Here is a 143,678-nt window from a genome sequence, read left to right on the forward strand (position 1 = left end):
AAAAGACTATCAAAGCATCTGTCCTTTTCCATTATTAGGTTCTTATGGTCGTTTTACTGTGGGGTATTTATGGGATTGAGTTCTTTTCTCTATAGAGCCTCAGAGAATAAATCTAATTCCTATTTCACTCATTTCCCTAAATTTGAAGTTACTAGCTACTATGTCAACTTAATACCTTTTCTCGTTTCTTCTGACTTCATATATAACAGCTGTCAAAAATTCATTTTTCACCATGTATTTCATCCAACTCCCCAGTGTAACATTACCAACATTAACATTACTGCTGCCCCTTTTCCAATCTTAAGATGCAGGTATTTCTTCAAGTATCACTCTGTTGTCATCAGATTTTTTTTTTTTTGGTACCGGGGATTGAACTCAGGTCCTTGTGCTTGCGAGGCAGGCAGCGGAACCACTGAGCTACATCCCCAGCCCTGTCATCAGAATTTTAACCAGGTATTTCCTCCTACATCCCATCAAATCAACTATAAAACCAGGTTCCCATTTTGGATTCACATAAGACTATTTTCAAACTAAAGGGCAGGACTTCATATTTATGAGAAGCCAGAGCCTGCTGAGGAGGTTTCTGAATTACTATTGACTGCGGTACCATCTTCTCCAGATTCACATTGTGTATTTTACTGTCTTGGGTTCAGGGATGACAATGATGTGCACCAAGGACATGGGACTGACGTAAGCCATGGGAAGTCTCTTCAAGTTGATCAGTGATTGAAAACCAATTGTTAGGCCTTACCAATTTCTGTGAATTTTCATTTCTAACCAGTGCCCTAAGATGATGACCCACTTTGAGAAGTACCGTTTTATGAGCATAGTTAACTGTTCAAGCTACTATCCACAGCGGAGACCATTACAACCTTAAGAAAATTAAAAAAAAATTTTTTTTTTCAGTGCCGGGGATCGAACTCAGGACTTGGTGCCTGCCTGGCAGGTGCAGCGCCACTGAGCTACATCCCCAGCCATTATCCCTTTTAAAATATGAGGCTTGGCTCGTGTGGGATTCATGCTGACCCCGAGACGTATTTTGCCCTGGTATGTATACTGATTGCATTATTATGGCTCCACTCCCTTACTTTTAAAACTTTCAATGAGAAAAAAGGGTAACGAGATCAATTAGTCTAAACCAGTAGTGCGAACCTATGGCACAGGCATTAAAAGATATTAATGTAGTTTTTCTAAACTAAAACCTCAGTATGCAGGCTTAACTGCAGTGTCGGCACTGTGATACATAAATGGGTTTGGGTTGCAGTTTGGCACTCGGTCTCTTAAGAGGTTCACTGTCCCCGGCCTGAACTGTGACCAATTCAGTGCTGTTCCAGTAAGTGTTCAAACGCTGACAGTCAAAGATGAAAGAAATTCTTCCACAAAGATGTCAGTGTTTTCAGATACAGGTTCACAGATCTGTGTACTAAACATGAAGAGGCACATTCATCCTTCCCCTTTGACAGTTTATCAGCAAAGGATACTGAATTAACTTCCAGGAGCTAGAAGAAAATCTAGCAAAGGGAAATTTCAAATGCCCTCTAGTGTTAAAAAGGAGAAATACCTTTTCTGGTTTAACTCATGAGGCCTCCTACCTGGTGAGATTTGGCAGAACTTGGTACCCAAGTCGAAGCCGTGGTCTGATTCCACTTACATGAGTTAGTAGCTATTCACTGGCCCTCTGCCATGATCCCAAAAGATGTCCAAACACCAATGTTTTCACTTCATTTATTCTTTTAAAACAAGTCACTCCATACAGCATTTAGTTATTTAAAATCATACACCTCATAAATAAAATCAATGCAGCTTAATGACAATGGCAAAATCAGGAATTACACAAAATGAAATCAGACCTCTTCCAGGTAGCAGCAGTGCATTAGCTTTGAAAAAAATGCTGGTAAACAAAGGAACATTTTCAAAACCCTGTCCATCATTACTAAGAATTTTTTTGTGCCAAGAAAAACAACTTTGTTCTGTTTTGCTCTTCCATACTGCTTTTTCAAGTTATGTTTGAAAGCCCTAAATTTGAGTTTTTGCTTGTGGTTTTCTTTGTTCAGGAGCCTCAGCTTCTGTTGCACTACTGCAGGTACAAAAGACTATCATTATTCTCCTTTGTGACAGGCATTTTAAGCTGAGTTTGGATTTCTTAAAGGAAAAAAATTTCTTTGCTAAGTATGTATTTCCTGTAAACAACTCAAGGACTGAATGGCAATAATGTGAACTGGACAACTGAGAATTGGGTTCTGTGGTCCTTTTGGTCAGTGGTCTCCAACCCTGTTGGCACCAGTGCCGTTTCACGGAAGGCAATTTTTCTGTGGACTGGGGGAATGGAGATGGTGTTGGGGTTGATTCAAAGGAGCGCACAACCCAGACCCCTCACATGCACCGTTCACAGAATAGGGCTCATGCTCCTAAGAGATTCTAATCTTCGGCTGACCTGGCAGGAAGCGGAGCTCAGGGCAACACCCAGGAGTGGGTATAACTACAGACAGCGCTTTGCTCGCATCCTCTGCTGTGAGACCCAGTTCCTAACAGGTCATGGGCTGGTACCAGTCCGTGGCCTGGGGGGCTGGGGACCCCTGCTTTAAGTTACTTAAGGGTTATAATTAACTATAAACTTAGAAAGTCAGACTCAAGCAATCTAGTAGAAATTCTAAACCTTTCTGAGGTTAAGCTGCTTACTTTATAATATAAGTAAATCCCACTTCCACCATTCCTAAACTCCTACACATAGGTTAGCTGCTCTGAAAACAGATATATTAAAGGGCATCACAGCAAAATGCTTATACTCATGGTCTTTAACAAGCTTTCTCACCTAAGGGTCTGTTATATTCTGTGTCAAGAAACAAAGGAAAAGGGTTAGGGTGACTAAAAAGGCATTGGTTGAAAATTGTTGAGAAAAGCAGTTTATGAGTAGGAATGTATCCATTCGACAATCTCTTCCTTTTTAGTGCTACTTAATCTTCCTACTCCTCCTTTCTTCTACTCTAAAATACCTCGGGAGGTTATCAACCTCCTTTAAATGCATGGAAATCAAGACACAATTCAGATCAAGGTAATGGTTTCATCCAAGTCAAATACTGAAAGCAGTGTAAACAAAACGCTAGCTCATTTTTGGGGAAGAAAAACAGAACACTCCCCACGACCAGAAAGTTCTATATTCTTTTTGTGTTGGATAAACCATGCTGAAATAGTATAATGCTTAATAAGAAAACATACTTAGTTAATAAACTAGGTTATTCAAATGAAATGTTTCACTTTAGACTTATGTTGCTTATACAGGATACACTGAAGGCCTCTGACTCAAAAATCAGCTTCCTCAAAATAAGTTCATTTAGAAACAAATGAAAAAACTTTTAAGAATCTAATCTTTCAGCGATTATTACTCATCTTTGTGCTACAAGGACAAATTTGAATACTGCAATGTACAGCAAATGATAAAAGACAATCACATTATAGGACTAAGTGACACTTTTGACCCTGGGGTCAGATTATGCTTTCAGTTGCTGAAACTGAATTCTACGGTTATCAAAACATCAAAATATTGTACCACTAAACACTGATGGCGAAAGCTGATTAAGAGCTGATGGTTAGCAGCTCAAGAATTGTGTTTTAACATCCTTAACAAGATTCCTAAAGGCCAAATCATGAAAGCTATTTCATACTTTTTAAAGTGCTGCAAATAAATGTCTCATCACATGAAGAACATTTAACATATGTAAGTTTAAGAAGGCCACCTGATTTATCACAACTAAAAAAAAGTCACTCTGTTGCTTAATCTTACATACTCTCCATTGTGATTTTTTTCAAAAAGACATACAGAACTATTTTTAGCTGGGGCAACACCCAAGTTTTAATTCCTACATGAGACAGAAGGAATAAGCTAGATGAGCAAGTTAGGAATGGGCACTTAGAGGCATAGATAGATACTGTTCATTCATTCCTGATCATGATTTTGCTGGGACTTGAACTTCACAGAACACTCAAATAGCATGACAACATTGGTTCTTAACAGTCAAGCTGACCAGCAGCCAAGCTTCAAAAGCTAAGACACCAACGACGGACCACGAGCAGAATGTGTAACACCCTGATGTCTTCACAAGGCTGGCACATCACTCCTGAGGAAGGACATTAGTCACCCCACCCAGGTGTGCGTATTCATAGCATTACAGCTCATCTTTAATCTGTAGATAGGAGGAGGGCTGGGATGGGAAAGCACGATTTTCCGTGCTTTTTTGTTTAAGCAGTACTGGTAGTTGAACCCTGGGCCTTCACTGTGAGCTACATCCCCAGCCTGGGTTTTATTTTTTGAGACAGTCTTGCTAAGTAGCCCAGGGCAGCTGAAACTTGACATCTTCCAGCTTCATCCTCCCAGAGTGGGGAGCCAGCTAGAATAAAGCACAACCTTTATTCATTCTGCTACTAATGTGAACTGTCCTCACTTTAATTAAAGAATAAGTCTCGAATGAAAGGACAAAACTGCACGACCAGGAAGAAGTTTCATTCTACTCCAGGGTAAACTTAGGACAGTTTTCTTTAGTCCTGCTGCAAGCACCAAACCCACACTTTTCAAACTTCCCACGATGAGAATTTACTCACATTAATAATTAATTTCAAGAGTTTAATAAGGTCATAAAAATAACACCTTTAAATCTGTGAGACTTACAAGCTTTAGTCTACAATGAACATAAGATGAGTTTATTAGTCTTTAATAATTCAGTGATCTGCAACTGATGCTTCATCTTGAATTTTCCATCAGTGCTGAATTTCAGCAAATGATTAATTTAAAAAGTCATTTTTGAAAGTAATATGACTATCACTGTCCACCTGAATGCCTAGGAACGATACAGTAAGATCCCCTGAATATTTAACAATATGTAAGCAAAACATTTAATACGAAGGGGGTCAATTTTGAAAAGTATCAGTGTTCTACTTCTTTCCATTTGTTAAATTAATCCATTGTAGATACTATATACTCAATTTTAAAGTGACAGGAATTTACATTGTGGAAACAACAAAAAAATGCCTGGCACATTACAAGTTACTCAATAAATACTTGCTGTGTGAATAAACTTCTAGATATAAAGATCAAGTAAATGTCAAATTTGGCTCCTGACGTGACAAAGAAAGGAAGACAAGCTTTAGGAACCATGATGCATAAAGCTCAATTTGATGTCACCCAGTGGCACTCTTTTTTTTGAGTCAGGGTCTCACTAGGTAGCTCAGGCCACCCTCAACCTCACGGCAATTCTCCTGTCTCAGCCTGCTGAGTGCTGGGACCCAGTAGTACTTTTCTTAATTTATAGTTTTAAATTTTCTATTTTCTGGGGAAATAAGATACAAAAACTATCTAGAATCAGATGACAGACAGTACAAAGAGATTTTCCTATCATACTCACTAGTACCTATCATGATTGCCAAACATTAAGTATTGTAAGCTTACAAGTGCTATTTTTAAGGCTCAGTAAAAAAGAAAAATACTTTCAACTTATACTGACCATAACTTATAATGCCTAAAACAGGTAGGTACATAAAAGGTACTTAAAAAATGTCACTCGATGATTTGAAGCATACTTTGTAAGTTTTTCCTGAAAGGAACTTTTCTCCTACATTGTTCACTTTAAAACTCCTTAGTTTTACAGCCTTCAACAAGAGAACAATCTCAATTTTAAAACATGTGCCAAGAAGATACATAGAGCTATAAGTGCTTTAAAGTATACCATTGGTTTTCTAAGTGAGATACTTAATCAGAAATGAGACCAAGATAACAAAACTTCACAAAATTAAGCTTCTTCACATTGTGAGATAATACATAACAAATTATAATTTAGCATCCCTGATCTTCAGAAGAAGTAAGAGGTAGAAAACTTTATCTGGAAGATCTTGTAGTGAAGCTAAGTTTTAGAGGGTATCTTGAGGATCAGTACACTAAGCAGATGGCTACACTCTGACATTAGGAAGAAGCGGAATTCTGGGAAAGCTGAATAAGGCAAGGATTTAAAAACTTTCATATTTTGGAAGTGAAATAAATGACATCAGTTACTTTAATACTGTTGAAAAGTCAAAGATCGAAGGTAAGCAAAGTGCTAACTTGCAGAAATGTGGAATGTTGAAAAGAGCATTAGTAGCAGGATGCAGCCAGCAGAAAGACAAATACCATTTAGATATGCAACAGTGCTTACAAAAACCAAAGCATAGCTTTATCACTTTACACGAAGACGGTTTTTGAAGGGAGTACTCTTAACAAAAAGCTGGGGACATTAAATCCCTCCAGAAAAACCTGTATGTAAAAAAGCAAAAACTGAGTGCTCAAATGTCAAGGAACGTCAATTAAAAAAAGCATACCCTGCTTAATTTAAAAATTGTATCCAAATGTGACAAAGACCAATACATGAACAGCATTAAAACATGAGGCCAGGGGTCTTTTAAAGCTGCAGTGAGCTGCTTCAGGCACCTTTTCCTTGTACATTCTACTTGTGTACACTCGTCTTAAACAGCACCTATCGGGCCGTTTTAGGTAACATGCTCAGGAATAAACACATCCCTGTAAAAACTGCTGGCTGTGCACTTAGAAGTGGTTAAGTACACACTTATAAGGTCTACCAAATTACAATAGAAAATCAGTGTCGACAATTCTGGTATCTTCTTTTAATGAACTGATCTATTTAGATGTTACTGACTCACTCAAGAGTTATTAAAAGGAATCATCACTGGAGACACCGTGGTACATGTCCAGTGGCTTCACATGCAGCCTTCCACATTACCCAAAATGTTTTCTTCTACAGGTTAAAGCTGCTAGGTGCTAGTTTATAATACTAAAATCCAATCTTCATGTTAGTGTCAGTAGGTGGCAAGGACCAGGTATTCTGTCACCCCAGCAGAAAGATGGCACGCATTGCCACTGCAGACACATCTGTAAACTTGCACACTAATGTTAATCTTAACAAGGAATTTCAGTGTCTTAGTGGTTTAAGTCAAAAGAATGGTTCAAGCATTGTGTCCTCTTGTATTTTAGGGTTACGAATAGCTTATTGGGAAACCCAGAGCCTTCTGGATCTGTGAGGTAGTAGGCTTCAACCCTCATCGTGCATAGATCACACTTCTCCGAAGTTGGTGTGGCCTGTCTCCTTGGCATGCTCCCTTGCTTCTGCTTGTCCAGTTAATCCCTTCTGACACACCATGCATCTCAGGGTGAAGCGGTTTACATCAGTAAACTGTCTCTTTCTTCTAGCTTCATCTGCTAATTCCAGTGCTTGTACAAGAACAATATCATCATTAGAGGAGAAAATGGTCAGTGGAGGGGTATCGGGATCAGGAAAGTTCCGCTGAAGTGGATCATAGTGGATGCCATCATAGATAAGCAGAACCCTTTTGGAATATCCTGCATCTTCCCCAAAACGATCAATTCTCACTGTCTGCGTATCTACCACACAAATTTCACACTGATAAAACTTAGACAAAATCGATATCTCAATTGCTCCCCCCCAAGTATCATCCCTTTTGATCCAGTCACAGTACTCTTGATTCGTTTTCCCCAGTATTGCCTCACTATAGAAGTCTGGATCACTTGCTACAATCTGTGCTATGAGGCGTCTCATCTCTGGGGCACAAGCTGGATTCAAGACTCCGCCTTCAACGACATAGTACACACTGGTAAAGAGACAAGAGTTGTCTGCTGGGACCACGGTTCTGGCAAGCACAGGCAAAGGTTCCCTGACGGAACTAGGAGCACCACGATTTGTAAATGCAGATGAAGTCTGGGGTCTGGTTTGGTCTTCTTCAACGATTAGCATGTCACCTGTTAAAAATAAAACAAATCCAGAACTGCAAAGAAATGATAGATGAAATTAGGAGTTCACTAGCCAAGTTCATCAACTACAATGGGAAGGAGTTAGCACCTAAAGTAGGGTTACCAAGGAGAATACAACTTTGTAAGCAAGTGACTAATGACTTTTTTTTGTTCCCTGAATCTCCCTAAAGATGAAAACAGTACAAAGAACAGAACACTTCAGGTTGCTTCCCAATTTAGTGAGAGGCCTCGGGCACACAGCTTTATTCTTACTGAACATGATACATTTCAAAAGCCAAATTTCCTTATACGTTCTCTGCATTTAAAAGCACAAATCTTCCAGAAGGTGTTCACCATGGAGTAGGCCACTAGGGGGTTCTCCTCCTCCTGAAACTTAACAAGTCTAACCAATGTAGTGTTTACAGGGTCCTTGCCCCAACAACAAAAAGCTTTTAATTATTAACTTTGATGTTCAAGTTCTAGTACTGGGCAGAAATAACTGCTGTTGACTACAACTTGAAAGAACTTCTAGTGAACGTTTAAAAACTAACTCGAAAATGAATATATCTGTCAAACTGAGTATATAAGAAGGATCCTACAAAGTCGAAATCAAGAAAGGAAACAAAAAATGTTCTGCACCCGTCAGATCTGCTGTTTAATGATAAAGACCACCGGAGCAGAAAAAAATAGGTTCTACATTCGTGTACTTTTGGGTATGTAGTGAAAACAAAATGAACGCGATAGTTTTAAGGTTGGTCTGAAAGCAAGTTGGGGAGAGGAGTCTCCCAGGCCTTGGGCTTTTCTTTCTGTCCACCTTGGGTAGGACAAGGAGTCGGTAGACACTGGCTTGGCCTCTGTCGGTGCTCGGTCCGCCTCAACCCGGTCCCCAGAGCACCCCCCTTGCCCACAGCCAACTTGCCCGGACCGGGTCTCTGTTCGCCCCTCCACGGCCTCGCCTCCCAGGCTCCGGCCCCGGCCCCGCTTCCCGTACCTGACTGGATGGGCAGGTCCCCCAGGACGGTCTCCCCGCTGCTGAGATCCAGGCACTCAGGCGGGAATCCGACGAGGATTCGCTGGCCGCGGGGAGCGATCCCGGTGATGGCTGCAATTTGGCCCTGCAGTTCCCGCAGCCGGGTCCGGCTGGACAGCCCCTGCAAAACATGGGTGCCATCCTTGGCCTTGCAGCGGAGCCGCCACATCGTGTCGGCCCGGCTGCCCGCAGCCCAGACGCCGGTGGGGCCAGCTTTGGTGCCCACAACAGGTTGGGAGACGCGGCCGGGGCAGCCCGCCGGGGGCCGGACTCCAAAATGGCCACCCTTGGAGGGGCCAAACATCGCGAGAGGCTGCCGGAGGGGCTACAACTCTCGCGATACTTTTGTCTGGCGTCTTCCTACGGTGCTTTGAAAGCGCCAACTGTCTTAAAGAGACAGCTGCTATTTCCTCCCGCTCTCAGGAGCCCGAGGTTAAAGGTTGTTGGGCATTCCTCCAGAGCAGCTGCTCTCGCCACCTGTAGAGGTACAGCGAGTGCGGGGCCTCAGCGTCGGCAGCATATATGCTCGGGGGAAGGGGTGGGGAAGTGAGCCAGGCAGCCTGGAATGCAACCTGGGACTCGGGTCGGAGTCCTCCGGCAGGGCGTCCCGACCACGCCGCGGGCATCGTCAGAGGTCACCGCGCGAGCGATGCCAAGGTGGCCAGTGAGTCAAGGGCTGTGGGGCGACCGGGGCCTGCAGCCTGACGCCGGATCATCAACCCCTGACTCATGGGGCGCAGGGGCCGGGCGACGCCCCGGCCACGCCGAAAGCGCACGGTGAGGTCACGGCGGGCCGGACCCTCTACTCTTCCATTCCAGGCAAGCGACTCGGCCAGGGAGGGGACCCTGTGACCCTAGACACAAGACCCTGCCTGGCAACTGAAGCGTTCCATCAGTGCTTACAAGTGGATAGAGACATTGTAGGCACCGGGCAGCTGTCCACTCGGGGAGCTGGGGAGAGCTCCGAGTCTGCACTGTGCTGAAGGGCGACGGAGGAACACAAACATCCCGAGGCTCTCAGTAGAACCAATCATCAAGCCGTCCTGCTGGGCACCTGGGAAGAGTGTTGTCCGTCTGGAATGCGCAAAAGCCTCCACCCGCGGAAAATCACAGGAAATCGTTGCATCTTTTCCTACCTTCACGACTCACTGTCTGCTGGTGCGGTTTTGCCCGCCTGTTCTCCGAGATAACCGTAACAGATGACACTGCCTGGGCAGGACGGGAAGACAATGCCCAGAAGCCTGCGGGCCGAAGGGGCCGAGTCGGGACAGCTCGCAGTTCCAGCTGGACAGCCGCCTGCGGGACAGCTCTGACCCAGGGAAGGGAAGGCGACACCCACGGGTCGCCAGCCCCAGTCGCGTGGAGGGGTCACACCCACCTTCCAAAGCTGACGTTTCCGTTTATGGATCTAATGAGGTCCAGCTGGGATCCCGGAATGCAACCGTTAATCTCGCAACCTTTTCGCCCCCAAGTCACGCTCCACCAGACGGCTACTCAACAGTGTGCTCTCGCGAGAACACGAAAGGAAAGCAAGGCTTTTATTAGCCCCGCCCCCAGCCCCATCAGTTACCAGGCAACGGGGCCGCCGACCCAGCCCAGCGCGGAGACGGCCCCGGCGGTCGGCCTCCTTCCTGGCTCGCTCCTTCGGCCTCCGGTCGGCGAGGTGCCCGGAGCCCCGCCCCCTGGGCCCTGCAGGTGCGCGATTGGCCGATGGCCGATTCTCCCCAGGTGAGAGCGCCGCGCGGTGGGCAGGGCCGGGGACCACGTGACGAGCAACTGGCTGGCAAGGCCGGCCGTAGGCTGTCAGCTCGGGCTGCCGCGTTCCTGGGGCAGCGCCGGGCCGCAGCCCGGAGGCTCTCGGGCGAGATCCCAGGGTAAGCGACGGCTGCGCAGCGCCGGCCGGGCGGTCTGGGTCGGCGGGGTGAGCGCTGCTACCTCGCCCTGTAGGGCGGCCCGGGCGTGAGACCTTCAGGGAGCGGAGGACAGCTGGTGCGGGTGGAGAATCCATCGGTGTGGTCCCTGGAGGGACGGAGCGAGCTCTGAGGCAGTGGGACCCGCGTCCGCACCAGCGCCTTGGTCAATGGGTGTGGCGTGAGCTCGGGTTCCTATCAGGACGTACGCCCGGTGTGCGGATAACCTTGGGGAAGTCATTTACCTCCTCTGCGCCCTGCTCCTTCTTTAGACTGATTCCCAGGGGACGAGTAGGGAGAATGAGCACACCAGAGCAGAAATAGTGACGTGCTAGGGTTGTCTCGGGTTCGGTTACAGTTTTTCCTTTGAGGAAAATGAGACACCCCCTCCCGTTCTCATTTTTCCTTCAGGGCTGAGCCTTACCTTTGGATGGGACTTACTTTCTTGGACTTGATCTATTTCTACCCCCATTGCACCCCTAATTGCCAACACTATTCTCCCCAGATTCTTAAAACTAGAATGGGAGATTAGGAAGCAAGGTGGACAAACACTCAACGTGTTTTCAATCTGTAAAATGGGGAGAAATAATGATGGTAGCGAAACCTGCCTTATTCAAGGGTTATTGGAGGGACTGGGGAGCTAGGGTCTCTGAATGTGAACTCGGGTCAGCGAATGAACGCAAGGTCTAGGGCAGCTCTTAGTAGGGAGGAGACAGAGGGCGAGGGGGTTCCCAACGGCCTTAGATTAGGTGGCAGTAAGCGGCCTTGACTCTTGGCTGGGGCTCTTTTCACTTACCCCACACTGGTCCTTGCACGTAGTGTTTTGAGGAAGTCCTCCTCCCTGCATTCTCTTCTTTCTCTCTCTCTCTCTCTCTCCCAGGTACCTCCTGAAGAGCTGCCATGTCCGGGAGTGTCTCATCTTCCACAGAACCCAGCAGCAACAGCTATGAAACCAAACCCACAAACCTCCGAATGTCAGAGAAGAAATGTTGTGAGTTCTGGGAAAGAGGAAGGGGCTGCTGTCTTTCAGGTTTGATCCTGAGACTCTAGTTGTAGTTCTAGGCTCTGCTGCTTGGTGGGAGCAAGCAATACCCTGATAGGGGAGCACGGTTTCCAGGCGCAGTTTCCTGTCTAAACAAGTGGACTTCGCGACCTGTCTGTCCGTGGGTTTAGTCTCTTGGCTTGGCCCAGCATTTCCTTTCTGCCTGTTTGGGATATCTGCAGACTTGATTGATGTTGGAAGTTCAGTGTTAGGGGTAAGGCAGAGTGGCAGAGCACAAGAACTGCTTGGGGCTGCTCCTCTGTTTTCCTTTATCTGCTGGGCAAAGTACTGGGAGGGTGCTGCTCACTGCAGAGATTGCAGGTAGGAGGAAGCAGTGCCTTCCTATTCCTACAGGCCTCAAGGGAATGAGTCCTGGCTTCTCCTGGTTTCTTTGGCATCTTTGTTTCTTACAAGTTTTGCCTTTGCACTTCGTACACTGTTTCACGGGAGCAGTTCCATGCTGGTCTTGCAGATAGAGACGGCAGGAGGGTCTGCAGGGAATGAAGCCTCACTTCCTGTCTCCTTGCATCTATATTCCTAGCGCTGTAGGCTGCAGAGCTTCCCGAGAGTCTGGAATATCCTCAAGGAGTGCTAATTTTTGCCCTTCCTTGCTTTTAGATTGCACCTTTCCTTTGGAACCGTATCAGTCCGTTTTTCTCATTCCAGTGGAGATCTATGTATCATCCATCTCTCCCTCCTCTCTTCCTTCCTAACACTTTTTAATTTTTCTGCGTTGAGGGCTTTTCATTAAGGAAGCAGTAGTCAGCGTCTTCCGTGTTTTCTGAACTCTCATTTGCGCTCTGGGCTCTACTCTCTTCCTTCGGAGCTCCATCCTCTTCTCCAGGCTGCTTTCTCTCCCCAGCTGAGGATGCTGGGTTGTCCGAAACCCAGTGTCATTCACGCACCCTGCTTCCCTTGTGAAACTGTGACACTGTGGCAGCCATAGCCAAGAGAATGCGCGGTTAGGAAAACATGTTTCCTTTTCCCTGCTATGTTGGGAGATGTGTAACTTGGATTGCTTTAGACATCTTATTTGGGTATATTGTATCAATGGAAGTAGGTTCATTACTGTACTCACTTCTGCTGCCATGTCCTTTAAACATTCTTAATATGTTGTGGACAGCTCTTCCATGTTGGTGAATCCAGATGCCCCGCATTCTGAATATTGTGGAAAATGTACCTTGTTTCAGGCTCCTTGGCCGCTTAGTGTTCACACCAGTGCTTGCTTTATTAATAGCCCAGCTGTTATCCCTTGCTGCTAATTACATCTGTGTTGGCTAATATACAGCCTAGGGAGTGATCAGGACTTAGGGGGTGACAGTGACTTTAGGGAACCCTAACCTCCCAAGGAGCACTGTTGGGACTGGAGCTCTCTGGGGCTGGCCTGGGGCCGGAGGGAGTGCTGGCTGAGTGACATTACGGTGTCCAGATGAGGATGAAGGCAGGAAGTGAGGAGGGTACGGGCTTTTTGGTTTCTTTTAATTGTTTGAGTGTTTGGAATAAGTCTGTAGCGGACCAGTCCCTGTGTGTGCCTTTTCCTAAATACAGAAACAGAGCATGTTCATGAAAAAGTCAAATAATATAGAAAATGAAAAGTAAAAATCTCTTATAATCTTTCCCATCTTTGCCGAGTGTTTGATCAATTCTTTTAAACAATCTTATTGTGGTATGAACTTACGTTCATACTATACATACTCTGTTCTGCTATTTCCTTTAAAAACTTCTTTTATTATAGACGGCTTTTCATGTTGGTGCGTCCAGATTTACCACATTTAAATTATTTCCTGTTTTTCACTGTCAGAGATTGCTGAAGTGAGCATCCTTACAGCTTAGTGTGTTTGTATCGGCTGCATTCTTTACAAAAATGAGGATGACAGGCACGCCGGAAGTGTCCATCAGCGTTACTAATTTGCACTTCCAGGAAGTTCTGTGTTACCTGCTGTCTGTGGGGTTTCAAGGTGTTGGATGGCAGGGGCATCATCAGTCACACCTGTGCACTCTTTGACTAAGTCAGCAGCTTTCCTAGTGTCCCCCTGCAATGACAGCAACCTGGTGTTTCATGCCTACCAGTAAATCACAGGAGTTACCAGTTTTTATGGCTTCTGATGGATAAAAACATTACTAAAGAAACCTACTCTATGGGTGCATATTTCAAAGTATTGGGACTATCTGGAGTGAATACTGGAAGAAGACTTAGACCGTGGAAAGACGAGGACCCTGGCTTTCTTAGACCATCCTTCCAGACTTGGGTGGAGAATGTGGTTCGGATTACCATGGGGTCTTTCTGTCAAGGGCTGACCTGCAGCCAGGAGCTGGCAGCAGCAGCTGAATGGGCAGTCATGAGACCAGGAGTCTTGTCAAGATCCCTGACCTTGACCTTCTATTGCAGGACTGTGGCCAAAGCTCTGAATGGCTGCAGGCTTGTGTTTTTCCCCTTACGTGAGGGGATTTGTCAAGCCCCTTCCCATCTAAGCATGCTTATGAAGACAAAATTAGTTTACTATTGAGAAAACAAGTCAAACTTTGTGTAAAGAAAATAGAATTTCAAGATTGAAACTGGCCTGCAGTGGAGTCAAGCGATGGCCTTATATAGTATCTGAAATCAGTCAACCTGAAGTATCTCCTGTCCAGGTTAAGGTGGTGGTTGGGTGACGTTGGCTTTTAACAGAGAGGACAAAATGCTCCAGGTGTTGCCAGTGTAGCGGTTTGAGATAGGAAACGTGGTTTGGTTTTGCTCCGGAGAATGAGAAGCCTGGCAGTAGCAGGTGTGTGTGGGTGCATTCTCGGCCGAGACAGGAGGTGTGTAGGAGGGCAGGGTGTGGCCCCCGTCACGGTGCTAGCCTTTGTTCCAGCAGTCTCTGTCCAGCATGGTCCACACCAGCAGCTGGCTCCCTGTTGCCTTCGGAGCAACTCCCAAGTATCAGTTCATTTTAGGCTTCAGGGAGGGCAGCAGGAGATGGGGGGAAAGTGCCCAATGGACGGGAAGGTGAGGAGTTAGCAGGTGTAGGAGGCAATTAGCCACATCCTGGGGGACTGAGAAGGATGTGCACTCGGCTGGAGAAACTGAAGACTCAGGATTTACTGCTGATTCCAGGCGGAGCGTGGGTGCTCGATTGAGGTCAGTGGTCAGGGTTAATACCCTGGAGACCGTCGGCTGGCCTTTGCGGTCCCTGTTTGGATGGAGATGAGAATCACTTATGTTGCTTCATTACCTGCCTTGGAGGGGCTTCTGCTTGCAGTCAGGAATTGCCCACGTGCCGAGGGGCTAAAGGACTCAAAGTCCTGCTCTTTGACTCCCCTCTCCCAACAGAGGCCACCCTGGCTTCCAAGCTCTTGCCTAACACCCATACAAAACTCTTCCCTTGGGGCCAGGTCCCTCCTGAGGCCCTTCTGCCTCCTTCCCTATTGAGATCTCTTTACATTTCCTTAAAAGATAAAAGGTGAATTCCCTGGCAGGCGCTTCCATTTTACTGGATGGTTTCCTGGGCTTATGGGGTCACCTCGAGCTTACAGAGAAGCATCCCCAGCCTGTGGGGCCCCTTCTGAAAGGAAAGCAGTGCTGGGGTAGAAGGTCAAGGTGTTTCTTCCCCTTTCCTGCACTGTGCTGGGTCTTCCAGGCAGAGCCGGCAGGGCTGAGCCCTTCCCGGTGACCTCCCTGTGGGTCTCGGCCCCAGGAAGGGTGGGCAGCAGTGTATCCTGGGTGTCAGGGTGGGCAGGAGGAGGCACCTGGAGAGGGGTGCTTTTCTCATGGAGGAGAGCTGCTAAGGACGCACAAAGTCTGCCTTCCAAACCCAGCCCTACCCCGTCTCATGATGTTGCCTGACCTTGGAGCATGGGCGTGCCCTCTGCACGATGAGACTGAGTGTTCTGAGTGAGCACTTTCTGAGTGAAGTAAGTTAGTTTACTACAGAGGGCAGGCCAGTGATGCTTCCTGCTTTTCACTTAACTTGCTCCTCTAGGGCCCACTGAGGCAGGCTGGTGCTGGTACCCTTGTGAGTTAGCTCCACCAGGAGGATTCCTGGGCTCTCCAAGCCTGTGCCAAGTAGGATTTGGCTGCTAAATCTCACTGTGCTTTAGAAATTCCAGCTCAAGAAGGAGTTCCTGGCCTGAGTGCAGAGGTCACAATGGCTTGAGGCTTTGCACTAGTGAGCTAATTCTTTCATAGCTCTGAAGGAACAGATGGGATCCTCAGGGGAGGAACTCTGTTGGACCTATTTCACAAGCCAGCTCAGTTTGCATGGGTAGAATAATACTTGTGTTACTGGGTATTCTCCTGTCAAGGAGGGGGCCATGGTTACTTTCTTCCTAATCCTTACCCCTTTACGCTTCTGTCCATCTTGGGTACCTCCGTGAAGACCTTGAGCAATGGAAAGGACCTGTCTTAGTCTGGATACTTCCTAGAAATCTGCACGGCCTGTTAGCTCTGTTTCAGGAGGATCTGCCCTGTATAGCCTCACTTCGCCTTCCCACTCTTCCTTTGCCCCACTAATTTATGAGGATTTAATGAGATCGTGAAGTTCCTAGAACAGAGCATAAGCCTTACCAGTCTGTAGTCATTTAGTTTTGTTTTGTTTCACTTGCTTCTAGCATGGGCCTCCTACATGACCAACTCTCCAACTCTCATTGTTATGATTGGCTTGCCAGCCCGGGGCAAAACCTACGTGTCCAAGAAATTAACCCGCTACCTCAACTGGATCGGGGTGCCCACTAAAGGTAGGTGTAGGTCATTCCTAGTGAAGGGAATGGTTAGTCCCTAGGTCCCACATGTCTTTGGGAGACTAATCCTCCCAGACATCAAGGTTAGTAGGGTGCTGTGGCAGAAATAGTGGTTGCTTCCTTATTTATTGGATGTCCCCAGAGTTGTCTTTTGCTGGCCTGGGCAGACTGGTCCAGTTTTGAGGGAATGCCTTTGATAGGTGTATTAATGAATGAATGAGAACAGGGCTTTGCATATTCGAAATGCTTGCACATGCATCCTGTTTATCTAAACCTAGGAGAACCCTGATAAAATTGAAACTCAGGCTGCCTAAGACTTGTCTAAGGTCTTGGGAGTCAGGACTGGACTCCAACTCTTACTCTGGGATTGTTCCCAGCACCCTGTGGTGCTTTTGCATCCCCTTGCTGCTCTGACATTACATCAAGAGGTCCCCTTTGGTGGGGCCATTTTATTGTGTTCTGTTGGATTTGGGTATCTTCTGCAGTGTTCAATCTCGGGGTATATCGACGAGAAGCTGTGAAGTCCTACAAGTCCTATGACTTCTTTCGGCACGACAATGAGGAGGCCATGAAGATTCGAAGGTGAGTCCTTTTTAAGGCCGGATTCCAGGTCAGCTCTTTCTGGATCATCATGAGACTGGATGGGATAGGGTTTTGTTTTTCCTCAGTGAACGTCTCATGGGATGTTACGTAGGAGCTGTCTGATGAGCAGACTACCTTGAGCCTGGATGGGTAGAATGGGGCTGAGAGAGTTCTTGTGTGATTACAGGGTGAGCCTAAAGAGGGAAAGATGGGTGCATTGCGGTGGGGAAGGGGTAGGGAATGGTGTAAAAACCTAGAAAAACCTAGTTAGCGAGACTAAGTCGGAGGAAGCGGCCCAGCTGTGTGTCTGGCTGCGTTTGAGCTGAGCTCTGATTGCTGCCATCCTTTGCTGTCATGGCAGACAGTGTGCACTGGTGGCGCTGGAAGATGTTAAGGCGTATCTCACCGAGGAGAGTGGGCAGATCGCGGTGAGCCTTGCCTGCTTCCTCCCCTCCCAGGCCTGCCTTGGTGGGGCACCATCTCTCTGTGGCATTCATTTACCCTGTGTGCTCTCTGCCCAGGTGTTTGATGCCACCAATACCACCCGGGAGAGAAGGGACATGATTTTGGACTTTGCCACGCAGAATTCCTTTAAGGTAGGCTCCAACTCCATGTTAGAGGGAAAAGAGTGAGTGGAGCCAGGGAGTTAGGGTAGGCTTTGAATGTGTTTGCCTTGGGCGAGGATGGGGTTGGGTACCTGACTCTCTTCTCTTGGGGCATACCCCCAGGCCTTGAGTGTTTTCTTTCAGATCCTTTCTCAGACCTTTGGCCTGTGTGTTTGAGGCCCAGGGGATGTGGTAAGAGCTATTTTTTAAATGAGGAGGACTTTCAGGCCACTTTCATGACAAAAGTCCTGGGAGATGTGGTGGCTGGGTGGGGTAGGTGAGCGTGTGCTCGTAATTAGCTACCTGACATTTCCGACTTATTTATCACTGCCTTCTTCCCTGGCCAGGTATTCTTTGTGGAATCTGTCTGTGATGATCCTGATGTCATTGCTGCCAATATCCTGGTGAGTGAGTGCCACCCTGACTTATCACCTCCATTCTTATCTTTTGTGCTGTGTGTTCTGGATAATGCTCTGATCTGTTTGCTGTCACAGAGAGATCTTTTCTATCTGCCAGAGAGCCATTTTGTACTTCCAAACTCTTCTCTTGGAACAAGAAACCAAGGCTTTGAGGAGTAGAATAAGAATTAGCTGCTGATTCAAGACTGAGGCAGTCTGTGAGATCCTGGCCTTGCCTAGATGCTGAGACCGTATATTACCCTAGATCAGGTTCTTTGTCTGCCACCTTGTAGAAAGGCCATCTGCTGGCCACTGTCCAGTGTCCTGTGCTCCTCATACCCTGTGGGCTCACAGCGTCACAGCACCCCCATCTGATGGCTTGTGCTGTGCCAGCTGGAACCCTGGAGGTGCTCCGGGCTGTGGAGAACCGGGGTCATCTAAGGAAGAGGCCCAGTCCCAAGCCAGGCCTGAGCTGCAGTCCCTATTCCGAGTGGTGGGGGAAATTTGGCCCTTTCTTTATTCCCAGCAAGGTCCAGGAAGGGATTTGGGCCCAGGAGCAGTGCCAGCTGGATGACTACCTCTGTCCGCCAGCCAGGGCCAGGCACATGACTCCCCAGTTGTCTCCCTTCTTGGTTGCCAAGGTCACAGGACAGGGCAGGGGTGCTCACTGCATGGGCAGTGCCAGTGCTCCGTCGAAAAGCTACTTTTACGGACCTCTTTTTCGGCCTTAGGAGTGGCCATCTGTGTGAGGCTGTTACAGGAGGACCTCTGACCTCTTCCTGTGCCTGTGGTTTCAGGAGGTAAAGGTGTCGAGCCCTGACTACCCCGAAAGGGACAGGGAGAATGTGATGGAGGACTTCCTGAAAAGAATCGAGTGCTACAAAGTTACCTACCGACCCCTCGACCCCGACAACTATGACAAGTAAGGTTTAGGGCCAAGGCTGGAAGGGGCTTGTCTCATCGGGGACGAGAGCCTTTCTTCTGTGTCCCTAATGTCCTCTAGTATCCCAGACAGGGTAGGGGTCTGTGGCTTTTATGCACACTGTGTCTTACACTTAAGCACCGAAATGTTTTTATCATCAGTCTTCCTCTCTATTCTCTAGAACAAGATTTTCGATCTCAGCATTATTGACCTTTTGAACTGGGCAATTCTGAATTGTAGGGCTGTCCTGTGCTCATTATCCCACGATGAGCAGCATCTCTAGTGTCTGCCTTCTAGATGCCAGTAATACCTCCAAGCTGTGACAACCAAAAATGTTTTCAGGCAATTACCAAATAACCCTCTGCGGGGGCAGAATCAACCCCAGACAGATCCATTGCTCCAGATCAGTAGTTCTGAACTGGGTGTTGTCAGATGCCCTTAGAGATGTCATCAGTTTTGGGTCAATTTTTAAAGTTTTATATGTACAGGTATTATTAGGTATATAGACAGTTAGGTAGATAGAAATATATATGGATGTGTGTATAAATATTAATATGTATTTGATATACATGGCTACGTATGACTATATTTATGCTGTATCAATGGCTATATATATAGCATACGTACATGCTATATCACATGTAGTACATTATATATAAAGTATTGCATTTCATATATTGCACACAAAGCCCTCGGGAACCTGCCTAACTCAAACAGAAATGTCTGAGTGTTGTCGTCACTAAGACTATGACGGTGTCAGTTGGTGGTGTATAGGGTGCAGTGTGCCATGTGCTGTACCATACAGATTCACTTGCCGTGTGTGATGTGGAAGAGCTATAGCAAAATGTCAGGTCCACGTTTGTGAAAGAGGTGGACACATGGAGGCCTGTGGGACCTGGTCTCGTGAGAGAGCAGGCCTTCAAATACGAATACAGACCAGCAGCAGTGCAAATGGGGAGACCAGTGTACGTGACAAACTTAGATCCCGGCAGTGGGCTGCTGTCATCCTGAACCACACTTCCTGCAATGGGTTGTCCAGAGTTGCAGTATTTGGAGGTGTTCGCTTACGACAGGGCTGCAAAGCACTACCCAGGGTGTGGTGTAACGGGGCCCTCTTCAGGGCCTCCGTCCTACATGAAAAGGTTCCAGAGAAGGATATCTGTGTATATGAGTGCAGTGTGTGTGTTTACAGAGTTTTACTGCTGGTAGTAGGGTGATGTGTGATTTGTACCGTTCCGCCTTTTTTTCTGAAGTTTTTTGGGGAATAAGGTGTTACCTGAATATTGAGAAAAGTCCTACAGTGGCGACAAAGCAGATGGTTTTCTTTGAGAGGCCTGGTTAGGTGAATGCAGGCCATGGGTTGCATTTTCCTCGGGTTCTGCCACCTCCTCCTCCCTTCTCATTGCTGGTGATGCCGCATTCTGCCCAGGTCTTGACCCCTCGGAGGGGACCTGTGCTGCTCACCAGATTTGGGGCTCAGGAAGAACTTGGTGTCATCTGATCTAGACGGACGGTGGGAAGCATGCTTAGCATCTTTATCTACACTGCATGGTACTCTGCGGGCTCTGAGGAAAATGGTTGGACACTAGAAGTTCAGGAAGTTGTACTTCATGCTGGTGTTGAGGAATCGGGGGTGACAGGGTAGAGGCAGGGAGCTGCCGTGGGCCTGAAGTCACTATGGAAATCCTTTTCCCCTTACTCTTAGGCTCAGATTTCCTTACCCTGGAATGTTTTTCTACCCCGTCCTAGGGATCTTTCTTTCATCAAAGTAATAAATGTGGGTCAGCGATTTTTAGTTAACCGAGTCCAGGACTACATCCAGAGCAAGATAGTCTACTACCTCATGAATATCCACGTCCATCCTCGCACCATTTACCTTTGCCGGCACGGAGAGAGCGAGTTCAATCTCCTGGGGAAGATAGGTGGCGACTCTGGGCTCTCCTTGCACGGAAAGCAGGTGAGTAGTGAGCCAGCAGGCAGGATTCCCTGGGCTTAGAGGCAGAAGGGCATGGTGGAGGTCACCTGTTTTATCCTCTTCCTTCTGAAGCCCACCCACTGCAGCTTAGGCTGTGGTCTCAGATAGGCAAGTGCTGCCGATGTTCCCTTGCTCACTGCTTCTCGCTCTGTTTTAAAATGTGGACAATGTGGATATGTTTTTGCTGTGATCATCCAGGCGTCAGAGATTTATTGGACATGACTTGCGTTTCTGGCACCACACACGGTGCTGCAGATCCTATTCCCCTCCTCACTTCCTCCTGGGTTTATCTCCTCATCATGGCTAAGCAGACTGCCCATTACAGGCTGAGTTGGCTGAGTGTGTGTGTGTGTATTCTTTTAATTTTTATTTTGAAACCCCAGTTTTCTCAGGCTCTAAGGAAGTTTCTGGAAGCACAGGAGATAGCAGACCTCAAAGTGTGGACAAGCCAGTTGAAGAGGACAATCCAGACTGCCGAGTCTCTTGGAGTGACCTACGAGCAGTGGAAGATTCTGAATGAGATCGATGCTGTGAGTAGGAGTCTCAGATTCAGGGAGAAACTCTCAGAAACCACAAGGTGGACAGTTTTATCTAGAAAACGCCAGAAACACCGGGGGGAAGCCAGACCTGTGGTCATCCTGAGAGTCAAGGGAAGAAGTAGAGACAGCTGTACCCACAGCCAGGACTTCCTGCCTGCTTTGAACACCTGTGCCAGTGGGGGACCCAGAGCCGTGTCTGGCCCAGCCACTCCGGCACCTGCAGAGAATGGTGCTAACGAGGGCTTATTTTGTTCTTTTGTGTGTTTCCCTTATGCGAAAATTAAACAACTAACTACTCAGTTCTTTCATTGCTGCTTAGATCATTTGGCCAGCTACTCTGGAAAAGTCCTTCCCCACATTTTCCTCTCTCTCCCTGAGCACAAAGTAGACATCTCCTTTCCCTCCTTGTTCTCTCCCCTTTCCTGCTCCTGTAAGTTCTCCACTTCCTTCAGTTTCCCTTCATCACTGATTCCTGGTTCTTTTATCCTGTCGATTCTTCTTGACCTTTAAGTTCTCCACAGTGGTAGAAGAAAGTGGCAGCCTCAGCTGGAAAAGCTGCCTCCTCTCTGCAGGGGCTGTCACCCTGCGACCCCCGTGGCACCTTAGTCACGGTCATTCACAGTGCATGGAGGGACCTGGTGTAGGGCCTGGCGTGTAGTAAGACATTCGTGCTCTTGTTTTCCTTTGGGGTGGGTCACGGGGGGCCAGTCTACCTCCTGACACAAGTGCGGCTTCTTACAGGGCGTGTGTGAGGAGATGACGTATGCTGAGATCGAGAAGCAGTACCCAGAGGAGTTTGCACTCCGAGATCAAGACAAGTATCTGTATCGCTACCCTGGTGGGGAGGTGAGTCTCCCTTCCCGTTGCCGGGTGGGGCTTGCTTTAGTTGGATGGAGTGATAGGATTCTGAGGGTGGGTGTAGGGAACGGTGGTCTGACAGCACATCATTTATCTTCGTAGCGTGTTTACTCCAGTTTAGGTGGTCAGATTAGGCCTTATGTATTTGTTAAGCTCTCTCAGGAAAAAGGAAACAAGATACCGCATGTGTTGAGAATGTCGTAGGGCCAACGTGATCTTTTGGGACTTCTTTTTTCCGTTCTACTTCCTCCATCCGTCCCCATCCAGGCAGGTATTGCAGGTTTGCTGCTCCTGCTCTAGGATGTTCCAGCAAAAGTAAATAAAACAGAATGGTAGAGGTCCAGGAAGCTTTTAGATGCCTATTGTCACCTTATACTCTATCTGTTCATCTGTCAGAAAAAGTGCCCCCCAACATGAATAGTATAAGTTGAATTCAAGCCTCTTTTCTTGATCTATGGTTTTCTTTGTCTCAAAATCTGAGTATTCTGAGGATACTGTGGCTAGGGCCGTTGGTAGGCAACACGTAGTCGCTGAGCCTCCAGGAGGAAAGCCAGCAGGGGAAGCGGCGTCTTGACTCTGGGCCTCAGCTACCACTGGCTGCCAGTTTGTGCCTGCCCTTTTCCCCACAGTCATACCAGGACCTGGTGCAGCGCCTGGAGCCCGTCATCATGGAGCTGGAGCGGCAGGGCAATGTCCTAGTCATCTCCCACCAAGCTGTCATGCGCTGCCTCCTGGCCTACTTCCTGGATAAGGGTGCAGGTGCTGCTTGAGGGGAGGGCTGACTCGCTGCGGCTCCATGCATCCCAGCCGCTGGACCCTCGTTCTCTCCAGTTAGAGTGAATCCCTCAGCAGCAGCCACTGGGGCAACTGCTGCTGCATTCACCGTGCGGCTGCGGAAGCCCCAGTGGAGGAGCTGCTTGGCCTGCTGACTAAAGGGCCACGCCGAGCTGAGGCTCCGAGAGCATCAGTAGAGTGGCTGGCTAGGCCTAGCTCGTCATGCTGGCTACTGGGAGGGTGGCTTCTGGGAGCCATCTTCCTCCTTTGGATGGGAGGTGGGCCAGCTGTTTCCTAGTAAGAGCAGTAAGGACGTGTACTGCTGCCTTCTCCTTTCCTTCCCTTTCCGTCTCCCTGAGCTGCCGGAAGCCTGCAGAATGAATGACTTGGGTCACTCAGGTGGGCACCCACGGGGCCTTGGCTTTCGCACTTGTTCCTGTGTTGCCTTGAGGAAGGATCTAGAATGGCTGTTTCCTTCCTTCCCACTCAGTGGCTGGGTAATGGCCTTAATGGCTGTCAGGGCGCGGGGAGAGCAGCTTAAGCAGGTGGAGCCAGGGTAGAGAAGCCCTGGTAAGAACCTTAGACTCTCTCCTGCCGTACTGACCGCGCTCCAGTCTGAGGACACTTCCCTCACCCGACCCTTCTCTTGCAGATGAGCTTCCATACCTGAGGTGCCCTCTGCACACCATCTTCAAACTCACTCCCGTGGCCTATGGTAACTATGCGCTCGGGGCTGCCAGGAGGTAGGGACAGAGGCAGGTCAGAGTATGTGAGTCTTGAAGAGGTTTGACTTTGTGACCCCTGGAAACAAGGGATTTGCCATTAGTGTCTTGCACTTTTAAATGCGTGTGTGCATCTGGGATGGCAGGCTTTCCCATAGTGCAACCGAGGAATTCTTTTCTGCAAGCTTTTCCCTGATGGCATCTCTTTCTTCTGCTTTCTCAGGGTGCAAAGTGGAAACAGTTAACCTCAACGTGGAAGCTGTGAACACGCACCGCGACAAGCCCGCCGTAAGTGTGTGCCCACAGACCAAAGTGCCTGCTCCCTGCCACCTTGAGTCTGTGAACCTCCGGCAGCAGGAGACTGGGGTTTCTTTTATGTACAAAAGGAAAATATCCAGAATTCATGGCCTTGGTAGTCTGCTTCTGAGAAGAGAACATGGGAGAATTATTAAGTTTTTAAGTTAGTGCCTTTTCTATGGACCTTGAAAGTTGGCTCCTGGAAATTGAGTTAAATATGGCCAGAGTTAGGCAGAAGTGCCCTGCAGGTCCCCACCCACCCCCACAATCCAGAGGAGCCTGCGGGTGGGCGGGGGTTCCCTGGCCTGTCCTGGCGTCGTGTGGTTCTCCTAGGTGAAGGCCTTCCTGGTTGGGTCCCATTCCTGCTCCGGAATGTGACGCTCCCTGAGAGTCACAAGCTGCTTAGCCTCTTCAGCCCCCCGGGGTGAGGAGATCAGGCCAGTCCTGTGCGAAGCCCTGTGCACAGAGAGCAAGAGGAAGGAAGCTGCTGTGGTTATAAGCGTGACTTAACCTTTGCGAGTGAGCTTTTGGCATGGCTTTCATGTGTGTGGTGTCCCTCCATTTCTAATCAGAGCAACTTCCCCAAGAGCCAAACCCCTGTAAGGATGAGAAGGAACAGCTTTACGCCTCTGTCCAGTTCGAATACAGTAAGGCGTCCGAGAAATTACAGTGTTGGGAGCCATCCCCTCAAGCCTCTCAGCCCTCTCCATGCCCTGGACATGCAAGATGGGGCCGACCAGCCGAAGACCCAAGTCAGCATCCCGGTGGTGTAACTGTGTGTGTCCCTCCAGCCCTGGCCTCCTGTCCTTGCTACTAATCGCCAAGGAGTCGTTTAACTTCAGCACACGCCCACCTCCACTCTCACAACTTCGCGTTAACCTTAGCACAGAGTGTGAGATGCTGTGTGATCAGACCGCTAGGTATTCTCCAGTTTGAAACATTTCACCCAGAAGCAAGAGGGCCAGTTGGGCCTTGTAGGGCAGGCGGGCTGGAGGTGGAGGGAAAGGGTACGCACTCCCTTGCACCTTTGTTCTTCTCTCTGTTCCTTGTGTCTAAACTCACTCATACCTGGTTTTTTTTTTTCCTTTTTTTTTTGTACCCGGGATTGAACTCGGGACCTTGCACTTTCGAGGTAGGCGGCAGAACCACTGAGCTAAATCCCCGGCCATACCTGGTTTTTGGTAAAGTAGGGAGCAGTAATGAGTGGAGGGAGACACAAATGCCCACATGCCCTTCACCTTTATCTCTTCGATGTGCTTTACTCCCTTGACTTTCTCCCCCTTCCACCTGGCCTTGGCCTCGTGCTGTGTAACACTTGGCACGGTGGTATCTGCGAGGAAAGCAGGGCTGGTGGGGAGAAGCCCAGGCCCCGTGGACACCCTCTGCAGTGGACGCATGTGGATCTGGACTGGGAGCTCTTTCCTTTCCCTTCTCCCTTCCTCTCCCGCCAGGTCCTGCCAGGCTCAGCCCAGGCTGCAGAACATCCAGAGTTGACCGAGGGTGAGCGTTCTTGCCTCTTTTCAAGAGACACAATCACAAGTTTTTGACACCGTGGGTGCAGCTGGCTCTGAGGATGTGGGAAGTGTCTTGGTTTCTGTCCACGTGCGGAGGGCTCTTTGGCAGGCAGTGAAGCGGCAGGGGCCTCCATTCAGTCAGATATTTTACCCACAGTTTGGTCCTTTGCCAATTGCTGCAAGTCTCCTGCCAGAGCCTGTGACCATGGACTGTTTAGAGGATGGAACTAGATTTAGGAGTCACAGCTGATACTTGAAGACCTCAAGGCAAAGGGTAGAGCAAAGTTCACTAACTCTGCTCATTATTTTCCAGTGCTTTTCCACACACTCTCCTGAAGTTAGTTTTTTTGACATGAGCAAGTGTTTTTTTCTCCATACATGGCCAACTTTTGGTGAATTTAGTCTCTCTTGTTGGGCTACTCTTAGTGGATAAAGAGAAACAATCCCATCATCCTGTCCTCATAGTGATCTATTCATTTGTCATCTCATCTTCTTTATAGGGTTATATGGGTCCTGCGTAAAGGACTTTTTAGCCCCTTGGGTTCCCCTTTTCTCAATTTTGGATACAAAATTTATGAATGAACACACAGAGTTCTCATGAGATTTTTAGGTGAGGTCTGTGAGTCCCTACCTGTCCACTAGGTAAGTCTTTTAGAGGCAACTAATGAGAGCAGTTAGCTATTTTCCAAGGATCTTTTGTTTTGCAACAGGAAACCTTTCATCGTGGTTCTCAGGAGCATCCCTTAAATCTCCTGTGGATCTGAAACACACATGTACTGTGCCCAGCTCCATCTGAGTTGGGCTGAATCCTGACTGCGCATCTCTGGGCTCCTGTCTGGACATGTGTGTGCTTAAAGAGCTTCCCTCGTGATTCTGATCCATGTTGCAGGTTAACTCCACCTTAGGCAGTGCGGCAGCAAAATGCCAGGGTAGGAGTTTCTTGCGCAAAGCATGGACCTTGGAGTTCTGCATTCTTGGTTTTGAAAAGAGTTCTCAAGTTAGGTGTTGAAGCACATCCCAGCATCAAAGCAGGTACATCCCTCGAGGGCAGGCTGCTGCGTTTGAAAGGCTCATTCTCAGCTCTCCTCCCATCATTTCCCCTTCCCATTGTGGGTGATGTGGAACAAATTGCTAAATTCAACAGATGTCACTGGATAGAGGCTAGTTACTCTAAGGACCCTGCCGAGAGGCACCGAGGTAGAAGCTGTAGGATGATGAAGCTGTCATCACAGACAGCTCATCTTGCCCTTATGTTTGCTGAGACTCTTCGAAATTGTGTTCAAGACATATAGTAACCTGCTGTTCCTGTTAAGCCGCTGCACAGTGTCTTGAGTAGTGTCTTTGTGCAGCTTTGGGCTGGATACAGGGAGGACACACAGAAGTAGAAGAAAAGGTCCTGGCCCCAGAGAAGGTTATTGTAAGAGACAGCATGCAGTTTACTTGTACATGTACCTAAGAGCAATGCTGCAAGTCTGGAAGTACGGACCCTGCTGTGGAGTACAGACTCCATCCCCAGAGTGTTGTCTTGTCCTATGGCTATGAGACCAACAGGGTTGGGGAGTGTGTCCCTCCCCATGTGGCCTGGGAGGTACACGTAGCACTTGTGTGGCTGCACTTGGGTGTTGGCAGCTCTGGCCCAAACGAATGTTCAGTCTTTTTCCGGAGTGAGGTGAGAGCATTCAGAGCTAATGGGCGAGAAAGAGAACTTTGATCCAGAGATATGGGATTTAGGCTGCAGCTTCTCTTAGCAAGAGAGGCCCTCTCTGACCAAGCAGCATTGTTAGCCTGTCTCAAACGCCACCGTCAGAGACAGGCCTCCGCATGTTCATTCTGGCTCTGCTGCCTTTATTCTCTATTTTCCCTGTGCTCATTTGCTTCCTTCAGAAGAGGAGCTGGGTGATCATCTTATCCTCTGGACCGGAGAAACTGGAATTTGAGCACACCAAAAGCTTCTGCTTCCTTCAGTTTTTAGAGCAAGATCCCTTTAGAGAAGCTTAGTGGGAAGAAGCCCGGAGAACAGAGTCGAATAGAGCTCTAAGTCTAGATTTCAGAGAAGTTCTGTTTCCCGTCTTTTATGCTCTGTCCTTCTGTCCCCTTGTTACTTGAAGGTATTTTGGTAGTAGACGCATTACTTGGCTTGTGTCTGTGTCACAAACCCTGAAAGAAGGGGTGTCCACCTGAGCACCCTTCGCAGAAGCTGTAAGTTTTGTCATGGGGGAAATGGGTGAGGGCTACTGGTATAAAATGGAGAAAAGAAAATCACAATATATTCTCTTTTCTTTTCCTTGCCTCAAAAGTGAATGAGGAAGCCTGAGACAGATCTGAAAGAGGACTCTCAAACAAATGTATTAGAGAATCCCTGTCTGTTTTTATCTCCAATTTTTAAATTGGGATTTAGCTCTTATTGGTATTGTCTTTTGTTTTATTTTGGTAAAGGGATATCTTTACATTGAGTTGGAAAGTAGAATAAGAAGATCCTGTAGAAACATGCTTTGTGCTGTGGATCCACCCTGAATCTTTGCCTCTGGTTTCCATTGTTTCCTCAGATGTTAGAGTTGGGATGCAGTTTATTTGTACTCTTGGACTGAATGGTTGAATATTTTGGCAGGGATCTGGGTAATCCCCTTTGCAATCCACTTTTGATCTTCAAACTTGGGCATTTGAAGAAACGCAAGCAATTACTTTTAGAAATAAGTCCACCCGGAGGGCCAAGATCTGGGTTCAGAGAAACTCAGTGGTGCGTGTGGTGGCCGATAAACACAGGAAGTACGCCCAAGTTGGGGCAGCGTGAACCTGGGTGAAGGAATCTCATGCACATTCCATTGTCCTGGCCGAGCCCGGAAGCCAGGCTGGATTTGTTGTTAAGAAGTTTGTTAGATTCACTCAGCTTTTCTTGTATGCCTTTTGAGACTTGTCTGTGTTTTAAAATATTTGTATTTTTAAAATTTATGATTGAGTCAGGTTGCAACATCAACTAGATTCTTTGACTTTCCCTAGAGGTGACAGACGTTGGAAGTGTGTCCAGGAATTGCATTTAAACTCATAGTGTCCCGAGAACTGCCTCTGGAGGGTCTGCACACTGACAGTCTCCTGCTTTCTCGTTGTACTGAGTGATGGTCTATGTACATTACTGTAATTCTCTGTCTGTCTGAACACTCCACCCTTTTTCTTTATGGAGAAGCTCTGTGCACTACGATCTTTCTTGTATAGCAGGAGCCCAATTCTCTTGGCTCTATAAAAGATGTCAGTTGCGCATCACGTGTGTGGTATTTTGTGAGCTCAGCTAAGGGAATGCCTGTTCAGAGCCTGAAGGTGCGACCTCTGACCTCTACTTGAAGTCACCTTATCCCATCCCCTGCTTCCGGGCAGGGCTTCACTTTCACCACCCGTTTCTGAACCTTGTGTCCCGCCCTTACCCTCTGAGGCAGTGTACTGTGCTATTGGAGAGTGCTGCTGTTTTTAGCCTGCCATGTATTTGGCTTTTATTCCTCATCTAAGAAGTAAAAATGCAAAGGAAATGTTATTTTCAAAGACTGATTTTAAAAGCGGGCACAAGTATCCTTTCCGCTGACCTCCACTGGACATCCCCGGCCAGCATTTACCTCCTTAGGGTTTTGTGTCTGAATTGCTTGTATACATTTTTTGAAACATTGAAGTAACATGATCAACTTGTTGTGACATGGTGAAGGTTTTCTATACCAGAAGCACAGGGCTGATTGTGAATAGTGCCTTTGGAGGGGACTGGAGTGGTTTGGATAGAAATGGCTGGGTTGGGAAGCTTGGGAACAGAGCTCGACTACAGATTTTCTGGACATGGTTCTGTTGAAAGTAGGAGGATAAGTCTTCAACAGAATTCATATTTTATCAGTCTATGACACAGACAACAAAATATTTCACTCAGATCTACCTGTGGTGTGTATAACTGTATTTGAAATGTGTTTGGGTGTGTGTATGTGTAGAATGGGCAAATAAAATTGTTGAGCAACTTGAACCTACCAGAAGGCTTCTGGGTTTTTTGTTTTGTATTTTGGGTTGTGTTTCCACCCGCTCCCTACCTCTAAACTTTCCCCTCGTGCTTGTAGTGGTTGAGGCTTGGGCAGGCCAATACACATTCTCAGTGTGACTGGAGTTGGTGGTGTAGGCGTGGCTCTCTTCCACCACCTTCTGGGCAAGATTGGAAGGACACTGGGAATTGGGAATTGCATTAGTTACTATACTGTTGGGGCCCACACAACAAGTTACGCTTGACTATATGGTGCCATGATTCCATTAGCTATGTATAACTCATTATCAAGAAAAGCTGGGGAGCTCTTTTAGGATTTAGTGGGCTGTCGCTTCTAAAATATGCCCTGCCTGTTTCTAAAGAGATCATAACCAATGGCACAAAGTGGTGCTTAACTTCTAGAGCAGGAAATACAGGTGGAATTGTTTCACCTTTCTCCCATCTTATTCCTTGTTACCCTAATGAGGACCAGGAGCTCATGAGGAATGCGGAAGCTCAGCCTTATCCCAGAACAATTGGATCAGAGCCTTTGTTCTAACAGGGATTACCTGCCATGTAATCCACAGGCAGATGTAACATTTTAACAGTGTTCTGGGGGGCAGAATTTCTCAGAAGGTAAAACATTAAACGCCAGCATATGAGGAGAAGCTGACCTCTCACGACTGACTTCAGCATGGATGGGGGTAGCTACGTCATCATTGGGAAGCCTCCTCAGGACCCAGGCGACCCCTGACTGCAGTGTCACTTTCTCGGCGTGGTCTCTGGCTGATGTCGCCTGCATACTCTTTTTACCTCAAGGATCTTGAACACCTATGCTGCATGTCTTGAGTTTGTAGCTTATGGGTCAGGACTGAAAGAAATGCCTGGCCCAGTGGTCACAAGTTCGGCTTCTCAGGGAAAGAAGCCTGTGGCTGGGCCGTTAGCATTGCCTGGCTTCCCAGAGTTGAGGCGTGTGTGCAGCCGTGTTATTCAGGCCTCGACTGAATGTGTGTGGCCATGGGGCAAGAGGACGGCAGAGTAGTGGGAGTGCTGGGGAGGAGTCTGCTCTGCTCTCCTTTTGCATCTTTTGGCTATGGTATAATAGCTTTGCCTCTCTCCCTCTTTGACTTCTAGGCAGTGGATAATGTGCTGCCTGGGCATAGACGCCCTTCCATGGCATCCCTCATCGTGTACTCCTGATGATGTGGAGGCCGAACCAGACCTCTCCGAGGGACAGGACCTGCTGCAGAGCCTGGGGTGCCAGCTTCACCAAGGCTAGATCAGGAAGTCGAGCAGGGACTGTGTGTTTGGGGCCTGGAAAAAAATTGCTGCCTCGCTGCCCCTCGTGTTAATGGGAACATCAGTTACACTGCGCTCCAAGCATTTAGCAGCCTGAGTCAATTAGTTTTTGTCATATCTTTGCTGGGCTTGGCCTAGGTTTGCAAATACCATTCTGTGTAGGCACTTAACACCCTACATGGAGTGCAACCCTCTCTGGCTATTCTTTGCCTAAAGTATACACACCTCTTTTTTTTTTTTTGGTACCGGGGATCGAACTCGTGTCCTTGCGCTTGCGCAGCAGGCAGCAAAACCACTGAGCTAAATCCCCAGTCCTACACACACACCTCTTCAAATTTGGTTTCCAAATGAGAAAGATGAACTCCAGGAAACTTTTTCCATGCAATAAGAGCTGATCTTTGCATCCACTGCAGGCTAGCAGGCTGGAGTCTAAGACATGTGCCGGCCATCACCTCTTGCTATGTTGGGAACAAGAGAAAAATCGCCAGGTGCATGAAGGGAATCTGAGAAATTCAGTCCCTGAAATGCTTTTTCTGTGGTGATGGATTAGCAGCATCAGCAGTACCTTTTGCATTTGGGGAAGTTTTTCTCAGTCCAGGCTCTGCAGGGCAGGATCTGACTGCAGCTCCCCGAAAGGACACCCAACTTTAAGCTACTTTTCAAGCTACTGTATTTTCTGCCTCCCATAGCTAAAGAAGACTGCTGCACTTGTCCCAGATGTTGGGAATCAGGGCTGGTTAGAAAAGTAGACTGCCATTTGCATTCCGTGAGGAAGTAGGACAGCTCCTTAGGAATCAATTTTAGGGAGTCTTCTTGGTTTCAAAACAGAAGCAACCATGTCCTTCAGTGGAGTCTATCATGGAGATGTGGTCTTGAAGCAGTCTGTGGCCGCTGTTGAAAGCAGCGGTTTCATGGTGCCCACCCCTGAGCTCTTGTCACGGTCATGATGAGATGGTCTCCCATGCACACTTTGCAGGAGCAGGGGGAAGCAGGGCCTCAGGGCAGTCGCCGGCTTCCCTGCAGATAAGCCAGATTGCAGTTCCCCGCCCCAGTGATTGTCAAATAGACAATGGACAAACCTTTCTTCGCAAATGTGATTTTAGTGTTGCTCCTCCTGAGGAAGAATGTGGAGCCCCTGAAGGATATCATATCTTAGAAACAAAATCTATTTTTTAAAGATCGTACATTTTTAGCTTTAAATTTTTTCCTTTTAACTCTGCCACTTGCTGGGAAAAAGTCTGAGTAGCAAGAAAACAGTGAAATGTAGCTTTTCATAAATGGTTCTCTGGGCTGTGGCTGGTACAGGAGACTGGCCCGAGAGGTGGTGAGCCAAGCTGCAGGCAGCTGGGTGTTGGCAACTCCGGGCAGCTCTTGTACATACGGAGCTCCTCAGGAAGGCTCCTCCACTGCTCTGTAGCCGGTGATTTCGGTCTGGCTGCTTGGAGCAGGCTTACTGTAATGATTTTGTTCTCATGGTGCAGATATCCTTCTGCGTCTAAATACACTGTCTTCTGATGCGCAATGTGTTTGTTTATTCTGTCCATGTAAGGCCTTGTAAAGTCCTCACATCAGCATTTGCACGTATTCAATCAGAATGGAATGTAATTTTTGTCATCAGTTTTTTTGGTAGAAATGTAGGTGGCTTGAATATTTCAGTCTGATATCCATACTCTTACCTTAAGTTTCTAGGATATGGATATATTTTCTGTAAAAAGATAATAGTTATGTTAAGGCAGTGTGGGCTTTTTGGAATACTTTATTTCTCATTGATTTTTATTATAAACCAAGGAATGTATTTCGCTGGACAAATAAAATCATGCTAAAATATATGAGTCACATGTATTGCTTTTATAATAAGAAAATGCAATAAAAGTTATTTTCGATTAAAAATGCAATATCACACACCAAAGGTAAAAAGCTGGTACATTGTACATAGGCAAAATCTTAATGTTGCCCCAAATATTTCTGAAACTAGCTTTAAAAATTATTCTCACCAGGTGTGGTGGTGCACACCCGTAATCCCCGCCGAGGCAGGAGGCTCACAGTGACTTCGAGGCCAGCCTGGATTACATGGGAAGACCCTGTCCTCCCTCCCCCACAAAAAGACATATTATTAAGTTATATATGTAATTTAAACTGCAGTATTTTATTTGATGACTGCCATCTCAAATTCTAGTGTTTTAGAGCGATATCCATGGCAATGTTACAGTCCTGCATTATTGCTATTCTAAATTTTCATTCTATTATTTAACAGATATTTTATGACTGATTGTTGATTGCAATAGCTGAAACAATGTCCCTGTCCCTTTTTTAAAGTTTATTATTGGAAAAGAAATGGTTAACAGCAGGTGTATATCCCACCAATGACCTTGACAACAACCATTATTAGATAAAAGTTACATAAATGTATATGATAAAGGAACTTGGAACTTTCTTCTTGGAGTCAGTAACAACAGAGATAACATATCCATAATAACAGCAGAACATTTCCAGTTGCTTTTATATTCAAGGGTTGTTTTTTTTTTGCAAAATTTGGAAGTGGGAGGTGGTGGTAATAAGTACTGATGAATGCATTATCCTTCAATAGTATAGCCGGAAGAACGCAGTGAGGGAGAATTGTCAAGGGTGTGATTTCTAGTCACTGTTGCAAGCTTTACCTAATTCAGCCATGGAACCACGGTTTATAAAAGGCTGAGAGTCTGGGATCATTCTTGTTTTACAGTAGGTAACAAGCACCCTTATTGAAGGACCCCCCCCTCAGCACTCTTAGAATTATTGCCAAAGCCAATGCCTCAGAACAAGGCAAACGGTAAGATTCCTAACCATGAGGATGCAAGAAATGCATATCATACTATTTTGAAATGTAGCCAGTAACATAACAAAGACATCAGGATTAGAAAACAACTATTCAGAGAATACACTGGCATTATGTGCTGGTTATTATTTGCCTTTGACTTGTACTTTAATTGTTACACCATTTCTTAATCCTCTCCAGGGTTTTCATTTGGGAGTCACTGTGAGGAAGGTGAACCTTTAGACTTCACTGGCTTGATGCTGTGGGTGACGAGCGTCCCCCATCCCCTCATTCTCCTGTAATGGTCTGGCAATAGCCCGTCACCCAGCTGTGTGGTTTTTAGTCACACTCTGCACCATCCAGCATGCACTCATTGTCTTCAACTCATTTAAGAGTTCAACATGCTACCAACTCTTCCAGGAAAAAGGCGCACACCAGTTTTGCAGATAGTTTAGGAGGGTCACAACCTGAAATCCATCTCTGGACCTCAGGGTAGGAAACCAAGGGCTAGGTAAAATCCTCATAGGCCTTCCTCCATTTGACATGCTTTCCTTTAACATGTTAAAATGTACATAATGAAGTGATATCTGTTTGTAGCTGAGCCCCCTGCCCAGTTGACTGGCAGGGTATAAATGGCACAGGCTTCTTGCTTCCCCATAATTTGGCTGTATTAAGAGTCTGACCAAAGCCTACTTACTCATGTGGGCATGTCGGATGGCAAGCAGGCGAGCATAGCCCCCTCCCAAAGGCTGTGGCAGAGACCTGAGTCTTGGTCTGTGAAGCTGCAGGGGCCTGAGATAACATCATGGCCAAGGACAGCGTGGCTCCAACTAAATTCCTTTTCCTGAATTACAGCCTCCCCCATGTACCTGATGGGTTATTGGTTAATTACAACCCAGTCTTGGTCTCCTTTTGTTCCTTCTGCAGGAATGCCTTGCCCCCTCTTTTATGAGCCTTGCCTGTGTTAACTGCTATCAGCAGATGCCTTACACACTATCGCTAGATGTTTCACGTATACCTTGCCCTATTTCTTCCCATACTTGTGTAATCAATAAATACTGCAGGTCTTGGGTGCCTGGTGTTTTTGTTGCCTGCTCAGCATGGACCATCCTAGATCCCCATGTTCTGTTTAAGTCTTGTTTCCCCATCTTTCTTTCTCCTTGCATTGTATCACCTAAGCAGGAGATCGAGGCTAGAGGCCAGGGAGCCCAATATCTGTTTATCTGTAATTCTACAATCCAAAAAACTCTGAAAATGAAGTTTTCTGTTAACTCATTTGACAATGAAACCTGTCTTGAACTATGTGAAGATATTTATAGTCTATATATTTCAATTAGTGTGAATATTTTTATATTTCATGGAGAAATACTAGGAAGACAATAGCATATGCAGTGTTGAACCTCTAAAGTCCTGGTATCTGAAGTTAGCCATTGAGATGAATGCCTTGCAGTCATTCGCTATAATACATGCTAGATTTTATGTCCATATTTATCTAGGGCTAAATTAGATTTTCTTTCCCCTTTTAATCCTTAATTGTATAAACATGGATATATTTCTATCTATATAAGACACTGAAGAACAGGTATTCTTCAAGAGGTAGAACATGTTAAGAAAAACTATTCAAAATTTGGAACTAGACAAAAAGAGATCACTGGAATAAATTTTTAGTGAATAACTGGGCATTTATTAGCAGACTAAGGTGATTATTAATTTCATAGGGTATGCAACTTTGATTAACTTTCTATTCACTCAGTTCTTTCATAACTCTCCAAAAATAGAGTTTAATTTGTAACAAATGGGGGAAAGTGCAAGTTATTTTTACCTGAGAATAATGCCAATGATTCCTGATCACAGCAAAGCAAGTGAATTCTGTCCATTTTGTTTCAATTAATTTTTCTCATAGAGAAAAGCCAATTCCAAATATTGGCATTCTGTGGGATATTAACTAATTTTGCATTTTAAAAAAGTCATTTCAGAAGGCTTTTGATTGACAATATACATCTCCATTTTTCAAACTCTCTAGCATCTTAATGGTTCCTCATTAATTAATGAATTGAATAAAATCTTTGACATTCATTTTATATTTGCATAAATCATGTTTTTAACTTTGAAAACTATATGAGGTGCTTACATTTCAGTAGTTCACATATTAGTTGAAAAATAAGACAATAAACAATCAGCATGGACTTTGGGGCTTAGGTAGAACTCCTGGGTGCATTCATTTATTCTTGCACTGCTTTGATTCATTTGGCAGACAACTCTACAGTATGAGGCCCATGGAGAGGAATAATTTTAAAAATCAAAGGAGATGCAAACCTTATTCCAAAGTTCTTAACAGTTTAGTTTTAGAGTAAAAAGAAGGGAAAAAAACCCCTTTCCTGTACCTTCTGTGACCTGTGAATTTTAAATTATTTTATTTTTGTGTAAGCTAAAAGGAAATTTACACACTGAAATCTCAAAAGACCTTGGGCATGCACATTAACCTTGTTAGAGGTTCTTCTACATGTCTCTCTTTTTTCCATAGGAATTTCCCCAAACATTTAAAACCCATAGTTTTTACTATATCTACAGCCTAAACCATAGCAATCTATGATTATGTCATTTTACACTGTGCAAAATCCTCAGAAACTAGTGGTATGACAGAACAACAACAACAACAAATCAGTAACAATTTCATTGTAAGACATTCATTCATATAATTTGGTCCTTCTCTAAATCAAATTTATGTAAAAACAGACACAATCTCTTTAAACCCCTCCAATCAAGTTCCAACAATGATCTATACCCTATAACAAAAGAGTAATTGATGAGATACCTTGCAAAAGGTCAAATAGCTATATGCCACATTGAAAAGAATAAAAAAGAGCCCCAAAATATTAACAAATGCCAGATCTTGTGACCTGTGAATTAAACTAAAAAAGATTAACAGAAAAAAATCAGTTTATTTACACATGCAACTCAAATATGTGTGAGTAGAGAGTAACTCAAAGAGTAGTTAGATCTGAGGTTTGTTCACCGTCTTAATAGGTGAAGGGCAAAAGAGAAAAGTACTGACCGGAAAGCAGATGATTTTTTTCAAAGATAAACAGGTTTTCAGGAGAACAAACAGGAGATAAGAAATTTTGTAATATTTGTTCTTGTGGGTATGAGTGGTTTCTCTTTCTCCTTCAAGGCCATAAAAATCCCCTGAAAAAGAACCTTGGGATGGATTTTATTTGCATTCTCTCTTCTGGGAGTAGATCTGCACCAAAGCAGAATTCATGTCTGCCTTATTTCCCAGAAGTTCCTGCTTTTAGTCAAATAAGGGAACCTCAAGAGAGTTTCTCCTCATACATTTGTTGAATCATAGATATCTTCAACTTAAAATAATCTTTATACCCAGTGGCATATTTGGGAGTAGCATAGTCTGCTCTTTGTCTGAAGAAAGACATAAAGAGTTCATTGCAAAGTAATGATAATGGGTGAGGAAGATAAGAATATCTGAGAACTTACAGTGTCCTTAGATGCTTTATATTTACAAAACCTAATATTTTGTAGTTTTATCCCAGTTTTATAATTGGAGCACAGAGAATGAACTGTGCTACAAGTCATGAGCAAGATGCTACGAGAGCCCCCAAAGCAATTCCATATGCTGATTCCTGAGACCGAAGCATGCCCTTCACCGCTTTCTCCATTTACCTGACTAACTGTGGGCTCAGCTCAAACCTGCCCAGGAAGAGCCGCAAGGGGACGCCCTGCACAGCCTTGCGTGGTATCTGCAAGGAGAGACCCGTAAGGCGAGTTTACTTCCCCGGGGCATTCGGTCTCAGCACCGCTGATAGCCTTGGGTATCTGGCATTTGGGGCAGGAAGAGAAGTGGCACCTGGGGTTAGCTCGGAGCTGGGGCTTAGCTGGGAAAGCACCACTGATTGGCGCCCTGTCCTCTACCCCCAGTGCTGGGTCGAGTTGCAAAAGGTGGATATAGACACAAGCAAATATTGACAGAAGCCAGGTCAGGGAGAGACCGTGGCATCACATCTACTGGGGAAGGATAAACCTGCAGTTAGGAAAAGAGACTGGGGCACTGGATTTGCCAGAAGCTGGGGAATTTCTGAAACTGAGTTTTAAAACTATCAGCTCTTTTACACAGTCCCTACCACACGAACTTCCTTACTGCTCTCCTTATCCCCTGTTGCAAGATTTGGAGGTGTTTTTACTTTGTATTTTTTTCCAGTTTTCCAGGGAGAGAAAATCAACATAACCTCCTCTCTAGGAAGGATGCAGATGTCGTTGGTCTGATCGTAAGCTGTGTCAGAAGATCTCTTTGGACCCAAACTAGGTGGTTGGGCTGGGTTAATTCCAGCGTGGTCGAGTCTTTGACTGGAGATGTTCTGCGGGATTTTGTGCTGTCTTGTGTTTGGGGGGCTGCTTTCGGCCTCAGCCGGTATGTATGCTTTCCTTAAACTTGGCGTACAGGACACTTGATGTCAGTCTGTGGGTTATGAGGCATTCTGTCCAGAATTTTAATGAAATTTACAGTTCTTTGTTTTTTTATTGAAAATTTTCAAATTACATCGTCTAATGCTCCATACTCACGAGGGGCTTAGAATAGCTTTCTTGATGATCCTGCTCTCTGAGAAGAGTGGTTACCGTTGACTCACCCTTCCTCTTCTGGGTACAAAACAAGCACCTGCTTCAAAATCCTAGAGGTGGTGCCTACCCGAACTCCAGGATGGTTGAGGAAGGGATGCTTTGTGAACGGGTACCTTGCGGCTGAATTTGAGCGAAATGCTGACTGTCCTTCTGGAAGTACAGGATAACTTTGAAAATCTTTGGCAAAGGAGGAACAAACATGTGTATGCACCTGGAGAGAACAAGAATCAGAATCAGTGATCCAGCAGACAGACAGGCGGATGCGGGCCTCTAACAGGGGCCCCGTGCAGCACGCAGGAAGCCGAGTGAGTCTGGCTTCTTTTTCCTTCCAGCACAGAGCTGTCCAGAAACGCCCTCAGTGAAGAACAGCATGTCTGTCACAGAGGAGGTGGAAGGACAGGTTCTGGGGACTTACTTTTGTATCAAGGGCTACCACCTGCAAGGAAAGAAGAGTTTTGTTTGCAATGCCTCTGAGGAGTGGGTGGCTTCCGCCACTCAGTGCCGCTGTAAGTTGGATCTTTCTACCTCTTTGCCCATTTTGTCATCTCACTATATTCTTTTGTAGCCTCCTTCCTATAGGCCATGTTAAAACTGTATTTAAAAAATTCTCAATCTAGGAATGCATTTTTAAAGCCCTGTAGAAGTGGATCTTCTCTGGGAAAGGTATAAGATTGGCTCTTGATCAGTATGAGTTTGGTTGAGTTAATAGAATCAATTCTTTTTATAAGAAGGAATTTTTTAGTAGCAGTACTATCAACCCAAGGGCCTCACTCATGCTAAGAACCTGTTTTACCACTAAGCTACACTCCTAGGCCTGTGAAGAATTTTTCCCATATATTAAGCCTGCCTTTTTTGCGATAATTTATTCAATCTCTTACTGCTTTAAAAATTCTTGTGTTCAAGCCTGTACTCCCAGCACTTTGGGAGGCTGAGGTAGTAGGGTCACAAGTTCGAGCCCAGCTTTAGCCACTTAGCAGCTTCATGAGACCCTCCATCTTCACAATCTAAGCAGAAAGGGAGGGAGACCTGGGGGTGTAGCTTGATGCAAAGGCCCTGGGTTCAATCCCCATATAGCAAAAAAAAAAAATTATATTATTGAAAAAAAAGTCGGAAAAATCAAATTAACATATATACTCATCTCATAGCTTCATCAGTTGTCAGTGCCTGATTAATCCTGTTCCATTTATATCTTTGCTTTAGTATTCTGAAATAAGAACATCAAATCATTTTATTTCACCCATCATATAGCTTTTGAACTGGGAAAAACAGATGTTTTTAATTTACAAGTGTGGTATGTGAGATCAGAGTGACTTGCTCAGTGTCACAAAATGGGGTCCCCTTCAGAGATGGAGAATAGTCCACATTCTCTTTGTTATTAATATTGAAAAATAGCTGTACTATTTCTCTGTGGACCCACACCAATGTTTTCATCATTCATTAATATGAAGAAATTCACATCTTTCTGCATTTCCCCTGTCTTTCTGTGTCATGAAAATAAAAATAAAACCAAAAAATGAAGAATAACTGTATATATGGCTGGATAAACGGAAAGACTTGCCTTAACACAGATTCAAGAATTCTGGGCAATGCATAACATGACAGGGTCATGAATATACAGTTGGCAATGTGTAGTTACATGCTTACTTACATCTAGTAAACTTAACTTTCAATTCATGTCCTTCTTGTGCATGACCAGGCCATTTCTGCCAGACGTATAGCAACCTGGCTTTTTCTCATCTTGCATTGACATACTGCACTTTGCAGCTTGAAGCTCTCTTGCTATTTTCTCCCTGAAGCCCAAGAGGTCTGGCTTGTGCTGTGTCAGGCATCCACCCGGCCCTTTCAGGTCACCGTCTGTTTTCTTCTGCAGTGGGCCACTGTCCTGACCCAGTGTTGGAGAATGGAGAGTTCAATTCTTCAGGTCCTGTGAATGTAAGCGACATAATCACGTTTAAGTGCAATGACCACTACATCCTCAAAGGCAGCACCTGGAGCCAGTGCCTAGAGGACCACAGCTGGGCACCTCCCTTTCCTGCCTGCAAAAGTAGTAAGTATCAAAACCAGCGAGGAGTCCCAGAGATGCTGATTAGCAGCGTTACCCTGGACCCCCACACCCCGCAGCACCCGCTCCTCTGTGTGTGGGTGAAGTGGAGGACCTCACAGGCGGCCAAGAAACAAGTGCAGCTCACAGGAGCAAACCTCCACTCAGGATGAGTCTGGTGAGACGGACCAGAAGGATCCAGGAACACTTCGTCCTGTGTTCATGCAGGATTCCTGCCTGCTATGACAGGGTAGTTTGGGACACTGAGTATTGCACTTTATGTTTTTATTTCAAGGTGGGTTTTATTCAAAAAATACACAACAACGAAAACACCCTAACTCATCCATTCTAAGATTGAATATAACAAGTGGTAAAAGTTCCTCTTTTATCACTACAGTTCATTCCTCTCAGAGGAAATCAGTTGGGTGTGTTTGTCTATTGATTTTTTCTTGTTTATGCACATTTAAAACAAACACCCTAATAAAATGTTTTAAATTAAACATTTCATAAGTATTTGCGAATGTATGTACTTATAAGATGGGATCTTGCCATACATAGTTTTAAACTTCTTTTCTTCTTATAACATATACATAGCCATTTTCCCCATCCTAGTAATATAGCTTTATCTCCTACTTTTTAATAACTGCACATAGCTATACCAGAATTTATTGTGCTTCTCTCATATCAATGGACATGGATTTGCATATTTTCGCTGTTAGGAACAGTGCTGAAATGAATGCTTTCTATACCCCACATCCTTATGTCTATGCTATTTCTTTAGGATATTATTATCCTAGTAGTTGAATATGGAAATGTGAAAATAATTCCATTCACAAGATCTATATGAAAATTTACCAAAGGGCAAAAATGAAAAGAAGCCACACGCCATGCCTGTGGCAGGCAGACTGAGTGCTACCGTGCATCCTGCAGCCTGTAAATTTAAAAACTGTGAAATAAAGAGTAAAACAGAAGATGGAGGAATAGGAGGAGGGAGATCTTGTTCAAGTGGACAGGGGGACAAGAGACAGACAGAGGTGGGGAAACGGGATGGGGAAAAAAGAATTGAAGGAAAGACAATAAAAACAGAACTTTTGCAAATTGGAAGGGGGCCAAGATTTGGAAGGAAGCAGAGGAAGGGGAGAGGCAGGAGCAAAAAGAAAACAAAAAAGAATTACGATGCATTCTGTATGTGTACCAACTCCCTACAATCAACAAAATCATTATGTATGGCAAACATGCAATAATTAAAAAGTGTGAAATAAAAAATCAGTTAAAAAATCTCATTTGGGAGGGTATGTAGCTCATGTTGCAAGTCTATGTTTTTAGAAAATTATAACTAGTGTTCCCATTTGGCTGGATCAAATGGGAGGAAACACTTGTCTTATCAGGTAGCAAAATGTACAACAATATTATAGGCAAAAGGCAAATTAGAGCTGTTATAATTAACTTGCTATCAAAATAGCACTGTATAGGGACAAAAAATTAGGACCGTTTATTTTAAATCCATGGAAAACATTTGTATCCAATGGTAATGAGATAGTGGTCTATTTGGAAGAAGACGAAGTTGGGGCTGTAGCTTATGGTACATGAGAAATATATTCCAAATAGATTGAAATATATTAATATAAAAACAAAATGATTACATTATTAGAAGAAAACGTGAAAGAATATATGATGAGGAAAACCTTTTTCAGCAGTAACATTGTTGCAGAAATCTCAGAAAGAAATACACAGAGACACAGAATTTGGATAAAATAATAAAATTTCTTCCCGTGAGCGGGTGGGAACGCCAGAAACCAGTCTGGTCAGTATCCACCCCCCCTTTGTTCAGCATTTCCCTTTTTATACTCTTTTTAGCCATTATCTCATCCCTAGTGATCTTTGATGTGTAAATAGAATTCCAGTTCCTATTTACAAGTCACAGACACAAAAGAGGCCATATACATTGTAAATTCACCTTGGCGTGGTAACTTTGTTAGGTTATTGAAGTTACAGGATAGAGTCAGATAATCCTCACCTTAAACAAGGAGTTATGGGAAAAGCAAATCTTAAAAGAACACATTACTTATTTTGCTTCTACAACTACCTTAATATTCAATCTATTAAGTTATCTAAAACTTTATCGTATCCACATAAAACTCAGAATTCATAAAGGAAGAATAAGGACGGATGTAACTACATTTAAAAACTGGCCAGATATTTGGTTGTGAAACTGTTACATGTTGAATTTACAAAGAGTGCCTAGAAATCAGTAGGAAAAAGACACAGTGATAGAAAAATGACTAAAATGTGTAAGGATGGACAGTTCCAAAGTTATGGCCTCACACAGCATTTCTACTCCCCAATTTTGTTGAACATTACTAAGAATTATGGAACTGGAAATTAAAATTAGATAGAAATTTTTTACTAATCACAAAAATAAAATGTTGATTTCCTCTAATATCATTCAGGATTTGAGGAAATAGGCACTTACGTCAGTGAGAGAGTAAAGTGATATTAATCTTTGAATGTATTTTGGCAGTGCTATTAAAATAATAAATGGCCAGGCAGTTTAAAAGCACAAACTACATATGCTTCTGTCAGGGCATCTGAGGTTACTCCAAACGTGTGTACATGCCACATACGGCCAAGAAACAAGTGCGTGGGTGATATCATTATACCTCACAGGCACACAGTACTTCTGAATGTTTCCAAGCTTTTTCTGTTTTATTCAGTGTAGCGGTATCTACCCTGATTCCCAGCCACCGGATCCCTGTCCTGCATTTCTTAATTGTGCAAATTCTGGAGAACTTTCCAAGATCCCTGGAAAGCATAGTTTTTTCCTATTAGACCCCAGATGCACATCATCTCTTTGGTTCAAAATTAAACACTTAAGTCACCAGAGCCCTGACTGAATTACAGTTCCTTGATTAACAACACGGACATTCTTTATTTCCTCTATTCAGTTTGTGACTGCAATCTCCAAACTTCTTCAGATTCTGTATTAACTGTTTAAGTAATGTATCTTTGTTGGCAAAAAATTATAGAAGTAGCCAGGTGAGGTGGCACAGGCCTGTAATCCCAGCACTTGGGAGGCTGAGGCAGGAGGATCATGGCAAGTTTGACACCAGCCTGGGTTGCATAGTGAATTCAAGGCCAGTTTGAATTGTTTAGTGAGACCCTATATGTGAAGAAATCAGTTTCCCATAAACCTACCATTAGGTGATAAGGGTTAGGAATACTTTGACATCTAACTTTCCTGAAGTTTTTCCTGTGCGTGCTTGTATGAGACAGTGTTTTACAAAAAATAGTATTGCATTATGGGTGCTCTTTTATACTTTTGTTGTTTTTGTTTTCGTTTTGAGACGAGGTCTTGCTATGCAGTTTAGGCTGGCCTTCAATTACTACGTTACCAGGTTGGCCTCCGACTTCACCGGAATCCTCCTGCCTCAGCCTCCCAAGTGCTGGGATTACAGGCGTGTGCCACTATGCCCAGGTCATCTTTTATAATTTTCTTTTTTAACTCAACACATTTGTTTTCAAAACATTTGTATTTCAGTATGTACGTACCCGTACAATTATTCCTAATTTAACCTTTAACCTTGATCAGCATTTAGCCTCATAAAAATCTCAGCGCTGAAAAGGGCCCCCCAAAAACAGTATTTAACCAACTTATCTTAAAATATTAGAAAGGCGTTGAAAGGTGAAGACCCCGCCCAGGCCCCCTGTGCTGCCGTGCAAGTCGGGGCGCTGCCCACTGGGCGTGCCGGCCTCACGGATGCCCCGGTGCTTGCTTCTCTTAGGAGACTGTGGCCCTCCCGAGAAGCCAGCGCATGGCTACTTTGAAGGAGCGAAGTTCACCTCAGGATCCACCATTACGTTTCACTGCGAGAAGAGGTACGTGCACGAGCTCCTGCTCCCTGGCAGCCCTGTTTTGGGGGAGTGACCCAAACTATTTTCTGCGTCTGCCCCTAAAACAAGCGCCGGCCGTTACCATGGTGACTCCAGGGATGCCCGCTCCGCCGCCCTGTAATGGCCACAGGGAAAGGCAAGGACAGGCTGCCTGGGACTCGTGTCTTAGATCGCTAGGAAAACACTGTCTTAATAATCATTAGCAATATTTTAATGATTATTTGCAGGAAACATGGCATCTAGTGCCCCGATTTCCCACTGCTTCCGGATCCAGGGCTCATTCTGATTCTGAGGGCCGCTGTAGTCCAAGGCCAGCTCTCTGGTCCTGAGAACACGGGGTAATCCCATGAAAGCCTCCTGTTCATCCTGGTGGACGTACCACTTTCCCTCCCAGTTAAGACAAAGTTTAGAATACTGTGTATGTGTTTTCTAAAGAATCAAAGAACACAAAACTCAAAGAAATGCGGAAGTTGACACATAGAGGTAGAGTATGGGCCTTAACCTACCTGACTTTAGTTTACAATGCCTGGCCTCCCCCCTGTGGGTCTTCTGGACTCTTCTCCCCTTCTCAATCCTCCGAGTCCCTTGGCCTCCGGGCTTCCAGTCCTACAGACTCCAGTCGACTCATTTTTCTGACTAAAACCTGCCGCTCCCCTTCAGCCCATCCACTACCACCTACCGGAGTGTGATTAACTTCTTTCTGCTTTCTAGAGCTCCGATGACAGGTGCCTTCTCAGGCTGTCAGGGTCCACTGTTTCCTCCCTCACCCACAAGCCGTGTGCATCACCAACTCAGAATCCCAACTGCTCTGGGGTCAGGGCTGACTCATCCCGGGTCCTCTGTGCCCCAGGAGAGTCATTTTCCTTCACACTGCTCTGGGATGTGCAGCTAACTTGAGCATGCAGGGAGGCTCAGGGCCACGGTGGCTCTACCACAGCCGAAACATGGAAATGCGACCGGGCAGGACCGGCCTCCGTCTCCCAGTGTGGAGGGCGGAAAGGGTCAGGGTCCTTCCAGGCCCAGAGACCTGCCTGCTGCGGAGTACAGGGCCGGGTCTCAGTCCTGCCCTGGTAACTGCTAATCACCGTGTCCAGGTACCGCCTGGTGGGCACCCCGGAGCAGCAGTGTGTAGACGGGGAGTGGAGCAGCGCCCTTCCAGCCTGCGAGCTGATCCCGGAAGCCTCCACACCAGTACCCCCGATGGGGTTTGAGAGAGCATTTGTGAGTAGGCCCCTGTCACAGCAGTGTCTCTAAGGCCAGGCCACTCCGGGCATGTGGTCAGGATGGACAGTGTTTTTCAATGGGTTGGTCTTGGCTTGATTCTAGAAGGGACCTCTCACACTATCTGCTCACATTTCTACATAAGGTCATTCCCATCCACCACCATCATCCTTGAGGCCTTGGGAAGCCATGTTGGTAGGAGTCATTGCCTCATGTGCCTTACAGAATGAGGTGCTTAAACTCAGTGCCTTCTCTCTGAGAGGCTGAGACAGGAGGATACAAGTTTGAGCCCAGTCTGGGCAACTTAGTGTCTCAGTGAGTCCCTGTCTTAAAACAAAACACAACAAAAGCTTACTGCCTGAGATTATGTGAAAAATTTCTAAAAATTCCTCTAAATTTCAACAAAAGACAAATGGATCTATTCTTCTTGAGACTCTTCCTCTAGTCCGTATTCACTACTGGGGAAATATTAGTAAGTTTCTTCAAGCCAGAAAATGTAAATGATTGAAGGCCCAGACCCCTCCCGAAGCTCCTGGTTCTGAGCCACCATTCAGAGTCTAGGGCTGGATGGCAGTCCTTCACTGGTAACTTTAAAAATGTTCTTTCTTCAGCTTGCCTTTCGGGAGACTGAGGAGATGTGTAGTGCCATGGAGGACTTTATGAAGAGAGTAAAGGGAAATGGTTTAACAATGGAGGAACTAAAATACTCTCTGGAGATTAAGAAAGCTGAGCTGATGGCAAAAATGTTGGTGTAACATCATGGGGAGCAGACTGGTGATAGAAATGCTCTTATGAATAAATTTTCCTCCTGGTTCTAAAATGGTTTCAGATTGTTTCTCACTGGGCTGAAATGCAATTTCATACTAGCCACTCGCGTAACATACTCGTGAGTGCGTGTGTGCCTCTGTGTGTGTGTGTGTGTGTGTGTGTGTTTACAGAAAGACCAAGATAGTTTTCACTGATGACCAGAATTGGCAGCACATTGATGGAGATTGGAGAGTTTAATTTCCTGTCTGTAAGGAGAAGGAGGGAGTGTGGATCTCACTGAGAGTGTGCCTCATATTTTAATATGAATTATGAGGCAAAAGTTAACCCCAAGTGACTCAAAACATATGAGGCAAAATTAACCTCTCATGCTGGAAAATAAGCTCAGAACAGTAACACCCTAAACAGACTACTGAGCCAGAAATAGTTAGATCCCAAACTCTCCTGGGCCTCCCTACCCACGGTTTTAGAAACCAGACTTCCGAGCATTCTGCCGCACTGCTGCTTACCACCTTTTGGATGAAACCAGCCCTGCATTATCACGAGCTTTGAAGCATGCAACATAAATGAATATATTTTCCTCTGCTTTTTTGAGGGTAGAAGAAATTAGAATCTTAAGGCTTTCTTACCAAATGTCATCCTGAGCTGGCCGACAGGCTCCTTCCACTCCTTACCCCGACTCCACCTGCAGCACACAAGAAATCTGGGTAAAATATGTCCAAAATACAGAGGAAATAAGCTTGAAATAATGGAAAATCTGTGGGTGGCGTTACAAAGGAAAATAAGAAATGGACTTTTAAGTCATCGGAAGTCTTGGAACAGCCCCAAAGCCTGACTACTTTAGGGTGCTTGGGAGGAAGCAGACCCTTTCCAGAGCACAGGGCGCTGTGGGAGCAAAGATGGGGCCAGGAAAACTGCCAAGGAAGCGGTTTTAGTTATTTGTACTTTCAAAGGTGAGATTTATAGACAAAGATTAAGAAGCAGGATATTCCAAGTGGAAGGAATATTTTTACAGTGAAGTGAGTAGCACCTGGGAGCATATCTCATATTTTAACCAAGTAAATCCACAGCTAGGACTAATCTAACTGGGATATATTGATTTTAACTTGAAGATATTTATTATAGTATTGTTATTGTCGGCAACACATGGCAAGCATCTAAAATATTCAATTGTAGAAAAAATTCTATGTTAGTGTTTTGAGAGAGGGTCTTGCTGTGTGGTTCAGGCTGGCTTTGAACTCACCATGCAGCCTAGGGTGGCCTTGAACTCCTGGTAATCCTCTTGCTTCAGCCTCTTGAGTGCTGGGACTACAGGCGTGTACCACAACCTCTGCCTCTTGTAGGAAATTTTTAAGTAATTTATAGCCCATCAAATGTTACGCAGCATTTACAGTGATTATGAAAAAAATCTTGACAATATAACAGGTAAAAAATAAGTACTTATGATCGCATTTATGTAAAGTCTTTATTCTTGTAAGAAAGGACTGGGCAGCAGTGAGCACAGATGAAAACTACTTTCACAGAATGTTGGAATTACAGGCAAATACTTAAATCTCTTGAGGTGTTTTAGTATTTTTAAATGAATGGTTGATAATTTTTTGAACCAGGAACAATGGAACGCATTTGGAGGACAGCACGGAGATGGGGTTGGCATGGATGAGGCAGGGAGGTGGCAAGAGAGGAGGGTGCAGAGACCAGTCCGAGACAGCTGACAGCTGACAGAGGGCTTAGACATCACCTTAGGGAACTTGCACCTACTTCTGTTAGGCAGTGAGTACACCCGGAAGACTTTCAAGCAAGGGAATCATAAGCACAGAACACAGGAAAATTCATCTCACACTAGTATGAAGTATCAGTTGAAGTGGAAAAAGAATTGAGATAGAGAAGCCAGTAGAAGGACTGCAGCAGCTGTTACCAGCTGTGGTTTCTCTGTCCCCTAAAGTCCACGTGTTGGATCTAACCAGGCCCCAGTGCAACAGGGTTGAGAGGAGGGAACTTTAAGAGGCGACTTGGTGAGGAGGGGCGAGCCCTGGCAAATGGATTGTTCTTGTTATGGAGTGTTTACTGTCCCCAGAGCGGTCTCCTGATAAATGAATCCAGCTCCTCTCCCCTTCCGGCCATGCCTGCGCTCTCTTGCCCTTCCACTGTCCCACGTGAGATGGTGCTGCAAGATATCTGCTAGATGCAGCTCCTCGGTTTTGGATTTCCCAGCCCCCAGAGCTATTAGAAATAAACGTCTTCATTATAAAGTGCCCAGACTCTGGCATTCTGTTATGGTAGCAGAAAACAGACTAAGACAGCCACACAATGGGCAATGTACCCTGAACTAGCTTGATGGCAGTAGAAATGGGAAAAAAAGCAATAGAAATGAGAAACACTGTGAAACTCACATCAAAACAACTTGTCACCAGGTGTGGGGGGCACACACCTATAATCCCAGCACTCAGGAGGCCGAGGTGGGATTTCGAGTTCAAAGCCAGCCTGGATATGTAGGGTATTCTAGTTCAGCCTAGACTCTGTAGCAAAACCCTATCTCAGAAAACAAACAAACAAAACTACTTGTCAGCAGATTGACTGTTGGGGGATTAGGGAAAGATGGAGTTTAAGGCAAGCCTGAAATTCCACTCTGAGGACCTAGATTAGATCGGATCATAAAATGAAGCTACCGGGCAGGAGCTGAGAAGTCCTCTCCATATGTGCCGAGTCTGAAGAACTTGCAATGTGTCCACTGGCCAGCAGAAAATAAAAAGCAAAGGGTGAGTTTAGGAGAGCATGAGATAAACATGCAGGATGGGGAAGTCCTGGGGCTGGCAATAAAGTGACAGTAGCTGCAGTCACTAAAATTGTGAAGAGAAAATTTTTTTAAAAAGGACATGAAATGTTTCTGTGTTTAGGGATGAGAAGGAAGAATCGGAGGTAACAATAACTAAGAAAGAGAAATTGATAAGGTAGGGGAACTTCATTCCTTCCTTTCTGAACGCTTTATGGGACTTTCAGTGTGTGTTATAGAAAAGGTTCTATTGTTGGAAAGAATTTCCTTTTAGTATTTTCTGAGCACACATATCTGAAGTGCTAGGATGAACACTTGGTTGCACAGTATCAGGGTTCGGGCTCCTTCTTAGTCTGTGTGACACACTGCAGCCCCTTCTTGTGTCCTGAGCAGAGCTTGGTGACGGGCTGACTTCCCGAGATCCTCTGGAGCCCGGCATGCGGCATCTGTGGTGTGGAAGCCCGGCCCTGGGAGCTCTGAGTACACTGCAGCCAACCCAGTGCAGAGCAGCAACTCAATAAACCAGTTCCCCTCCGATTGTACTTCCTTGGGTCAGAACAGCGACCAGTGCCTGGCAAGACCCTGAGCCCGCAGCCCCCATCAAACCTCTGGACCCAGTGTTACAGGAAGCGGGTCATTTTTTGTGGAGTTTTCTCGGTGCTGCGGTAGTCAAGACTTCCAGGGCAGCTGGACTCCTTTTGTGTTTATGAAAAGAAAATGGAATACTGGCATCCAGATCAAATTACATCTTCACTTAGGGGAAATGGTTGGCAGAGGATAAAGTGATTGCAACATGTTGTTAAGGACAGGGCTAGTGAAGAGGAGGAGATTAAGTAAATACTGCTGCCCTGTCTCTGCTGTTAATCATTCACTGGGCCAGAGGAGTTTCTGCTCATCCATCTTCATCCAGCTACCCCTGACCAGCCAACTGCTCAGCTAGAGTTCAGGGATTCCTGGTGGAGCAGTTACTAGCTGGCCTCAGGACACCACGATCTTGGGAGGAACTAGGACTGTGCACACCAAGGCCTCCAGCAGAGCCTTTCCCTCTTTTCCTGCAGGTCAGTGGACTCCCTGGGCAGCACTGGGCAGATCCAGAGGAAAAGGCTAGTGTCTTGGCCCTTCTGGAAGCATAGGATTGGAAGGACAATCAGAGACAAAAACTTGGTGATGCTTTCAGAAATCTTTTCAGGAGTATTGCATTAGGGAGTTGCATGACTGGAAGAGTAATTTAACCCCCCTCAGCCTTAAATTTTTATTATAAATTGATGAATAGTAATGACTTAATAAAATAAAGCAGAAAATAAATGTGGGATGATATTATTCGTGTTATTGTACCCCAGAAATAAGTGTGTTGGTCTGTTGATTTGCTTGTTTTTGTTTTTTTGAGACAGGGTCTCCCTATGTAGCCCAGCCTGGCCTCAAACTTGAGGTGATCCTTCTGCCTCAGCCTCCCGAGTACTGAGACTGCAGGCTTGAGCTTCTGTGCCTGGCCTGGTCTGTTGATTCTTTGTCATATCCCCACATGAGAGTTCTGAGGCACAAGGGAATAGACTTCCCAAAGGGGAACAGGAGACTTGTTTTCCAGTCTATATTCTGAAAGTTGCTGTAATTTTTCTCGGAGATTTTATTAACGTCTCAGTGATACCAAAGACAGCGAAGACCATTAGACTTGGTAATGGGGAGTCGGCCTTCGGTTTGTTTCCGAAGCTTTCCTTGCCTGCCTTGTTTTCCAAAACTGACACCATCAACTACTCTTTCTTCTCGAAATCCCCTCCTGCTCTGGCTGGCCAGAACACAGTCTGTTTTAATTGCATCTTTACTGATTCCCATTCTGTCTCTGAGCATAATGGTGCCAGGGGAAGGAAAAGTAGCTTTTACTGAAGAGCAGGAGGCATCAATGAGGTTGGCGTGAGGCTTAGAGACACTTTTGCCTGTGGCCTGGGCATAGAAGGAAGGGGCAGGTAGAGAAGCAGACTCTAGGGTGCAAGTTCTCTCTGGAGTTTGGAAGTGATAGTGCTTGAAAGCCAAGGCCTAAGAAAGACACTCTACCAGATACCAGACCTTTCTGGGGAGAGTCTGAATTTTAAAGGTGAATTCAGACAAAAGAAATGACTTAACTTAAAAGATAGTAAAAGCAGAAAGTTGGGGATGAAGATTTTCTCAGCGTCTCTCAAATTGTACTTCAATAGCAAGTGTGAACAGTGTTTTCCCAAAACATTTGCCATCTTGACTATAGTCCTTGAGTCGGTTTCACTTCTCTAAAAATTAAACAGGTGATATTGAGATATGTAGGAATTTGCTAGAGTGGCCTCAGCTTTGCAGTCCCCAGTTCCAGAATTGTGCAGTTTGTAGGAAATAAAATACATCAGCTAAGCCGAGTGTCATCACTTTAGAGAGGAGGAAACTGAGTTTCAAGGAGCTCACGTAGCTTCTGCAGGGGTACAGGCTCAGACTGTGCCATTGCTACAACTCACACTCAGGCCTCCTCGACCTGCAAGTCCTCACCTCTGGCCCCACCATACTCCGTGATCAGCTGAGTTCCCTGCCAGCTCTGCTGGGAGACCCCAGAGCAGCCAGGAAAGTAAGAGTTCACGGGAGACGTCCAAACATCTCACCGCCTCTATGCCAAAGCTAACGAGGCAATTTACATGCATTACATCCTCTAGGAGACAGGCATTCTTACTCCTGAGACAGAACTAAGCCGAGTTTTACTTATTTTACATTTATTGGGTAACTATTACACACCGTTAAAATACCAGGTTGGAGACAGAAAGTTGAACTATCACCCTTGTGATATTTCCCTTCAAGGGAACTGCAATCTCTTTCAGGCAGCAGGAGAAAGGAGACGGTTTGATCGAGGTTATCAGCGAAGTCCCAGGGGCACACGAAAGGTTTGGGCTTTTCCTGGTGGAGCTGGGCAATTCTTCACCATGGAGGTGGCCCTGGATCTGAACAGTGAAAGAGAACAGAGGTAAGAGCATTCACGCGTGGGAGACATTATGTGACATGTGTGCGGATGTGTGCAGGTGTTTACAGACGTGCAGGAGGTGTTTTGCAAAAGGTTAGTCCTTTCCTGAGGTTTGAAGCACAGCGTTGTTCTATTTGCAAAAGAGGGCTGTGGAGAGCTGAAAGAATAGTGAGGACCCGTGGGAATCAGGGACCAGTAAAGCAGGGCGACATAGTTCAATTGCCTTTGTAAGGGCATAATTGTCTGACAAAGGTGCTAGCTACACTTATTTGGAAAATTCTGCAGTGATCTGGGGTGGGGTAAAGCAGCTTACGTGAACCTCTGCCTGGGCCGTAGAAGTGGAGGACAGGAGGGAGAGGTGAATACCTGTGCGCTGCAGTGGCCCCTCAGCAGGACTCGGGCCTCTGTGAACACAGAAAGAGACACAGGGGCATGGCGAGGCTGACAGGGCTCCTAGGCCAGGAGGTCGGGTGGAAACGGAACTGTTCCGGTAGGCAAGACAGCAGGGAAGTCAAACAGTGTGGGAGGAAGATGGTTCGGAGTACACGCAGACCAGGTGCCTGGGAACACAAGTGAAGTGGGTCGAAGTACTAACCCGAGCCTTGGTGATTGCAACCCTTCCAAACAAGGGTTTTTCGCTTCACTGAGAAATCTAACAGGGTCAGTTTTAGTTTACATTTAGGGTTTCAAGTGAAGAGGAATGCATGCTAATGTCTTTCTGGATCTGCAAAGAAAACTCGCAAGTACTTATAACTTTCAGAAAACAGAAACGTTATTTAAATATTATCTCAGACAAAAATAACTGAGACAGCCAGCCAGAACTGCAGACTTTTCTAAGGTTAAAGGTTACACTCAAGGGGCAAAGCAACAGTCTTTTCCTGGACCACAGAGTCTAGGATCGAGTCCCTGACTGGAAACATGCAAAGTCGGTACTCTCAGGCAGTATATTATCTGCTTTCCACTCCCACAGGGGAAGAGGAATATTCCTCCTTACTTTGCTAAGATTTCTTTCACTGACTTTAGAAAGATGTATATATTTTTAAGCTAAGCACAGAAATTCCCCTAGTTAGCAACCAGAATAGAGAAGACAAAGCTTCAATGACTTCAAAGTTACACATAGGAATATTGAAATAGAATAGCATAAGGTGATTATCAACAATAAGTTCATGGAGCATGTGAGGCTGCACATCTACACAAGAAGTTGGGGCCAGAGGACTGGGAGTGACCCACGTGCGATGATCAACGTCGTGGACGTGGATGAGTTCCTCCCAGTGAGACAGTTGAGGGGGAGGGAAGGAACCTCCAGGACAGCCTCTAGGGGCCCTGGTGTCTCTCTGCCCTGGGTCTCACTGTACCCAGATCCACGGGAGAGGCAGGCCAAGGCTTCTGGCCCCCAGCCCAGTGGGTGGTCCTCGGCACTGGGGCATAAAGTCCTCTGGTGACACAGCCGCCCTTCTTATAACTCGGATGATTATGATAATGTTTTGACTTCTAGGAGTTCCGCTTCTGGCAGAGGGGCATTAAATGCCCACGCTATCATACTCTTTTCTAATCCCTCGTAAATGTTCACGATGTACTGTCCATGCTATCCTGAGGACATGTGCAATGACTATTCTTATTTTACAAAAGAGGAAGTTAAATCATGGTGGGGGTGAGTGTCTCTGCCCGTGGAGCCCTGATTCCTACACAGTGGAACCAGGATTTGAGCCCACATAGTTTGGGTCTGAGTCCACACTTCCCTCCTCTGTCCCCAGCACTGTGGCCGAGTCCGAGGTAGAGGAGACAAACACCCTCTCTACTAGGGTGCAGGGTCTCTGTGTGGCTGTACCTTAGCTTGTACAGGGTGAGGAAGGGAGCAGAGCTCACTTTTGTAATTGCTTCCCTCCTCCACGTCTGCCCCACCCCCACTGACTGGCAGGTGACAGGATGCCCTCGGTAGACAATGAAAAGGAGCTTGTAGTAAAATTGCTTGGATCAGTTTTTCTTAACATACAGACATGTCTTGCTGTAAAATCAGTTAAAATCTGCCCTTGACAAAGCTAACACATAAGGGTTAGGATGGATATGGAACAGTATTATCTTTCTTGGAAGCATACTTTATCAATAGGTGCTTTTGGATTTACACTCAGCAGACATTTACTGAACAATTTTGACTCTGTGAGCCACAGTGTTAGGTTCTAGACGGGGTGGAAATGAGTAGGAACCACCTTCTGACTGCGAGGTGGTGAAGTCCGACTGCAGAGGTTAGCTGGAATCCAACTCAGAATGAAAGTTACAGCCACTGAGCTGAACTTGGCCTGGAGGAGAAGGGAACTCTGGGAACAGACTGGCAGGGTGAGCAGAAGCTGGAGCGGCAAGGGGCAGAGGGCAGACGATGTGGGCCGGAGTAAGAAGGAGGAGAGTGTTAGGAACCTGTGGAAACCTCAGATATCCAGGACATCCGGGACACCAGGGCTCAGGCCAAACTTCCGGAAACTCAGCCCCAAAGCCAGTTGAGTGAATGCCAGTCCTGAAGGGCCCGGAATTCACCGAAACCAATTTACCAAACACTGTGGAATATTCATTTCAAATATACTCAGTGATTATAAGTACATTCTTTTTGAATGTAGCCAATATGTTCTTTTTAGAACCAGTTAGATATTCTTCTTGTTCAATTTCCTAAAGCTAAAAATTTACTCTTACAGCTGCATTTTGGTAATGCAGTCCTGAATATGTTTCTGAATGTATTCCATGTATATATTTTTCTTGTGAAAATAAGAACTGCAACAATTCTGTGAGAAAATTTCACTTTGTATTTTTTATTTTTTATAGTCAAATTTTACTTTGCCAAGACATCAGTATTTTTAATCTCCTCAGTTTCACTGAAATTCAATAAAATACCAGCTACTGACTTGTCCAAAGCTAAAGAAACTCGTGGGTTTCATAGTTCATGATCGTTTTTATTGGATGGGAGAAACTTACTACATTTTGTGAATTTCACAAATGATTTAGTGGGCTGATTTTTATGACATGCAATGTGCCTTCCCCAACCTCTTTAGACCATCTGGGTTCCTCTAGTACAAATTCTGCGAACGTACTTTCAGTAAGCAAATTCATCTAGTTGATTGTTATGAAGGTTAACTTACATTTGGCAGAATTGTCCCAGGGGCCATGCGTTAGGCTCATGGAACAGGGTGTGTGTGGCATGGAGGTGTCCACCCCAACAGTAGCTGGAGGAATGCTTCATCAGAACTGAGTTTTAGAAAGATGAGCCGACGCGAGTCTCTACCCGACGAAGAGCTCGCCCCTCTACACAGTGTGTTGCACCACTGGAAATGCCCCCTGCATAAATAATGTGGGGTAGAAACGTCTCTGAGAGAGCGTCCTTCTTTAAGTGGAGATGGGCATAGATATGAATCAGGGCATCGTTATGGTATCACAACAATGTCCCCAGTGAGTTCATTTTAAATAAGTTTTGTCTCCCCACTGCTAGGGGTTGCACACTGCGCTACATCTCCGGACCCCTTCATTCTGGCTGTGAGACCAGATTACGAAGTTGCTAAATGCCCAGGCTGGACTTGAATTTGCAACCTTCCTGCCTTGGCCAACCAGATCACTGAGATTACAGACGTGTGTCTCCCTGCCCAGCTAAGCAGTCTTCCCTGTAAAGCCAGCCTTCTGCCTTTCTCCACCTGGAATTAATCTCTTTTCTTGGCAGCGTGCTTGTGCAGAGCCATCCTCCACTGTCTCGTAACATTTGTGCTTCTCTGTTTTCTTCCAGTCTAAGCTGTGATTTCCTTGAAGACATGGATCTGGTAGCATTTATCTTAGTGCTTTATGACAAGTAGGAATCAGTGACTGCTTATTAAATTGAGTTCTTTCAGCAGAAAACTGTCAGAGAAGCATCAAGTCTTGCGCCCCCCAAGAGCTCCAAATGGGACCCTTCACAGAAAAGGGGCACTGAGAGCCTGGCCCTTCTCTGGGCTGTGCGGAGTGTCCCATCCAGCTCTGTTCCAAATCACACTGGTCGCTTCTCTGTTGGCCACCGTTCTTGGTGAGTAGTAAGGAAGAAGTCCAGAGGGACAAAGAAAAATAGAGATCAGCCACACTTAGCGAAAAAGAGAGATGACTAAGCTTCTAGCCAAAATTGAGGTCGGCAACAAAGGGTGTTTGTTTTTGGTTTTTGCCAGCTGGAACTTAGAGGAATTTGCTTTACACGTGAAAGAAGCAGTTTTCTAGGCATTTCCTTTCTAGAGTTTCTCCTCTAAGAATTTCCAAAGCAATCTGTCTCCCCAGGCATGACTTGAAATAGATCTGTATTATCTGTCAGTCTGAGTGAATGATTTTCACCACTTGTGGATTTGTCCAGCGTGGAGGGGTGAAGTGTGTACCTCTACTGGGGCTCTTACAGGTAAATTGGTTCTGTATTTAATTTTTGTAAGGAAAGCAGGATTAATATTCTTATACTTCAACAACTCCATGCTTCATCCTCCGTATCATTCCAAATCCAAAAGTTGCAAAACGTTTTTTAAATGTTATGTTTACCCATCTCCCAGCCACTCAGTTTTCCTTCCCTGAGGCAACCAACATTATGTAATGTTATTTTAATGAAATAATGCTTTTTTGTTGAGGCCCACTTGTAAGGATTTCTGGCTTTCCATAGATGCATGTGCGGCAACAGAAATGAATTATCTGATAGACTGATGAAATTTCTGTCTTTCATCCATTTTAGATAAGTTATCTCATGTATAGTAGAGAAAAGATAAAATTTTATGCCCGTATCATTGTCATTTACCAACATACATACTGATCACTCTTGGATTCGTTGAACAGAGGGGATAAGAGGAGTTACGATTTTCCTTGATTAGGGAAAAAGGAATTATCCTACTCTAACATCATGCTATTGAAACACTGAGATGCGGTGTCTGAAGATATGATGTTTGGTGCTTCTTGTCATTTTGGTGCCCAGGCAGATGTGGTCCCCCTCCTGTTTTACTCTTTGCTTCTCCAACAATGGAGCTGAACCAGACAGAGTTCGAAACTGAAACTGTTCTGAAATACACCTGCCGCCCTGGCTACACCAGGAGCAGTTCAGTTCAGACTCTTACCTGTAACATTAGCGGCCGGTGGAAGTACAATGTCTTCTGCATCAGTAAGTATCGACATTCTCTTCGTTTGTACTTTTCCCAGCTTTGGAATATTGTCTCAGGATCTAAATTTCCAGAATCTAAGAAACCATCCAGTTTCTCAACTACTGATTTCAGTGCACATATATGAGATTAAATCTGTATGCATTTTTTTTCTCAAAAATACAAGTTCAGGACCAGGGATTTAGCTCAGTGGCACCATGCCTGCCTTGCAAGCTGAAGGTCCTGAGTTCAATCCCTGGCACCACAAAAACAAAAAAACCCCAACAAAACTCCCTCCCTCAAAAAACAAGTTCAGTGAGTCAAGATCAGAAGTAAGTGTGAATCTAAAGATCAAGGACTTTCTGGAAGCAAAGGTGAAAACTTACCAGTCATTCTTCTCTAATCCCCTATCTGTGAGTACGTGGAATCACTAATCATCATTTAAATTTTTCTCCCAGAGAAACGGTGCAGAAATCCAGGAGATTTACCTAATGGCATAATGGAAATTAAGACAGATTTCTTCTTGGGATCACAAATAGAATTCAGTTGTTTAGAAGGGTGAGTGTGAGATAATCTAGAAATAATACTTTTTAATTACTTTTAAAATAGCTAATGCATTCATATATTTTAAAATTTAAAATGTTCATATATTTTCAAAAAGGTATACCTTCAGAATTCTCACTTCCACCCTGTCTCCATATACCCCATTTCCTCTTGTCCTCAGGCAAAGATTTCCTTTTATTATTTTATAGTGTATCATTCTAGTATTTCCTTATACAAATACAAGGTAAGGAATTGTCTTACTTTTCTTGTGGCTGAGACAAAATACCCTACACCCAAAGTTAAAGGAGGAAAGGTTTATTTCAGCTCACAGGTTGTAGAGGTTTCAGTCCATAGGGGGCTGGCGCCAGGGAAAGGCAGCGTGGCAGAGGGCATTGCAGAGGAGAAACAGCTCATGGTGTGGCAGACAGAAGGCAGCAAAGCAGCAAGCAACAATAGCAGCAAACCTGCCTTCTCTCTCTCTCTCTCTCCTCCTTTGTACTCCATCCAGGCCAGAAGCCTATTGATTGCTGCCACCCACACCCAGGGTAAGGCTTCCATTTTCTACACCCAGAACTATGGTAATTTCAATCAGCATACTAATCTAGTACTACACACCCTTAATCCCAGTATCATACACTTAATCCACATTCACACACCCTAGATCCAGCTACCTCCAAAAAATCCCACCTATGAGTTCATAAGGCTTTGGGGGGGACATCTAAATACAAGTCATAACAGAAATTAACAGGTATTTTTATTTTTCTTATTTCTAGTAACAAGCATAATTTTCAATCTTGCTTTGCCTTTTTATTTATCAGTATATATTGGAGATATTTCGTATTTGTACATAAAGCTTTCTCATTAATTTTCTTTTATAGATGTGTAGAATTTTATTCTGTAGATATGCTCTGGTGCTGTAACACCCCTCTGGTGGATCCATTCTTTTGCAATATTGAACTATCCTCAATGCATTACTTTGTGCCTGTATAAATTTACACAATGTAATTACACAGTACCATTTTGCAGAATCCAATTTCCCCTCGATATCAGGATGAATCACTCCACCCATTGGAACAGACCCCTTCTTTGCCTATTTATTCACTTGCGTGAGAGGCCGGAGTGGACAGGGTTCAACTTCAAATTTAATTTGGAAAGTCAAGTAAAACACAGGATGCCTGATTAAATTTTAATTTCATATGAACAACAAATAATTTTAGTATAAGTATGCTCCATATGATATTTGGATCACACTTAAACTAAAAAAATTATTTACATGAAATTCAAATTTAACTTGAAAAGTAGATATCCTGTCTTTTTATTTGCTACATCCTGCTGTCTATGGTAGAAGCATTCCTCCACTGGAAACTAACACTTCTACATCAATAGAGAATATTGCTTATTTTTACTTTTAGGATGACTGCAATTCCAGTAGCATCATAGTATATGGTTCAATTTTCATTAATATTCCACAGGTTCTTCAAGTGAAGGTATATTTTTATTATAGCACACACAATTTGATATTATGTATATAATACGTATATATGATATATTATTATATTACATACACACATCAGGTCTATTTTGTTGATCTCTTTTGAACATTTTATTGCAATTCTCTTTACAATTTAAACAATGATAGGAATCAATTTAAGTTTATAATTTTCATAATTATTTCACATATTAAATAAGTTAATGATAGTTAACTAATAGTACATTTTGACCACTTTTCTTATATCCTATATGTTTTATTTTATTTAAAAAATTGCTGCATATTTTGGTAAATCTTTCTAGGTCTTCAGTAAAAATCAAAACCCTTAACATTATAAAGCACCTATGTTTCTATAATTTAATAATCTTGGTTCTGATGTCCAATCTGTGAGATATTTAAAATCATTGTTTTTGCTTTTCTTTAAGTTTGCATTTACCTGAGATAGCATTGCCCTTCCTTTTATTTTTAATATGTTCAAAACATATCTAGGTTTGCTCCCTATATACAACAAAGAGTTAAATTTGGCTCTAATTAAAAGCTCTTTTTTTCTGGCTGGGGATATAGCTCAGTGGTTCTGCTGCCTGCCTCGCAAGTGCAAGGTCCCAAGTTTGATCCCCCTTACCCTAAAAAAGCTCTTTTTCTTTCAATAGGATATTAAACTTGTTTAATTACTTATTTTGTAGTGCTGGGGATTGAACCCAGGACCTCATGGATGCTGGGAAAGGGTTTACCACTGAGCTGTATCCCTAGTGTCTAACTATCTTTATTAATACGAGTGATACGTATACACTTGGTTTTCTCGTATTATTTCATTTACTGTGTTATACGTATGCATATATTTCTTTGTTACTTAGTATATAGAGAAATAGATGATATTTAGGAAGTTGCAAAATTTGATTCTAGTAGTTATAAATTTAAATTAACATATCGTTCCCAAATATCTTTACACAGTTTAAATGTGTTCCTTGCAAGCAACAATAAACGCAAATTCTCTCCTCCATTTCCTATCCCCTCTATTCTCTCTGCCAGTAAATTTATGTCATTCGTATCACCTTGGTATTTATTTTGTATTTAGTAATAATATTAACTATGCATATATGTCTACAGGTGGATTTTACTCCCAGTTCTTGTAGATGCAGCAGTAGGGGAGAATGTTTTAACTTTCATCTCTTCTCCATTCCCTGTTTATTTGTTTTTTTGGTACCAGGGATCGAACTCGGGACCGTGTGCTTTCGAGGCAGGCAGTGGCACCACTGAGCTAAATCCCCAGCCCCATTCCCTGTTTTTGTTAGCTATAACATTCCAGCACTAAGTGTACAACATTTACATTTCACTCAATTACTCTTAACCCCATCTTGGTTTTTGTCTTTGATCTACATGTTTAATGCTCAGCACATTTTAGTTTTTGCTGCAGTTGCTGTGGTGGTCTCTTAGTTGGCTATACTTTGCACTGTAGTAGTTTCCTAAAAAAACAAAACAAAATACATCAAAGCCAAAGCCCCCCCCCCCCGTCAAACAAACCAAGTGAAAATTATCCCGTAAGCTCTTGCAGATTCAAATACATTTGAGGAACTAAGAGATAATGAGGTATTTAAAAGATAACTAGAAACTTAAGAGATAATGAGGTTGGATATAAGGTACTTCCATTTTGCAGCTATCCTAGAGGTGCTGAAATAGTAACTTTTGCTGGTGAATGATGCCATACAGCCCTCTGATCCTAACCTCAACTTGTTTCTCTTATACACAACTTGGACTTTGGCTGTGCAAAGTTAATTATTCCTTAACTTTGAAATCTAATAATTTTATTCTTCATTGCCTTGATAAAGACCAATTTTTGTTGCTATATGATGTGCAATTTTAATATGTAGAATAAAGTATTATTTCTGTATCATTTATATATATATATATATATTTTTTTGTACTGCAGATTGAACTTGGGTCCTTGTGCTTGCAAGGCAGGCAGTGGAACCACTGAGCTAAATCCCCAGCCCTACTTATGTATTTTTAAATAGCCATTTTATTATGCAGTAAAGCATGCAAGGATTCTCCTTTGCTTGCCATCTGTATCTATATCTATCTATATTTATTATCTTTCCATAATCTTTTCCTGCTGTTGCTTTATGCTCACTGGTTTTTCATTTTGGTCCCATGTTCCCTACTGTGGATGGCTTCCAAAGGAGAAACTGAGAAGATTCAAAACTACGGTGCTGTTGGAACAAAGTTGCTCTTAACAAAGTAATGGAAAGAATACTTTTCACTGGGTTGGAAAAGCAATGTTTTAAAGAAACATAAAAGTAAATAAAGGCTTAATTCTAGCAAATCTTATTTCAATGAAGTAAACGTCTTTAAATTATTATTCAATAAATTCCAGGGACTTTTAGGTAGTTAAAGATGCTATTTACCTTAATGTTATATCACATTGTAGGTTTATTCCTTGATGATGCCACAGTGTGAAATCATACTAGCAATGCCTTTTTTCTGTTAAGAGATGCAGAAGAAAGTCAAACGGAGGAAAGGTTAGGACTTGTCAAGAACCATAAAGTGGGAGTGTTGCATAGAGAGTTAGTGGTGTATGGAAGCAAGACATGCGTCTGTGAGTCAGAAGGAGGCTTCATCTAGATATCACGGAAGTTCCAGGTCAGTAATCTAGCTGACACCTGCAATCAAAGAAAACAGCAGAACACACAGAAGTGAGCAGGTCATGGTCCTGCTCAGGCCTGACACCTGCCAGGTGCTCAGTACTGTGGTGAAGAGCAGAAGGACAAAGGAACAAACGAGCAACCATGCGCTATTCAGTGCAGAAATGCCATTCTACTAAATTATGTTCAATGGGAAGTGATATCCAAGAAAATATTATTTATTCATTTTAATATTGAGTAATAATTTTATTTGTTCAAGTCTCCTTATCCAATTTAATTTAGGGTAGGAGGAATTCCATTAAAATTTTTGATTTTTATCTTATTCAGGTATATCTTAGTTGGCCCAAGCACTAGTGTTTGTGAGATCCAAGACAAAGCAGTGGACTGGAGTGCTCCTTTTCCAGTATGTGAAAGTAAGTCAAGTTTTTCTTTTTTTCTGACTTGGATGATAAACTTAAACTGTGTTCAGGATAGCAATGCTGTGCATCCTTACTACTGCTTGTACCCTTCATATGACTGCAGGAATTTTAGGGTTGTAATGATGCCTTCCTTTAATATTTCCTTCTCCTCCCTCCTCTCAGTTGTCAAATGTGAGTCCCCTCCAGACATCAGCAATGGGAAACACAGTGGTGAAGATGAAGACCTCTACACATATGGCTCCTCGGTCACCTACAGCTGTGACCCCAACTACTCCCTCGTAGGCAATGCCTCCATTTCCTGTGTGGTGGTGAATAAAACAGTAGGTGTCTGGAGCCCAAGACCTCCTACCTGTGAAAGTAAGTCACAGCGATGAATTCTGCTTTAAATTGTTTTCTTCTTAAAGGATGGTGAATTTTGGGGGCGGGCAGATGGGACAATTTAATGATGAACTAATGATTGCTTCGAAGCAGTCATTTATTTGGCCAACAGTTATTTATTGCATGCTTATTTGAATATGGAGCAAAAAGTACCAATATCTCTCATTGGTTTGGTCAAGTAAAAGTTAGTCCTCATTCATCAGGAGTCTGTCGCATATCCAGGAGACTCTCTAGGCCAGCAGGAGCCTAAGTGTTAGCTTAATAACCAGTGCGGCAGTCCAGGTGGCGTTCATCCTCTGGCACTTCTATATCCAAATGCACTTTCAGTCTCTTCAGTAAAGTAAGAGAGAAAGGCACCCTGGTTATTAAGAATTTTGGCTTGGAAATGACCACAGATCACTTTCTGTCATATCTTTCTGTCTAGAACTAGCAGTGTGCAGTCCCTACCTACCCTCTGAGGACTGATGAATGAAATCTTTTGTCTATTCAGGAGAAAGAACTGGAAATATTAGTTTACACTTATAATGTCAACCACATTTGCCTGGAGAGCAAACAAAACCTCCTGAAATCCAGAAAACCAACGAGACAAAGCAAGCAGTAATTGAATTGGAAGATACATGGCGGTGTTGCTAATTTGCTAACCCAAAACATCTTCCCTTACTACTAAATGCTTATATAATATCTCTCACTACTCTGACTTACTCTAGGATGCAATCCAACCAGGGGGACCAGAGAGCACAGCATTGCAACCTGGCTCAAATAACTGAGTCAGGAGTATAAGAGATGGAAAAGGTAGGAGCTGAGACTGGGAAGGTGAGCAGAGCCGCATTGAAAAGGACCTCATGTGTCACTCTCAGGAGCTCAGAGTAGAGGTGAAGGGGAGATGAAAGGCTTCAGGAGGATGCCATATGCTCTGCGTTTTAGTAAGATAACTCTAGCTGCAGGATGGGCAACAGTTTGAGGTGGCACATACCTTCACCAATAGGCATCTGCTGTGGTTTAGATGTTAGAATCAAGACCCACAGAGGCAGTGTTAAGAAGTAGGGCTTTTGGAGAAGTGATTGATGCCCTTTTAACAAAAGCTGAAGGAAGAGCCCTGGTCCTTTTAGTCCTCCCATGTGAGGGCACAGCATTTGTCCCTTCTTCCTGTGAGGATGTAGCACCAAAGCACCATCCTGGAAGCATCGAGCAAGCTCCTTCCAGACCCTGAATTTGCTGGTGCCTAGACCTTGGGCTTCTTACTCCCCAGAAATGTGAGAAAATAAATTTCTATTATGTATGAGTCACCCCATCCAAAGAGTGCTGTTTTAGCAACAGGAATGAGCTAAGATAGACCTTGGTGTCTGTATCCAGCCAAGAAGTAAAGGTGGATTCAACTGTGGCCATGCATTGGGCCTGGAGACAGGTTGGGCACTATCATCTGTATCAGTAGGACTCGATAAGTGACTAGACAAAAGGGCGAGAGACGGGGTGTGGTTTGTTCCATGCATGCAGGGCACGGGTCTCTGCTGCTCTAGGCATCTCTTCATGACCATCACGTCACTGCCATGGCTACTAACCCATAGCCACGATCATCCAAGAGACTCTGTCATTACACTGGAAGTTTTGGGGCCTTGCATGATTCTTCTGGTGTGAAAACAATTACTAGTTTTTATTGGCAAATTGAAGTTATCCACAGTCATCTCATATGAGGACCAATGTGATGGGGCCTCATTTTATTGGGGCATTTAAAATCTGAAATTATATAATTTGAAAATGTAGCCAGGCATGGTGTTGCATGCCTGTAATCTCAGCACTTTGGAAGGCTGAGCAGGGAAGATCACAAGTTTGAGCCCAGCCTAGGCAACTTAGCAAATTAGTAAACACTGTCTCCAAGTAAGAAAGGGCTGGGGATGTGGCTCGGGGCAAAGGCCCTGGGTTCATTCATGAGTATGGCAAAAAAAAAAAAAGTTTTCACTAGTATATATTTGACATGTGCTTATATTCGGCATTTAAACTCATAATTGGATCAGTAGTAGCAGTAATATTCTCTTTGCCATTTATCTTTGACAACCCACTTCTCATTTCTAATGATTCTTTAGAAATCATCTGTCGCCAGCCAACCATTCCACATGCTAAGATTTTGTCTGGATTTGGACCCATCTACACTTTGAAAGACTCTATTATGTTTAGCTGCCAGAAGGGTTTTGTCCTCAGAGGCAGCAGTGTAATCCACTGTGAAGCTGACAACACCTGGAGCCCTTCTCCTCCTGTTTGTGAGCCAAGTAAGTATGGGCCATGAAGGGATTTCAAGCTTGGCATCTACAGGTACCCAGAAGTGCCAGCACGCTTGCATGACTAGACCCACATTGAGCCACAGCTAAAATGTAAATTTAGGTCAATAAATTCCTTTATTATTTTTGTTGTTGTTAGAAAGCATGATTTCAGTGTACCCTGCAAGGTTGGATATCTCCACAAAAGGCTGCCATGTAGAGTTTTCCAGGTTGTTTTCACTCCGGGCCTGCATTAACATTAACATTGCAGATGTGGTGGGTTATATATTTATGTAAACAATTTTCTGGCAGTTGATAGAACATTCTCTTAGTTTAACAAAGTCCTTACAGTTTTGATCATTATTTTGAAATGTAAACAATAAAATGTCATGAGAGAAAAATGTCTTTTTCTAGATTTCCCCACAGTATTGAATAGAATAGGTATGATTCTAGAAATCTGAAATTATAAATTAGTGTGGCCCATTAAAAATAATGCTAAAAGTAATAATGGTAAGTTGGAATTAGTATCAGTGCATAACAAGTACTAAGTCAATAAATCCTCCAAATAATTGTGAGCACTACTAGTATCCTCATTTTTTAGATGAAAAAACTATTCTCAGAGATGAAGTGACTTTCCTAAGATCATACAACTGGTATGAGGAAGAATCCTCAGATGCCTGGGGCTCTTCGTTTTAGCCTCATGTAGAGTGAAGCGCCTTTACTTGGGGGGCTTATGCAACAGTGGTTGAGCAAATCTCTCTCCTGGCGTGATATATATATATGTATATAATATATTATATACATTTGGGGGGGTTCAGGGGAGAAGAGACAGGGTCTCACTATGTAGATCAGGCTGGCCTCAAACTCACAGTGATCCTTCTGCCTCTGCCTCCCATGTGCTGGAACTACAGGCATGTGCCACCACGCCCAGCTGGAGTGGTATATATTAAGCTGGTCAAAATTAGCAAAGAAAACCATTCAAGGTACTTATATCAAATTAAGAAGCATTTAGTCAATGAATCTGTGGAGATCTGACACAAACAGTAGTAGCAAGCCATTGTATTAGAACTAGGGATTACAGTCAACAACCAAAAAACACCATTTTGTTAGCAAAATATTTCTGTGGGCTCACAAGTGGCAGTTCCAATGTTCCCCAGCTCCCTGAGGTGGAAGAGTTATTTGGGGTAGTTTTGGAAGCCAGTGAACACTGTGCATTTTCCAAAGTTCCATGCTGTGAACTGGTGCCAGCAGCCAGACATAAGTGTCTGTTCCTCTACCGCAACTTCTGTTATACAGAGAGGGTCCAGGTAAGGCAGCTGGAAGAATTTAGCTCTCATTTCCTACACAGCTCTGTGTTATAGGAAAGCTGTTCCAGTGGCCTGGGCAGCTGAATGGCGTCTCCTATCTTCCTTAGCTTCCAAGCATAGAGCTATTGTGGGTGCATTTGAAAACCAGTGAATAATGACGGATCTCATTTCCCACGGCTCTATGCTGTGGAATGTGCATATTTGGAAGCTGGCACAACTGTGTGGCAGAACTATTTCCTATGATACCCCTTCTCCCTCTTCACAGCTTCTACACTATTGGAAGGATTCTGGTAGGGTAACTAGTTAAGTTTCCTTATTTTCTTAGGTCCTCATCTGTAGCCCAAAAGTTTTTCCAGTGTGGGTTTGGAGCAGTCTTCAAAGACTGTTGATATTCTGTCCCTGCCATAGGGCCAGTCTTTAATTAGATCAGACTGTGAAGCATTTTATGCTGCAGGGAGTAATAAAAATAGTAATTGACCAGCCACGTAACAATTACTGGAGGCTAAGAGTTAAGTGTGATATAACAGAGCCAGGTCAGCCAAAAGCTTGATGAGAAGGAGATGACCAGTGAAAGCACAATCAGCCCTGGTAGTTAGGACAGAGCACACCCAAGGCTGTGCTCTCTGCAGCATGCCATTCCATGGTGCGTATTTGAGGAAAATAGACTTTACTGAACTAATCTAGCCAAGTCGCTAGATAAGCAACCAAACAAGTAGAGAAAAACAGGCCCCAAAGTTGGTGAGGGAGAATTAGTCACAAAATTGCTATATTACTTGATATGCCCAGCTTTTAACAAATAATTTCAGACATGAAAAGAAACAGGAGTCACCCATACCAAGAGAATAAACCAACAATAGAAACTTCCTTTGAGGAGGCTCAGAGGCTGGGCTTAGCAGAAAACAATTCAAAGAAGTTCAAAGCAGCTATTATAAATATACTCAAGAACTAAAGGAAACAATCTTTAAAAAATGTAAAGGAAAGTATTGTTACAATGCCTCAGCAAATAGAAAATATCAATAAAAATAGAAATTATTAAAAAGTCAAATGTAAATTCTAGAGCTGAAAAGCACAATGCATAAAATGAAAAATTCACCAGAGGAGTTCAAGAGTAGATCCAGGTTGGCTGAAGAAAGAAATGGTGAATTTGAAGATAGATTGATTGAGAAGACATAATCTGGAGTATATAGAGAAAAAATAAAAAGGAAAAATGGAAAAAGCATGAGGAATATGAGATACTTCATTAAGTGCACCAACATGTGCATAATGACAGTAGAGGAAAGAAGAGATTTAAAAAAATGTTAAAACTATTAAGAGAAAAGTGGCTGAAAATTTCCCAACATGATAAAAAAATTAATTTATACACTCAGGAGACTCACTAAACTTAAGTAGGATAAATTCAAAATGATCCAGATATGGAGACATCATAGTCAAAATCTTGAAAGTCATGAATAATGACACAATCTTGAAAGCAGCATGAGGAAAGCAGCACATCATGTGTAATGACCTCAGTAAGATTAACAGCTGACTTCTCACCCTAAACAATGGGGCTGGATGGCAGTGAGATGACAGATTCAATGTGCAGAAGGAAAAAAAATCAATGAAGCAGCCAGCAAAACATTTCATATCCATGTTTATTAGAAACACCACATTGTTCTAGTTATTGTTTTGTATAATTTTATGTTTCAGTTTTTATGGAGGCTTAGAGAAAAAAAGAGAGTATTATTTAGGCAGTTGATTATGTTAAACTGCTTCTTTGCCATTTCAGGATCTCTTTATTCCTTCCTGTGGATCTAGATTATTATCTGATGTTGTTTTCATTCTCCAGTATAGCTTTGTTCACATTTACCTCCCTTGTGCTATTATTGTTAAATATATTGTGTTTCTATTATAGATTTAATAATGATTCATATGCACCTTGTTTTTTGCAAGTGCTGCTGAATTAGGAAAATAAAGGAGGAGAGAGATTCAATTGTAGTTAGCCTTCTGTATCTCCAGATTCCACCTCTGAGGATTCCACCAACTGCAGATGGAAAATATTTGAAAAAATTTTGGTTTGTTATTGGAGTAAAACAAGACCAAAACCTATCAGGGCAAACAAAAAATTTGTGTCTGTTCTGAATACCCACAGACTTTTTTGCTTATCACTGTCTGTAAACAATACAGTGTAACAACTATTAATATAGCATTTACATTGTATTAAGTACATAAGTAATCAAAAGCTGATTTGAAGTATTTGTCATGAGGTGTGTAGGTTATATGCAAATACCACATCATTTTATATTAGGGACTTGAGTATCTATAGATTTGGACATCTGTGGGGGTCTTGGGACCAATCCTCATGGATATAAAGGATGATTGTATATTTTCTTTTAAATTACCTGTGTAAGAACTTTTTCATGTGCTCATTATTTCCCGTGTAGACTCAGATTACTGCCTGGTATCACTCATTTTTAGCCTAAATAATTTTCCCTATTATTGTTTGTAAAAAATGGTCTTCTAGAAACCACTCCACATCCATCCCAATGGTTATAATAAAAACAAAATATGTATACCCATCAACATTGATGGAAACACTATAACTCTCATACACTGCTGGTGGGAATGTAAATTGCTGCAACAATTTTGTAAAACAGTTTTGACAGTTCCTCTAAAGCATAAGCATATAGTTACCATATGATCCAGCAGTTACGCTCCTGGGTATTGATCCCAGAGCAAAGAAGATGGATGTCCACATGAAAACTTTTACATGAAGGTTCATAGCAGCATTATTCATAATATGACCATAAGTTGAGTAACAGACAAAATTAAAAGTGGTATATCTATACAATAGAATATCACTTCACAATAAGAATGGGGTGCCAATATATGATACAACATGGATGAACCTTGAAAATATTATGTTAATTTAATAGAAGCCAAACCCCTGAAAAGTACTATATGGTTCCATTTATTTGAAAGGTACAGAATAGGAAATCCATAGAGAGAGAAAAATAAGTTAATAGTTGCGGGGGGAAGTGGGAATTGAGAGTGACTGCTAGCAAATATGGGTTTTCTTTTTGACGTAAAAGAAACCTCCTAAAATTAAATAGCGGTGATGGTTGCAAAATTTTGTGACTATACCAAGAACCATTGAATTCTACATACTATAAAATGTTTGCGGACAAAATATAATAAACATCCAACTTGGTAGATAGTTGTATTACATTTCCATATCATATGAATCAGCAGCATCAGGAAAGGGAAGAGGACAGGATGCAGAGTTCAGCCACCAAAAATGCGTATAGCTTGCTCATGACTCACTTTACCTTTAGTGATGAAGTTCCTAGTGCTGCCAGGATGAGGGGAATGACTTTTATTTTTCCCCAATCAGGAAATGTGGAAAGTTAGATTTGTTTTATCTGACCATTTTCCTGCCATGTTTACTTAGCAAGGTGAATGCTTCAGTTCAGAACCTGAACTTTCTGAAGTATGCTAGAGAGGCAGGAGAGTTAATATTATGGGTAGTTAACACAACACACAGAAACCACTTGGGGTGTCCTCTGTGGGGACCTCTCTGGGGTGGGAATAGTGGAGCAAACGTCCATCTGTGTTTCCTGGTGTGGTTGATCCGCTGGCCATTGCAGGGTGGTTTCTGAGAGAATGAGCCCTTCAGGGGATAGGGTCGTTCATTGTGGAGGCAGTGCCCATTAACGGCAGTGTCCTTTCCTCCTGTTCTTTCTGAGCAGATAGTTGCACCGACTTACCAGACATTCCAAATGCTTCCTGGGACGAATATAGCAGGCCAAAGAGAGGGGACTTGTATCCCCCCGGGACAGCGCTAAGTTACTATTGTCATCCTGGCTACAGACCTGCTACACATGAGCCCACAACTGTGATTTGTCAGAGCAATTTCAAATGGAGCCCATTCAAAGGGTGCAAGCTGAGTTTTTGTTTTTAAAACATTTTTGCCTATTCAATGTCTCGGATGTGGTAGGATTCTCTACCTTAAATTAATATAAGTTTATCCCTCAAGATAAATTTAGAGTACACTATTTCAGGCAAACCGTGAACTATTATCACCAAAAGGGACCGTAAGAGACTTGAAGTTAGAGCTGCTAAAAAATCCTAACCTTTCCTTAGGCTAGTCTAGAGTCAGCTGAGAAATAGACCAGAAGCCAAACAGCATGCAGGCAAAGTGTTCGCTTCATTACTGGGAAAGGTAGAACGGAGATTACAGTTCAGCCATTGTCAGAGTCTGAGTTCCCCCTCCGCTCGCTCTCCAGCCTTCCCCACGTAAACTGTGGGGTGCCCAGCAGAAAGTCTGGGAAATAATCATGAACTCAGCCATCTACAAGTTGACCCCATGTCTCATGTCCCTTGGGATGTGAGACAGTAGGTTCGTCGCCTGCTTTGAGAAGACAGATCCTGACTCCTGACCTGGTGTTCTCACCTCAAAATGACAGAAAGATTTTCTCCAGTTTTGCTGGTAGGAAAGGGGCCTCCTTCTCTGCTAGGGGGAAGGAGTAAGGGGCTGCAGAGCAAGTGGACACTATTTTATGGACATCAGTGAACATGACAAGAAAGGGAGAAACTGCCTCTGTCTACCCATCTAACAGAACCTTCCCACTTTAGAGGGGAAAACACTGAGATCAAGATTGTGGGGAATTTTATGCCCCAGATTAGAATTTGAAAAATGTGTGAAGGGTGCAAATAATGAAAAGTGGTAGTTTAGATCAACCAATCAGATTATTTCATATTAAAACTTGACACAGTTTAATTGTAGTTATTCCAACTCATATTGGGGAAACAGAATGAAAGCCTTTTAGTAAAAAGACTGAAACGGAAAATACATTTAACAAAACTTATGGCCACCACCTGCTTAACAAAGTGTTGCTTGTAGATGTTTAAAAACCTACTTTTAGTTGTACTTATTTTACTCAAAATAGTCTTATCGATTTAATTATATACTAAAGAATATTCTTAACCATTAAAAGTAGAAATAAAATGGTATTCAAATGTAAAATCTGATTAACTATTAGACTCATGATTTACATGAGTTTTCTACACTATAAAGCATTTCATAAATTTTGTTGTTCCAATTTAAAAATCATGTGGACATTAGGTGTTTTTGTTATATTTCATAAGAAATGAGCACCACCTGTGTTTTAGTATGCCCATAAGGCTCCATTGTAGTGCTAGACAAGCTCCTAATATAGGGAATAACATATTTCATTCTGTTCTGATGTCTTGTGTTACATCAGACAATACCGATTTACATTGTAAGGTATTTCTACTAATGAATGAAAAATTGCACCCCTATACAGCTTTTGTTGTTTTAAAAATGAAAGAAATTGGATAGCTATTTCTCTAAATTTTGCATCAAACAAGAAAAATCTGACCGTCAGAAATAATTTATGTTTATTTTTATGCATTAGATGTCAGGTGGATATACTGTTGAGAACTTCCCTTTTCCTTGTGACCGAAGAAGCATATGCCAGTAGAAAGCTTACTCAATTCCAATGAAGCCATAAGTAAATGGATGTGATCATTTTTCTTGAATAACATCGAAAATTTACATTTTGGGGGAAAATTTACATTTTCATACAGGTGTGCTATGAATTTTCAATTGGAGGCTTCTAATGGAGATGCTTAGTTAGAGGAAAATGACTGGATTCAAGTTCTTTAGCATCAGGGATGGGTGGCACACACTGAGGCTGCTTCGGACCTCCTTTCCTGAACAGTGGCTGAGACCTCCAAAGGTGGACAGGAGGCCATTAGCTCTGAGAGCTTCCTCATGTTGACTTTACTAACCAGGATCCTCACTTTTTATTTTCAGAGGTTTGTTGTGCAGCCCCAGAGGTGAAGCATGGTGGAAGCATTGAAACAAAAGCTGCTTTCACCACTGATTGTCCGTATTCCCATAAGGACGTAATTTTCTACAGATGTCCCGGCAGGCAAATGCGCTCGGCAACGTGCCAACTGGATGGCACGTGGAGTGCTCACACACCATTATGCAGCCAAGGTAAGAGCAAGTAGGACTATGCTATTTGGGGAGTTTCTTCATATCTCTGTGATGGGCATTACTAAGGGAAGGTTTAAAATTAGGAAAGAATTTGGACACCCCGCACGATTCTTGGAGTAGACCCAACTTTCTCTTTCTTGCCCTCATGCTTTGCTCCTGTTCTTCTGGCTTCCCCTCTTCCTCGTTTCTGAATCAGGGAACATAGATCACAACTAATAGATGAGCCACAGTCTTCAAATCCCGCTTCTTGTGTCTTTGTACTTCCTCTTTTTATCCCTTACTTCTGGTCCATATGTCTTCATCTGCAGAACATGACCTGCCCACATCTTTTTATACCTGCCTTTCTGAGCTTATTCCTTCTTCTTCCTTGGACAGCACTCTTCCGCTGCCTCTACATTTTCCAGTTGGTCTTCCATCCCGCTATAAAATGCCTTTCTCTCCTGAGCAAGTATCTGATCACTTTCCTCATCACTGGAACACAATACCAACGCCCACGATTTAAAAGAGGAGAGGTTTATTTTGTCTCACAGTCCATATTTGGCAGGCGTAGACAGAGAAACAGTGTGGCAGAAGAGCACAGCCGAAGAAAGGCTATCATGTTATAGTGGCCAGAAAGCAGAGAGCAAAGAGATTAGGCAGAGAGGGAGATACACTCTTTTAGGTCCCATCTCCAATGACCCATTTGTTCTGACAAGAATGCATCCCCCAACAGCAACTCAGTATATCCCTCCCATAATTCAGTCACCTTCCAAATGGTGGGGTCTTGTTTCCCTCATGGCCTGAGCTCTTGCTGCAGAGAATCATTTTTCAGGTCCATTGCAGCAACAATTCCTACTCTTTGGTGTTGAAGATTACTCTCTGGTTCTAGTAAATTGTCATGGTTTGCTACAGTACATAGGAAAAAGCCAGCCAGCTAGTCCTTTTCACAATTACAGCTGCTGAAGTGCCTTCAGCTCAGAATAATCCATATGCCACTCCAGCATATTTTGGAGTGGCACATCCTTAACTAATTTGTCAATGGTTCAAACACTATAGTCCTTTAGATAACAGTGCTAATGAAGGCTGTGCAAATAAAAAAGGCAAGCTCATAGCTACACCTCTTGTCTATTTCTCAGAATAAACTGCTGTCTTCTAGAGTGGAAAGGGTCTAGAATACACAACTTGCTACTGGTTGCTTCAAGGGATGGTATCATATCAGGCACTTAACATTGTTGCAGGCAGTTTGGAAACTCAGTGATAACAATTAACCTTGATAAGTGGGCACCCATGCTGTTGGGCCCATCCTGGTTTTCTGTTCATGGTACCGTGGCACTTTGCTCCTCCTTTTCTGTGCCTGAACAAGTGAAGCCAATGACAGAGGATGGCTGACTTGGACTGGCCGAGACATTTTTTCCTACTTGGTTGTGTAATATCTCTTCTACTGGGGATCTCTGGTATGAGCATATGAAAGAAAAATCTTCAAACTTCCTGCCTACTCCTGTATGTTCACTTCTCTGCTTCTACCCAGATCTTCTGGTGCCCTCTCTTCCAGTCTTTCTCCTTCTAGGACCCTGACCAGACAAGCCATTTGTTCCATGCCATGAACCCTAATTTAGCCCGTTCCGAGGCCATTTCTTTTAAGGTGTATGACTGTGTTAGTCAGTTTTCCCATTGCTGAACACAATAACTGACACCCACAACTTGAAAGGAGGAGGGATTTAATTGGGTTCACAGCTCCGGAGATTCAGTCCCAGGGAAGCTAGGCCCACGGCAGAAGCTAATGGTAGAAGGGTGTGGCAGAGGAAAGCAGCTCACTTCATGACAGCTAGAAAGCAGAGAGAGAAGAGAGGAGCCAGGGACAAAAGTACCCCTTTCTAGGTCATCTTCCCAGTGACCCGCCTCTTCTAACCAGGCCCTACCCTGTAACAGTACATTCACCTGTGAACTCACCAGTGAGTTAATCCACAGACGAGTATATCAACTCCATGGTCCAACCCCCGCCAAGTCCCACTTCTGTCCTCTTGGGGGACATTCCAGATTATAATCATAACAGCTACCTATGTACAGCTCTACTCATCTGGAAGACTTCCTCTTACTACCCTGGCTGGGTTCTAATGAAGCTTCCATTCATTTATTCTTGTACACACACATCAAAAATTCTTGTCTGTGAGCCAAACTCGGTCTTTCCAATGCACTGTCAGTTGGTTATGATGGAAACTTACCCATGCAGCCATGAGAGTGAGCTAAGGGAAAGCCACTCATGTGACAACAGCTAGTCACAAAGCAGAGACTGGGGTTCTTGTGCTTTTTGTCTGCACCATCTGGACCTGCTCCTTCTCAGTACCAGATGCACCACTTCCAATGCACAGTGGATTATCGCCAGCCTCACTTTACAGTTGGATGTATCTGACAGATCCAGTTCATGATGAGTGATTATGGTCATGGTCACTTAATGACCCAAGATCAGGAGCTTTGTCTCCATCAGGTCCAAGTGACACAGCAGGAGTCACATCTCAAACATTACATAGGTCTCTGAGGCAGTGCTGGCTTTGCTTCATGGTCTCAGGGCCCATGGTATGATTGTCATGCTGGCATTCGCATCTGCTCCTATTATAGCCACGTGCAGTATACCAGGCTGTGCAGGACCCTTCCCCCTAAGCCAGGGATGATTTCATCACAGCCTTGACCTAGAGCTCCAGCACGGCCCTTTCCCGACTGGGCCCCTTTCAAACCTGACAATCTTCTGTGTCATTTAGTGTACGATTGGAGCGGAGTTCCTAAGTACAGATTGTGCTGCCTCTAGAATCTGAAAAGTTCAGTTAGGTGCTAGGCTTTCTTCTTTGTAGTGTAAAATTTGCAATAATTTGACTTTAGTTTGGATAAGACATCCTAGTGTTCCCTAAACCTGGGACCTCTAAAAATTTCCATATGGCAAACCACTGAATATTTACCTTCCATACTCTGGGGCATCATTATGCTAACTACTTCCTACTCATTCAGTAGAATTAGCACAATGCTATTGATGTACTGAATCAAGGTGATGTCCTGCAGATATCCAGTTTGTCAAGACATCTTCAGACCCAAACTGCTCCTGACCACCTTGCATAGGGATGGAGAAGAGGGTTTTTATTAAATCAGCGGCCTCATTTACTTGGAGTCCCATTCATCTGCTCTAACAAAGACGTCACTTCTGGTACAGAAGCTATGATGGGGCTTGCATGTGGTTTAGTTTTTAACAGAGTACTGCAGTGTTCCAAAATCCCTTTAACTTTTCAATAGACTGGTGAATTGAATGGAGATATGATCAGGTGATCACCCCCACGTGGTCAGCTCTTTAAAAGGGGTACTGATTTCTCCGTTCCCTTCCTACCTCTCAGGATATTTATAATATGTATGTAAAGTAATTATAATTTATTTCCATATAAATTATAAATTAGTAAATATAGATTCACACACATACATGCATTTTTTACTTCCTGTGCCTCAGGGAAGGTGTGAGGTAGGTGGGCAGTATCAATTTCTCCCTCCTGGCCTTGTTGTTTATGAAAACTCTTACCCTACAGTCCAGGAATCCAATTTTATCTCCTCGCGGGGATAATGTAAATGACCACCAAGTACCCTAATAGGGGAGGCTGGTGGTCCCAGATCTCAATGTCAATTCAAGCCATGGCTAATAATCTTTGAATTATTGTGCACCTTTCCCAGGGCAGAGCTACATGGATGAACACAGGTTCCATTGAAGAACAGAAGGAATTATTGTGCATACTTTCCAAGATGTAGCGTCTTCTCTCCTGGAAGCTGTATTTTTCTTCAGTCAGTAATCCAGGCTGGAAAACTGATCCAAACACAGAAACTAAGCAAGGGACTTTCACTTTTTAATTAGGCTGAATGACATCAGTCCCTTGACCATGCATCTTTAATTTCCTTTGATGATACAAATTGAGTAGAATCCTCACGGACTGCTAATCTGTTTTCACTTCTGAGATCACCATAGTCTACTAATCTTCATAACTCTTAGCACCTTGGGTTGCCTTTCTGATCTTACAATTCATTTTACTGCTTGCATTCACTTAGCTTTGAAGGCTTAAGAAGACCTATCTGACAGCCATTGCCACAGTGAGTCTTGCTCTTCAGAGGTCTTTGCTATCATTTGCGTTGACCTCTGATGCTGATGTTCGTCTCAGAGAACTCCTTATAACCTTGTTAAATGTTGTATCATCCAGACCAATGGTCCCTAGCTTTTATTTGCACCAGGTACTGGTTTCCTGAGAGATGATTTTCCCATGGATTGATGCTGTTGGGATAATTCAAGTGCATTAATTTATTGTGTATTATATTTCTATTCAAATTACATTGTAATGCATCATGAAATAAGCATACAATTCACCATAATGCAGAACCAGTGGGAGCCCTGAGCTTGTTTTCCTGCAACTAGATGGTCCCATCTGGTGATGATGGGAGACAGTGACACCCGAAGTGTGTAGCTTATATAGTCTACCCCACAATCTCATCTTGGTTGCTGTCACTGCAGAAAACCCTGCTTTACAAAGATAGGAGGTGAGAAATGGAAGCAGGCTTTTCAGTGCTTTTGTATCACTCTCGGGATATTCTGCCTTGCCTTTAATCCAGAACATATGGAGAGCTGAAGTTGTTTCAAATACTTTTAAGGCCACAGTCATTTGTGATCTCAAGCAGTTGTTCTTCTTCTACCATAGACAAAGTTGTTTCACCCGGCTTATTCACAAATGGTCACAGATCTATTCCTTACAAGTTCAGGGGTCTTTTGTGGTTGGGAAGAAATGCTCAAACTCTTTTGAAAGCTGGGGTAGGTGATCATGCACCAGCTGCGAGAAAGAAGGCCCTGGTTCAGTCTCTTTCAAAACCTCTGCTAATTTTAGCATGTTAAAAATCCCACTGTTGATCACTGTCTCCATAATTCCAGTTTGATGTGAGTGTAGCCACGTTACTTGCCAACTTGAATATAGATGGCACTCTTCTCTGTAGTGACAGAATTGGTTTTTCAGTAGGTTGAATATGTCACACAAGTAAGCACATTTTGTGACCCATTCTGTGTTACTGAAATGTGTTGTCAGCAATTTTTTTTTTTCTTAAAAAAAATCTCTGGAGTGGCTCTCATAACTGAAAAATTGTGGCCAGTGATCTACCTTTAGAAAACCATTTCACTTCTGTGTATGAGGGGAGAAGATATATGTGCTCTGTGTCCATCTCCTCAAAGAGTTTGCAAACAGGTGTGAGTTAACCCCTCAATGCCTATTGATCGAGTTTTGGAACGCCCATAACAGTGGAACATAATGAAATGTGTTCTCTTTGAATTCTTGTTAATATATATGAATTTCATGCAAAAATTCAAAAAAATTTCAATCTTTGGCATAAATGGGTTTAGAGTACATACTTTAATGTGGTTCATAATTTTAATCACATGCAAAAAATGTTCTTAAGTTCAGGTGACATTGTTGGCTGGCCAGCATTCCTCAATGGATGACACAGTGTGTAGACTCATGTTTAGAATCAACCTCTTTGACCTGAGTAGTGAAGTTTGTCTTTTACTCATTTTGGATAAGGTTAGCTGTGGGCTTCCCCAAAACTGTGCCTGAAACAAGAGTAGTGTGCAAGAAAGAGGCAAAGAGGGAAATGGTAAAAAAAAATGTGGACAGGCTGGGCTGGGGATTTAGCTCAGTGGTGCCATCACCACTGAAAAATATGGACAGGCTAAATCCATTTCTCACATGTGGACTAAGACAAATGTCAGATTCTGACTTAAAACCCAGATGCAGATGTACAGTTGAAGTGCATCAACTCACTTACCTCTAGAAAGCCTGCCACCAGATACAGCTCACATGTCACTTGCCGCTCACTGATAGGGTTTTGATCTGAGTCTGCCAGCAGTTGATTTGAATGGCCTCTGTGCAGCCAGACCTCTTGCTAATGTTCTTCTGTATTTGAAACCACTCCCCTGTGCTAGCATCACTAGCTCAGCTCCACCACAGATCATCAGGCATTGGATTCTCATAAGGAGCACAACCTAAATCCCTCACATGTGCAGGTCAGAGTAGGGTTCCTGCTCCTATGGGAACCTAACACTGCTGCTGACTGACAAGAGAAGGAGCTCTGGCTGCTGCCTGAGTGAGGGGAGCGGCTGTAAATACAGATGGAGCCTTACTTGCCCATACTCACCTCAGCCCGGTTCCTAACCAGCCACACCTGGTACTGGTGCATGGCCTGGGACTTGGGGCCCTCGGCTCTAGGCCTTCCCATGGAACACAATCACCTGGTGAATTTTCCAGTGTACAAAGTATATTCAGTCCAGCATGCTCGCTTCCTTGAGTCATTTAATCCCCTCTGCCACCTCCCATGGCAATTCCAGAATTTTCTTTGCATTCATGCAAGCCATCACTTTTTCCATGTGTCTAAGATGCATTTTGGTACAATAGTATAATTCTTTATCTGACATCCTCTCTGCTTGATCTTATTTAACTTTCTCATGCAATGTTTGCCTAAACAGAATCCACTTCAGAGAGGTACTCTATACCCTGTCCTGTTTATTATTTTAACACAAAACCTACCGTTTCTATTCTTCCCAAAGAGCAGTCTTCTAAGATATAAATACAGTAAGGTTTTCTTGATGGAAATGGATGAACAGATTTGACTGAGATCAGTGACTAGAGATTCTGGATGGATTTAACATCCTCACTGTCTCAGAGATGGATATGAAGGGGGGGAAAATACAATTTTCCTTAAGCTTCACAAGTTTGTTGTTGGAACACTCTCCTAAAACAAAAGACAGATTGGTGAAAGAAAAACAAGCAAGTTTAATGATATATGTCCTACTTACCAAGTGGGAGAAGAGTCTCTCTCTCTCTCTCTCTCTCTGGAAAGTAGCTCTTCCAAAGCAGTAGCTTGGAACTGTCTTAAGTAACATTTTAGCCCCAAATCCTAAATCTTAGAGAAATGACAGGTCAAAAGAGAGAGCAGTTCTAGGCTCAAAAAGGTGGGGAAACTGAGAAGACAGTAAAATCTGTTCCCAGATTCCTCTGGCCCTGCTAATGCCGTCTCTATGCTGATAGGGAACTGAGATTTGCATCTCTGTCTCAGGCAGGAAAGGGGGCGTGAAAGAACAGTGAGAGAGCCCCTCTGCACTTTCCGTGTCCTTAAATCAACAGTGGTAAATATTTCAGGGAGAAATATTTTGGCATTCTTCTTACATCCTGACATTCAGTATGAAGCCGATTGAGAGTACCATCACTGAGGGCTGGGGGTTAGCTCAGTGGTTTTTGCCGCCTGCTGTGCAAGTGCAAGGACCTGAGTTCGATCCCCAGTACCAAAAAAACAAGCAAACCCCCCCACACAAAAGTACCATCATTACTGTGTGACTGAGGACCAAATCCTGCCTTTATGCAAAACTGGTCCTGAAACAATGTAGGGTGAATTAATAAAATGAAAGTCTATGTTAGCCAGCTTTATTTCACAATAGTAAACACCTCGGGTAACCAGTTTATAAAGTGGAGAGGTTTATTTTCATTCATAGTTTTGGAGGTTCCAGTCCATGATTCATTGACACTGCTGCCTTGGACTTGTGCTGAGACAACACATCATGCCAAGGCAAAACTGTCTACCTCACCAGGAGGCAGAGAGAGAGAGAGACAGAGAGAGAGAGAGAGAGAGCAGAATCCCACATCAGACCTAAGAACCTCTCACTAGGTCCCCCCTGCTTAAAGGTTCCACTTCCCAATAATGCCACCCTGGTGACCCAGTCTAACTTATAGGCCATTGGGGAACATTCAGCCTATAGCAGCTCACAGCTTGAGTCTGTCTATTTCCCTAGCCTGAGGCTTGCAGGAAGGCGACACAAGTGATCTTATGGGCAGAGAAGACAGAAGGACAGAATGAAGCCTTCTGTAAACCATACAAACTCCAAAATGTGCTACTTCACGTGTTCTACAAGCTCACACTCACTCACTTTTATGTCTCATCATCAAGGCTGTGAAGTGCCTCCTAGCATTGCCCACGGACATTATGAAAAAGTTTCATCGTATTTCTCATCATATACATTTGTATATAAATGTGATGAAGGTTACAAGCTGGTTGGACAAGAGAAGCTCTCCTGCAAGGATTCCCAATGGTTACCTGAAGCCCCCCAGTGCAAAGGTAACTCAACTGCCTATGCAGGACCTGGCCAAGGTCATGGAACTGTTGCTAAAGGATGGAGAGCGAAGCTCTTCTCTGCCAGTGGCAGCAAAGAAACATTTTATTCCAATATATTTAAGTAAGTAATATATGCAGATGGTACCCCATTGTGAAACACTCACACACACACACACACACACACACAAAAGCACACAAATATGGCTTCCCTCCACTTCTTTCTCGCAATCACAGATTTCAGCCTTCTTCATTCAGCCCCTCTTCCTGCTTGCTTGTGTATACTTTCAGAAATAGTCTGGAGACATCACATTTTATTAGTACACCTGTGTGCCCATGAAAAATACTCCAGGAATCTTACTCTGATATGCACGCTGGCTTTCCCGGGCCAATTTCAAGTCTCATGGAGTGGCAGCTACTTCCATCAAAGTATCCCCTGCACCATAGAGATGGTGTGTTTGGGGGGCTCCTAATGCCAGTCAATTGTGGGAATGGGAGGAGTCAAGATCGGGGGTGAGTTTTACATGCATACAACAAACGCATCACTAGATTATAACCATACAAGGTTTATTTGACACCACTTCTCCATTGCACACAGAAGAATAACAGGCAATAGGGAGGCCTCCATGCCTAGAATCTTGCAGCAACTCCATCTGTGAGAGTTACTTTGCGAGCTGAGGCTCTGGGGTCACATTCATTTTTTTAAAATATCCGATCATATTATTTAAACAAGCTATGGCAATGGGCAAGTTTCCTACCTTCTCTGTATCTAAACTTTCTCCTGGATAAAATGGGATTAGATGGTGGTACGCATCTCATAGGGCTATTGAGAGATAACTGAACTAGCCACATAAAATGCTCAGGTTGTTATGCTCAATAAAAACATTATTATGAAAATGAAATAACAATAACAAGCACCTGAATATAACTCATCATCTTAGACTATTATTGTATCTTTTTCTTAGATTCATAGATTGCCTAAAATACCTTTCCATTGTAGCTCAGTGTCTGAAGCCAAAGATAGCAGATGGAAAGCTGTCTGTGAATAAGCCTCTGTATGTCGAGTCTGAAAACATCACCATCCACTGTAACGCTGGCTTTGGAGTCGTGGGCTCCCGAAGTATCACTTGCTCTGGGAACAGAACCTGGTACCCAGAGGTACCCAGGTGTGAGTGGGTAAGTGGACAACTCAGGCAGCTCTGTGCTGCCAAGCGTGGTGCTCTCCTGCAAAGCTGTGTCCTGGCCCAGAATGGTGACAAGTGACTCATCAAGAATCTTTTCTGAGTCCCTCAAAGAAATTCTCCTTTTTTTTTTTTCTTGAATCACTCTGGTGACTTAGCAGTGGCAAGTTTCCCTATTCTCATTCTAGTGTGGGAAAAACTGAGCCCCTTAGAGCGCAGAGTCCTGTAGACCTGGGAGTACTGGTTCCTAACTGTTTCTAGGCCACACGGCATCCAGGTCTGTGGCTGTATGGCCAGCAGCAGTCTCTCTACCATACCCACCACCGGCGTCTCTTTCAGGAGGTACTGGAAGGCTGTGAACAGGTGATCGCAGGCAGGAAGCTCATGCAGTGCCTCTCAAATCCAGCTGAAGTGCAGATGGCACTGGAGGTGTATAAGCTGTCTCTGGAGATTGAACTACTGCAACTACAGATAGACAAGGCCGGGCAGTCCACGCGGGAGTCATAGCCGTAAGAGAAAGGGATGCCTGGATGTCTTGCTGTCTCCAATTCCATGTAGACCAATTTAGCAACTCTTCTGCACATTGCACCTCTGCTCCTGACAATAAATATCTAGAGAGGATCAGTGCTTAAAGTGTGCTCTGAGATTACGGAATTATTGATCATCTGTGGCTCATATATTTACTTCTCTGTATGCAAAGTGTACATTTTTCAATTAAAATTTATGTCTTTGTGGTCATTTAGTACTCTATGGAGTGTGTGTCTTAAATGCATCGTATGAAATCTATACGATTATTTTAATGTGTGGGCTTCTGAGGACAGCCTTTCTTCACAGCTCCACTCAAACACATCGCGCTGTGCGCAGCGGAGAGCAGAGGCCGAAGCACCTGAGGACTGCCCCCCCCCGCCCACCGCCCAGCGCCCACCGCCCAGCACCCACCGCCCACCGCATGGCGCACGGGGCTCAGCTCTCCTCCACCTGCACGCCGCCCGCCTTGTGCCTCTCTCTGCTTCCCACGGAGGGACCTGCAATTGGGTCCGACCTCCTCACTCACTCCAGGCCCGGGGCCGTGAAGCCCGCCTGTCAGCCCCCCACGCCTAGGTCTTCTGTCTGTTGGGCCGTCATTTTCCTTACTAGTAACTTAAAATGGCCTCCGCCTCTTAAAGTGGCACACGTGAGACAGCCTTGGGGAGCTCCTCTATGTCTCTGGGGGCTTCACTGGCCAGGCACCACCTCCTCCGACTTCCGGTGGAGCGCCTTCTCTGATTTCAGCTCCTCCTGCTGTCTCCTCTCCTTTACACAGAGCTCTGTGAGGAACATTGGCTCCCTTGATTCAGTTTTCCCAAACACACTGTGAAGAGAACAGAGGGCCTCTCGGGCTGACAGAGGGGTCCGAGCTGCTAAACCCACCTAACATGGAGAGTGTCACAGAAGGTGGCCACAAAGCTCTGAGCAAGCAGGCTGTAGGATGGGGAAAGAGGGAAAGCCGAAGAGAAACCATCACCCAAGGGCTGCTGCTGTTGCTGACAGGGGCTCAGCCATGCAGCAGCCCTGAGGGCAGGTGGGACCCACTGCAAGGCTTGGCCTGAGGATAAGAACCTGAGGTATTCACCCAGCAGTCTCTTCCCTTACGAGAGAGACCTCAACCTCCACTGAGTGACCTCCACTGAGCACCTGCAGAACAGGCACCGAGGAGGGAGATGTCATGCAGCAGGGACACAGGTGGCCAGCAGTGACCCGAGGCTGTTCGCAGTTACTTCCCTGGTAGCTTCCTCTAGAGCTGCCTTCTCCTAGTGGTCCCATCAGTTGACATGTTGTTCCACGGCACTACGTTCTTTCTGCACAGATCTTATTTCCCTTGTCAGACTCCTGGGTCATGTGCCTATCTTTGCTCCTGACCCATCTTCTTCACTTCTGTCGAGTGGGCTGTCTACTTTCCTCTCTCTCATTTCATGCTGGTCTATACTGGTAGGTCTTGTTAGTAAATTTTCATGAATTGAGAAATTGTTAAACCTGTCTCTCTGTATGCATTAAGTTCAATTAATTCAACTTAATTGAAATTGATGAATATGTCCAGAATCCATCATGACAAACTCGAGTCCGTCTTTTTGGTTCTGGGCCTGTGGATGTCTGATGGGCCCTGTGAAGCCTTAGACATTTTTTGAATTATATGTCCTCTGTTCTCATTGTTTATATATCTCACATAGTATAATTTTCATCCTTTCCACATTATGCACCAAAAATATGATCTCAGAAAGTGGAAGTGACTGTTAGAAACATGGCTTAGAAAAGAATTTATGAGCGAAGGAAGAACTTGTGCAGCCAGTTGCTCAGTGATGGCTTGAATGCGAGGCAGGAAAGGAGCCTAGATATTTTATACTAATGATTGTAAATAAAGTTTAGAACACACAGAAAGATAATTATCATTGGTGTCTCAGGAGGAGGAGGGCAGATGCATCACAATAGGAAGTGGAGCCACCAGCCCAGGCTCCTGCTAGTAGCAGTACAGTTGTATGCAAAGGAAACTGAGGTAGATGTCCCTCCTGTCTGTGCCAGCTTCCTGCAAAGCTACTCTGTACTTCCAGCCTCTTCAGGACCAAGGAGAGGGCATAGGCCAGCTCTTTGGATTAAAGGTGGTAAGTACCTAGTACTTCCTCTTTTCCCTCACTCACTTTTGCTAATTCTTATTCAAACCTTGCCGCCAGCAAGAGAAATTATGCCCCATCTCTTCCCTCCTGAAACCAAATGTCACCCAGAAAATCTCCATTCATTAATGATTTTTAAAATATGACTTTGTCTCTTCATTTTGTTATGTGCTAGCTGAATCGTTTCATCAGTTTTATAATTTCTGTCTTATTTTATTACACTTGCACTAGAGTCCACATTTTGTCCAGAACAGACTAAATTCCTAATTTGTATTTGGTACTGCATAGCATCACTGCACACTACATGCAATCACACTTACTAACGAGTTCATGTGGTATTAGTAAATTAGTTTAGTTTAAGTATTTAAGGTACTATCTACATAAAAATCCTTGGTAGATATTTGTAGCTGTGGTTAAGAATGTTTTATAGATAGAGAATGCGGTTTGGAAACTGGGATTGATTGGGAAAGAATGATTATTTTTCCCTTTTCAAGATTAATTTCATAAATGAGTTAATTTCTTAAATAGAATTACACTTCCCATACCATCTTATTGGATTAGAATGGGTAGCTATGGATGCGTATATTTTTAGATTATGAATGTGCTTGGATAAAGAGTTATCCATCTTAAGCTATGGTTTTTAAGAATATTACAGAATAGCTGAGACTTTAAAATGCCAGGCCCTTCTTTTTCCTTTCTTACTACCTTAATGAATGTCATGGTGCAGTACAGTTATTTTCACACTAATCTGAATTATTTTTTCATTTGAAAATTTATTCTTTTATTGAAAAATCTTTCAAAAACTATCTAAAATAAATGCATGTATAGGCACACAGATGTCAAAATGATAAAGGTAGATATAAGTAGCAAACCTCCATAACATTTCCTCTTTCTCTTTACATTTTAAATTTCAATTTTATATTGAAATTTTAACTTTTGCAGAAAATTTTATAGATTATAAATCAGGTAACAAATGCATCTATTTACCTAATAATTTTTTTAAATGGTTTAAAATGCATACTTGTTTTAGAAGATATTGTACTCTCTGGACCCATACAAGTCCTTTGTCCTAGTCTCAAGAACCACTGTCATCTCTTGTAGCATTTTTTCCCTAGTATTTATCTGTACATTTTTAGACAATACATTATGTTATCCACTGGATTACAAAGGTTTAATCATCTTCTAATACACACCTGCCTTTTCTCTTTTTTCTGATGTAGTTACTACTATGCAATTTTGGTTAAATCAACAATAACTTTCATATGTTATGACTCTGCATTAATCCCAAAAGTGTTCTGTGAGCATGTTTCCTTTCTTTTGTTTTAGTCTGTTGTCCTTAATGTCCTTTTTTTTTTTTGGTATCAGGAATTGAACTCAGGACCTTCCACTTGCCAGGCAGGCGCGGTGCCACTGAGCTAAATCCCCAGCCCCTTAATGTCCTTTCAAGTGATGTTTGCTTGCTCACTTGCTTTGTTGTCTACATTTCTCTTTCCACATCTTCCTAAATGTTTTAGAAGATGTTCCAATCTTTCTCCCAGAGCCCATTGTTCTCCCACATGGCCTTAGTCTAAGTGTTCTTAAGAGCAGACCATGAAACAAGAAGTAAAGTGTCAGTAGTTTGTTCTTGATGTGCAGGAAACACCAAAAGAAGAAAGGGAGGAGATGGGGAAGAAAGAACAGCTCAAAAAGATATGTTATCAAGCTGGTACTGATGACTATAGCCTCATACCGAGGGAACCAGTGAAGATGTTGAAATCACATCCCAGAGTGTTATGCATCAGCACAAGGAGCTGGCTTTACACAGTAACTTCTGTCTGTCTTTAATTGAAGTCTGCTTCTGGAAATGTTAAATACCTTCCTTGTGCCCTGCTTCCTTGTGCAGATCAGAGTAGCCGTCAGTGGTTCTGGAAAAAACAGGTGAAATGAAACACATAGTGAGCAGGTGGAAGTTGGGAGTGAGGCTGTTTAAATTACATGGTGCATACAGCAGAGACTGGTAATTGTTCTCCTATATTAACCTCTACTTGTATGTTAAGTACAGAACAGCTTGCACCATTTTAAATATCAGCAGGGCTGCTAGCTAGACCTTCCCTTGGAGTAACTTCCTAATACATGCAAATTGTTCTTCACTTTTTCTTTCCGGTTGCTGAGGACCAAAATGCTGACTGGTTGGTGAACCAGCTTCCGCCTTGTTGAGGAGGACAGCTTTGGGGGAAGAGGGGTTGAGCTGACAAAGGAAAAGGAGCTGTCCCTTGGTTTCCCATGGTGGGAGGTTCTGTTGACCATTGTGAATACTTTTATGGATTGTGGGGGCAGGGTTGCCTCTGAACTGTGACATGAAAGAAAAATGAGCTTCTACCTGGCCTGAAGTACTGAGTTTTGGGGTGTCCTGTCTCCTGGCCAGTGCAAGGAGAGGAGTCTCCAAATATGGGCATTTGCTGGTGTCCTTTGTGGTTTCTCCAGGCATTACCTTTTGGCCTTTGGCCTGCTTATAACTTGAATTTACAACTGAAATTTCTACCAAGGAAGATGAGATTCTGCCTTGATGTTACCTCTGAATTCTCTGCTCCCACCACTCCTCAGGCTTTGGTTATTTCCGCCACAGTACTTTCCAGTCCCAAGAGGACTTTCTTTCCTGAGCTGATCCCTCCTATCCTTAGAAGGCAAGACAGCTGCGTTCACCTCTGTCTTCAGGGAAATGACTTCCTTACCAGTAGGACCAATTCATCTTTTTTTTACTCAGAGGTTTGCCTATGTTGGCAATGAATAATTATGCTATGAGTAAGCAGTGTATAATATATGAAATGTTAATTAGGACCTAAAGTTCAGTTCTGCCAAAGAGAAGTCAACTGTAAAACATCTGCTGCCAAATTACATTCTTTGACCATAGGAAGATAAGTGAATTATTTCAATTCCAGGTTTTATAAACATAAGAAAGACACTGGTAGAGGTTATATAAAAAGTTACAACTATGCAAGGTCCCAAGTTCGATCCCTGGTACGCCCCCCCAAAAAATGTTACAACTAGAAAGCATCTATTTCCATTGTCCAGCTAGTTTATAGTTGTATAAGGAAAATATTTTTTCTAAAATTTCTGTGAATCAAGATATATTCCTAGTATCATTTTTCTGTCCATTTTAAATAATTGACTTTCTGATACTAATAATGAACCTGTTTACAGATTTAAAGATACAATGAATTCAATCTTCATTAAATAAATAATCTGGATGGAGTAATATAATTTTAAAAATATATTTCTATAATTTTTTCTATAGACTTATTCCATCTGCCCACATACTAAATTGAAAACCTGATTACTACAAGTTTTCGATGATATCAGAATATATATGCATAGTTTAGATCAGGAGATAGAAGCCACACAAGCACTGAAACAAAGAGGGTTAATATGATAAAGAGTAACTATGGGAATGTGAGGAAATGGGTACGGTACCCTTGGGCTGAGGGAAGGTACTCAAAGGGGACAAATTCAAAGGGAAGGGGCATTCTAAGGGAGGGATTTGACCTCATTTGAAGACGTGTAGCTGTTCTGTACAGTCACTAGATACTGGGGAAGGTCGCTGGTTGGCTGGACCAGAGTTGGCCTGCAGTCACCAGGCAAAATTCAACCACTGAGAACACGATGAGGGACAGGGCCCTTGCAGCTGGCGGTGACTCGAGGGCCTGCAGACAGAATAGAGCCCTGGAGCAGGCGTTGTCTCTGGGGCGCGGCACTCGGTGGCCGGGTGTGCAAGGATGCAGAGTGTGCTGTTAGGAGGCGGGGCCTACGCAGCGGCAGTAGGTGATGGGCACGCACCTCTGAAGTGGACCTTTGCGCTGTCTCTTGCTCTTGTTCTGTTCTCTGGCTGCTGTGAAGTGAGCAGCTTTGCTCAACCAAGCCCTCCGCCATGACGGCTTTGCTGTGGCGTTATCTGCCCTTGGACAGAAATCATGAGCCAAAATAAACCTTTCCCCTTTGTGTTTGCCAAGTATTTGGTCACAGTGGTGAAAAGCTAACACTCCCTAAAATTGTGGCCCTAGTATTCACCATGTGAATCACTTCTGGTGAAGTTGGACCTAATCTGAGGATTGTTTACAGTTGTTTAAACTCAATCATAAGAGCTGGCCTTTCAACTTTGCCACATTCTGATGAATCAGGGGTCAGGTCTGAATGCCCTCGTCCTTCAACAAAAAGGATGGGACCCCAGGACCGAGAGGACGCATTGTCTAGTTTTGCTCATTTCCATCTCTATATTTTGTGCAATATTTTTCCTCAGTATCTGAAGGGGATTGAATTTTTGGGTGTCCAATTTGAGGATACTCAAGTTTATATGAAAAATGGTAGACTATTTGCATATAACTTACACGTACCCTCCCACATACTTTAAATCATCTCTAGATCACTTATAATTCTTAAACAATTTAAACGTTATGTAAATAGTTATTATGTTTTGAATAATGAAAAATACAAGAAAAGAAGTCTTACATATGCAATACAGGCATAACCATAATAGGCCCAACTACTTTGTGCATCACTGGAAGTTGGCTGAATCCACAAATGCGTGTGTGTGTGTGTGTGTGTGTGTGTGTGTGTGTGTGTGCGTCTGATAGGTCAGGAGGGCCATCTTCTGTCAGGTAAAAGGCCGAAGACCAAGACCAGACCAGGCCACAACAAGCCTTTATTAGGGGAATAGATCTGCCGGGCTGTCTCTGAACAAAGGAGAGACAAAAGCAATATGGCCAGGGCAGGGAGAGTCTTTTATAGAGACTGGGGTGGGGTTTGTAGGGGCTGAGGTGGGGCTGAGGTGGGGCTGAGGTGGGGCTGAGGTGGGGCTGAGGTGGGGCTGAGGTGGGGCTGAGGTAGGGTTGAGTGAGGTAGTGACTAGGGAATGGAGGAGCTGGTGATGTCACTAGGCGGTAGGAGGTGAGCGAGTATTAGGTTACTCTCTAGGCGGGAACAGGGGCATGCTGGGAAGAAGGGTTTATCCTTTGGTGGGAGCAGCCATCTTGGCATGACGTCACACAGGGGAGGGGGCAAGGCACGATAGGAAGAGGGCAGCTACTATACATAATAGCTGCTGAGGTGGTGGGAGACCTATCATCTTCCTTGTTGCTTTTTATGGGTAAGGGGAGGCAAAGGAGAAAACAAACACCACCACATCTCACAAAATTTGAAGACTAGCTCAGGGGAAGGAAGAGACTGACTACACACTGCAGCTTTTTCTGTTTTTGCAGTTAATCATTTGCAGTGACAACAAATTAGTCTTTATTCACTCCCACTCATCCCCATCCAGCCATACAGCTGCCAATCACATCGCCAGAACTTGGAGTTTTTAGCAGAGCATTTGCCTGAAAGGAGAGAATGTTGAGGTAAATTCTGTTTTAGGGAGGGGCTAGGAATGCCGGCAATCAAAGGTGCTTCAAAACCGAGGCGACACTAGGAGTCTTCTACTTGCTCAGATTCCTTCAGTTTGGTGATAGACTAAATACTCAGATGACCCTGGGGAAAATGTTAGTGTTTGTCACTTTGGAGAGCGCAGTATTCAAAAGAAGAGGAGAGAGAGAGAGAGAGAGAGAGAGAGAGAGAGAGAGAGAGAGGGAGGGAGGGAGGGAGGGAGGGAGGGAGGATGAGCAGGAGGGGGAGTTTCAAATATCTGTTCATCAGAAATTGTTTCAGGATTATTATTACATTTCATAGTAGAAAGAAAATGAGTTTTGTGACATGGAAAGTATATATTGTTGAAGAGTTAGAGTTAGTTGGCTGTTTAACTTATGAATGGAGAACTAACAGTGTTTACCAATGAAGTAAGACATACATTAGGTTACACGTATATCTCATTTTTACGGATCCTGAAATGTAAGTGTGTTCGTTGATGTTCCTGTCCACCTCCAATTTCTGGGAGTAGGAATGGGAAGTAAACTGGGTTTCCTAGGAGAGGGAGAGGGGGAGGGGGAGGGGAAGGGGAGGGGGAGGGAGGAGCGTGTGATCCAGAAGACCTAACTTCCAAAGCCTACAGTTGAGTGAGGTTGTGCCGCTTCTCTCTGGAAACGTGTGACGTCACAATCAGCGGCACTGGCGTGGGGAGGTTTAGAATGTTGAGAGTCTGGCGTGAGATCTTGCTCAGTAAATGAGGGGAGCTGCTGCATGTAGAGTGAGGAGTACCTCAAACTCCCCTCTCTCAGTCCCACACAAAGTAGGCAGGGACAGCTTGGTGAGGACCACAGGAAGACTGACTTGCCGTGAGTAGATTTGTGTCCACAATTTATACAAATAAGGAGAGATGGTGGTAGAAATCATTTCGGTCCACCTAAGGGTTTAGAGTGAAGGTGGGATCATGTATATCATTGCTTTCATATATCACTTTGGGTTTTAGGAATTTCTTAAGGAAAGTTATAATTTGTGAGGATTTTTTTCCATATAGGAGATAAGAAGGACTTTATAAGAATTTTGCATTAATCAGAGAAAAAATCTCTGATTAATGAATGACCAGGACCAAGAAACCTAAAGGTAAGAGTAAGTTTCCTTTTTTCCCTTTATTTTATTTTATTTTTTGTGACAAACCATGCTTTGAAAATTCCGAACTGTCTCAGCATATGGCTGCTTTTGTTGACAGTTGCCATGACAAACTGGTCCAGGCAGGCAGATGGGCAGATGCTGCAGATGAATAGGTACTGTAGATGGGTCTCCAACTCTAGTCCTCTGCCTCGTTGTTTTCTTGCTTTTCTTACATTTGTTCCCTTTTGTGTAACTCCTGTGTCATTTGCTTATTCAGATCGTCTTACAGGCACCCCTGGCCAGTTCCAATGGTCCCCTTAATCAACCTCCCTGTGACCTTTCTCTGCCTCCAATCTGCCTTGAACACATCTGCCATAGTGATCTCCTCAAAACACAGTAATGATCTCACTCAAAAACAAACACATTTATAAATGAAAATGACTCTCCATTTTCTGATTCCAAACTCCCAATCCTGACACTGAAACCTCATTCAAATCCACTTGGAATCTGCCTGTTGTAAACATTCACCTCCCTACCAACATTCCTTAACTTCCAAGAAAACTGAACTGCTGATGATTATTTCCCAGGAGTAACTTTACCTTCTCACTGCTGTGTTTTCACTTGGTGTTTACTTTTGGCATAAAACGGCCTATGCTCATCCTCCTAATTTCACAGCAGTATGGACCAGAGGCCCAGGCTACCTCTCATGTAGAATTAAGTGGCTCCAGGGCCCGATAGTATAAGCAGTTGTTTATTGTATGTATTTGTATTTAATGCTTTTTCTTACTTATTTGATTGCAATTTCTTTGAAGATGGTTCCCATGTGATTTTTTTCCTAGTACTTTATGACAAATAGGAGTTCAAGACTACTGTTGAGTTTTTCAGCAGAAACATACTGAAGAGGAGTCGGATCACATGCTCCCCAAGAGCTACTACGCGTGCATTCCCGGAGGGCTCCACCTTTCCCAAAAAGGGAAAACTGGGAGCCAGCATGTTCCCCAGGCTGTGGACAGTCTCTGATCCAATTCTGTTCCAAGTTATTCTGGTAGCTGCTCTGTTGGCTCCTGCTCTTGGTGAGTAATGGGGAGATCATCTGGGCTGCTGTCTCCTCATGGGTTCATCACAGGCCTTTCTGCAAGAGATGTCGAACAGATAGATATCTGTGTTTCACATCTTGGGAATATTTAACAGCCAGGAATTTCAGGAAATTTGGTATTATAGGCGCTGTTAAGGGGTGTTTCATAGATATTCTTGATTTTCCCTTTTAGAATTTCCTCTCAAAGCGCCTGAAACAACCTAACTGCAAAGAAATCACGACTTGAAATAAATATGTTACCTGTCAACTTGACTGTGAAAAACAGTCATTGCTAATGTGTCAGAATGGAGGGCAGATGTAGATAATTCTGCTGGGGCCTCTGGAAGGGAACTTAAAACTTTATTTCTTGCTAGAGAAATAGATTTAAGTTTTTATTTTCCAAGGGTTAATGTATTCTCACATTGTGATGCCTTTGAAAAACATTTTCATGTTGGAGTAGGCAATCTAATTGAAATTAAAAAGAAATCCAAGAGAACATAATTAAGATAGTTCCTTCTCATCTCGAATTCCAGATATAACTAATGATATTACTGATATGATACGTTTTTACTGAGGGAAGAAATAGTGAAAAATGGCCTCACACAGGTGATTGTCCCGTGAGTAGGCAGGCAGAAGTGAGCAATCTGAGAGAACAATGAAATTAAGAGCTCCCCAGCCAGTTTTGACAAATTATCACCTATTCAAGGAAGAATAGACGAACATGTTTTTGCCTTTTAAAATCATTGTTGTTGTTATGGTTCATCGAATAGCATGCATTGCTGATCACTTACGGTGTTCACTGAACTTTGGAGCCAAAGAGTCGCAGTAAGAGAAACACGGTCTCTGCTGTGAAAGTCTTACTGCTCGTTCGTTCTCAACGCCTCTGTCTGGAGGTGTGACTTCTGGTTGTCCTTGTCGCTTTTGTATCCAGGTGACTGTGGTCCTCCACCCACTCTTCCTTTTGCGTCCCCAGCCATGCAGTCATATGGGACAAACTTCACAACTGGAATTGCTCTGAGATACAACTGCCACCGCGGCTACTGGAGAGTCAACTCAAGCTACGTTATTTGCGATATTAATGGATCATGGATCTACAATGTCTTTTGTGCCAGTAATTGCCAACATTTATTCTTCTCAATTGTGCTTTATTTTTCTTTAATAAATTCCTTAATTCATAGGAAAATCTTTGAGCAAATGGTCTTAAAAGTTAATATCACCTATACTATTTGGAAAAAGTCAATTGGGGTTACATAATGAAATATTTTTCCAACACAAAGGGCATAGAATCTATTTCCCCTTTTGTCTATTTTTTATGACCAAAGATGTACATTTTTGAGAGCATAAACTTATGTGAATAACTGGTCAATATACCACATCCTGTATTATCACAGAGGTTTAATTAAATGAAATTAGGTAGTTTTTCATCTTTTAAAAACATGTTAGAAAAATGAGTTATACTTTTTATTTTTCCTCATAGTAAAAATTAAATGAGTCAGAATCAGAAACATGTATTGAAAAATAACTCTGGATCGATCTGAAAGATAATTAACCAGACATTTTTTCTAATGTTATAGCTTGTGATTATTGGTAGCCTCTAATCACCAGTTCCATTTTCCTTCAGACAGGCGATGCAGACACCCAGGAGAGTTAGCCAATGGGAAAGTAGAAATTATAACTGATCTGCTCTTTGGTTCAACCATAGAATTCAGCTGCTCAAAGGGGTGAGTAGAAGGAAAACTAGAAGATTATTTTTGTAGTTAATTTTTTGTACAGAGTTAATACATTCATATATTTCAAGAACAAAATTGTATACAGGCAAGGTGGCTCACATGAGCCTTTAGTCCTAGCATTCTGTGGGGCTGAGGCAGGAGGCCTGCAAGTGTGAGTTTAATCTGGGAAACAGAGCAACTTAGAGAAATGCTGTCTCAAAATAAAAAAATAAAACCTAAAAAAGGCAGGGGATGTAGGTCAGAGCAAAGGCCCTAGGTTCAATCCCCAGTTCTGGGGGAAAAAACCCAACAACAACAGTAAACACTGTGTGCTAATGTACACATCAAAAATTCTCATTTCCCCTAAGTCTCATTCATCCAGTTCTTCTCTGCCTTCTGACAGGAAGTGACTTTAGTTTCTGATTTATCCTCTTAGCAAGACTGAAGTAAACCCAAGTGAGCACAGACATTTTTATCAATATTTATGTCCTTCTTTTACAAAGAAGATATCAGACAGAGTATGTTGTTTAGAATTTTCCTTTTGCTTTTTTTCTCTTGACAAAATTGCCATGACTGAGTGTTGTTTGTGTTCCCCAAACTTATGCTTTAATTTCTAATGTGATTGTATTTGGAGGTAGGAGTCTTTAGGGGGCCACTAGTCATAAGGATGGAGCCCTCATGAAGGACTTCCTGGCTTTTAAAGGAGGTACTTGAGAGAGCTTGCTGATTGTGCATGTGAGGCCACAGCAAGAAGACAGCCATCTGAAAACCAAGAAGTAATCGTATGCCAGAGCCCAACCATCTAGCACCCTTATCGCGAACTTTCCAGACCCCAGAACTATGAGAATGAAATTTGTACTGTTCAACCCATGCAGCCAATCGCATTTTGTTACAGCAGCTGGAACTAAGACAAATACATACTCAAGATCTTTGACCTTCATGCACCAAGGGTTCCTTCATTCTCTGTGTGTTTATGAGTATTGTGCTTGTTAGTTTCCCATTGCTGTGACAAAATGCCTGTGTTTTGGTTTTTTTTTTTACTTCTGTTGCTACCATTTCAGAAAATTCAGGTGACTAGCTTCTGATTTTCCTATATTTTGTTGTCCTCTGAACTTGGCCTGGGTGGTTGGAGATCTGGGGTTGCATTATGCTTCTCTGTGTTGCGACAAAGTACCTGAGATCAAACATTTTAAAAGAGGAATGACTTGCTTTGGCTCCTGAGTATGGAGGTTTCAGTCCAGGGTTGCTTGGCCTCATTGCTTTGGGTCATAAATATGCTCCCTTCCTGGCAGCTGAGGAGCAGAGAAGTGAGAGCAATAGATGAGGAACTCTTCAAACACAGCCCAAACCAATAGAAGTAAAGAAATCATAAAATCAGATCTGAAATTAGTGAAATGGAGATTAAAAGTACAATGCAGGGGATCAGTGAAAGAAAGAATTGGCTATTTGAAAAGATAAACAGAATTGATAAGCCCTACCAAGTGAACCAGAAGAAAAAGACCCAAATTAATATAAACACCACAAAGGACAATATTACCTGCTATACCACTGAAACTAAGTGGATTATTAGTGAGTATTTTTAAAACTTATATTTAATAAATTGAAAAATCTAGAAAAACTTGATAAATTTCTAGATACATATGGCCTACCACACTTGCACCAAGTGCATATAAAATAAAAAGATCGATAACAAGCAATAAGATTGAAGCAGTAATAAAATATTTCCAAACAAAGAAAAGCCGAGGACCTGATTGATTTACCACAGAATTTTACCAGATCTTTACAGAACTACCACTAGTGCTCCTCAGACTATTCTCTGACATAGAAAGGGAAGGAGCATTTCCAAATTCATTCTACAAAGCTAACATACCTCTGATATCAACAAAAACAAAAACAATAGACCAATATCCTTGATCGATATAGATAAAAATCTTCAAGATTCATGCAAACAGAATCAAATAACACATTAAAGGGATGATCATAGAGCATGATCAAGTTGGTTTCATCCCAGCAATGCAAAGATAGAGAATAGTTCAGTGTACTTAAATCAAAAAATGTAATACACCACATAGGAAGAACCAAAGATGAAGGCAACATGACCTCTCAATAGATGCAGAAATAGCTGTTGACAAAATTCAACACTACTTCATGATAAAAACTTTAAAAGACTAGGTATAGAAGGATCTTACCTCAATTAAAGCTATCTATGACAAACCCACAAGCAACGTCTTACAGAATGTGCAAAAATTGAAAGTACTTCCTCTAAACTCAGTAATGAAACAAGGATGACCACTTTCATCACTTCTGGCCAATATAGTACTTGAAATTTCATCCAGAACAAGAGAAAAAATAAAAGTGGTACAAATAAGAAAGGAAGAAGTTAAATTATCCCTATTTTCAGATAATATGATTCTTTATGTAGAAGATGCTAAAACTCTGCCAGAAGACTTTCAGAGCTGATTAACAAATTCAGCAAAGTGGTAGGATATGAAATCAGCATAAAAATAAATAGCTTTTATATACACCAATAATGAACCTTCTGAGAAAGAAATCATGAAAATAATTTCAACCACAATAGCTCAAAAAATACAGTACTTACGAATAAACATAACCAAGGAGGTGAAAGTCCTCTCCAGTGAAAATTACAGAATAATGAAGAAAGAAATGGAAAAAAGACATTAAAAGATGGATTATTCTCTATTTCAAAATACACTTCAAAGTCATAGTAATAAAAACAGCATGGTACTGACACAAAAATAGACACATAGACCAGTAGAATAAAGGGTATAGAAAGAAACCTAAGCAGCTGTAGCCATTTGATTCTGGACAAAGGAGCAAAAAATTTATGTTGAAAGAAAGAGAGCCTTTTAAATTACTAGTGCTGGGAAAACTAGGTATCTATATATAAAAGATTGAAATTAGATCTTTATCTCTCACATTGTACAAAAATCCATTCAAAATGGATCAAAAATCTAACACCTGAAACTCTGAAACTCCTAGAAGAAAATGGAGGAGAAAAATTGAAATCATAGGTTCAGACAAAGACTCCTGAATGGGACTCTAATAACACAGGAAATAATAGCAAGAACCAACATGTAAGATTACATCAAATTTTTAAAATTTCTGCTCAGAAAATGAAACAATAAACACAGTGAAGAGACAACCAAAGAATGGGATATAATCTTTGCCAGCTACTATTCTATTAGAGAGCTAATGTCTAGAATATTAAAATGAATAAAAAATTAACACCCAAACCCCCAAATATATTGCCCAATCATTAGAATTGAACACTTTTCTTAAGTACAAATGGCCAATAAATATAGGAAAAATGTGGAATGTCTCTAGCCATCAGGGAAATGCAAGTCTAAATTGTATTGAGATTCCATCTCACCCCAATCAAAATAGCTATCATGGGCCAGGGATTTAGCTCAGTGGTTCCACTGCCTGCTTTGCCAGTGCAAGGTCCCTAGTTCAATCCCTGGTACCAAAAAGAAAAAAAAAACCCCAAACCCCAAAATAGCTATCATGGAGGATCCAAAAAACATGGTAAGGATGCAGGGTAAAGATACTGTGAAAATTAGTAGGAAATTAGGTTCTTTAAAAAAAAAACCCTAAAAATAGAGCTATACGTTGATTCAGCTCTACCACTCTTTGGTATTTTCTCAAAAGGATTAAAGTCAGCATAGTGTAGAGATACTTGAATACTCATATTTTTTGAAGTATAATTCTCAACAGATGAACAGATGAAGAAAATGTGGTATATATACACAATACATGTTATTCAGCAATAAAGAAAAATATTTCAAAATCATGTCATTTGCGGGAAAGTGGGAGAAATTATGTTAAGTGAAATGAGAACATCAACTTGCACATGTTTAAGCTCATGTTAGGAAAATGGGGGAATAGATGGTGTAAAAGTAGAAGGGAGCCTGTTAGAGAAGACGGAAGAGATCGGAAGAGGAGATAGGGAAGGAGAAGGGAAGAATGGGGGAGTGATTAAGTATTTACATGCGTGTACAAATATGCCAAAATGAAACCTGCCAGTGTGTATCACGAACACATATAAATGAATGAATAATGAAAAAATTCCATTTGTTGAAAATGTGCTAAGCAATCCTTGTTTTTGTTACAAGATAAATCCCACTGAAATGTTTGACCTGTTCTTTCAGATACAGCCTCGTTGGTTCAGCAACTAGTCAGTGTGAGAGCCAGGGTAAAGCAGTTGACTGGAGCTATCCTCTCCCATAATGCATGAGTAAGTAAAGAGTCTTTCTGCCATACACCTAACCTATATCAGGGGTAACACTTCTGTGCATCTTCTCTGCCTCCTGGGTCCTTCCTATGAATCTGCAGGAACTTTAGATCTGCAACAGTGCCTTCTTTAATTATACGCCTTTCTCTTCACTCTTTCATGTCAGTTGTCAAATGTGAGTCCCCTCCAGACATCAGCAATGGGAAACACAGTGGTGGAGATGAAGACCTCTACACATATGGCTCCTCGGTCACCTACAGCTGTGACCCCAACTACTCCCTCGTAGGCAACGCCTCCATTTCCTGTGTGGTGGTGAATAAAACAGTAGGTGTCTGGAGCCCAAGCCCTCCTACCTGTGAAAGTAAGTGACAGTGATGCACTGGAAGTGTTTGTACTCCTTTGTTTAAGAGAAAAGGGTAGATGTACTTACCGGCATAAATGGAATAACGTAAAGACAAATTCAGCATTGTAACAATTTCTTTGTTTGATTAATGTTATACAGCAAAATCTCCTGTGGTTTTTATGGCCACAAGATTTTCAAGCTCCTTCCTAACATACTGTTAGCATGGCTAACTCCCCAGGGTATTAACCAGGACCGTTAAGTCTTCTAACACTTCTATGTCAAAATGTCCACAATCATTTCAGCAGGGGAAGAGAGCAATGAGGGTCAATCCCTGGCTCTTAAACTCTTTGACCTGGAAGTGACACATGTCATTGTCATTTCAGCCTTTTGGAGGGTTGTGAGTTCCTAGCTTCCAGGTTTAAACATTGCCAGTTTTTACTGAAGACAAGGTTAGAGGATTTTATCTATAATGACCCACATGATGGGTCCTCAGTTTCCAGAGCACCCTAAGGAATGAAAGAACATTTCAAACTCAATCTAAAATGTTTCTTTTGTATCCACTTGGTGTGAACTCATATCTTGTCTTCCTTGGGGCCATACCAACATTTGTCATCACATCTTTATTGTCATTTCTCTTTTATACTCTGACGTCTTTTTCTATACTTCTTTAGAAATCATCTGTCATCACCCACATATTCCAAAGGGAACAGTTCTTTCTGGATTTGGACTCTTCTACCCTTACCAAGACACTCTCGTGATTAGCTTCAACAAAGGTTACATCCTCAGGGGCAGCAGTGTGATCCACTGTGAAGCTAACAGCAAGTGGTACCCTTCTGTTCCCACCTGTGAGCCCAGTGAGTAGTGACCGCAGGCCAGCTGTACGTCCCACCTGAAGTCATTCAAAAGTATGGCGGTGGCATGGTCACAGGCACAGCCCACTTTAATCCCAGGAAGCATCAAATCTATACTTTCCCCAGTTTCTTGTTAGAAACAAGATTGTTAGTAAACTTTTAGCATTATTTGAAGGATTTTGTATATATCATATACTTGTCACACCAGTGACTTTGCTGATATTGTTGATTATATATTTAATACAAAAGTTTTCACACAGGTGTTGGTAAAGTTCCTCTTCCTAACAAAATCCCCAATTCCTGAGTATTTGTTGGACGATGGAAGTGAAATTCCTTCTAGACAGCTCCTTTCTCTAATTTATACAGAGATGTTCCTCGAGCCACATTAGTCTCCATGATTCAACATTTGACATTGTAAATATATACAGGTCACTCCTAACCTTAATATTGCTAATATTTTATTTAAACTTTCCTACACACTGAACACTGTTCTAAGAGTTTTATATTAATTAAATCATTTTATATTTACAGCACTCCTAAGAGATAGCTACTGTCTGTATCACATTTCAGGGATGAGAAAACAGAGACATTAAGCAACTATCATAAGTTCACATAGTTAATCAGTGGGGAAGCCACCACACATTGTGGCTTGTCTATTCCCTTCTGTCTTGATAAGAGCTGGGTATTATTTAAATGTGTAATGATAAAGTTTAATAAATGAGTAGCTTGATAGACATGTGTGCCCTCTTTAATGTACACGAACCATTAGTACTGATTGAGTAGATGGAAATACAAGACCAAAAGCTAATACACAAAGATCACAGGGGCTTTTCTGGCCACTTCTGCCGTTTGGGTGGTGGCAGTGCTGTAATGACCAGGGGGATGTCTCTTATTTTAATGCCCCATTTGGCAGAGAGATCTGAAAGTTAGTCTCATCCTGGAGCAGTGGTCCTAATGCTTCCCCAAAGATGGGCTGTGCCATGTGCAGTGCGGTAGAAGCAGAGCTACAGTACCATATGGTTGGAGCAACACATGAAGCTCTGCTCAGCCCCATGGCCTGTCCCTCACGACAGCCTCCCCAGAGCCCCGGTCTTAGTGCTCTCCATTGGTCTTCAGGGCAGTGAGGCTGCTGAGTCTTCTTGGCATTCTCAGTTTGTCTCTGTCACCCGGCTGCTTGCTGAATGAATATAATGTCATTTTTCTGTACCAGTGTCATGGATTGCTCTGCCATTTCTCCCCCTTCCTGCTCTCCTTATGCTCAGATGGTTGTCGTGTCTTACCAGACGTCCCCTATGTTTCCTGGGAGAGAAGTCCGTTTACCATAAGGAATCAAGAAGCATTTGTGATTGGGACACAGGTGAAATATCAGTGCAAGCCTGGCTATCGACCAGCTCCGCATGAGCCTCAGGCTGCCATCTGTCAGGAAAATTTGACATGGGCAGTTTCCAAAGGGTGTGAAAGTAAGAGAATTTGAACTTTTTTTGATGGTGGTGGTGAAGTATATTTGTTTGTGTCTGTTTTCTTCTATTGAAAAGGTTGAGCACAATCCCTTAACTTTGGGGGGGACTTGCTTCATTGCATAGTGTATAGTAATTTTGGAAACCTTCACTGTGTGCTAGAAAATACGCACATTTTGCAATTATTGGTTTCAACGTTCATGTATATCGGTTAGGTCCAATTAGTTTTGATGATGTTTCAATCTACATCTTTAGTTTTATTGACTGTTTACTGACTATTTAGTATAGAGAATGACTTATTATGAATTAGTTGTTATTTTGTAGTTTACTTGAAACCATTTTTTCTTTTCATACTTTGAGACACTTTTAGATGCATACAAGTTTAGAAATGTACACTTCGCTGGTGAATTTAACCTTCAATTATGATGAAATGATGATCACTGTTAATTATTTTATCTTTAAATTCTACTTTTATGTTAATGTAGATCAAGGTCTTATTGAGTTTGTGTTTTCAGGGTTTATTATTTTTAGTCTCTTAATTTTTTTTTTGGTACCAGGAATCGAACTTGGGACCTTGCGCTTGCAAGGCAGGTGGCAGCGGAACCACTGAGCTAAATCCTGGCCCTAGTTTCTTAATTTTTAACTTTATGTAATTTTATGTTTTAAGTGTATCCTAAAAGAGGTAATAGATATTTTAACATTATTTCACAATTTTCCTGATTTCTTTAGAGCATTTATTCTGTGAAGTTAATGTAATTGTTAGTATATTTGAATTTATATCTACTATCTTACTGTTTACTATGTTTTCTCCTTTTTAACTTGTTCTTCAATTTTCCTGTTTACTTTCTCATTTTTCTATTTTCAATCAGTATATGTGTGTTTTGTATATGTCTCACTTTTCTTATGCTCTTTACCCTGACATGCCTTTCCCTCGTCCCAGGAAATGTAAACTTTTAGAAATCTTTTACTTCTACCTCATTGATATGCTTTTTTGGTTTTCAATTTTATATGTCTTAATTCCATTTTACTGTTATTATTACTATTGTTATTACTATTGTTTCTAAGGCATAGAAGCAGTCTAGCTGTGCCTGTGTAATCACTGTTTTTATTTTGTTTAATTCTCTCTTGCCCCCTTGTCTTGCCTGAGAGGCACTGTTTCCCCTAACGAGGGTCTGCTGATGATCAATGTCTCTTTTTGTTTTTCACAATCATGTCTTTATTTCACCTTAATATTGGAGGATATATTTGAAGGATACACAAGCTCAGATAGGCAGCTGTTGTCTTTGACTGTATGGAAGACTTCACTTCCTTGTGTTCTGCCTCTGAACGCCTCTGTCCAGTCTTGCTGTTGTTTACACTGATCCCTTGCAGGTCATCTGATTTTCCTGATTTCTCCAAGTTGTCTTCTTGTTTTCAATAGTTTTTTGAGGTCTCTCCAGCTTAGTTTTGTGTTTATTTTCCTTGAGATTCTTTTTTTAAAAAAAATAACTTTATTATCAAACACACACACATGCAAAAATTAAAACCATTCAAAGAAGAACAATGCAAGGGGAAAAAAACTACAATAATATTCAAATACAGTAGAAATCAACCAAAACAAAACTGAAAAGCACTTAAACATTTTTTCCATATAACTTAAAAAAGCATCTCAAGCACGAACAAGACACCAGAGGATGTAATTTGTTTCAGAAAGATCCCCAAAACCAACATTGAACAAATAGTGGTCTGGAAAAAAACTCCAGTTAGCTAGCAGACTCCACGTAAGCCAAACTTCTCCCTAATTTAAATTTTGACACACTCATAGTACACGCGATGGAAACACAATCCGAGAAATATGTTATTAGGCAATTTCATCCATGTGTATCCTTATTTACGCTCTCAGTTTCTCACACTAGAGAAACTATTTGGTATTTACACGTGTGTCCTATTTATTTCACTTAAGAGGATGGCCTCAATATGCATCCATTTAGCTATAAATGTCTCTAGTTTCTCATTCTTTATGGCTGAGTAGTACTCCATTTTATAAAAAAACCACATCTTCTTTATCCAGTTTCCAGTTGATGGGCACTTGGGTTGTTTCCAAACTTTAGCTATGTGCTGCTATAAACATGGGTGCACATATATCACTGTGGCATGATTCTTTTCTTTTGGGAAGATACCCAGCAGGAGGATAGCTGGGTCAAGTGGGAAGATACCCAGAAGGGGAATAGCTGGGTCAGATGGGACCTCCAGCCCTAGTACTTTGAGGTATCTCCATACTGATTTCCACAGTGGTTGCACCAGTCTGCACTCCCACCAACAATGGAGAAGGGTTCCTTTCTCCCCACACCCCTGTCAGCATTTGTTATTGGTTGATTTCTTGATAGCAGCCATTCTTTCTGGGGTGAGGTAGACTCTCAGCATTGTTTTCATTTGCATCTCTCGAATGACCAGTGATGTTGAACATTTTTTCATATGTTTATTTGCCATTTCTACTTCTTTGTTTGAGAAATGTCTGTTCATTTCAGATGGCCATTTTTGGATTGGATCTTTGAAACCTTGAGATTCTTAAAACTTCTCTAATCTAAAGATTTATCTTTCATTTGATTTTTTTCAACTTCAAATACTTTAATATTTCAAATAAATACTCTCTTTGAATATTCGTTTGGTTCTATTGCCTCTCTGTGTCCTTCTGGTTCTTCAATTATGTCTAGGTTACATCCTTATTCTGGTTCTTCTCTATTTCCTAGGCTTTTGTCTGTGTGTAACTTTTTGCTTCTAGTTGATTTACTATGAATATAAATTTCAGTATTTATTTCTTTATATACATATACTCTGATATTAATTACTAGTTCAATTGTTAATTTTAGTTATATTTTTCAGTTTTAAGATTACCACTGTACTGATTTTTCTACCCAAATTCTTAGGGTTGTCTTTTATTTCCTTGTACATTATAAAGCAAAATTGTCAACAGTCTTTATCATGAAAGAATGTTGAATTTTAAGATAATCATAGGGTTTTTCCCGTTGTTCTGTTAATGTAGTATATCATGTTTATACATTTGCATATGTTGAACTATCCTTGAATCCCTGGGATGAACCACAACTTAGTACTGAGTAATCCTAATGAACTGCTGGATTTGGTTTGATAATTTTTTATTGAGGATTTTTATTTCTCTTCTCTTCAGATATTGACCTGTAATTTCTTTGTTGTAGTGTCTTTGGCTGGTTTTGGTATCAAGATGATGCTGGCCTTGTAGAATAGGTTTGGGAGAATTCCCTCCACTTCATATTTTATATAACTTAAAAAGAACCGGTATTAGTTCTTTTTAAATGTTTTAAAATATTCAGCAGGAAAGCCCTTTGGTCCTAGGCTTTTCCTTGATGGGAGGCTCATTACTGATTCAATCTCATTACTCATTACTGTTTTGTTCAGCTTTTCTATTTCTTCATGCTCCAATCTTGGCAAGATGTATGCATCCAGACATTTTTCCATTTCTTGTGGTTGTCAAACCTTTTTTCATATAGTGTTTTTATAACAGTCTCTAATGATGCTGTGTGTTTATGTGATATCAATCGTAATATCTTCTTTTGTCTCTAATTTTAGATATTTGAGTTTTCTTTTTTCTTAGTTAATCTAGCCTAGGGTTTGACAATTTTATCTTTTTAGAAAACCAACTCTTCTTTTACAGATCTGTAAATTTTTAGTCTTGAGTTCATTTTGGCTCTGATCTTTATTACGTATCATTTTCTGATTTTGGATTCATTTTATTCTTGTTTTTCTAGTTACCTGGGATGCAATGGTATGTTGTTTATTTGAAATCTTTTTGCTTCCTTGATGGAGAAGAGTAGTGTTATAAGTATCTTCCTTAAAATTGCTTTTGCTATATCCCATAGTTCTGGTATGTTGTGTTTTCATTATCATTTTTTCAAGAACTTTTAAAATATCCTTCTTAATTTCTTCATTGATACGTTACTTGTTCAAAATATATTGTTTAATTTCTATGTAGTTTTATAATTTTCAAAGCTTTTCATGTTTCTTTAATATTTATTGTAAGACAGATTTGCTGGTGATAAATTGTTTCAGCTTCTGTTTATCTAGGAATATCTTTATCTCTCCTTCATTTCAGAAGTACAGCTGTGTTGCTGCAGAATTTTTGATTGGCAATGTTTTTCCCTTCGCATTGTGAATATAGCCTTCCACTCCCTCCCATCCTTAAAATTTCTTCTGAGAAGTCTGTCGTTCAGTGAATTGGAATATCCTTATGTGTTGTTTCTTTTGTCATGTTGTTAGAATCTTTGCTTTGTCTTCAGTGTCTGAAAGCTTGATTGTAATGTGTCTCAGGTAGACTTTGTTGGGTTGAATCTGAGCAGGCTTATTGCAATCCTCTCTGGGTTTGGAGTATTTTCTGATATTGTTTCTTTGAATAAACCTTGTTCTCTTTTGGCATTTGTAAATCCCTTTTCTTTTTGTATTAAATTCTTTTATTGGTACATTGTAGGTACACAACACAATTACATTCCTCACTGGGAATTGTACCTGTACATCATGCATCTTGGTTCTTATTTTTTCCCCATTCCCTGCCCTCCCTTCACCCCCTCCACCCTTCCCTATTTACAAAGACTTTGTTTCCATTTTTTCCATTTCTCATCATTTTTCCTTTCCCTTCTTTCCTTTCCCCTGCCCCTCCCACTACCCCTACCCCTTTGGACCTTTTCTTCCTATTTTGCATTATCGATTATTCATTCTAATCATTGGTACATTTTAGGTATACAATATAATGACATTCATCATTGGAAATTTGCACCTTTACATAGTCTCTCTTGGTTCTTATTTTTCACCCTTGCCCAGCCCTCCCTTCAACCCCTCCAGTCCTCCCTATTTACACAGATTTTGTTCCTATTTTTCCATTTTCTCATATTAATCCCATTCCCTTCTATCCTTTCCCCTAGCCCTCCCACTTCCTTCCCCTTTGCCCCTTTTCTTCCTATTTCACATGACCTATTATACATTTAGTCCTTATTTACACTTTCAGTTTCTCACACCAGAGAAACTATTTGGTATTTACACATGTGTGTCCTATTTATTTCACTTAAGAGTATTGCCTCAATGTGCATCCACTTAGCTATAAATGTCTCTAATTTCTCATTTTTTATGGCTGAGTAGTACTCCATTTTATTAAAAAAACCACATTTTCTTTATCCAGTCTCCAGTTGATGGGCATTTGGGCTGTTTCCAAGTTTTAGCTATTACAAACTGCACTGCTATGAACATGGGTGCACATATATCACTGTGGTATGATTCTTTTAATTCTTTGGGGAAGATCCTCAGCAGTGGAATAGCGGGGTCAAATGGGACTTCCAGTCCTAGTTCTTTGAGGTATCTCCATACTGATTTCCACAGTGCTTGCACCAGTCTACACTCCCACCAGCAGTGGAGCAGGGTTCCTCTTTCCCCACAGCCCCACCAGCATTTGTTATTGGTTGATTTCATGATAGCAGCCATTCTTTCTGGAGTGAAGTGGAATCTCAGCATTGTTTTCATTTGCATCTCTTGAATGACCAGTGATGTTGAGCATTTTTTCATGTATTTATTTGCTATTTCTACTTCTTTGTGTGAGAAATGTCTGTCCATTTCAGATGCCCATTTTTGGATTGGGTCTTTAAATTTGGGAGGTCTGATCTTTTTAAGTTCTTTATAGATTCGAAATAGCAGACCTTTGTCTGAGGAAGAGCAGGTGAAGATTTTTTCCCACATTGTGGGTTGTCTCTTCACACTGCTGGTGGTTTCTCTTGCTGTGCAGAAGCTTTTTAATAAGAAGAGATCCCACTTGTTGATTGTTTGTGCTAGTTCACAGGCAACTGAGGTTTTGTTCATGCAATCTTTTCCTACACCGATGTCTTCAAGGGTTCTACCTAACCTCTGTTCCAACTGGTTCAGAGTTTCTATTTTAATATTTAGATCTTTAATCCATTTTGATTTTAGTTTAGTGCATGGTGAGACATAATAGGTCTAGTTTTAATCTTTGGCAAATGGAAGCCCAATTTTTCCAGCACCATTTATTAAAGAGGCTATCTTTCCTCCAATGAGGGTGTTTGACTACTTTTTCGAAGATGAGATGGCTGCATTGTGTCAGGCGTTGTTTCAGCACTTCTAATCTGTTGCACTGGTCCTCAGGTCTGTTTCTTTGCCAGTCCCATGCTGTTTTTATCACAGTAGCTTTGTAGTAGAGTTGCAGGTTGGGGATTGTGATACCCCCTGCCATGTCTCTGTTACCTAGAATTGCTTTTGCTATTCTGGGACTCTTCTTGTTCCAAATGAATTTTTGGATTGTTTTCTCAAGGTCTATGAAGTATGCTGCTGGGATCTCAATTGGAATTGCATTAAATCTATATAGCAGTTTTGGCAGTATGGCCATTTTCACTGTATTAATCCTTCCTACCCAGGAGCAGGGGATGTCTGTCCATTTTCTGATATCATCTTCAATCTCTTATTCAGAGTGCCATACTTTTCAGAGAAGAGGTCTTTGATTTCTTTTGTTAGGTTGATTCCTAGGTATTTCAGTTTTTTGGATGCTATTGTGAAAGGAATTATTTGCCCTATTTCTCTCTCAGTGAGTCTGTCATTGGTGTAGAGGAATGCTATTGATTTTCGTGTGTTAACCTTGTAACCAGCTACTTGACTGAATTTGGTTATTAAGTCTAGAAGACGTTTGGTGGAGTTCTTGGGGTCTTCTATATAGAGTATCATGTCATCTGCAAATAATGACAATTTGACTTCCTCATTTCCTATCTTTATTCCTTTTATTTCTTTCTCTTATCTAATTGTCATGGCTAATGTTTCCAGAACTATATTGAACAAGAGTGGTGATAGTGGACATCCTTGTCTTGTTCCTGATTTTAGTGTGAAGGATTTCAGTTATTGACCATTTAGTATGATATTGGCTGTTGATTTTTTATAGATGGCTTCTATCAGTTTGAGGTAGAGACCATCTATTCCAATTTTTTGTAGGGTTTTATCATAAATGCATGTTGGATTTTGTCAAATGCTTTTTCTGTGTCTATGGAGATAATCATATGGTTTTTGTCCTTGCCTCTATTGATATAGTGTATTACATTAATTGATTCTCATATATTGAACCATCCCTGCATCCTTGGGATGAATCCCACTTGATCAGGGTGTATGATCTTCTTGATGATCTTCTGCATTCTGTCTGCCAGTATCTTATTAAGGATTTTTGCATCTATGTTCATTAGTGAGATTGGCCTATAGTTCTCTTTTTCAGTTGGGTCTTTCTCTGCTTTGGGGATCAAGGTGATGCTTGCTTCCAGGAATGAATTTGGGAGTATTGCTTCCCTTTCAATTTCATTGAAGAGTTTAAACAGTAGTGGCAGCAGTTCCTCTCTAAATGTCTTGTAGAATTCAACAGTGAAGCCATCAGGTCCCAGGCTTTTCTTAGTTGATAAGTTTTTAATTACATTTTCAATTTCATTGCTTGATACTGGGTTGTTCAGAATTTTTAGGTCTTCTTCGTTCAACTTTGGTAATTCATATGTATCTAGGAATCTGTCCATTTCTTCTGTGTTGTCCATCTTATTGGTGTATAGGTTCTGGAAGTAGGTATTGATGATCCTCTGGATTTATGCTGGGTTTGTTGTCATTTCACCCTTTTCATTCCTAATTGCATGGATTTGGGCCTTGTCTTTCCTTTTTCTGACAAGGTTGGCTAAAGGTTTGTCAATTTTGTTGATTCTTTCAAAGAACCAACTCTTGGCTTCATTGATGTTTTGTATCATTCTCTTAGTCTCCATTGCATTGATTTCTCCTCTGATCTTTCTAATTTCCTCCCTTGTATGAGCTTTGGGGTTGTCCTGCTCTTCTTTTTCTAGAAGCTTGAGGTTCAGCATCAGGTTGTTTAATTGGGATTGTTCTGTTTTCCTAATATGCGTATTCACTGCTATAAATTTCCCTCGTAAGACTGCTTTCATTGTGTCCCATAGATTCCGATATGTTGTATTGTCATTGTCATTTAATTAAAGGAACTGTCTGATTTCTTCTTTAATTTCCTCTGTGACCCATTGGTTATTCAGAAGTGTGTTGTTCAATTTCCACATGTTTATGAAATTTTTTGAGTTTCTTTTGCTATGGATCTCCATTTTCATCACACTATGGTCTGATAATGTATAGGGGATAACTTCAATTCCTTTGCACTTACTTAAACATGTTCTATGTGTGAGTATGTGGTCTATTTTGGAGAATGACCCATGTGCAGCTGAGAAGAATGTGTATTCTGATTTTGTGGGGTGGAAGACTCTGTAAACATCTGTTAAGTTCATTTGTTCAAGGGTTCGATTGAGTTCTAGTATTTTATTACTTATTTTTAGTCTAGTTGATCTATCTATTTGTGACAGTGGGGTGTTGAGGTCCCCCACTACAATTGTATTAGTGCATATATGACTTTTCATGTCCATTAGTATTTGTTTTATATAGTTGGGTGCACTAGTGTTTGGTGCATAGAGATTTATGATTGTCATCTCTTCCTCTTGGATTCTTCCCTTTATGAGGATGTAATGTCCTTCTTCGTCTCTCTTAATCAGTGTTGGTTTGAAATCTACTTGATCTGCCAAGAGGATAGCTACTCCTGCTTTTTTTCGGGTTCCTGTCGCATGGAGTATTGTTTTCTACTCTTAAACTTTCAGTTTATGAGTTTCCTTTTGAATTAAGTGTGTTTCTTGTATGCAGCATATTGTTGGATTTTGCTTCTTGACCCATTCTGTCAGTCTATTTCTTTTGATTGGTGAATTGAGACCATTAAAGTTGATGGTTATAACTGATACGTTATTGACTTGTCATTGTCATGACTTTTTCTTTTTGTTGGGTTCTCCCCCTTTACATTTAATTTCTTGTCATGCCCAATGGGTTCAGTTCTGCTGTGCTTCCTGGGGTTGTGATCCTCAATGTCTGTTCCTAGGATATTGTGTAAAATTCTTTGGAGTGCTGGTTTGGTATTCACGAAGTTCCTAAGGTGCTCTTTGTCATGAAAGTATCTAATTTCTCCATCCATTTTGAAAGATCGTTTTGCAGGGTACATCAATCTGGGTTGGAGGCTGTTTTCTTTTAGGGCTTGGAATACGTCACTCCAAGCTCTTCTTGCCTTGATGGTTTGTGTTGAGAAGTCTGCTGTGATTCTGATGGGCTTTCCTTTGTATGTGATTTGTTTCTTTTCTCTGACTGCTTGGAGAACTTTGTTCTTCTGTTGTGTTCCTGGAATCTTAACAATTATATGCCTATGTGTAGATTTTTTTGATCAAGGCTATTTGGAGTCCTATATGCCTCACTTATCTGTATGTCAAGCTCTTTTCCCCTGCTTGGGAAGTTTTCTGCCATTATTTCTGTGAAGAGGTTTTTTATGTCATCTCCACTCTCTCCTGTTTCTTCATTGAACCCAATCAGTCTTATCTTATTCTTCTTTGCATCATCCAGCAGCTGCTGGATTGATTTCTCATGTTCCCTTTTAATTTTGAAGCAATTTTTCTTTTCCTGGTCACTTATTTCACTCTTATCTTCTACATCTGAAATTCTGTCCTCACATTGGCACATTCTGCTGTGTAGACTTTCAATGGAGTTTTTCATGTCCTGGAAATCTATTTGCATCTGTTTTATGGATTTCATTTGTTTCTTATGTTGGAATTCCATCATGTTCCTCAGCTCCTCTCTAGATTTATTAATCATGTCTTGCACTAGGGGCACCATTTCTCCTGTTATCTGAGAAATTATTTCTGATTTCATTTTTTCCAGATCCCCTTTTGTTGCCAGCTCAGTGGGTCCAGGTGGTTGAGTATCAGAGTGTTCCATCTCATTTCCCTTTGGGGTTGCTGTAGGTGATCTGGAAGTCTAGTTTTGAGACTTATTTACATGTTTTCTCATTTTGACTCAGGTGGGGGACTGTTAGTGCCTGCATGGATTACCTCCTCTGAGCTGGGTGAGGTGGGACAGGGGCTGGGAGCAGCGGTAGAGATGGTGACCCAAAAGCCCCTTCCTGTGGGCCCGGAGCAGCGGGACAGAAGGTGGCCCCAAAGCCCTTTCCTCTGGGCTGGGAGCAGCGGGAGGGATGGTGGCCGGGAAGCCCCTTCGTCTGGACCAGGAGTAGTGGGTCGACGGCTCAGAAGCCCCTACCTCTGGGCTGGGAACAGCGGGACTCAGTACCTTGGTTTGGTGGTCTGGTGTCCTCTGCATCTTTGAAGTGTGGAACCAGGTGGCTGCCTGTCTGCAGCGGGGTGATTTGGTGTCTTCCGCGCGACTGAGGACCTTGGTAGGGCGTGCGCAGACCTTCCTGTGTGCAGCGGGCTGATTCGGCATATTCTGCACTCCTGGGGACCTCGGTAGGGCGTGGCCAAACCTGCCTGTCTGCAGCGGGTTTATTCGGCGTGTTGTGTGCGACTCAGGACCTCGGTAGGGCGTGCACAGACCTGCCTGTCTGCAGCTGGCTGATTCGGCGTGCTCTGTGCGACTCAGGACCTCGGTAGGGCATGGGCAGACCTGCCTGTCTGCAGCAGGGTGATTCGGCTTCTTCCTCGCGACCCAAACAGATATTTTTAATTGTATGGATGAGTCACACCTGAGTGTTGGACAACGAGTCTATTCATGATCAAGGCATTTTTGGGGATCAAATGTGTGACTGAGACATGTCCTAGAGGACACTCAAAAAAGCTCTCCACTGTCTTTGTGTGTGTGGGTTAAATACAGATATATAAGAAAAACTTCAATTGCAAGGGGGTTAAAAGTACAAAAAAGAGACTCTCAGTGTGTACACAAAACCTCCATTAAAGGAGGTTAAGGAAAAGTCAGTAACAGGACCAACCAAAAATGGAAAACAAAAATTCTAGGCCTAGAAAAACAAAGCTGTGAAGAAAAAATTCTTCACGGGACACTGCCTCACATAGTTTGCTGGACACAAACTCCATTTTCTAGATTTACAAGAGCTCTAAGGATGTTCTTTGATTCTCGTCAGTTACACATCATAAAACCAGTTAAACGGGTCTAAATTTTGCCTTAAATGTAAAAACTAAGTTAATATATACAAAGATTTCTATATAACTGTGACATTCATTATTGCTGACTTCATGGTACATTAAATATATTTATGTTTCGTGAATATAGAAGTCTTCAAAGATACAAAACTAAAAAACATCTCATACTGGCGACTTTCAGGTTAAAGTTATTTATGGTGGTAAACATTTTCTTTAGGTTCAAGCATTTGGCTTTCCCTTAGTTGTGTTATAGCTAGTTATGATAATACATGCATGTCAGTCCAGCATGAGACAACCAGCCAGACGAGGCAGATATTTTTTTCAAGACTTATTCTTATGTGATTGTTATGTGTATGTTATCTACATGCTACCACAGTTAGGGATGCTCAAACATTGTGTGGTCTAGGTCATTCTAAAAGTTAAAGGTTGGACATTAATAATATATAAGGTGCATCTATGGACAGTATATTCTTCTTCAATGACACTATCGAAAGATGACAAATTTAGATAAAAGTTCTTTAAGTCATAAAGATAAAAAGGTTTTCTATACTAAGGTAAACATTTAAATGTGTTTCAAAAATAATGACAAAACCTAATGGTTTGATATAATACTATCATGATGATTGTTATGCTAAAAGGTTATGCTGCTCTTGGTCTCAAGTTTTCTCTGTAAAACTTTATAATCGTTACCTGTTAACATTCTACAGGGATTCTACAGTGGTTCAACTCCAATGACAACCATGATTGATAAGAAAATAACAGTTCCCTGGCCATATTACAAATTCCAAGGTGCTTGATATATGTGAGAAGATTATTAAATTAAATCTACTACTCTAATTATAATACTGGTATAACTGATCTTCTGGGTGTTCAACAACTGAGGTTTAAGAGACCAGAGCTGAAAAGGTACATTGGTCAAGAGGACAGTCAATATTTTGGCCCTGGCCCTCCAAAGTCAACAAGCACCCTAAACATAAGAGGATTTCTTCTACATGATCCTATAACCTTGGTGAGTCACCTAATCTCCTGAACGGGAAGATTGTTAGACCCCATAGGACAGGTGTCAACCAATTTACAGTGTGCTAAAAAGGAGGGTCACCAAAAAACCAACAAAACAAAAACTTGTTCAAATGGGAAGGGAACATGGAGGGGGAAGTGGGGAGGAAAGAGAAGGAAAAAAAGAGAAGAATGGAAACAAAGCTTTTGTAAATAAGGAGGGGAAGAAAGATTGAAGGGAGGGAGGGGTATGGGAAAAAGAAGAAGCGATATACTATGTACAGGTACAAATCCCCTATGATGAATGTGATCACTGCGTATATCATTGGGACTTACATCAGGGTCAGAGGTAGGCTGACAGGCAGAGCACAGGAAAAGACAGGTGCTCAAAGCCAAGATAGTAGTGTCCCCTACCTCCAATGAAATACAAAGGAGGCAAGAAAGGGGGGCTACTAACTTTAAAAAGCTATGGTATGTGTATGTATTCTCATTCTAGGGCCTCTATTTTGCTGTACTAGATAACACACATCTCCTTAATTACTAACTTTTAACTTGCCTTTCCATAAGACTCCCCCTAGCCAACCTGTAAATCCCAGCGATAGGCCCTGACAAAGACAAATGGGCAGGAAAATAACCAAAGCCCATCAAGAAACATGTGCACAGACACTGGCCCCTGGGTTAGGATCCTGTGGCCCGGGATCCACCCATGAAAGTTCAGAGATCCAATCAGGTCGTGACAAGTTCCAGGTGCCAACTTGGGGGGGAAGGCCTTTATCACCCGATAAAAATAGCTGGAGACAAAGGCCTGCAGAAATCCATCTTTCTGGAACCCCCTACCCCTATTTGGGGCAGCTTTCTGCCTTCTGCTTTTTTCTTCCTTACAAATAAAGTGCCTTCCTTTGTAACTCTGTCCCTTTAATTCATTACTGGTGCTGAGTTAGCTGCTCATCCCACTGGAACACCAGTGCTCATTCCCAGATGCAACAGCCACACCTCTCCTCAGCCCCACATAAAGGGACAGAATATGCAGATGGTGACACCAGGAGGGCTGGAGCCCAGTTTTCCTTCCTAAGAAAGGTGACAATGAGTTTAAGATGTCTGGAAGTGATAAAGCAAGGGTGGAGACCTACATTGTCTGTCTGTGCTCCTCCTCCCCCGAGTTCCTCTTCTTAAAAGACCTCTGCCCAGCTGTAAACAGTGAGATGGTGATTTGAGGCAAATGGGCCTCTCTATCTGTGAATAAAGCTTTTTTCCTTTTCATCCAAATATATGTCCTCCTTTAATCTGGTAGGTGGCAAGCAGAGGAACCTAAAAATAGGAACCTAAATGGCTTGGAATTGTGTAAGTTGTAGAGGAAGGAGAAATGGAGAAAGGCATAGAAAATTTAATGATATAATTGCAGAAAATGTCCCAAGTCTTAGGACAGACATGGACATCTAGCTGCATGAAGTTTACTGGTCTCTAGGCAGATACAACCAACCCATGTAAGGTCGCCCCGAAGCTGTCAAAAGTCACTGCAGAGAACCTTAAAAGGAGTAGGAGAAAGGTGTCAAGTTACAGATAAGTGAGCCCAAGTCAGACTATCAGTGAATTTCTCAGCAGAAACCCTGCTGACCAGGAGAAAGGAGAATCCTATGTTCAGAGTGCAAAATGAAAATTAATTGCCACCCTAAAATACTATAACCTGCTCAACTGTGTTTCAGAAATGAAGAGGAAATGAAATCTTTCCCAGGTAGGCAAAAGCTGAGGAATTCAGCCTGAGCCTGATAACAAATTCTTCAGGCAGCACTTTAGCTGGTGGCAAATGGATGCTAATTACTTACATGAAAATATATAAAAGTATAAAACTCACTACCAGAAGTAATTCACAGTCAAATTCAGAATACTTCATTTTTGTAATAGTACTGTGTAAATTTTTCAACTCTCTAGTAAGAAGTTTAAAAATCAAATGTAGGTTATTAAGGAATACACAATATAAAAAGATGTAAATTTTAGCAACAAAAATTTAATTATGGAGTGAAAGTGTAAAGAAGATTTAAATGTGACTAAAGTTAAGTTGTTATCAGGTTAAAATAGTTTATTATAACTATAAGATGTTTTTCATAAGCTTTATGGTAACTACAAAGCAAAAAACTACAGCAGATACATAAAGCAAAAGGGAATCAAAGTTTAACACAATAGAAAAATCACCTAACCACAAATAAGAGAAGAAATGAAAGAGCTACAAAACAACCAGAAAATAATTTTCAAAATGGCAGGAGTAACTTCTTACCTATCAATAATTACTTTGCATTTAAATGGATTAAACTCCAATCTGAAGACATAGAGTGGCTGAGTGGATGAGAAACAAGATCCAGCTGCATATGCTGCCAAGAGACCCACTTCACCCTTAAGGTCACATAGAGAATAGACTGTGAAGGCTTGGGAGAGGACAGTCCATGCAAATCGCAATCAAAAGAGAACAGGAGCAGCTATACTTATAACAAATGAAATAGACGGAATTTAAAACACTTAACAAAAGACAAAGACTGTCATTGTTTAATTATAAAGGGTCCAATTCATCAAGAGGATATAAAATTATAAATATATATGCATTCAACAGTGGGGCACCTGAATATGTAAAGCAAGTATTAATGAGCATGAAAGAAGAAATAGATGACAATGCAGTTATAGTAGGGGATTTCAGTTTGTCACTTTTAATAATAGATCAACCAGACAGAAAAGTAATAGGCACATATTGGATTTGAATTGCATTTTAGAGAAAATGGACCTTAAAACCTTATATAGAACTTTCTATCCAATAGCAGCAAAATAAACTTTTTTTTTCTAGTACACACGGAATATTGTTCTGTATTGACCATAAATTAACCCACAAAGCAAATCTTAATAAACCCAAGAAGGTTACATCCACAGCAGGAGAAATCTTGGAAAACACACAAATATGCAGAAATTAAACTACCTGCTTCAAATAGCCAATGAGTCAAAGAAAAAAATCTAAAAAGAAATTAAAGATTGAGACAAAGGATGACAGAAACACAATTGCCCAAAGCCTGTGGAATCCAGTAAAAGCAATTGTAAGAGGGAACTTTATAGTAATAAATAATTATATTTAAAATTAGAAAAGACCTCAAATAAAGAGCTTCACATTATGTCTCAACACGCAAGGAAAAGGAGAGCAAGCTAAACCCAAAGCTACCGGAAGGAAGAAAATGATAAAGATTAGAAAAGAGATAAATCAATTAGAGAAAAGAAAACCATAAAAAAACCCAATAAAATCAAAAATTGGTTCTTTGAAAAAGTAAATAAAAGAAAAATCAATGGTATAACTATGAAAAGAATCAAGTAAAGTAAAAAATGAAAGTGGAGCTCTTACAAGAGTTGTCTCTGAAATTTTAAAAGAAATGGTCATAAGGGATGACTACAAACAATTGTATGCCCCAAATGGGATAACTTACAGAAATTAGTAAATTTCTAGAAAAATGTAACCAAGACTGATTCAGGAAGAAATAGAAACTTTGAATGACCAATAACAAAGAGACTGAAGAAGCAATTAAAAACTTTTCAACAAAGACAAGCCCAGGACCAAGTGGCTGCTCAAATGAATTCTACTAAACAATCAAAGAATTGTCAATGATGTTTTCTTTACAAAAACTCTGCTAGTCAGATTCTGCACCTCTTTGCCACTCTTTTAATTTTCTTACATTTTCTCTCTTGCTTCTCATACAAATATTTCTGTCTCATTCCTCGCCCATCCTCCTTTAGATCTATTCCCTTTACTTTGTATTTTAACCATTTTATTACCTTAAAAGAATATTTCCTTCATTTAAAAAGTGTTATGGTTTTCAATGGATATTGAATTCATATTCATCAGAAGATGTTAATAATCATTTCTTTGGAACTTTTGTTCTGCTCTCTGCCAATTTCTGTTGACCATTATTCTAGGTTGTGTTTATTTGGAAGGGTGAGGCCCACATAAGCTGACCAAAGTATACTAGGTACACAGTCAGTGAACAACTTGTTCTTATTGGGAGTTGTAACAGAGATTGCAAATTGCTTCCCGGTACCCGTTTTCCCTACTTGTTTGAATAACACTAAGAGGAACTTAACCCACCTTTTTGTAGAGTTCTGGAAAAAGAAATTTCACTTTGCATCAGTAAGGAGCATGGGAAAGGTTTGTTGGGCAGAGATTTTAGGCCACGCTCAAGAGTGGAGTCCAGGCACTCAGAGAAATGAGATGCCCTACAGTTTGGAAGTGGGGATATTTATGTGTTTTGGGGGGTGGAAATCTATGGAATTTGATAATCCATAGTCTCGGTCTTGGTCCTGTAAGATAAGGGTCCATTCAAGGCAGTCTATGGACAGGTGAAGGAAGACTATTTGCAAGTCAAAAAAGGGAACATCACTCCACTGCCATGCTGGGTCCTCTCATCCCACTGCTGCCAGGCAGCCTACTGCTCCTTCCACAAGATCAAGATCTGTGCTTAGCCACTTTTGAGTTTCACGATAATGTGGCCCCCTGTCTTTGGTGCATTCCTTATTGCCTTAGTGAAAGGAACCACCTCAGGGTTCTCACTGAAGAACATAGCAGGTGGGACTTCTGGGCCTAAAAAAAAGTCATTCTAACATGTCTCCTTTTCTGAGCCTCTGACCTTTTTCCACTTAGATTGAGATGGTAGTCACGTGAGTCATATTGTTATAGATAGATGAGCTAGGTAAAAATAATAGAGGCAGTCAGATAGGGCCAAGTCCTCGAGAGGGCCAGGACAAAGGTGAACCACACCACAGCTACACATTGGCTGAAAACCAGGCCTCAAGATGGAGACGAGATAACCAGACCCACGGACTTCTTCAAAGAACTGGAAGAACTGGAAGACTTAGTGAAGTCTAGACAGGCATCGACCACCCTGGGGTGACCAGAGGCCTCTGGACCCACCGCCCCCAGGAGAATCCTTGCTCTTTCCATCCACACTTGGTACGTGACTCGCTTCCCAACTGGACACCATTCCCTAAGTGACTGCACCTGTAACCTTACTGGGTGTTCACGGCTGTGGCCCATGTTGTACCCACGTGAGTTTCACCCTCTAAAACTCCTCTGTAAAGTGGGGTCCTTGGGCCGCCCACTTGGGACCCCTCCTGCCCCTCAGGAGCTCTCCTATCCATAAACATCTTCCTACTTTTATCCTCCATCGTTCCTAGGACTCATTCTTTGACTTCTAGAGAACAAGAACTTGGCGTCTCATACAGTTAACAGGTTGGGAGATGTCATATTTCATATTTCCTATTTCCCGTGACAATCTCTACCTCATTTAATGTTGATCATTATTTCCCTGTACTTCCAAAAGACTCCTGAGTTTAATTTCTCTTCCCTCTTAACAGGCCCAGCATTTTCTGAGTCAGTTTATACTGAGATTTGACCCCAGCTTTGGGTCTTGAGGAAGGCCTTGAAAAGTACCTGCTTCATTCGATTCCTCTGTACAGTCTACAAGCAGCAGGGAGGAACACTATTTTACAACAAGGGGCCAACTACACAAGTTCTGAGTTTGGGGGAAGTACGGTGTTCCAGGGTATGTAGTACATCTTCAGATCCTCTATCCCAAATCTGAAGCCACCATTTCCCCATCAACTGGAACGGAGGAATAAGGTGTTCCCTTTCCCTCCTCATTGAAATCAACTACACAGCACGGTAAATGTAGTTCAGTATAATGTATCTGAGGCCCCTGAATTTTAGTAGGAGACTCGCCAGAACTAATAAGTCACCCGGTGTTGAAGTTCTTCTGTTCTTTTGTGATTAGGTACCGAGCCTGGCCCCTAGCATAATTAGCCAGCCCTCCCACCCAACCTTCTAGCTACCTAAGGTAGAAGGTATTTTGCTTTTTGTTTTTAAATTATAACAAGGAGGCCTTCTGGGTTTCACACTTGGATTTGACTTATGATTGATTGCCTTGAGGCTTCGTTTCCAGCTAAGGGATGCTGTTCAGTTACCCAGTTTTGTAATCCTTGTTATTGCTCTTCCCCCATCACCTCTCAAATGTCAGATACCGCACAAGCCCACACATCTCTTTCTGTTATGCTCCATGGCTGTTCCCCAGGTGAAAAGGTAACAAACTTCTCGGTTCTTGGCAGCCCAAGAAGATCTCACTCAGCCCACCTGGCTTGAGTCATGAGAGACAATGCTCAAGCAAAGTCTTAGTTTTAGAACAAATGAAGTTTACTGCAGAAGAGGAAAAGCGGCCCAGAGAGGGAGAGCCAGGTCACTTGCAAGAGCCTGAAATAGAATAACCCAGGCTTCTCTCTCTCCTTTCTCTTTATTTTCCCCATGCGTCCTGCCCTGAGGACATTCCCAACCTCTTCTTGCGTACGTCTGAATGAAGAGAGAAAGTTCCTTTGTTTGGGTCTCCTTGCTTTTCCCACGCTTTCCATGCCTGCCTTCCTCTTGTACTGTAAAGAGGAAAGTTCTTCGTTTCCAGGATGGGAAGTTCTGCTCTGCTGCACTACCCAGGACCCCTCACGTCTGTCTGCCTACAGAAACGTGAATATCTGCCCTGAGACGGGAGCAGGGGGCTGAAAATACTCCACTTGTCACCAGCGACGGAGTCTTGACTGCCACTTGTCCAGTAAGAGACCCAATTCTACATCCCCTCCTCGGGGCTGGTCTTGTAGGTCTAACCTGTGGCACAAACCACCTTTGTTCAGTTTCTCTAGAAGGGGTTCAAATACAGGTGAGCTTTTGGAGGATGTGCTGTTTGGTGGGGAAAGGGGACAAATATAAGGGTTTGATGCAGCACCATAAGGAGGGAAAGGAGCTGAGCAAGGGCCTGTTCTCTGGAAGAGCCTTCACCAAACCCCAACTCATGAACATGAGGGCTCAAGTGCATAAACTACACCACAGAACCTTACAGACTCAGCTCGAGCAATACGGGGTTTGTAGCCCAGTATCAGTCAGGCATTGGAGGCTCCTGAGAATGAGGTGCACTTCCCAGGTGCATCAAGATCATGCGGCTGCTGTCACCCCAGGGCACTATCTGGAGACCCGCACAGGTACAAGCCGCTACCTCAGGACAGCAGCACCTGGGGAGCAGCCATCCTCCCTGCTAGGTAAAACCCAATAGCACTGTTTCCTCAGTGTCACCACAGGTGATCGTTATTGTCCAATAAGTGGAAATCATTTGGGTACGAAAAGCTTGGATTTTGCAGTCAACCTTGGGTTTAGATTAGGCAGAGCTGCTAATTGTCTGAAAAGTTTGGAGGCAGTTTACTTAATCCACCTCAACTTGTCTCCTCATCTATGCAATGAGCCACATCACAGGATTTTCTGAGACGAATCATGAAAACTTATGTAAATTCTTGATACACTGCATACTTAAAAATCAAAACCATGTTAATAAAGACCTTTGCTTAATCATAAATTACTTCTCTTTATTGTTTTTCTAAAGGAAGTAACCATTTAGTTGATTTATTTCTCCCTTGACATTTTAGTTGTGTTTTCATCAATATTCCAAATAAATTTGTTCAGTTATATTTGGCAATTCTTCTTATTTATTTTTGGGACACAAGCATTTTGGCTATTAGTGGTATGTCACAGTCATTCAAACTTAGCTGAGTAGTGTGGGTCGTATTTAGACAAGTTCCAGAACTTTCTTTGTTGTTTGGATAGTTATATTTGTCTCTTCCGGGAACAGATAACCACAGGGGGTAAGCAATGTGGAGTCCTGATATGTCATTTCATCTCTCTTGCTTTAGGAGACTAAATGGTCCGGAAGAATAGCTAAGCAGTCCTAGACGACAAAGGGAAACTTAGTCTTGGGGCTAACTCCCCACAAAGAGTAACATGTGTGCCTTTCAACAACTTGTCTTCTAGTGCTTCTAGATAAAATGCTGGACTTCAGCGGGACCAGTGTCATTCAGATATTTAGAAAAACATAATAAAACTTTCTTCTAAATTCATCCTATTGATCCATTTAAATTTTGGCATATGATATTTTCTGTGCTGAAAGTATGGACTAGAATAGTTCTCAGACTGGAATGGTATCATGCAGAAAATTCTTTTGGTTTTCAACTATGTCAGAAAATCCATAAAGTATAAAAAAGAAGTTCCCACTGAAGTTTTTTTTTGGTTCCAGGGATCAAACTGGGGACCTTGTGCTTGCCAGGCAGGCGGTGGAACCACTGAGCTAAATCCCCGGCCCACCACTGAAGTTTTTTAAGAACAATAATTAGACTAGATTGCCCAGTATTGCCCGCACTTAAAGACTTGTATTATTATGCTTTGGCTCAGCTATCTAAAAGGTAACATGACTTTGTAGTTTTTTAAAACGTGTTCACCTGTGGGCAATTCATAGCTCTAAAGGACGAACCACTTCCCCGGACAGGCGGTGCTCCTCAGCCTGGGCTTTCTCTGAAGCAATGACTTAACTCCTGCAGAGCCCGCCACACACCTGTCTGTGCCCTCAGAGAGGACTCAGGTGTGGCCCCAGGGGGATCTCAGCCTCTGTGCCACCTGAGCAGTGGGAAGGCTTGGAACTGTGAGCGTGGATATGCGGAGTTCCAGGGTGGTTTGTGTGACGTTCCAGGCCTCCCCCGCAGGAGGGACCTCTCGCCCAGTCGGAGCTCAGCGCAGCATCTGTTTTCAGGCCCGGCCCTGTCCCTTCCCCTTTGACACTCATTGCGGGGACTTGCCAAAGCTGAATTACCTGCCCTTGGCCCATTCCAACCGTGACTTACGGAGCTTTTCTTCCTCGTGATTCAAGGTGTGTGAGAATGCAGAGCCCTAGGGTCGCACCCCGAGACTCTGCACCCTGTCCCCAAGTTGAGGGTATTTCCCCACCCCAGTTCATCTTCCCAGTCTTGACCTAGTGCTGTACAGATCTGGCTTGTGTGGTGACTACAAAGGTTACTGGGAGGAGGGACTCGTTTCTCCAAAGTATGCAAAAAAATTTCCAATGAAGAATTAACCAAATATCGTGAAGTGGTTATAATTAAGAAGACTTTTTGAGAGAGTACAATGAACTATGTTATTTATAAAAAGGAATTTTTAAGCATCAAGGAAATTGTTCGAATTCAAGCAGAGATGATTATTACAATATCTAGAATAACATAGTGTTAATATTAAAAATTGTTGCTGGGCTGCTTTATAAAAGAAAAACCTTTAATTTTCTAATCAATTTATTATATTTAAATGGATGTTTCTAAATGCTTACAATGCATTATTTTCCAGTTAGGTTAGTATATCATCTACAATTTTTGTTACTGATTGGTTAGAAAAATTTTCTATCCATAAAGCAAAAAATTCCCCATTGTCACAAATAATGAGTGATTTTCCTAGAGTAAAACAAAGAACACTTTGGTAATCACAAGAGATTACATAAATGCAAGGTGTTGCTATTAAAATGCAGGGAAAATTCTACAAATAATTAGCAAATGCATAGGTTTAACAGAACTTGCCATAACTGGTTGAAGAAACTGCCTCTGTGATCACTATTACATTGTGTTGTTTTAGTAAAATCATATTCTCCTCTATCATTAGGCAATTTTGTTTCTCTGAGAGATTAACTTTTATGACAAATGTAAGAAATATATAAATATATTGCTTGAAATGCCTAACATGGCATCAAAATGTAGGACTCAGTTTAGGGAGAAATCCAGACCCTCAAATGCTCTTCTGTGAGTTGGCAGATGCATAGCAAGGGGACCCATGCTGTCTTCATCACTGAGAGGTGTGAGGGAGGAAACACCATCTACTGAGAATGCCAGAGAGCGTTTACTGCATTTGGAAGATGATTCTTCATAGCAGAAGCATGAACATTCCTGAGGGACTGGTGCTAATTTAGGCAATAGAATTTGTGCGGGATAAAGAGGCATCTTCATCTTGGGGATTCCTTCTCTCTACTCTGGGGTAGAGGATGAAGGTCTTAGTGAATTTGTCAACATGCCTTTCAGTTATTTCTCCGTGCTTCTCCTTATCTTTCTCTTTCTCGTCTATTGTCCCCAGCCTTCCCATTATTTATAATCCCAAACCCTGAAATTGATATCTGTCAACTTGAATATTCTTCTTTTAAAGACAGGAATGGCAGGTCTTTCTCTTTTAAATGTTCACTTAACTGTATGTTCTACTTTTCCACACTACCCAGGGGTTGCTGTGTGAATAAATGGTTATTTGAAAAACAAACTTTAACATCAAGTGTGGTGGCACACATCGTCCCAGCTACTCAGAAGCCTGAGGCAAGAGGGCCTCAAGTTCCAGCCCAGCCGGAACCTGAATCTCCATCCTGATGCCATTTTCTTCTTGCAAAACAACCTTCTGAAGCCAGGCTGGCTCAGTGTCTCAGTCCAGTCCAGTGGTGGTGAGCCTCTGGCACTCGTGTTATCATGTTTCTGCTTTAAGACGAAAAGATGTTAATGTAGAGGGTTTTTCCTAAACTAAAACCTCAGTATCCAGGTTTAATTGCAGTGCCGGCACTTTGTGATAAATAAATGGGTTTTAGGTTGCAGTTTGGCACTTGTTCTCTAAAAGGTTCACCGTCACTGGTATAGTCTGTCTCTCCCATTTATCACTGCTCAGCTTTACCCATCCTTGAAGGTGTTTCTCTACTGTATTCTACAAACTGCTCCTTGAAACTCCAGTCCTCTGTCTCTTCAAGTCACAGGTTTTTCTGCAGAACTCTTCCCTGTGCTGATCTGGTGCCGTATGACTTATGTGGTTTATTTATATGGATACGGCTTTTCTCAAGTGCATTGAAATATCCCTGCCAATAGGAATTTATCTAACCAAGGAAGTGAAGGATGTCTATAAGGAAAACTATGCTCTGAAAAACAAGATTGAAGAAGACATCAGAAAATGGAAAGATCTGGGCCGGGGATTTAGCTCAGTGGTTCTGGTGCCTGCCTCACAAGCAAAAGGTCCTGAGTTTGATCCCCGGTACCAAAAAAAGAAAGAAAATGGAAAGATCTCCCCTGCTCCTGGATAGGCAGAACCAATAGTGTCAAAATGGCCATACTTCCTATTCAGATTCAATGCAGTCCCAATCAAAATACCAACAATATACTTTACAGAACTAGAGAAAATAATCCTAAAATTCATATGGAGACCCAGAAGGGACCCAGAATAGCAAAAGTAATTTTGGACAAGAAGAGTAAAGCAGGAGGCCTTATAAATCAATAGTGATGAAAACAGTATGGTACTGGAACAAAGAAAGTATGTGGGTCAATGGAACAGAATAGAGGATGCAGAACCATCCCCAAACATATTCAGCCATTTGATCTTTGACAAAGGGACCAAAACCATATGTTGGAGGAAAGATAGCTTATTCAACAAACAGTGATGGAAAAAGTAGTTATCTGTTTATAGAAGATGGAAACTGGACCCTTATCTCTCACCATGTACTAAATTAAAATCAAAATGAATCAAGTACCTAGGCATTAGAAAAAAACATTAACCCTACTAGAAGATAAAATAGGTAAAACATTTCACTTGAAGACCTGGGTGTAGGAAAGGATTTTCTAAATGGAACCTCAATTACACAGAAAACAACAGCAAGAATCAACAAATGGGATTATATCAGACTAAAAAGCTTCTGTACAACAAAAGAATCAATTAGTAGAGAGACAACCTACAGAATGGGAAAGAAATTCTTCTCAGCTACTCCTCAGACAGAGGACTAATATCTAGAATATAAAAAGAACTCAAAAAACGTAGACCACCTAAAATTAAAGACCCAGTTGAGAAATGGGCAAGTGAAATGAACAGACACTTCACAGAGGAGGAAGTACAAATGGCCAAAAAGTATATGAAAATTTTTTCAACATCTCTGGCCATTAGAGAGATGCAAATAAAAACAACACTAAGATTCCATCTTACTCAAGAAAGAGTGACAATCACCAAGAAATCAAAAAATAACAAATGCTGGCATAGCTGTGGTGAAAAAGTCACCCTCCTACATTGTTGATGGGAATGTAAACTAGTAGAAACATTATGGAAATCAGTATGGAGATTTCTTAAAGAACTAAAATTAGAAATCTCATGCGACCCAGCTATCCCCCTGCTAGATATCTTCCCTAAAGAGCTTAAGGCATCACACTACAGCAATACATGAATACCGATGCTTATATTAGCACAATTCATATCCACAAAATCCTGAAAACAGCCTGTATTCCCACCAACAGATGATTGGATGAAGGAAATACACTATTTATATAGAATGGAATACTACTTAGCTATGAAGAAGAACAAAATTAAGATGCTTGCAGGAAAATGGATCCACCTGGAAAACATAATGATGAGTGAAATAAATCAGACACACAACTTGAATACCATATGGCAGAGGTGGTGAGCCTAAAGAACACATGTTATTGTGTTTTTCTTTTAAGACAAAAGATGATGGCCCTGGGATTTAGCTCAGTGGTTCCGGCGCCTGCTGCATAAGTGCAAGGTCCTGAGTTTGATTCCCAGAACCAAAAAAAAGCTCTTTAAGACAAAAGATGTTAATGTATGATTTGTTTTTTAAACTAAAAACCTCAGTGTTCAGGTTTAATTGCAGTGTTGACACTTTGTGATAAATAGTGGGTTTTGGGTTGTAGTTTAGTGCTCGGTATCTAAAAGGTTCACCATCATTGCCATATGGTATCTCTCATCTGAGTAAGGGAAAGTACAAACTAACAGAAAAATAAAAGAAGGGTAGAATGAGGCAAGGGGGTGGCTGTGAAGGGGTCCAGGGGACCAAGGGTGAGGGGGCAGGGGTGAAACAGGTAGAGGGAAGACACAAGACCCTAATAACCTCAGTGAATGTGGTCATTTGTTATACGCCATAAATAGGAGCTAGGATTAATAATAACAAGAATGAAAAGGAGGGAAAGGGGAACTAGAGGAGGCAGGAGGAAGAGGGAGGAAAGGGGATTTTAAAAAGAAACAAGCTGTATTATGTGCATGTACCAACTTCCCAAGATGATTGTAAAATGCAAGCACTGTAAATATGCATGAATAAAATAAAATGAATTAAAATAAAATAAAAAGATTACCCAAAATCCTAGACCAGAGTTCTACATTTGTATTTGCTTATTTATAAAATATTGAAAGATTCTTAAAATGTGCCTATGAAGATGCTTAATCCACAATTTAGGACAGGGCCTGTGGGAGCTGTAAATCTATGTAGAGTGAATTCCTATTCCTCACCACCAGAACATTTACTTGGAAATGACCGTTGCTGTGCTTTCTGAGTACCCACGGGTTGAAGCCTTGAGAAGAGAAGAGGTAAGGAAAACTGTACTTAACCTGAGCTGACTCTCGACCAGGTGGGTACTCAGCATCTGCTCCTTCTTTTGTGGGTGTCATTGTGTGGGTGGGGAGGGTTCTTCATCGTCACTGAGGATCTGGTAACCGCGGTTCCCCAGATGTGGTCAAACCCTCCTCTGGTTCTGGTTAACCATTTGCTCTTTCCTATCTCGTAGATATCTAGTAACTCCCGGAAGTTTTGTATTTTTTGTCGTTGGCTTTCTTCGGTTTTGTTTTGTTCCTCCCTCGGTCTTCCTCCTCCCTCGGATCCTCCTTTAGGCCGTCTTGAAGACAACTCCATCACGACTGTCTTCGTGCTGCTCATTTCTGGTCCACTGGAAGCATCTGCGTATCCTTTGTTCTGCATGACGTCGGGAATAGATGCGAATCTCAAAGGAGCAGAGATCTTTCACTGCCTCTCAATCACCGGAGCCACTAGACAGCCTTTGCATTTTATATTTCCCCAGCAGGAATCCAACACCAGTCCATGGCTTCCCGCCTTCAGAATGAAAGGCTTCCTCAGGAGACCCTCACGATGTGAGCGGGAGGTGCCCCTACATCTTTGTCTCAGCTGAGGTGAAGGGGCAGTGCTCTCAGGATAATGAACACTTCCCCAAATACTATTCTTAAAATGCTTCAATTGTTGACCTGGTGATGTCTGATTCGGGTGAGAGAGTTCAGAGTTTTCCATCTGGATCCAAGCTCCCCACTTCATTACTTATGGAGTGTTATTGACTTTGCAAGTCACAAGAATATTATTCTTCAGCCAGAACTTACATTTTACATACTTTTAAAATCTAGTGTTGTCATGTAAGGTAACTACCAAATGGTTGGTATAAAGGACAGAAAATGTTAATATTCTAGAAAGCGGTGGGTTTTGAACAAATATAATCCTAAATTTAATCCCTATGCTTGATTCAGGTCATTGGCTCTTAGCAGTCATGGCCATATGCAGAGTATCTGACCCCCTTCAGAGTGTGTTCTACAGAAAGAATACATGACAATATTGTTCATAAAGTTACTGTGAGGACTAAATATAATGTATATAAAACTCAAGTGGTTAACACTCAATAAATCAGCCCTATTGAGGGCTTATGAGAAATCCAAGACAGGAATTGTCACATTTTTCCTGGGTGCCATGTAAAGAAGGGCAGAGGGCACTATAGAAGGAGAGATGGCAGAACAAAGATATAGAAGTGAGAATGTCCACAGCTTAGCAGGAAAGCAAGGAGTAAATGAGTTTCTCTAAGAACAGTGTTCAGATGGAAGAGTAGAGCTTGATGAAGGCGAAGTCCACAAGAAAGGCCAGTAGAAATTTTTGTAAATTATCATAGATTGATGAACAATCTAACAACTGGTTTTTAGAAAAATAATAATTTGGAATAAACTTTAACTTAGATTCAGCCAGGAAGGGAAATATTCCCTTGGTGTGATATTTATCTAATATACCCAGTGCTCTAAATTTACTAAACTACACTAAAATTTCTCATGAAAAAATTTTGAATCAGGAGATAATTCCTCTTTCAATAGGCCAACCCAGCTTTGCACAGTTCTTATTTCAAAATATATGGTTGTTTTGACAATCTCTTTTCCAATACTTTACAAAATAATGAAACATACTCTTTGTGGAGGGTGTGGTAGTGAGAAATGTTGGTGATTCCAAAGTGATCCCAGATTCATTCACACTTTCACATTTTCAAAGATAACCAAGTCTTCCTTACAATGTTTATTAGAATATACACACATACAGAAAAGCATACCAGCTACACACCCCACAGGAAGTGTGTGCTTATGGTGGAAAGTAGGGGTCCAAGTTTTCTCCAATGGTTTTCAATTAACCTTCCATTATTGATTAGATTGACTGTGGTCACCACAATTCCCCTGCAGTGCTACCTTTGTTATCATTCAAGGGTCCGTGGTAATATGAATCTGCTTTCAGACATGGAGAGAGCAATGTTTAATTTCACAGTGTCAGTGACAATTTAGCAAAATATTAGTAAGCATCTATCTCAGGTTGAATGAAGAGTCTAAGAGGAAAATTCCAAACATCCCCGAAGTATCTAATATCTCCGTCAGAGCCTCCACATGCTGCCACCTTCTAATAACGAAGATGACTTGACAGGAGACTTCTGGTTGACCACCAGGATAAGGTCCTAGCCTGCCTTTCTTTTTACCACTCCATGAAGTCATTTAAATATACTACACTTCTCTTCCCAAAACGATGAAGTGAAGATTTACTTTTCTGTACAATCAAGAAAACCCTCAGTGTATCAGTCCCACTTTAAGTATCATCATTTATGGTAATAAACCACTTGGTAGAACTTGCTAATATGCACAGTGACCCTGGAAGGAGAAATTATTAATAATTTTTAACACTCTGCTTAAGTTTTTAGATTTCTGGATTTGGCAGGCTAGCTGAAATACATACCTATAAAATATTTTTCCTAGTGTTGATAGGGTACTGGGGTGCCCAAGGGGTACCTTCCAGGGTCTTGTCCTGTTCAAAGAATTGGATGAGACAAGCAAAAAAATGTGGTGAAGTTTTACACTTATTAAAGGTATTAAAGGTAAGAAGAAAAGGGGAAAAAGGTGCTCTGAAAAAGAAGTGTTCTGCAAAGAGTGTGGGCCCATCATAGTGAAAGACATACACCCACAAAGTGCAGGGTGGGCTGGTGAAAATGCTCATGGTGGCCAGGAGATTAATGGCCACTATCTTTTATAGCCAGTTCTGATGTCAGGCCTAGGCCATCTCATCAAAATCCCACCTGATCTTGTGCCAGAAAAATTGTAGACAGCATTCTCTGATTGGCACCAAGTGCAGGGCTGGGAAGCTACACTGAGCATGTCCCAAATATCTGTGATTGACAGGTCATGCCCAGTTGGCCAGCCATTTTGCTATGCCCTAATCTACTGCCTCATTTCCCCCAGAGAGACAAAAATTCTCCTAATTTTTATGAGCTGCTGAGGGTGTGGTGGTCTCTGTCTTCATATGGCTATTTCCAGCTAAAAGGGGCTGTAGGCCATACCTTCTAGGGATGATGTACTCTCTAATGTCCTTGGGATGTTGTGGCCCAACAGCTGGATTAAAAGCAAGAAAAGAAACCTGTCAGCAGACAGTGAGAAAAGAGTTGGTAAACTGTTGAGCTGAGAAAGCTTGGTGAATTTGTCAGGAGAGTGATGGGCTGTAGTCTGGATCGCTATCTGAAGCCTTGAATAAACTTTACCATTAGGATGGGGATGCAGAGCCCAGATATGAGAAGAAGTAGATCAGAATATTTCTTTGTTTGTCTTAAAAGGTGAACTATGACAAATCCACCAATTAGAGACATTAATCTTTATTTCTGCGCTTCTTATGAAGGAGAAAGCATGGTGAGGAGGGATATTCAATAAATTACCAAGAGCCTGAACACCATCTCCCTAGGTCAAAAGCATGGGTCAACATTTGAAACCCAACTGCAAACCTATGAGGATCCTACGAACGCCTAGTCATTCTTTGGATTGTTGGATATCTGCAACCAAAAATGGGACCTGGACTCAAATAGTCCCCCTGCTCCTGGGACCTCCCTCAGGGATGAGTAGGGAGTTAGAGCGGGAAGCTCCACCATGAGTCCGTCCTGGGACGCTTAAAGCTGTCCAAGGAGCAAGACGAGTGGCCGGGGAGGAATAGGCTCTCTGGGGAGCTGGCTCTGGTGGAATTTCTGAGTCACTTGAGGGGAAGGAGACTGATTTTGCTGGCCTGAGGATTATAAGGAAGTCAGAGACTCTACCCATGTGCTTGTGTTCATTAAACAGGTAGGAAAGGTTCACATTCCCCTGAGAGACAAGTGGGTGTCTGAGGACCGGATCTTTACCAACATCAACTTCCTGTTCATCAGAGTCTTCTTTAAGTACCATAGTTTCTGGGGTGGTTTCTGTAGTGTAGTGGTTATCACATTTGCCTAACACGCGAAAGGTCCCCTGTTCAAAACCAGGCAGAAACATTGTCATGGAGGTTTTTGCTACATAGTTTCTGGGCCTTTCCACAGATAAAGAGGCATAAACGCCTGGACATGGGGATTTTACACCACCTTCCAGGCCTTTTGCAGAAAGAATCTAACTGAAAAATAGTATCGTATTTAAATGTCATTCTGTACCCATCTCTAGTTCACTTCCTAGTTCATTCCCGATTGGGAAGGATGCAGCCTCACAGCGAGGTGTCTGGGTCTCCGGCTGTTTCCCCTGGTGTGTCCTGAGAAGACTCCCATACAGCAGGAGGAGCCCTGCTGAGTTCACAGAGCGTTCCTGGAGAGACTCGGGCACTATTAGGCAGATGTCTCTGCTCTATGTAACAGCAGGGATGCCTTATTTATTTCTGTCCTTAGAATTCTCTATTCCGTGGCCCACTGACTTTCTAGAAAGGAAGATGGAGCCCCCACTACCTCAGAAACAGGGAGTTAGGTTATCAGGGTAGAGTCCCCTGGGCTCCCCTAGCCACCTGAGGAACATTATCCCTTACATTCACCTCAATAATACTTTAGTCCTTTTTATTTTAAGACAGTAGAGTAGAAACTTTTTTATCATTTAAGCCAAGAAAAGGAAAAAGAACACCTTAAAATGTTCTAAGTGCAAGGCATTCTCACAGCCAGTTGAGCTCATCTTACTGAATATTCCTTTGTTCTGTTCAGGCGTTCGGGTGCTTTTAAAAATTACCTGAGTTTCTGTTACCAGGATGGGTCCCTGGAAAGTGACCCAGGGCTATTTTTCCCAGAGAGTCCAAAAGCTGAGCAGGCTCTCTGGAAGTACTCAATCCAGGTGACCACAGCACGGCCCCTGGTGTGAACCCAGCGGAGAGGGTGTGGGAACGTAGTGGCAGAAGGGGGAAGCGCCAGCACCGCTCACTGGTTCCAGGGCCACCAACGCTAATGACCCCCTGGGCCCTCACCTGCTCACTGCCCACTGCATCCCGCTGGGGTCCACTGCCCTCACGTGAACCAGGGACTCCCAGTAACCACCCCCTTTCCCGAGGCACCGGGACTGGATGAGCCTTCATCTGCACGGCCAGCCAGTGTTCGGGCAGAGGCTCTGCCGAAAGGCCCAGAAGCACCTGGGGCCACTGCCCCCTGCGGGGTTGGACAGTGGGCGCCCCTGCCAGTGCACCGCAGCGGGGAATTACCCCAGGCCAGTGCAGGGCCGGGGTGGAGCCACTCGCTCAGCTCAGCTACACAGCAGAGCAAATCAGCCACATGGGGCTGCACCACGAGGCACATTCTGTCCCTACTCCATGCCTCGTCAGCTCTCCAGACTATGGTGGTCCACTCTCACCTTCTGGCTGACTCACCAAAAACTGTGGATGGGGTACTGGGGATCCCAGGGGTCCCTTCCAGGCCTTTGCTGTCCTGTTCAAAGAATTGGGCAGGTGAAAGCCATAGTGAGGTTTTACATTTATTAAAAACATGTACATTAAGAAAAGAAGGGAAAAGTGCTGTGAAAAGACGTACTCTGCAGAGTGAATGTGGGTCAGTAAAAGCAGGGAAAGAGCCCAGAATGGGCAGGTGAAAAGGCTCACAGTGGCCAATGTCTTATGCCCCATGCTGATGCCAGATCTGGGCCATTCCATGGAAACGCTCCTGATCTCATGCCAGAAGAAATGAAGGCAGCATCCTCCGGTTGACACCAGGGGCAGGGCTCAGAGGCTGGTCTGCATGTGTGTCCTGAATCTCCATCATTGAAAGGGCTCTGTAATTGACAGGTCACACCCAATTGCCCGGCCACTTTGCCATGCCCCAAACTCCCGCCTCACTAGTGATACTGTGGTCAGTGGCATCCAAGATGGTGCCAGGTTCCTGTGCATGACAAACAAAGCATTGGGTGTTGTTTACCATGGTACAGAAAAGGCAGCTCAGGTTAGTGAAGTTTAAAGGGTGAAGCGATGCTCAGGGCAAGCAGGTGTATGCCAGCAGAAAGGAAAATGGCACCAACGGAAAGGGAAGAAAAAAATGCCATGAGTCCAGCACACAGGCATCACAGTTTGGGATTGTAGGCATCTTCCAAGATGGCTGAGGGATCTTCCTTTTCTTATCTCAGTCTCTGGGTAGTAGACCTTAGGGCAAAGGTGGAGGATTTGGTCCTGGGATGTTGCCAGGTTCAGGAGAGTAGAGGGGGTGTGGTACCATTGTTACCATATGTTCCGAGCTCATGGTCCTGCAGATGTGGAGGAATGAAGTTGTGAACCAAAGGAGGAGGTTAGGGGAGTTTTACTGGAAATAATACTGAGGGGACAGCACTCCTGGCTTCCCAGAGGGGTCCTGAGGGAGTGGCCCATGGCCCCTCCATCCAGAGCCAGCTATGGACGAGCAGAGCCCAGGAACTGCTCAGTTGTTTAGTGACCATCTACACAGGTGGCTCTGTGGGTTTAAAATGACCCATTCAAGTCAGGCTCTCTAGCCCAGTTCTTCAACATGTAGGGTTTATAGGAAACTGAGATTTTTGGGAAAAATGGTTATTTTGCATTTTAAGTTCCTCAGAACTCAGGAGCTTAGTAAGGGGGTGGCTGAACCTCCCTTTAGTAGTGAGGGGGATGCCGTCCACGGAGGCTGAGACATTTCATCCTCGACCCAAAGTCCTGGTTCACAGTCTATTCTCATTTTAATTCCTATCAATATGGCTGATTACCTGGCTCTGTCTCAGGCCCTTCCCTTAGCTAGCCACCTTACACATAAACTAGAACTACAGGTAGTACTTGCTAAAAAAAAAAAAGGAGGTATGTTTGTATATACTGCTATGGAAAAATACCTGAGCAGAAAAGCAGGTATCATATGATCCCCTGTGTTTAAGAAATTCTTACACACACACATCCACACACACATACACACATGCACGCACACACAATCTTGAGATTATTTCTGGGTTATGTGTTTGGAAGACGGTTAGGAAAAAAGTATTAATTTGACACTAGATATATATTTTTTAGGTGCTACTTGTACCCCGTGCATGTTTCACTGTATATAGATTTTATATAACTAATTACTAACAATTTTATTTCTATCTTTATAACAATTATAAAATAGTACTATAAAATAAGTTTAAATATGTAACAAGTATATTTGGCTGCTAAAGAAAGGACAGAGAGGAGCTAGTAGCTGGAACAGGATATCAGGTTAAGGGACAAATTGGCACAACAGAAGGTAGAGGGAAGGAGGTAGATTACACTGGGCCAGAGAATAGTGGGAAGTTTTTCTGATACAGCCATAGGGGGTAAGAGTTAGAGATCAATTGGGAGAAAATGACTTGACATAAGATGATGGACATTTCCATTTCATAGGGAAGCAAAGGAAAAATGCATGGTTTGTCAGCCACTTCTTCACTGCTGAAACAATTTGACATAAACAATCTGACATAAAACATCTGACATAAACAATTTAAGGAGGAAGGACTTATTTTGGCTCACAACTTCGGATTTTTCGGTCCATGGTCAGTTAGCTTTCATGTCAGGAAGGCATGGCAGAGGAAGGCTGCTCGACCCAAGGCATTCAAGAAGCTGAGAGCAGAGTAAGAACTAGAGAGGAGGGAGCCAGGGACCAATGTAACCCCAAGGCCACACTCCGATGACCCACCAAGGCAAGCCCAGAGGTGCACTTCAGAACATACTTTAGTAATCTCAAGGTAATCACCCTGACAATCAGGACTAACCTCCACAAGTGTGGCTACTCTTTGGTCGTCTTTTTGTTGGTGGCTAGTCCCCTAGGTGTAGGTGGAAAGGGCATCTTAAAGACAGGGAAGAAATAGGAAAGTTTGCATTTCAAGAAACAAAGAAAAGCCTTGGCGATGCTGCAGGAAGTGTAAGAATAACCTGATTAAATAGAGTTAGAAATTTCAGAGCCTCCGCACAGAGGGCCCAGGTAAGGATGGCAAGCATGAATGTGGAGTGGTCCCATCTGCTTAATTTTATGCTTGCTTTCCAAGCTCTGTTGGGATTCAATAGCAGGTCCCTGATTCACTCAGGGATGCATTTTGTCAGAGAGATATGAGGAAAGGATAAAAGAACAGACATTTAATAAATTGATAAAAATTAAAATGGTGAACCATTGCCTCAGCTGGGAACAAAGAAAAGAATGAAAAGAGAGGCTGATTAATGGTCATATTGAAGAAAAAGTGTCCAGTGGCAAGAGATTATGAAGAATGAACAAACTGAAAAGGCCAAAGTTCGTGGTTACAGAGTGGTGTATCCCAGAATAGTCCTGAGGAATGACGAAGTCTAGGAAGGCCGTGGGAGTGGGCGCTCAGTGAGGAAGGAGGTACTGTATCACTGAGGCCTGGCGCCGAGGTACTGAGCGCCCAGGCTCTGGCTGAGGTCATTCCCCGACCTTGCGTCTTGAAGTTAGGAAACAGTGATGGCGGGCCGGGGATTGTGTTTGGCAAGGCATAATTCAGTTCTCCTGAGTCCCCGAGCAGACTGCTATTTACGGCCACCCAAATCCCTGCATGGCATCTAATGAGATCCCTGGCTCTCCGGAGACCGAGACTCCCTGCCGCAGCTCCTGCCTCCTGGGACCTAACATTCCATTAAGGGCCATGGGATTGATTGATCAGCCCTCCGGGCCCGACAGAACGGAGGGCTCAAATACTTTGCTGCAAATCTGTTTCCTTTATCACACTGCTTGCTAGATCTAGTTACACCCTGCATCTCTTCACTGCCATTGGAAAATAAGGTACGGAGAGAGGATGGAGCCTACCCCTCCAGGAGGTGGCAGCCCCTGAGGGCTAATTAGCAGAGGTTGGGCTGGAGATATTTTCTCTTTCACAGCGGCCTTGCTTTGCACAGCCTCCAAACTTTCCTCATCTGCCCCCCAGGGCCTCGCTATTCCAAACTGCAGGGTTTGCATGGAGAATAATCTAAATTAACTGCAAGGCATATTGTGCAATTTTTATCTTTAATCAGTACTGTGGGTTCTTGGAATGACTGGAAGAGAGGGTATTTCTAATGTCCTGCCTGACGAAGGAGGAGGAAACAGCTAGTCATCCACGTGGAAACTGACATCTTGCTCCACAGCCCATAATGACTGTGAACACCAGAGCATGTCTAGCCTGGATCTTGGCTAATGCTGTCATTTTTATTCTTTACCAAAATAAAGAGAATTTTTAGAAAAAATTAGACGTACATCCTAAAAGAACATTTTTACAAATACTTCTATGATTAATCACTGTTAAAGGTATTAATTGAACGTATAATACAAAACCTTTTTACATATTAAAGAAAGTAGAAAAATAGTTTGACAGTTAATATAAATACTGAGGGTATATTATTATTATTATTTAAACAATACTAGGGAAAACACAAATTTTAGTCAACAAATATGTAATAAAATTAGATAATTTTACAGCACAGAATGCTAAATTAGAGTGTATCAAAGTGGTAATTTTTCTATACTTCTTTGATAAAGCTAACACTGTGGTAGCAATCTATGCGCACCCATGTTCATAGCGGCACAGTTTGTAATAGCTAAAGCTTGGAAACAGCCCAAGTGCCCATCAACTGGAGACTGGATAAAGAAGATGTGGGTTTTTAAAAAAATAAAATGGAGTACTACTCAGCCATAAAGAACGAGAAACTAGAGACATTTATAGTAAATGTATGCACATTGAGGCGATACTCTTAAGTGAAATAAATAGGACACACAATAGTAAATATGGAATAGTTTCTCTAGTGTGAGAAACTGAAAGTGTAAATAAGGGTTAAAATGATTAAAATGAATAATTGATAATTTGAAATAAGAAGAAAAGGTCCAAAGGGGTAGGGGTGGTGGGAAGGGAAGGGGAAAGGAAAGAAGGGAAAGGAAAAATTCTGAGAAAAGGAAAAAATGGAAACAAAGTCTTTGTAAATAGGGAAGGGTGGAGGGGGTTAAGGGAGCACAGGGAATGGGGAAAATATAAGAACCAAGATACATCATGTACAGGTACAATCACCCAATGATAAATGTAAACGAATTATATAAATGTACCAATAAAAGAATTTCAGATAAAAAAAAGCTACCACTGTGGTAAACATAATGACCTTAATATAGTCAGAGAGGGACTGGGTTTTCAAGTCAGTAAAAAATAAAGACATCAAAATCATGGTCAGAGGCGCATCTGAAGACACCAGGCCCCAAGATAAGGATGCAGTGGCCAGGACTGCATCCTTCCTACAGGATAAGCAGAAACTTGAGATTATACTGTAATCGGCACCACCTGGTCCAGGAAGTCCAGATAGGCATCAGTCACCCAGGTGGGTGGGCAACCGGAGCATCTGGACCCATCCCTTCCCAGAATGCCTTTGTTCTTTCCTTGTTCCCCTGTCGCGTGACTCAACATCAGCTAACGGGCTGTGCTTGTAATCCTACAGGTCAGTGGTAGTCTGACCCCCGTTGTACCCACGTTGTGACCTTTCTGTGTAAGTTACCCCAACAAAGGCCCCCGGGGCCACCCCCTCAGAACCTCTCCTGTCTCTCAGGAGCTCTCTCTCAATAAACCTTTTTTGCTCTCACCCTCCATTGTCCCTAATCATTCTTTGATTTCAGGGGACACAAACTTGACACATCTGGCATCTAACAGGTTGAAAGTTTTGTTTCGCCTACATCAATATGATGAATATTGTCATCAATCTGAATATAATAAATTATCAGCTGTATGGAGGGAAGAAGACATTATTAAGCATAAATGAAGAAATCACCAAATATCTTAGTCTTTTCCTGCACTCAGTTGATCTGCACAGTGTTACCAATCCCCTCAGAGCAATTGGGCAGCTGCCAGTTGCCAGTTGATGATTCTGGTTCTTACATGAGAATATCAAACTTAAAAAAAGTGAGTATTCAACTTTCCTAATATATTTATACTTACTATTAGATTGCTTAGGATAAATTTTTAATTTGTTTTCCCTACAGCCTCCAAATGTATTCCAAAGATACTGATAACAAACTTTAGTCTCCACTTGGGATAAATCTACTTTAATATCTAGCTATTCTGCGTTAGATCAGAATGTATCTTTAGTCACCCCCAGAGGTACCCCTTAATTGGAAGCTGCTCAAGCTTCCAATCCACTGACCAAGAGTACTGAGGCAGGATAACCAGAGACAAGATCTTCACTGCATAAATGGGGGGCCCAGGATAAGATGCTGTCTCCTGGAGCTGCCACTATTTATTGAACACACAGCTTCTTGAAGGGCCAAAGGGCAGTGTAGGGAACAGTGGAGTGGAGAGCACTGATGCAAGCAGGTTCCTAGCAACAAGGGAACAAGACTCTAGCAGGAACAGCTCATAGATTAATGGGAAATTTGTTTTTTCCCATAGATTAATTTCTGTCTCTACAAAAGTTTTCCGTGTGACTTATGTTGCCCTTAGCTGCACTATTGTCTTGCCATGCAAGACATCACAGCGTCACAGATCACTGAGACCTCCGCTGTAACCAGTGGTGTGGGGAGTTATCTCATTGCCACACACCAATGGCTGGCTCTTCAGGCAAGCCACTGTGGGCTGATAAACCTTTTAATATGAAAAACCAGTTTATCAGTCTGCAGGGTGGTCGCCATCAGCCCTTTCAAAATGCGCACTTCCAACTTAACAACTAAGCATCCGGGTTTTCCTGCATAGATCATTCTATTTCCAGGGGTCACAGTGTCACCTATATAGCTTCCCCTCATAGGACTCAAAATTTATACTGATCATCCCTTTTTCAAAAGTTTATATCTATTGTGCATACTGAAGGTGTACAACATATTTTCATGAAAGTATCCAACTGAGTTGATTACTACAATCAAGGCAATGTACATATCCATCACATTCCATAGCTACCTTTTGCGTGTGTGTAAATGGTTAGGGTGCCTGAGTGATTTCTCGGCAGGTTTTCTTTATACAGGAGAATCTAAGCTGCAGCCCTAACACTGCACATTAAATCTCTTACTCATCCTACCTACTTGCAAATCCATTCCCTCTGGCCTACTTTTCCCGTCCCCCACTCTCCCAAACCTCATAACTACTGTTCTACTCTCTGTTTTTTTTTAAAACTCCTAAAAAATACAGGAAAGCCCTTTGATATTGACCTCGCCAATGAGCTTCCAGAAATCACATCACAGGCTCAAGCAACAAAAGTAAAATTTAAAATGTGGGACTACATCAAACTAAAATCTGTATGCACAGCAAAAGAAATACCAGAAGAAAAACAAAGCCTGCAGACTGGGAGAAAGTGTTTGCAAATCATATATCTGATGAGAAGTTCATATCCAAATTATTTAAGGAACTCAGTGGCAAAAAATAAAAATAAAAAATAAAAAAAACACAGGGATTTAGCTCAGTGGCACCATGCCTGCCTTGCAAGGGCAAGGATGTGAGTTCGATCCCCAGCACACACAAGAAAACCAAAAACCAAAAACAAATAATCCAGTTTAAAATGGGCACAGGAACTGAACAGACACTTCTCCATAAAAGATGTACAAGACGCAAATGGGTCTATGAAGCTGGTTACCATCACTAATCAGTAGGCAAGTGCAGTCCAAACCACTTTATCCCTGCTAGGATGGCTACGATTAAACAGTCAAGCGGTAAGTCTTGGTGAGAGTGTGAAGAAAAGGGAAATTGTACACCTTTGGTGGGACTATAAATGGTACAATCACTGTGGATTACATTATAAAGGCGTCTTAAAAAGTCAACATAGGGGGCCGGGGATTTAGCGCAGAGGTTTCACCATCTGCTGCGCAAGCGCAAGGACCCGAGTTCGATCCCCAGTACCAAAAAAAAAAAAAAAAATTCAAAATAGAAGTACCGTGTTACTGGATGATCCCCATGTTGGGATATGTGGCTAAAAGAGTGCCATTAGTACCTGCAGAGATACCCTCATGCCCGTGTTTACTGTGACATTATTCACAGTGGCCAAGGTATGGGGTTAAGGGTCCATCCACTGATGAATAGATAGAAACTGTGGCATATGTGCATTGGAATAGTATTCTGTGTTTTCAAAGAAGGATACTTTGCCATTTTCAACATGAATGAATCTACAGGACCTTAAACTGAGTGAAATATGCCAGTCACCAGAAGACAGATACTGTAGGATCTCAGCTATGTATGGGATCTGCATCACAAAGATTCTCTTTAAAAGCTCTCGTTAGCTGGGTGGGATGGTTTTGCCTGTACTCCCAGCACTCTAGGAGCTGAGGCAGAAGGACCCCAAGCTCAGGTCCAGCCTGGATAACTTAGTGATTTAGTGAGACCCTGTCTCAAAATAAAAAATGTAAAAAAGAGCTAGGCATGTAGCTCTGGGTTTAATCCCCAGTAAAGCCAAATAACGGGGAGGGGGAAAGCCCTCTTTAATGCTCTCCACATCTGTCCACTAAAATCATACAAAATGTTTCAATGACCCCGGAATAATTTCTCCCTGCCACCCAGTGTGGAGGCACTAACAACTGGGTACCTACTTCCCCACAGCGTTTCCTCTACATCTTCTTTGTCTTCTCGCCCAGAACGCATCTACTTCAGAATACTATTCTCATCTTTCACACCTCACCGAACAGCGGACACCACTGGACCCACAGCTTCTTATCAAACTTGATAGATTTTTCTGATGCACCAGTCATCGGGAAGACTCCCCGGCTGGCGACCCCTTCCTTGTGGCAGTGTGAATTCTGAGGACGTAGAAGCTCGGTGTAGACTTGCCAGGGATGAGTGACTTAATGTATGACCTAAATGTAAACGTCCTAAATATACTTCCATAGACGTTTCCTGGTTTGGAAAAAATCACCAACACAACAATAAAAAAAGCATAGAGAGAAAACATGAACATTTTAAAAGAAGGAAACACTTTTTGGAACATAATTAACCTTGACTTTTTAGTAAAGAAGGTTTCAACCTTGGGAATGGAATTTGGATGCGTGTGACCATGGCACGTAGGCTCTGGCCAGACTACATCTATAAACAAGCCAATTGCGGGGTTAACTCTCCACAGCCTGCTTTGGGCATGATCACTGGGCCAGTCCACCATATCCTAGCCTCTTTGTTCCTTCATCTCTTTATGCATAGGAACGAAGATTTTAAAAGTAGTATCTATCTCATAAAATTGTGACTATTCATGAAACATATTTACTGATCACCTATTATGTGTTTCTATAATGAGGTGGAAAAAAGGCAAAGGTTTCTGCCCAGTGGAATTTATAGATCCTCAAAAGAAAAGGCAGGAAATAAAGAGTGGAATAAAACAATAAAGAGTGTAGTACATTAGAAGGTGAGAGCAGCATTTTTTTTTTTTACAAAAAGGAAGTAAAGTAGATTAAGAGTGATTGCAAAGGACAAGGCGGATGGTGGTACAACTGTAAATAAGATAGTAAGAATAAAATTAAATAGTGTGAGAAATGCAATATATAGTGTGAGCCATTGTAAATAATACACATTAGCCATGATAATAATGATGTTAACACAAATGATATCATGAATCTTGTAAGTTGCAACTACTTTTAACTTACATCTTATAAGCTATCTTCTGCCCATAAATAAATATTGAACCACAATTTAAATAAGAACTTAAGGTGGCGCCATTTAATCACTCATGTGTCACTGTGGCCCAGGATGCTCAGAGAGGCAACGGTCTATGAAAGTCCTCATCACCACACTGGCCAGGATTGATAGCAAAGCAGTGAAAGGTGGCGAGCAGCCATCTGTCTCCGATGTGCATCAGTCAGCCTTGCCACAGTTATACCGGGTATCTGTTGTGGCATGACACACACGGGGTGAAATAACTCTTGCTTCCCAAAGAGTGAAAATAGCTTCCCTGGCTCTGGCTCTGACTGTGTGCGGACCTGTGCATGACTCTGGAATGGAGAAGAGACAGGTTTCCCAGCAGGAGAGAGCCAGGAGTCAGGTGGACACAGACAGGGCAAAGGCTGCGGTCCTGTGTATGGATGTGCAGGCCCTTAGCTCAGCTGAGCAAGAGACCAAACTGGGGCAGGGAGTGGCACTCAGAAGATAAAATTGGAAAGATGCCACAATAAAGAACTTCTGAGCAGTGACAGGTTTGGAATCACCCTACATGTTACAGGGAATCGTTAAGCAACTTAAAGAGGAGGTAATACAATTGGATATGCAACTAGGAAGATTTTCCCAGCTCCTGTTTACAGGATGGATTCTTTGAGGACAGATGAGCTGGAAACTACTTACAAGATTATGACAACAGCTCACTAAAGAATTGGTGAGCCCAATAACTAGAAACAGATATAAATGAACACAGTTAGTACCAACCAAGAAAACACTATATGAGGATTAATTACTCCATTGTAAATTGTGGGTACAGGGATAGGAAAGGGGAATTAAAAGGAACAACAACAACAACAAAAGGGACTCAGATGTCAAGCCTGCCTAAAAATACTTATTATCAAAAGAGTGGACAGCCCATTCGGAGTGAATTAACAGGTCTGTTCTAGACCTATGAGAAAAATAGAAGCTGCACTTAAACACTTTTAAAGAACAATGAAAAATAACATAATGTATAAATGGGCAGGAGGTCAAACAAAATCCACTTCCAGGTTAGAATGCTTTAAAGTCAAGAAAAGGCAGTGGGTGGTAGGTCATAATGGAAGGGCACCGTCCAAAGGGAGCTAAAGAGAAAGGAAATAAGTGGAATATCATCACAGAAGCTAGGAGTGATGGCTTAAGCTGGCTATGGACAGAAATATCCTGGGTAGGACAGAGGGAAGGCCCGCCGAGCACATCCTGCCTCTGTCAATCAAGCCTGAGATGAGATGACCCAAGGAGGCTCTAGCGGGCTCTGGAGTCGCAGCTGCTGTGGGAAGGACCTCAGGGAACAAAGAGTTAACTCAAGAAATAGGCAACAAATTTGGCCTTTAAAAATGGTGAAGTTGGGTGATGAGGATTTAGCTCAGTGGTTCCACCACCTGCCCCGCAAGCACAAGGTCCCAAGTTCGATCCCCGGTACCAAAAAAAAAATGGTGAAGTATAAGGGAAAACAGATAAAAGAAAAAAAAATAGGAGATGTATTACTATCCCCCAAACCCAAAAGAATTGGCCAAATATTTTATTTTCAGTGTTTTTCCCAGGGACCCCTTCCTCCTCTAACTTGCCTTGGTTCCAACCCTTTCTTAGAAGGAACCGTGTGATTCAGTACTCAGGACAGAAAGGGGACTTACACCCAGGGGTTGGGTGGCTTTCCCACCTTGCTGTTGTCCGTGGCTCTGCTGTCCTAGTTGAGATACTGACCTCCACCTCACTGTGCCATCTGATTTCCCTCCTGGTGGCCACGACTGACCTTGCACCTTCTGCTGCAGTGCTGTGACCATAGCAACCACCCTTCCTGTTCTGCTCATGGCTCCTTTCCATACCGTTGCTTAGCTGCCCCATCCACTGAGGTCCCTAATTCTCTCCCTGCCCGAGAGGATGAACAGTTCCCCATGAAGTATCCCATCTTTTAAGTCTGATTTAGACATTCTAAGCAGTCACATGCCTTTTGATTCCTAAAAGATAGCTTTGGTTCTGTTAAAAAGACACAGCCCCATCTTTGTAGGACCAAATTTCTCTAGAACATTGGCGGTGAACCTACAGCACATGTGCTGCAGTGAGCACGCAAAGCCCTCTGCCAGCACTGAGCCAAGTGTATGAGCTGCTTTCTTTCTCCTAAACCAAAACCTAAGAATTCAGGTTTAATTGCAGTGTTGGCACTTTCTAATAAATAAGTGGGATTTGGGTTGCAGTTTAGGCATGGGCTCTAAAAGATTCACCATCACTGTGCTGAGGGTGAGTGTGGGTGAGATATTTGTGTGAAAACACCCTGTCCTATCTTGAACTCTCCTTGTGTCTGTGAGCAGTAAGATCAGCTGTCATCTTTTTGTGCAGGTTTTAAACATAGGCACCCCAAGCTTATTCTCAGTTTTTGTCAATCCCTACTGGCATCTACTCTAAGGGACTAAATGGTCTGTCTGATGGCCCAGCATTTCCCAAAATATATAAATCAAAGCTCACTACAACTCCTGATGCAAAAGGTATTTAACAAACAACCAAAGTCTAGGGGCAAATCGATGTTAATTAGATATGATAAGGTATGCTAGATGCCATAGCAAATAAGCCTTAATTTTAATGGCACAACACACTGGAAGTTGCTTTCTCCTTTCTGTAATGTCTATGTGGCTCTTCCTTGGCAGCTCTCCCCCAGGCAGTTACTCAGGGACGAGAGCTCCTGCTTTTGTGTCTCCTTCACTGTCTGCATATGGCTTCCAAAGTCACCATATTTATCTCTACAAAGCCAGAGGGGGAAAAAGTATGAAGAAGGCAGGGCTGTTTCCCAACACCTCTGCTTGGAAGCAGGACACCTTGCCTATTCTCACGTGCCCTTCCCTTGACGCGGAAGCTTTGAGAGCAGCTGCTTCACAGCCCCGGCTGCCTTCCAAGAAAGGGGGTGGCAGGCCTTTGAGGGGCAGATAGCGGTCCCTGCACCCATCAGTGAGTCAGATTTTCGTGGTTCTGGATCTTTCCTCAGGAGTGCCGTAGCCTGGGCCCACGAGTAGAGAGCATCTACATGATACTACGGGTGATTCACGGTCGGAAAGTGGCAGGGCAGCTGTGGCAGAGGGTGGGCAGAACCACCTCCTTGGCATCTCCACTTGGAAAATACCATCGAAATCTTAATTCATGGCTTCCCCAGAGGAGCCCTTTGCCTTCGCTGTCTGCCATGCCCAGTCCACGGCCCCAACATCTTCTTCTCCCTAATAATGAGCACCCTCAACTCCCAGGCCCAGGTGAGAATCCGGGGGATCACTGTTCATCTCTCTCCCTCTTTCAGATTCTCAATTGCTACTTCAAATGCTGTTTGAGTATACTTGCAAAATATATTTGTTTTTGTTTTTGGTACTGGGGATCGAACTCCAGTCCTCACGCTTCCGCAGCAGGCGGTGCAACCACTGAGCGAAATCCCCGGCCCAAACTTGCAAAATATATTTGAAATACTTGTACCGTACCGTACTTCCAGCCCCTGTCCTCTCTGATTCATATCTAAGATGGCCTCTTAGTAGTTCTCCCTGCTACTCTTGTTCCCTTAATTTATTCTACACAGATCAGACTCAGAGATCTTCCTAAAATGTAAATTTTGTCGCA

At 42.7% G+C, this 143,678-nt stretch overlaps 5 protein-coding genes across 18 annotated transcripts; 4 read left to right on the plus strand and 1 right to left on the minus strand.

Moving 5' to 3' along the window:
* Positions 1-1,711: 1,711 nt before the first annotated feature.
* Positions 1,712-9,308, minus strand: Yod1 (YOD1 deubiquitinase). The gene is made up of 2 exons (XM_013078595.3): positions 8,778-9,308; positions 1,712-7,795 (listed from the first exon to the last, which is right to left on the minus strand). Exons 1-2 carry the CDS (start codon positions 9,118-9,120, stop codon positions 7,092-7,094), a joined length of 1,047 nt encoding a protein of 348 aa, XP_012934049.2. The 5' UTR covers positions 9,121-9,308; the 3' UTR covers positions 1,712-7,091.
* Positions 9,309-9,709: 401 nt separating this feature from the next.
* Pfkfb2 (6-phosphofructo-2-kinase/fructose-2,6-biphosphatase 2) lies at positions 9,710-32,780 on the plus strand. Of its 9 annotated transcripts, XM_087193812.1 has the most exons (17): positions 10,551-10,690; positions 11,607-11,717; positions 16,356-16,481; positions 16,970-17,066; positions 17,428-17,494; positions 17,588-17,662; positions 18,019-18,075; positions 18,867-18,991; positions 20,741-20,948; positions 21,350-21,496; positions 22,247-22,351; positions 22,993-23,122; positions 23,790-23,852; positions 24,083-24,147; positions 24,729-24,908; positions 25,608-25,656; positions 30,787-32,780. In XM_087193812.1, the coding sequence occupies exons 2-17, from the start codon at positions 11,627-11,629 to the stop codon at positions 30,795-30,797; spliced, it is 1,596 nt and encodes a 531-aa protein (XP_087049938.1). In that variant the 5' UTR covers positions 10,551-10,690; positions 11,607-11,626; the 3' UTR covers positions 30,798-32,780.
* Positions 32,781-37,667: 4,887 nt separating this feature from the next.
* Positions 37,668-46,350, plus strand: C4bpb (complement component 4 binding protein beta). Its single transcript, XM_021242303.2, has 6 exons — positions 37,668-38,168; positions 38,710-38,883; positions 40,248-40,424; positions 44,201-44,294; positions 45,404-45,530; positions 46,142-46,350. The coding sequence occupies exons 1-6, from the start codon at positions 38,111-38,113 to the stop codon at positions 46,283-46,285; spliced, it is 774 nt and encodes a 257-aa protein (XP_021097962.1). The 5' UTR covers positions 37,668-38,110; the 3' UTR covers positions 46,286-46,350.
* A 3,576-nt stretch (positions 46,351-49,926) lies between these two features.
* Positions 49,927-82,227, plus strand: C4bpa (complement component 4 binding protein alpha). 6 transcript variants are annotated; one of them, XM_021242297.2, is made up of 12 exons: positions 49,927-50,123; positions 51,874-52,036; positions 55,897-56,066; positions 56,982-57,164; positions 57,600-57,699; positions 62,140-62,225; positions 62,394-62,588; positions 64,691-64,873; positions 71,984-72,169; positions 80,147-80,314; positions 81,309-81,484; positions 81,829-82,227. In XM_021242297.2, the coding sequence occupies exons 2-12, from the start codon at positions 51,996-51,998 to the stop codon at positions 81,994-81,996; spliced, it is 1,656 nt and encodes a 551-aa protein (XP_021097956.2). In that variant the 5' UTR covers positions 49,927-50,123; positions 51,874-51,995; the 3' UTR covers positions 81,997-82,227. The 6 variants fall into 6 exon arrangements, with proteins under 6 accessions (XP_021097956.2, XP_021097960.2, XP_021097955.2 ...); XM_021242301.2 differs by having other exon boundaries at positions 55,900-56,066; XM_021242296.2 differs by having other exon boundaries at positions 51,894-52,036.
* A 7,861-nt stretch (positions 82,228-90,088) lies between these two features.
* LOC101720618 (zona pellucida sperm-binding protein 3 receptor) lies at positions 90,089-113,488 on the plus strand. The gene is given in 11 exon segments (XM_087194190.1): positions 90,089-90,370; positions 90,553-90,638; positions 90,745-90,799; positions 91,466-91,699; positions 92,675-92,812; positions 93,323-93,422; positions 97,580-97,665; positions 97,829-98,023; positions 98,677-98,859; positions 100,119-100,316; positions 112,030-113,488. Coding segments are annotated over 8 exon segments (1,023 nt in total). The 5' UTR covers positions 90,089-90,370; positions 90,553-90,638; positions 90,745-90,799; positions 91,466-91,617; the 3' UTR covers positions 112,071-113,488.
* Positions 113,489-143,678: the final 30,190 nt, after the last annotated feature.

The sequence above is a fragment of the Heterocephalus glaber genome, unplaced genomic scaffold (genome assembly GCF_053883595.1).
Source record: "Heterocephalus glaber isolate CG9 unplaced genomic scaffold, H.glaber_assembly_v1.0 deba00001600, whole genome shotgun sequence".
Taxonomy (NCBI): domain Eukaryota; kingdom Metazoa; phylum Chordata; class Mammalia; order Rodentia; family Bathyergidae; genus Heterocephalus; species Heterocephalus glaber.

Coding starts and splice junctions, on each gene's coding strand:
- C4bpb (XM_021242303.2), top strand. CDS start 38,111: ATGTTCTGCGGGATTTTGTGCTGTCTTGTGTTTGGGGGGCTGCTTTCG. Junction 40,425..44,200: donor CTTTCCTGCCTGCAAAAGTA/GTAAGTATCAAA, acceptor TGCTTCTCTTAG/GAGACTGTGGCCCTCCCGAG. Junction 45,531..46,141: donor TGGGGTTTGAGAGAGCATTT/GTGAGTAGGCCC, acceptor TTCTTTCTTCAG/CTTGCCTTTCGGGAGACTGA.
- Pfkfb2 (XM_087193809.1), top strand. CDS start 11,627: ATGTCCGGGAGTGTCTCATCTTCCACAGAACCCAGCAGCAACAGCTAT. Junction 17,067..17,427: donor GAGGCCATGAAGATTCGAAG/GTGAGTCCTTTT, acceptor CTGTCATGGCAG/ACAGTGTGCACTGGTGGCGC. Junction 21,497..22,246: donor TTCTGAATGAGATCGATGCT/GTGAGTAGGAGT, acceptor GGCTTCTTACAG/GGCGTGTGTGAGGAGATGAC.
- C4bpa (XM_021242297.2), top strand. CDS start 51,996: ATGGAGGTGGCCCTGGATCTGAACAGTGAAAGAGAACAGAG. Junction 62,226..62,393: donor TCCTTTTCCAGTATGTGAAA/GTAAGTCAAGTT, acceptor CCCTCCTCTCAG/TTGTCAAATGTGAGTCCCCT. Junction 81,485..81,828: donor AGGTACCCAGGTGTGAGTGG/GTAAGTGGACAA, acceptor CGTCTCTTTCAG/GAGGTACTGGAAGGCTGTGA.
- Yod1 (XM_013078595.3), bottom strand. CDS start 9,120: ATGTTTGGCCCCTCCAAGGGTGGCCATTTTGGAGTCCGGCCCCCGGCG. Junction 7,796..8,777: donor GGACCTGCCCATCCAGTCAG/GTACGGGAAGCG, acceptor TATTTTTAACAG/GTGACATGCTAATCGTTGAA.